We start from the raw sequence: 103,048 nt of genomic DNA, 5'->3' as shown, positions 1-103,048 counted from the left end.
GGGTTCTCAAAAATCCAAAGGCAAGTTAATGTCTTGTCTGCCCTGCATATCTGTCAAATTGGTGGGAGGAAACATTAGGAGATAATAGTTGTAGCTCATGGTTGAACTGGTTTTTTTTTTAATTTTATTTTTTTATTTAGTTTGTCAATCATGTACTAGATCAAGGGTCTCCAACCTTGGCAACTTTAAGCCTGGAGGACTTCAACTCCCAGAATGCCCCAGCCAGCTTTGCTGGCTGGGGCTTTCTGGGAGTTGAAGTCTGCCAGGCTTAAAGTTGCCAAGGTTGGAGACCACTGTATTAGATAACAGGTATAAATATAAACATGGACATGAACAAGGAATGAATAAAAACACATGGGGACAGTAGGACAGGGATGGCAGGCACGCTAGTGTGCTTATGCACGCCCACTTTACGGACCTCTTAGGAATGAGGAGAGGTCCACGGTAGACAGTTTTAAGGTTGAAGCTCTGGGGGTTAGAGGATGTAACTGTGGGATCCTTGATGCTCTCTAAACTGGTTGTTTTCTTGAAGATGTTTCATTACCCAACTAGGTAACGTCATCAGGGCTGGAGAGGAAGCCAGCAATGTTGTCCGGTTACTTAATCTCTCTAGTTTAGAAATCCAGCCTTTCACAAAATAATCTGAGAATGCTTGGCATAAAAACTGGGTTTGTGACGTAATAAATATGTCAGAAGGGATTGTAACCATCCTTACACTTACCAAGGAATACTGTGTGCTACAAGTATATGAGTTAGGCTAGGAATAGAATACTTCTTCCCCATTTTTGAAAAAAAAAAAGCATCTGATTGATCAAAGCCATAATGGGAGATCAGGAAAGAAGTTCTCAATTCAGCTTCGAGCTGAAGCAGCTTCTTGGATGAGAAGCGAAAACAAAGAAAGTCCAGTTGCCTTTTGAAAAAGCACATTTGGAACAGTCATGACCTGGATGACTGAGAATCTCCATAGACACTTGTCCTTGATTCAACAACCAACATTGAAGTAATATATGGTGTCCTCAGCTATTTGAGCAGGCCACGAACAGGGAACCCTCTGCTCAATGAAATGTCTAGGCAATGATCAGATACTGTTTTTGGTAGATCTGTTCTTATTTCGATTCCATCCTACATTATAGCTTCCATTTTTTTGAGATGTTCTTTCCCATATACATTTGTAAAAAGCATTATGGCTCATTGCTTTTCTGATGTTTGTGGGATTTCATGGTTTGTTTTTGAAGATTTAGTGGTAGTCATAGCTGGATAAACTAATAAGACCAATTAATGATTCTGAAAAGTGGGTAAGTTTTCTAGGTCATTAGTTTTGCTTTGTATTGGATCCCTATTTTATCTATCACTATGGAATTAATGATAAAAATGGGTCATGGCAGCCTGCAGTAATAAGCATAAGCAATGAAATAAGCATAGAGTATATTCATGCATTTCAGGCAGAAAACAAAATACTCATTTGAGTGATATTTGATGAGTATTAAAATTAGATTTGGAATGAACAGAATATATTTTGGAAACAGATTCCCTGTAGTTAGTCTTATCTTATTATAATGGGCAAATATTACAGACCAACTAATTCCCCGAGCTAATAAAATGAGCTTTCAAACATCAGGATTAAAGGAGGTATGTTTACAGCAATACTAGGATGTCGTTGCGTATCAGTCTTGAGCCAACAATATACTGTATTCCTTCAATTAAAAAACAAGTACTGTAATTGCTTTTTCATCTTTGCTTGAAAATCTAACACGGTTACAGAAATATTTATCATAGTTCTGAGATATCAGCATCAGGAAAGCTTTATAATCATTAAATCATTAAATAATGATCATTAAATCATTATAATTTAAGACGTTTTACAAAGAGCAATAGCAAATAAATACAATAAATAGCAAAAAATAGCAAAAACATATATTAATTTATTGTAACTGTTTAATACCTTTCATTTTTCAGTTGTTTGCATGACCTTTTTAAATCAAAGGATAAAAAAGCTGAAATTCGCAAATGTATGAAAGTATTGTTAAATCCAAGAAGAAATAGAATTACATTATAAAGCTCATTAAAATAAAATAAGGACTCCTGATCCAGTGCAAAAACTTAAGCCTTTAGGAATCAACCATGTTGCCAGTACTTTAGAGGAAATGAGAATGTAAACACAGCTTATGTCTTTTCCAATGTCTGAATAAAAAGGTCTTATTATAGTAGATATTTAGTTAGCTACATGGAAATAAAAGATACGAGGTTCTTACTTCTAATCATATCTTTAGTTATGATCTAAAGAAACTACAAGTATTTGATCTCACTTTTTCTTTTAAAGAAACTCATTCCAATTGAGATGTATAATTCAATAATTTCAGAAGTATTATACAATCAAAAGTAAAGTTTGATTCTCTTTTCACTGTTTCTAAAACTGGTCCATTTTTGTAATTCAGTAATTAGTCAAGCTTGACCTCAGTGTTTGCACAGATTAGGATATCAACAAGTTTTATTGGGAGGAAATGGTCTTTTTCTCTCTTGGTATTCTTCCCATGATATAGAATTCTGGATTGGGATGCAGATCTATGAAGTGAGCTAAGCGATTTGACATGGCAAAAAAGGCTGAAATGGAGCTTATGTCCCAGGCATCTTCTCGGTCAAATCCGTGTGCCTCTAGCTTCTGAAAGTGCTCTTCCGTTATGTTATCTGCTCTGCAGATAGCAAGGGCAAAGTCAAGCATGGCCATTTCCCGGTCACTTAGATCAGCCAGTTTCCAATTCACAGCCACCTAAACAAAAACAAAGCCACAAGAAATTACAAACTTCCATTTGGGTTCATTTAGGGTTAAATGTGAGATCACAGCTCAGATCAGCCTGTGTCAAAGAAATCAGTATCTTCAGAACAAGGTTTGAGGAATATTTATGAATGCGAACTATAACACAATGCAGGATATTCATAAAAATGTAACCAGATGAAAGGTATTAAACTATGTTTAATGATGTACCTGTCTGATATTCTGTTCAAAAATTATTTTTTATCTTTTTCTAAAAAATAAATTTATTTATTTATTTATTTATTAATCACATTTATATACCGCCCTATCTCTCGAAGGACTCAGGGCGGTTCACAGGCAAATAAAAAACATATAAATACAGATTAAAATAACAATTAAAAAACTTATTCTACAAGGCCGAATTATTAAAAACAATATAAATAATAAAACCCATTTAAAACCAATAAATTTAAAATCTAATCCAGTCCTGCGCAGATGAATAAGTGTGTTTTAAGCTCGCGACGGAAGGTTCGGAGGTCCGGAAGTTGACGAAGTCCTGGGGGTAGTTCGTTCCAGAGGGTGGGAGCCCCCACAGAGAAGGTCCTTCCCCTGGGCGTCGCCAGACGACACTGCCTCGCTGACGGCACCCTGAGGAGTCCCTCTCTGTGAGAGCGCACGGGTCGGTGAGAGGTATTCGGTAGCAGTAGGCGATCCCGTAAATAACCCGGCCCTATGCCATGGAGCGCTTTAAAGGTGGTTACCAAGTAATACCAAAGTATTTTTTATTTTTGCACATATTTATTTCTTTTATTTAATCTATTTGTATGGCTGCCCATCTTAACAATTGACTTTGAGTGGCAAACAATATTATAGTTAAATTAAAAACCATTATAAAACATATGAGGGTATCCTGGCATGTGCATTTTTCACTCTTAAAAGAATGTAGTGTGACTTGTAGCATCTGCCAATATAATCTTTGATAATAACCAAGGCAGGTTGGAGGGCTGAGTAAGCTTCTGAAGTCTTTAGAAATGGATGAATTTACTTTACTTTCATTTTAACAGAATCTCATTTAGAACTAATCTGTAATTATTTTCTTTAAAAAATCTTTCAAGATTTTCTTTCAGTTGCAATTTATTACAAGACAGGTGCTACTTAAACTTCTTGCAACCATATTCCCCAAATAGAATTCAATGAAGAACAAAACTGTTAAGAATAACATAGTCATGACACACCCACTTTGGAAAACTGGCTTGTGAATTTAGAAGTTACTTTCACTCATTCCTTCCAGTTTTCCCAACTTTTCCCACAAAGATTCCAAGCTACTGCATGTACCGTATATACTCGAGTATAAGCCGAGTTTTTCAGCACATTTTTTGTGCTGAAAAACGTCCCCTCGGCTTATACTCGGGTCTATACGGCTTATACTCGAGTTTTTTTTTTTTTAAGCCCCTCGGCTTATACTCGAGTATATACGGCTTATACTCGAGTTTTTTTTTTTTCTTTTTTTCACATTTTACCGGACTGAAGCCCTGCCGGTGCAGTGAGAGGGCGGGGCGGGGGAGCCGCCAGCCTTCTCAGCTGAGGGAGGAGGTTTCAACCGGTAGGTGCCTCATTTCCCACCCTCGGCTTATACTCGAGTCCCCAGTTTACCCCAGTTTTTAGGGTAAAATTGGGGACCTCGGCTTATACTCGGATCGGCTTATATTCGAGTATATACGGTATTTGATCATGCTTATGTACTATTTAAAGCAGAACAGAAAGGAAAATAAACTTGGGTCTGACCTGATCTGCCAAAGTTGGTTTCTTGGAGTAGATGCGATGTAAGGCACTATGTGCAATTACACAGTAGGGACACTTGTTGACAATACTGGTAGCCACAATAATGAGTTCTTTGTCAGCCTTGCTTAGGTTTCCTATGGGAGAAAGATGAATCTTATTTCTATAGCTGCTTCAGGACTTATTCCCCAAAGTAAGTATTACGACTCTAAATTAATAGGAATTATCCTGCACTTGCTTTACTGCTTTATCTTGACAATTTCAATTCATGCTTGATGTGATACCATGTCACTGCAGGCAAGCAACTTCAAATAGAAGTTAAACTGTTATCTTCTGCTAAGAAGGCCCTCGCAAATAGCCCCTGAAATGGGACTAATGGCTTTTTATTATTCAGCTTGGAAAAATAATACTATTCAAATATAAACTGAATCCTAACAGCTACTACACACCCATAAAAATCTTGTAGCACAGTCCATAATCTGCACAACTAATGCAAACAAGAAATAATTGTGGATCTCAAATACTCAGGACTAAAATGACAATTTCTCCAATGTACCAACAACTGAATCGCTACTGCAGTAATCTGCACGAATATATTCACATTTTAAGGACTAGCTTTTAAAATAAATACAGGTAGTCCTCGACTTACAATAGTTCATTTAGTGACCGTTCAAAGTTACGACGACACTGAATAAAGTGACTTATGACCATTTTTCAGTTACAACCTTTGCAGCATCCCCATGCTCACATGATCAAAATTCAGATGCTTGGCAACTGGTTCACACTTACGACCATTGCTGTGTCCCAGGATCATGTGATCACCTTTTGCGACCTTTTGTCAAGCAAAATCAATGGGGAAGCAGTGATTTACTTAAGAACTGTAGCAAGAAAGGTCATAAAATGGGGCAAAGCTCACTTAACAGATGTCTCATTTAACAACAGAAATTTTGGGCTCATTTTGCAGACATAAGTTGAGGACTACCTGCAAACCATTCTTTGCTGTATATTGTAAAATTCTATGAAACCTTTTATTTTCATTGAAGGCTCATCATCATCATCAATCTTGTTTCAAGAATTACTGGAAAACCATATTTGATATAACAATGGCCCATAGTAATTTTCTGATTGCAAATTAGGGATTCTTCAGGGATATGAGAGCTAATGGATATTATTGTAATTAGCTGGTTCCTGTTCTATAGTCAAAGAAAACTTGAGCCAATTCTTAAATTCTTGGACCTATATTGGAATACTAAATGTCACTAAGTGACTTAAGAGATTCTTTCAGGAAAAAGTTTCCATCAGGAAGTGGAGGCTGGGTATTCTTACCTGTCTCTTTGTTCATGATGGCATTGTAATAGGCAAAGAATGCCCTAAATTCTGCTGGCCGATGAGCCATAACCTTAAACACGTTGGGCAAAAACCCAGTCTGAGGATTAAGAAAAAAAATAGTTAGACATCTTTAATGTAAGAGGCTATCCAACATCTGTATTATTTCAATTCACAGATACTGTAGTTACAAGGCAGAATTAGTTTGGATCATGTACAGATAGCCCTCAACTTATGACAGCTGGGACCAGAATTTCTGTTGCTAAGCAATATGGCTGTTAAATGAATTGTGACTTATTTTACAACTTTTGCCATTATTAAGCAAATCATTGTTGTTGTTACGTGAATCACATGGTCATTAAACAAATAAAGCTCCCCCCACTGATTTTGTATGTCGGAAGCTGGTTGGGAAGGTTGCAAACAGCAATCGCACAACCCTGTATTGCTGCAACCGACATAAGTACATGGCTGTTGCCTAGTACCAGAATTTTGATCATGGGACTGAAGGGAGGCTGCAGCTGTATAAGCATTAGGACAGGTCATAACTAATTTCTTTCAGTGCCAGTGAAATTTTGAATGGTTGCTAAATGAATAGTTTATTCAAGGACTACCTGTAGTTGAGAATGATGTTAATGGAGAATAATAACTCAATGGAAAAACATATCTTCTCCTAGAAGGAAATCTCTAGTTTTTAAGTCTTGTCCTTTCCAATTGAAAGGTTGCTAGCAGGCAAGAATCTAGAGCACCACATTAACCACACTTAGCTACGTGGAGTAATAAAATTATCTGCTATCACATTTTTTAAAAAAGTCTATCAAATATTATTTCTTCCAAACAATAGCCCTGTTATCCAATGTGGCTCAAGAAGGTGCTCAGTCATCTGGGTGGCTTTTGTAGTTCTAGAAAGTGAAAAGAAAAGGAGATATACAGTTCTTGAAGAAGAGTGATCGATGGCTTTGCAGGCACACACATTATCATCCAAGTGTCCAATCCAAGATACATCATTTAATTCATTAATGCTTAAAGTACCAAATTCAGACAATGTTTAATCAGAATTTTTATATTTTCATGCCCTGCTAAAAAACATCCTTCACTTCAGATGCCTCTTTCACTGATATAATGGACAAAAACAGCTATCAGAAGGTATCAGAGCCAAAAAGGGAAAAAATGTTAAGATAGGAAGTATAGTCCCACAATAAGGAAACTAGCATTGGCAGGATTGTTCCAGTAAGATATTTTTACCTTTACTTCCATTTCCTCCATGAGCTCCACTATATCATATGGCAAATCCGTCTTCTTGGGTATTGGATAGCGTCCAATCTCCTTAGTAGTATTTTCTCCTTCTGTACTCTTTGGACGATTCAGTGCTACACTTTGGGATCTTCCCCATAAGTTTCCTGATACGCTGAGAGGAAGAAACTAAAATACAGAACAAAAGATAATATTTCATTAACGTGGGATATTAAATGATTATTTGTACCTTTGATTGTCTAAAACAGCTACAGTCCTTAAGAGTTTCAGTATCACTGCTGGTACAAGATCTAAATAGGCATTTCAAGCTAGTGCAGTGAGATTGCTACATTCCCCCACCTACCATTTTGAAGAGATAAACCCGAGTTTACTGTCAAATATAATTATAGCTTTTTAAATACATACTGTACACAATAGGGTACAGTATAATATTGAAAAATCTATACAGTAGCTAAAGATATTGACTCATAAAGATATTGACTCATAGAAGTCCTTGTGTAAATCTGTGTTCAGATCACTACTTTAGATTCAAACCTTATATTCAGCTATTTGGGGCTCAACCCTCACTAGCTTTTCATGAAATTTTCATAATGAGTGAATGTCTGATATTGTTAGCATAGATCCACTTTTGAGATAATCTTCTTACCTTCTGCTATAATAGTTCAGGCTTAGATTCTCTTATGTGTAGAACACACTATTTTATCTCTTTATTAAATTTATATGTCACCCATCTTACTGTTGCAGCAACTCTGGTTAGGAGTATGTGAGGAGAAAGCAAGCAGAATGGCTATGAAACAGAAAAATGGTCAAATATCTCCCAGTTTTGAAACTCTTAAAAAATAGAGGTGAAGGAACTGTTGAACTCTGATTTTTTTTACAGAGAAGTTGAAATTCTGAATGGAGATGTTTTTTTTTTGACATAAAGGCCAGATGAAATGAGAAAGCAGTGATATTGTGAGATTCATGATGTCGCTTTCTCACAAGGAATTCTCAAGGGATTATCACTTTCTCACAAGGGATTCATAATGCCTTCTAAAGTTGTGCAAAAACAACAGTTTATACCAGGGGTCTCCATCCTTGGTCCCTTTAAGACTTGTGGACTTCAACTCCCAGAGTCCCTCAGCCAGCAAAGCTGGCTGAGGAACTCTGGGAGTTGAAGTCCATAAGTCTTAAAGGGACCAAGGTTGGAGACCCCTGGTTTATACCATTTCACTGATGGTTGGGATGGTGCTATGAAGACACTAAATAAATGGGGAAATATCTCACTTTGGATAGTGAAATGGCTCTCTCTCTCTCTCTCTGTGTGTAGGGAGAAAGGGAGTGGGTGGGAGGGATGAAAGGAGAGCTAGGGAAGCAGCTATATCCAATGAGCTGCTGCATCTCTTCTTTTCCTCATCAGCATTTCTGTCAGAGATCAGTTGATTCTCTCTGCTTTGGTGAACTAATGGCCTCCTCCATACTCAGAAAATGTTTCACTTTGTGAAGGACACGAGGTGGTGGTGGTGGTGGTGGGGGAGCTATTGGGAAAGGATTCCAATAAACGAGATTGTGCTTTTCTCCGAACAGGAGAGAGAACCCTGCAACAGGCCATTACACAATAAATAAAGAATTCCAGAGTTCATTTGAATTAATCACTGGGCACCCAATTGCAGAAGATCTGTTAGCTGCAAATTTCCCTTTCGCCTCCTCACCCTTAACGTACTGCACTAACGGTATAAATATAAAAGAGCCGAACCCCATCATCTCCCACGGCTCCCCCTGGCCGAAAGCGCTCCCTGTTGAATTAGGTCCAACATGCGCCGCTCCAGGATATCCTCCACAGCCCGTTTCTAGGCGAGAATAGAGTGGAAATGTTAAGAAAAGGGGGAAAGGGTGGGGGGCGCGGCTGGTGGAGCGCTACTGACCGAAACGGAGCCGCCACCGCGGCGGCGGAGCTGGAGGAAGCCGGAGAGGAGAAAACGCTTGATCATGATACCCTTGCGGAAAACAGGACCGAGCGATCCGAAACGGCAGCCTTCGGTGGGTCTTGGGAGGCGAAAGGAAGCACGCATGCCCGGCACAGTTTCCCCAAGCCCGCCTCCTTTATGATATCATTGCGAGCACGCCTCTCGAAAGCCGAGCTGTCCTTTATAATGTATTTAATGTAACAGCCCAAGCTGTTGAGGGCTCCTTTCTCTTAAGCGTGGCGTGGGGGGAAAAATGAGATCGGAGTCGGTGGGAGGTAGTGAAGACGGAGAAGTAGGAAAAGTTGCCACCGAGAAACCGTACGAGGCAGGCGGGGATGGAGAAGAGGAGGAGGAATTAAGTGCCAGATGAAAAGAGGCAACACAAGGGAGATTTGGAGGTGGGAGAGGAGGTGGTCCGAGGCTGCCTTCATTGGGTCGCTATAAAAAGCGAATAAGCCTGCCTGGAAAATCACTGCTACCGTTTTTTAAGATTAGGGGGTTACCCTGACTCCTATTATGTACGCGTTTCGGAAACCATGTGGTTCTCACTTGGTATATTTTCTGTAAAGAGCGCTCCTGGTGTTTCTGTAATGCTGTTCGGGGCTTCTTGGGGTCTACTGTAATGGGTTGCTTGAAAAAGGTAAATAAAAAGTGAACTGAAAGGTGCTTTTTCAAAGAGCAACTGGACTTTTGTTTTTTTCCTTGAGGAAGAGGTTTCGCTTCTCATTCAAGGAGCTTCAGTTCTGAATTCAGTCAGAACTGAAGAAGCTCCTTGGATGAGAAGCGAAATTTTCCTCAAAAAATAAAAGTCCAGTTGCCTTTTGAAAAAAGCGCCTTTGAGAGAAACCATAATCTGGATCAGGGGTCTCCAACCTTGGCAACTTTAAGACTTGTGGACTTCAGCTCCCAGAATTCCTCAGCCAGCAAAGCTCAGCAAAGCTGGCCTGAGGAATTCTGGGAGTTGAAGTCCACAAGTCTTAAAGTTGCCAAGGTTGGAGACCCCTGATCTGGATGACTGTAATCTTCATAGACATAAAGAATGAGTTGTTGGAATAACCATGTAAGGACAGTATGTCCTCACTATTGGCATCCTTCAGTCTCAAAAGACTATGGTATCGTGCTCTGGAAACAGCATCTAGTGTGGCTAAAAAGGCCAGTTCGAGAGTGGCAATCCCTTCCACACTGAGGGCAGATACATTCTGTCCCCTGCCCAGATCCCAGATTTCGCTGGTTCCGGGACTGCCTCTTTGCCTCAACCTGCTGAACAAGTGTCTCTTCGAATTGGAGAAGGACATGCTGCGTCTTTAGCCTCTAGGCTGAACGATCGGAGGTCAAGGTTTCCAGTTCTTAATGTCCATTCCCAGGGCCTCACTAAGCACACTATTTTATTTAGTATTCATTGTTTTATTTTACTTTAAATTTACCAAGGTATGGAGATGGAATGTGACTAAAGAACTATGAAATAAGGAGAGCAGTGGAAGAGTTGATTAATTTCACATTGCATTTGAATATTAGCTATATAGAAGCCACAATTAAGATAACTTTTTAATGTCATTTTTTTACTGTGGGCACACTGGCCCGCGTTAAAAATGAAATTCTGTTGCCTGCTCTCAAGAGAAAGTGTATATCTACCCAAACACATACATAACACATACACACACATATTATTAATCACTGTCCATTTTGATTATTTAATCACTGTCCATTTTTCATTATCCATGAATCTGTTAAATTGCTTCACTAGTTTTAACCAAAAGGATTTCTCATCTACTCAGGAACTCAAGAGTACAAGATTTATGAACAAATTCAACATTATAGTTTCCCTGGTTTTAACTTGAGATCTCCCATAGTTTTCCTTGCTTGCTTGCTACATAATAAGCAACACAATAATTCCAACTAGCTCACCTATCTGGTAACTAAACATTCAAACAAGTTAAAATTAAGGTTGTGTGAGTGTATATAATGAGTTATCAAACTTCATCCAAGTTTCTACTTAAATCGGTTTTTTGGACTCATCCTATTTGGCACTGGGCTTAAATTATACAGAGTTTAAGTTCCAGACTTTTTTCTCCTACTTATCCAACTTAAGAGGCTTTGGCTGGTTTCTTGATCTCCTTTGGTGTTGCTTAAAAATACATTTATATAGTGGTTTTCTGCTGAAGCCTTGAAACTGTTGGTTTCTGCATGTGTATATGAAGAGGAAAGAGGTTTAAATTTATTTGACTAGAAATAAAATGCTTTTCTGTCCCCAGACATGAAGATGTTCATGAATTTCATTCAACATACATGAGGTGAGAATTTTTTCTTTCATTAATAAAAAGATAAGCAGTTACTGTTCCCACTTCCTTGCAGATTTTAAGAGGAGTCAATCTAAACAAGGAGAGAAGCAAACTGAAATTAAGGAGAAACTTCCTAACAGTGAGGACAATTAACCTGTAGAACAGCTTTCCTTCAGTCATGGTGGGTGCTTCATCACTGGAGGTTTTTAAGAAGAGATTGGACAGTCATTTGTCTGAAATGGTATCGAATCTCCTGCTTGAGCAGGGGGCTGAACTAGAAGACCTCCAGGTACCCTTCCAGCATGATTCTGATTCTGATGTAGTGGTTAAGATGCCAGGCTAGAAACCAGGAGGCAGTGAATTCTAGTCCCATCTTATACATGAAAACCGGCTTTGGCCCAGTTACCCTCTCTCAACACTTCCCAGGATGTTCATATATAGTTCAAAAGTGCTGAACAGACTATGGGTTATTTCAGTTAAGTTTTTTTAGTGAATTTACTAGAGATAAAATTATTCAGGAAGCTTGCAAACTGAAGGAAAAAGTGAGGAGGAGACAAAATTTGGTGTTATTGAAACAGATAAACTAATTTACAGAAAACGATTACATTTAAGGCTTTTTCAGAAGGATGGAAAAGATTTAATAGAAGTGAAGGTTTTTATTTAAACGTATAATATTGCAACCAAATGGAAGAGAAATAATTTATATTATTCAGGATAGGAATACAAGCAAACTTGAAAAAGGCTCCCTCTGGTGCAAACTCAAGGAACAAACTTGGAGATTTGGCCACGCTGGAAATGACGATCACAAATGAAAGAAGATTGTTTATAAAAAAGGTTATTGATAAATACTTTTTAGAATGAATAAGTAAAAGATCTAGAAGAGTATTAAAATATGTTTGTATTAGGATTAAGTTATATGTACATGAGATATATGAGATAATAAGTAATTCTTTAGAAGGAGGGAAGTTAACATGGAAAACAAATTAGGATAGAATTTATTAGCATTTATTTATTAATTCATTGTGTGAAGAACAATGGGTTAGAGGAATATAATTAAAAAGAAAAAATCTAAGAAAAATCTAGAAATTAAAGATTCATAAGCCAACTATTAAAAACAGTTCCCCAAAGGTGTATAAACACTCATAAAATAAATACTTAAACAAAATTTCAATACCACTTCTAAATTGAAAGCAAAAATAAGATTTTGTACTTTATTAGAAAATAAATTTTAAAAAGATAAGTGATTTATGAAATCAATATATTTATGTTCAAACAATTACTTACAATACCAATAATAGCACTTAGTATTCAAGATTTTTGAAGAACTATATAGATAGCCCTTGATTTACAACCACAATCGAATCTGAAAATTCCATTGGTAAGCAAGGCTGTTGTTAAGTGGTTCATGCCTCATTTTATGACCTTTTTGCCACGGTTAAGTGAATCATGTAGTTGTGAAGCAAATTTGGCTTCCCCCTTTGTCAGAAGCTCCCTAGGAAGGTTGCAAAACAAACCAGGATGTTGCAACCATTGTAAATATGTGCTGGTTGCTAAGCACCTGAAGCATGATCACATGAATGTGGAGATTCTGCAATGGTCCTAAGTGTGAGAACTAGTCAATTTTTTCAGTATCATTGTAACTTTGAACGGCCATTAAACAAATGGTTGTAAGTTGATGCATATATGTTTGAGAGTGGAGGTTCGTTCTCCGAGCTTGTGGGTTGGTTCTGAATGTTTCCTTAGCAGGCTAGGTAACATCTTCAGCAGAATGTAGGGGTTGTCGATGTCAATGTTCTTCTGCTTATAAGGGTTTTGTGTAGTCAGTAGGTCTTGTGATAGTGGGGGGGGGGGTTATGTCAGGTAAGTGTCATCCTATACTCGAACTACAGATATTTGCCACTATCCCAACCTCAGAGATTGTTAAGAGTTATATATTGGAGTTAACCAGTGTTATCAACACAGATATTCAATACACAGGTTCATCATTTACAGAAACAGAATAGCAGACTTCAACATTTTGAAAATGGGAAATCTCCTGGCTTAAATGTTTTATCAAGGATTACCATAATTCAAATATATTTTAATTACAGATGTTTTATGCATATGTAATTTATAACATCGAGGGAAGAATATTCCTGATTCATGTCAAAAATCTAAAATTACACATTTTAAAGCCAGGAAAAATTGCTTAGTACGTTTTTGTACTTCATTATTAAAGTCAAAATTATTGACTAATCATCTCAAATCTGTTATAGATAGAATTATGTATTCTGATCAGTGTAATTATAGAGCAGCAGTTAAGATGATGTTACTAACCCAACCTGCAATCTGAACTCCCCAAAAAATCAACATTTTTGATTAAAATAGAAAAGCTCAGAGATGCAACAGGATTAAGTTAGGTTTCAATATTATTATAAATAAGGTAAAAATAAAACCAGCCCCATTTTTTAGAATTAGATTCTCTAAAGTGAGAAAATATTTAAGTATATGAAAGTAAGCATGACGGGCTACATCAACCAAATAGTACAGAACTTTGATAGTACAGTATAGCATGTGATAGAAAGTGCTGCAGTCCATTAGCCAGACTTATCCATAGCACTGAGGAGCAAATATTCTTGTAAATACCAGCAAACTTTATTTGGAAGATTGGACCTTGTCTTTTTCTCTATCCATGTTATAATATTCTGGGTTGGGACGCATATCTGTGAAGAGAGCTATGCGATTTGCCATGGCAAAAAATGCTGAAATGGAGCCTATGTCCCAGGCATCTTCTCGGTCAAATCCATGTGCCTCCAGCTTTTGAAAGTGCTCTTCCGTTATGTTATCTGCTCTGCAGACAGCAAGGGCAAACTCAAGCATGGCTACTTCTCGATCACTTAGATCAGCCAGTTTCCAATTCACAGCCACCTATACAAAAGCAAAATACAAACTTTGGGGCGTAATGTTTTTGGTTTTGTTTTCTTCAGTAATCTTTCCATCTTTCTTTTAAGCTGCTATCTTTTAAAATTACAGAACATCTGAATTTAGAGCAAGCTTCTTTTTGTATAACTTGTTTCTTCTGCTTTTTTTTTGAACTTATTGTATATAAATACAAGAAATCCACCCACACCTTAGTCACATCCTGGCTAGATTTCTGCAATGAGATCTATATTGAGGCTGCTCTTGAAGTCCATTTGAAACCTGTAAAAGGTCCAGACCAGGGGTGAAATCCAGCAGGTTCTGACAGGTTCTGGAGAACTGATAGCAGAAATTTTGAGCAGTTCAGAGAACCAGTAGCGGAAATTTTGAGTAGTTCAGAGAACCTGGCCCCAGAGTGGGGTGGAAATGGAGACTTTGCAGTATCCTTCCCCTGCCATGCCCACCAAGCCACACCATGCCCACCAAGCCACGCCCACCCAACCGGTAATAAAAAAAAATTGGATTTCACCACTGGTCCAGACTGCAGCAAGTGGGTAATATTGGGCATAATTCTACACTCATGTAGCATCATAATTTCACAAGCTGTACTGGCTTCCAATAGGCTTCTGGATGCAATTCAAGTTATTGCCTATGAAGCCCTACATCAGAGGTCTCCAGCTTTGGCAACTTTAAGATTCGTGGACTTGAAGACAAGTTGACTGAGGAATTCTGGAAGTTGAAGTCCACGAATCTGAAAGTTGCCAAGGTTGGAGACCCTGCTCTATATGACACAAGGCTGGATTATTAGCAGGACTGCATGATTATTTCTGCCTGTCCTACTAGATTACACAGGGTAAGCATGCTACAGTCTTGTTTCTGGGGCTCTGTGGGAACTGGAAGAAGTTATCTTCTCTGCTGCTCTATCTACCTAGAACAATGAAGATGTGGCTCTTCTCCTGGGCACTGAGCTTTCATGTTGACTTTCACTTTCCTGCTAGGAGAGTGAATGTTTGTTATGCCCATCTCAGTTATGTGCATCTATATGACTATGGTTCGTTAGCTTGGTTTTATTCATTTTTGGTGCTCTGTTTTTTATTGATGTACACTTCTAAGAGTCATGCATTATGAGTTGGGCAGGTAATACATGCATACATACTGAAACTGTTTGCTGCCCAGAGTCTTTATGGATTTGGACAGCCTACAAGCAAAGGAAGAAAGCAAGCAAACTTCTTTTATTCATTTTTTCTAATTTTACAGATCTTTTCATACAACTAGATGATAATAAGGGAAAAGAAAATGCTTGCAAGAGACAAACAAGACAGATATGAGGACTGACCTGATCTGCTAAAGTTGGTTTCTTGGAGTACTTCCGATGTGAGGCACTATGTACAGTTACACAGTAGGGAGTACGGTTTACAATACTCACAACCACAGCAATGAGCTCTTTGTCAGCCATACTTAGCTTTCCTGGAGAGGAAGAGAGTTGTGAAAGGTGAGTAGTCTCAGGGCAGATTCACCAAAGCACAAGTTGGTGTTGTGTATGAATGTTGCCCTCCCCTAATACCATATAGTTATACAAGATCAGCTTTTTAAAAATGTTAATGTTTTATTATGCCAGTAGGAGCAAACATAAGGTATTTTTTAATAATTATATATACTACTATGTGCCATCTTCTGGGATATATTCTTTTAATGCTGAAAGAAGCCTCACTTGCCACAAAGTGTACTGTACAAATGCACATTACAGAGTCAAAGCCACAACAGGATTCACTCATTTCCCAGAAATCATAAGTCAATGTGGACAGTCATTATCAACAGACATCTTAAGTAAAGTATAATCAAGCAAGAATAGAACTGCATTCTCTGCATTAGGCAAATGACCAAATCTTAAACAAAAGCAGTCATTATTGGGTTTGTTTTTAAAGAGGAAGAAGGCAACAATAGTTATGAATAGGTTGGGCACTTATCTGACATTCTATAACCAAAATGAAATCAGAAACCAACAAATTGGTGGTGCTAAAAGACAGAACAATGCCATACATCTGAATAGCATTCTAGACCTGTTCTGATGCCCCAAAATCCAATCATATTACTAATTATTGTTGACCACTTAGTACCCTATTCCATACATAATGGAAATTAAATTATGATAGCTTTTATGGTGAAAAGTGCCATACTCTAGTGATATGTATTGGGAATTTTAATTAAATCTCCTCTGAACTTCACAATAGTCTCAAAGAGGCCATCAGCAGACTTACTAGTTTCTAGCATTCACATAAAGAACATGGGAAACTGCATTCAGTAGTTCAGAACTAACTCCCTATTGTTTATGAAGTATCCTAGGACAAGGGTCTCCAATCTTGGTCCCTTTAAGACTTGTGGACTTCAACTCCCAGAATCCCTCAGCCAGCAAAGAGTTGAAGTCCACAAGTCTTAAAGGGACCAAGGTTGGAGACCCCTGTCCTAGGAAACTACCGTATATACTCGAATATAAGCCGATCCGAGTATAAGCCGAGGTCCCCAATTTTACCCCAAAAACTGGGGTAAACTGGGGACTCGAGTATGCGAGGGAATGAGGCACGCTGGGGAAACCCTCCCTCCCTCAGCTGAGAAGGCTGGCGGCTCCCCGCCCGCCCTCTCACTGCACCGCAGGGCTTCCCAGCCGTCCGGTAAAATGTGAAAAAGAAAAGAAAAACTCGAGTATAAGCCGTATATACTCGAGTATAAGCCGAGGGCTTAAAAAAAAAAACTCGAGTATAAGCCGTATAGACCCGAGTATAAGCCGAGGGGACGTTTTTCAGCACAAAAAACGTGCTGAAAAACTCGGCTTATACTCGAGTATATACGGTAATTGCTTTTGTATTAGAGCCCTACTGCATCACCTTAAGATTATTTTAAAGCTTTCTGATATCATAGTACTTTAATAATCTATGTTGGTTCAAACCTTCTTTAGTTCAATGGTTCTTAAATTACACCTCTATTCTTAGGAATACATCTGGAATGCAATCTAGTGCAATTGGTTTAGAAAAAAATCTTCAAAGCTTCCATGTTTGACTGCTACTCATACCTGTTTTCTTGTGCATGACGACATCGTGATAGGCGAAGAATACCCTAAATTCTTCTGGTCGATTAGCCATCACTTTAAACACATTGGGCAAAAACCCATTCTGAGAATCAAGGAGGGGGGAAATAGTCAGACACCTTAAAATCACATTCAAGACTATTCAGGGAAAAATATTCAGGAGTCCAGAATTATTCTCCCCATTTGGTATTAAGACATTCTAGTGGGACTAGTATTTCTTGAACCATAATGTTCTCAGATTTGTTGTTGGTTTCTCTGTTAGCGCTCCTCTAAAATACAGCAGGGTGAGTTTTCATTTTAAGACAGTTACCTCCCAAGCCATTGAAGGAAAATGGCCAACAACTTAGCTGGTGCTAAAAACATTCCCTCCTAATTGTTCTTGATTCTCAATTTGCACACACAATGACTGAGGAAAAGGTCCAAGAGAGAGAAATCAGATGTGGATCCTGCATTCGAGTAGACACTAAATAACTGAATGGAATTCTTGGGTCCTGAGAATATTTGCAAAATCTCTGAAACAATGTGCTGAGGTTCAAATATGAGGATACTACTGCGTGATCTCAATTCTCTCTTTGTGAGGCAGCCTAGCAAAAGAAGGACTTTACAACTGAGGCTTTTTAAGCAGAAAAAACCCAAATTCTAAGTGGAAGGATATAAAGACAGATAAATGCCAGCTAAATAATATTGGGCTATGTCAGCTAAATAATATTGGGCTATGTGGACAAATAAGCTATCTGTTTTAAGGCAGTTTTTAATAAATGCTAGCAAATATTGCTTCAAAACAGTAAGCCTGAAAAATGAAGCTCAACAGGTGCTTTTTTGGGGAGTTTTCTGTTACCAGATGTTGAGATTTATAGAGGGTTTCTGAAGATATAGGACTGATGTGCTTCTTCTGGCTTGATGGCATGATGGAGCTACACTATTAGTCTGAATAGCAAATAAATAGCACCTGATCAAGCCTTCATTGTCATTTTTCTTTTCTACTATGTTATGAAAGGTACCAGCTAACTTGGAAGAGCAGAAAAGGGCTAAACGAAAGTTTTCTCTTTCTGATCCTGTTTCTCATCTAATCACAGCCCGATTATTGCACCTATTTAAACCCCAGTATGTAACTTATCTGAATAAGAAACATATATTGAGGAATTCTGGGAGTTGAAGTCCACAAGTCTTAAAGTTGCCAAGGTCTCCACCCTGTATTAGATAGCATATCAAATTATCCTTAATCATCATTAGGTTCACATGTAAAGTTAGAAACCAGCTGTCCAACAAAGCAACTCCTAACGTCTCTTTAATCTGATAATGCTCAAACTCTAATCAATTGTATAGGAACAGCATTATGTTGAAGGTTGATAGATACAAGCTTCTATGAACTGATTTTTTCCAACTGATTTCTTTTACCGTCACTTCTGCTTCTTCCAGGTGTTCTATTATATCGTGTGGTAGGTCTTTCTTATTGGGCATTGGATACCGCTCAGTTGGCTTGGTGTTGTCTCCTTTTGTGTGGTATGCATGATTCAAGGCTACATTTTGGTTTTTCCCCCAAAATCTCTCAGGCATGGTTCGAGGCAGAAGCTATAATACAGAAATATATAATATAGTATTTCATTTAATAAAGTACATATGGCATATAGTTCATCAGTGCTCCCCAAATTTAGTGAAATTAGAACTGCATTATTTATTGCCTGAAACTCTTTAATAGGCCTGTATAATTAGCACTGCTGCAGGAAATGTTTATAGCTATCCACATTACCTTGTTCAATGGGATGAATTCTCACCAATAACATATTTGCTTGAAGAATTGGGGGAAATAAGTTATAGAACATTTGCTAACTTTGAATCACTTATAAAAGAGGCAGAAAGCAGACTCAACTCACCCCCACCTGTCAGTAAAGTCTTTTTTTCAGAATTTCATTCTCATAGACTTTACATAGGTTTTACTGTCTATTGTGGAATGTTATCTAGACAGACATGTTATCTACTCTTTTACTATCTATTGTGCAATGTTATCTATCAGGACTTAAGAGAGTCAAGAGTTTGTTGGATTTAAAGTGATTTATTATAATTACTTTCAAGTACTTTGGAGCGAAGCAAAGATGAATGAATGCAACTGCAGTTACTCCCCACTTAATGACCATTCTAAGTTGCAGCAGTGCTAAACAAATGGTAGTTATGATTGATCGTTGACGTTACCACCGTTGCAGTCCTCCTGTGGTCATATCATCAAATTTGGGCACTTGGCAGACCAGCCATTTTTAAATTATTTACTGCTTTTAAAATAGTGACACCTGACCCTCCCCCCAAAGATAAAAAAAATACACAGGCAAAGAAAAAATAAAAAGTTCTTTTTTTAAACAGTGAAAAAAATATCTCAGGAAAAAAAATTAGCAGAAGGTAGGATCTGGTAGTGAGTTATTGCATAAGAGCTATACCTGCTTTTTGGCAATGAAGCTGATATTTGTGATATTAGGCTAACAAACATTGAAGATTCCTTTTAGGTCAAATGGAAAAGAGAAATGGTAGACTATGGATCAGAATGAAAGCTGCAGTGAACATAATACAGGCACACACAAAAATTAGTGACCAAATCGTTCCTGTTAAAAGGTTAAATAGGTGGAGTCTCAGTTATGCAAACTCTCTTAACTAAAATTGTCCCTGTAGCCTTCCCCATTCCTCACCCTCCTAATATAACGTAAAGTACCAACCCTCAGATTATATGGATACACTCTGATCATAGCCCTGAATCTGCAAACAGGTATATTCAAAAGGGATCACTGCATTTAAGTGGTGCAATTTTGCAGTGTTAAATTGCATACTTTATTGAATTGTATATTTAAATTCACACAAAAAACTATATTTAATTTTTTTTGAGTTTTGGCCTCAATGAGTTTTCACATATATATTTTTATCAGTGTGCAGGCTCTTTTAGTTATCTGCTTTGGCAATTTTAATAACCTCCCTGGAGACCTTTACTCAAATTCAACTTTTCCAAAGAAAATACGTTATAAGGGAAAATGTTAGCCAGAGTCACACCTACAGTACTTGCAATATGGAGTCACCTCTTGCAACATTCAGTTTCCCAATAAAGAGTTCACGCAGCTGCAATAATTGCTAGGTACAATCTGTTTCTTAACACAATTATGTTCTGAATTTTGCCGCAAGTTATTCTGAATGGCCTTTCTTCATGAAGACATCACCTGGGGCAATTCTAGACCTCTTTCTCAAGCTGAAGCCAACAGGGAAAAACCCCTGCTGCCCACCCCTACAGCCACATTGCCCCCCATCTCTGAAAGTCTGGCGTGGCCTGTGGGCCTTAACTCAATATTAAAAGAGAGTGATGTCTACCTGTGGCCATTTTAAATTCTCAGCCAAAAGCATCCAGCCCAAGAAAGAACTATGGTAATCTCCCCAGCTCCCATTTGTTTACCATTCCCATCCAAGACTCCTTTTCTGAATCACAGTTGGATAATTCTCCAACTCAAAATAGGTTTTCTCCCAAGCACAATTTTGTACCCTCTGCCCTTTACAGTGGGCACAAGTGGTGGGTTTCAAAAATGTTTACTAGCGGTTCTGTGGGCGTGGCTTGGTACGCATGGCAGGGGAAGGATACTGTAAAATCTCCACACGCTCCAGGGGAAGGATACTGTAAAATCTCCATTCTCACCCCACTTCAGGGGAAGGTTACTGCAAAATCCCCATTTCCTCCTGATCAGCTGGGGCTCGGGAGGCAGATAATAGATGTGGGCAGGGCCAGACAGAATTTTTACTACGGGTTCTCTAAATTACTCAAAATTTCTGCTACCGGTTCTCCAGAACTGGTCAGAACCTGCTGAAACCCACCTTTGCCTTTACAGCATATTTGTACCCTTTAATACTGGGTTTCTCAACCTCAGCTACTTTAAGATGTGTGGATTCCAACTCCCAGAATTCCTGGGAGTTGGAGTCCACACATCTTAAAAGTGAACAAGGTTGAGAAACCCTGCCTTGGAAAAAGAATCCAAGTTGCAAAAGAAATGTTTTCTTCTGCCTCGGAAGATTTTCCCCAAAGATTGCACCGCGTATCTGGAAGGAAGTTTGGGAAGGGAATATAAGAACTGGAACAAACGGGATATGTGGGGGGAAATTCTCGCTCGACAAGCTAACTGGAGACGATCAAGTCCTGCAGAAGTGGCTAAATGGAGGGTAACACTCACCGAAACAGATGCTCGAGGCCAGAGCTGCAAGAGGCTGCTGAGAAGCGACTTCATTATGGTGTTTCCCAAAGAAAGAGCAACAACAGAAGTTTGGGGCTTTCAGACTTCTACTTTAGTCTCGGATCGGAAGAAACCACGCCTACCAATCCGCCCCCTCTTCTAACCTTGGGGGGAGGGGGGAATCACCAGGAGCAAATAAATTGCACCACAAAGGGGGAAGTTGCAGGTTTGTAACCAATGGCAGGAAAAGACCAGAGGGAGAGTTATGCAACTGATAGAAATCGGAGCAAGTCACTCACTTTTCCAGTTTCGCTGAATAGAATAGAATAGAAATAGAATAGAATAGAATAGAATAGAATAGAATTTTTTTATTGGCCAAATATAATTGGACACACAAGGAATTTGTCTTGGTACATATGTTTTCATTGTACGTAAAAGAAAAGATACCTTCATCAAGAATCATAAGGTACAACACTTAAAACAAGCAATCAGGAAACAATATCAATATAAATCGTAAGGATACAAACAACAAAGTTTCAGTCATACAGTCATAAGTGAGAGGAGATGGGTGATGCGAATGATGAGGAGATTAATAGTAATGCAGATTTAGTAAATAGTTTGATAATGGGATTGTTCTCTTGTAAGTGATAGTAGGGTTTCAGAAAGCCGCTTTCAGATCAATAGCCACGCTGCTGTTTTCCCATGTTTTCCTCTAGAACGCATTTTAAGTTATTTTCCAAAATCGTTTTAGGTGAGTTTCTAGGTGTGTGCACCTGTGTATTTTTTTTTCTTTCCAAGAGAATATCCATTAAAGAAAAAAAATATAGATTTATTATGGTGCGTCATGTGTTTTGATAGATAGTGGGAGTTTTAGGTGGTTTATGTGAGGTAAAGACAGAGACAACGTGGGGAGTTACAAATGGAAAAGGTAACGGCACCATCTAGTTCTGTAGGGAAGCACAAAATCTCTGGAAAGAGTCCGGCTATCCTAATCTATGGTTTACCATGCAGGTGGCTGCTTGTCAGATTTGGCTTCAATATGTTTTCTTAGACAAGGGACGAGGTGGCTCAGTGGCTAAGATGCTGAGCTTGTCGATTGAAAGATCGGCAGTTCAGCGGTTCAAATCCCTAGTGCCCCATAATGGGTGAGCTCCCCTTACTTGTCGCAGCTTCTGCCAACCTAGCAGTTCGCAAGCAAGTAAAAACAAGTGGAAAAAGCCTTTGGTGGGAAGGTAACAGCGGTCCCGTGCGTTTAGTCATGCCGGCCACATGACCATCTCTGGCTTCTTCGGCTTTGAAACGGAGATGAGCACCGCCCCCTAGAGTCGGGAACGACTTTACATATGTGGGAGGGGGAACATTTACCTTTTTGCCTTCTTAAGAGGAGACCTAAGCTTAAAGTTCACGGAGTTATGTGCACTCAGAATGTGTGGTTAATACAGTTCTGCTCTTCCCTTTGTAGGATATAGGTATTTAACATAAGCCTGGTTGATGCACACATGAAATGGCAATCAAATCACCGACAGACCGTCTGATTTCTAATTGCCAAGCGACTCATAATTAAAAAAATAAGATAATAAGAAATCAAGACTGGCCCAAAAAACAATAAACTTGAGATCAGGCTTCAGAATTGAAGAAAGTATGTTTGCTTTCCACGAAGAAATCTAACTCAGGATGACATTTCAGAACGGATGGCCAGCGAATCAAATTTAAACTCCACCCCCGTCGTCTCCAAATCAAAGCAACGCACGTTCCCATCCGCCCAATCCTGAATCAGACAATCCTGTCCCGTCGCTCATTGTGAAAACTACAATTCCCAGAATGCAGCTGGTTCCCGGTAGAGGGAAAGTCTCATTGGATGATGCCTTATGGATAGACAGATGAAGGAAATAGGCTTAGCGTGGAGTTAATTTTTCGTTGTGAATCAAAAGTGTCCGGAAGAATAAAAGAAAGGCTGGTTGAGAAATTGCTATGAACGGGAAGTGAGTAACAGACGTTTGGTCTGAAATTCATGATTCTTAAACTACTTAAGGGTTTTGACTGTTGCGTATTTTTTTTTGTCACAACATTATATATAAGCACATACAATGAAAGGAAACAATAGGACAGGAACGGTAGGCACTTTTGTGCACTTATGCACGCCCCATATAGTCCTCTTAGGAATGGGGTGAGGTCAATGGTAGACAGTTTTTGGTTAAAGCTTTTGGGAGTTTGAGTTTGAGTTCCTAAAAGTTATCTGTAAAGCACATTTTGTTTTATCTTTTTTTCTGGACTATACACTGATTGTATTTGTGCAATGTTACTTAAGAAGTTGTAAGTAGAATAGATGCCTTTATATGACCTTATATGACAGGAGGAATTGCAGGCTTCTGAAATTCTTACACAAGGAGGCTCCTTTCACTATCTGGAATTGGCAATGCATAATTCTTCCCTTTCCGTGCTATTAATCAGCACCCGTTAAAACTGGTTTACACCTTTTTCCATTTTCTGAATAAAGGATGAATACACAGTGAGTTATGCGCTTGTTTCAATGCTAGGCTACTATAACATGCTTACTTAGGGCTCTTTTGAAAAGTAGTACAGAATAAAACTATCCTGTTTTACTGGTAGGATGAGAGCAGTGTCAGTTCTGCCAATTAAATTCTCTGGTCCAGCATTTAACGTCATTTTTTTCTTATGCTTTCACAGCAGTTTGGACAAAAAACAACAACGATGACTAATCCTGAGAAGAGAGTAGAGAAAAATATTTGTGGAGATCATTGTGATCAACAGCAAAACTATGGAGATGGACATGGGGAAGATCTCTGGGATGCATTTGAGCTTCTGGAAATTGATGGGAATGATGAAAGATCCAATGAACAGGTTACAGGAAATGAGAACTGGTGTTCGGTATGTAAAGTGGCTTTCAGCCATTCATGTCAAAAGCAAATTAGGCCAATTTTAATTTGTTTCATGTTGTGAATCTCAGTGGTTCACAGGGATCATATTTTACATTGAAGAAGGGCCTGAAAGTCTTGTAACAATGACTTTGTTTAAAGGCATACCTATAGATATGTAAAGTAGGTACTTACACATTGTGACCTTTTTTCCTTCCCAGTTTGTAGGCAGCAACAAAGGTTTTGTTTACTTCCCTTTTCCTTTAACTTACATATTTTGAAATAGCTCATTATTGTTCTTTAGCTAAAAGATATCAATATGAAGAAAATGGGAAATTACCATAATACATTACCATTTCATACAAAACACATTCAAACAAGAATCAAAACAGATTTGCTGTAAAATGTCTGGGCCAGTGGAATTTTTTTTAAACTGGTGCCAAAAAGTTGTCATGTTGACATCAGTTTTGTACCAGTGGCCTAAAGATCTTTTAATAATAATAATAATAACTGGGGAACCACTTGAACACCATCAGCATTGACTATATCACCGTAGGTCAATTGCAAAAGGCAGTTTTATTTGGAACAGTTTACATCCTGCGATGATATCTTTAAGACTCTCAGGCAAAGAACACTCCAAAGATGGATAAAAAAAAATCTAGTCTAAACATCTGGCTGACTGTGTGAGCATCATCATCATAATAAGCAGGTCCTTGGCAAGAACTAAATTGATGGATAAAAATGCCAAATCCAATCTAAATATCTGGCTGACTATCAAGCCAACCATATTATTAAAAATGTTGCTACAAAAATACTTCTATAGAAGATATTTCCTGGATTTCCACAAAGCTCTTTTATGTGTTTAGAAAGGCAAGCAGTGTGCCAAAATGCCATTTACACATAACATCTGCTATTGACTGAAAGCACTAAGCAAATAATACTGTATTTGCATCATTTTTAGAGGCAGAAGAAATAACTCATAACTATTCTGCCACTTTTTAGTGGTTATCTGGGAAAAATACAGCACACGGTTATGTTTTCCTTTCTATTTGTGTAAAATAGCTACAATTTGTAATACTTTCTGTGTGTGAGAGGTAGAAAAAGAAAGGATAAATAGCTACTGTGTACACTTGTATTAGATGAACATATGCAAGATTTAGGAAGTTTAAGCAATGGAACATATTCACATACATCCAAACGTGTATGTACCCCTAATTTTGATAAGATAAAATCTTTGCAAATGGCTTCTTTTCTTCCCTCATACGTGTCTGTTTATTTTTCTTTATATTAAGAGGAATGTTCTAAGGAAACAACGGCACTGGGAGAAGATTGTTTCTGCAAAGAAGGATAAAAGAAAATGTGAAAGAGAACGACGTAAAGCGAAGCACGCTGAGCAAAAAGGTACAAGAGACACAGTATAATTTCTGTCTCTGTCTTCGATGGAAAATAATTTGCTTTCTGTACTTGGAAGCTTCAAGGAACTTTACTTAGGCTTTCTGTGAGATCCATAATGGTGGTCGGGTTTTCTGAAAGAGGTTTCCCTACTATAGCTAGTATTTTATATTGTTCACATGGAAGGAAGTATAGGGCAGGCTGGGCAACATTTTTTTTGAGAGAGAGATTTTGCTTTATAGGCACTTTCAAAGAAGTTATTGCTACCCTGCAAAATCATGGCTTATGCCTCACCTGTATGCTTAACGTCGTTCAGTAGTCAGCCACTGGATGATTGTTTTTTTCTTCTCTTTTCTCTATTTCAGGCACTGCTCCTCAACTTAGTAAGCGAGATCTAAAAGCCATTGCAAAAGATCGTCTTCTAGAGGCCAAGGCAACAGGTCCTCGGCTGTGTATTGATATGAGCTTGACCGGTCACATGACTAAGAAGGTAGCTTTATATTATTTGCTCTTTTTAAAAAACGTGGAATTTGATTTTCAGGACTGGTGAGTGTGCCTCTGCTCTTGAGTACTTATTTTGCAATACTTTGAAAAAGAGGTTGCATTCTGTAGTATTATTTGCTATATTGACTGAAGAATTGTACTCCATAAAAATTAGAAATTTGGACGTGACCATTTGATTTTTCCTCATGAAAACAATAGAAAGCTTCCTGCACATTTAAGTCTGGATTGGAATGTAAGTTGTTAGTTCTATAAGTTAGTTCTGAAAGTGCAGGAAACATCACCTCTGCAGCATCCATGGGGAAAGGAAAAGGTTGGATGAAGGAGTCATATTCTGTGAGAGATTTTATACCTTGCTTGTAGTTATATGACTAAGTCCTCTTGAACTGAAGAAACATTGGGATTGGCAGGATTTTAAGCATATTTTCTAAGATTTACCTCTTGAATTAGTTATACTGGAAGTGGAATGGAGAGGGCTTTAGGGCCACTGAAAGGCAATAGATGGAAGGAGTGCTTTTTATTAGTATTAGCATCCTTCAGTCTCAAAAGACTATGGTGTCATGCTCTGGAAACAGCATCTAGTGTGGCTAAAAAGGCCAGTTCAAGAGTGGCAATCCTTTCCGCAGATACATTATGTCCCCTGCCCAGATTTCGCTGGTTCCGGGACTGCCTCTTTGCCTCAGCCTGCCGAACAAATGTTTCTTTGAATTGGAGAAGGCCATGCTGCGTCTTTATTAAATTTGATGACCATGTTGCAAGATCAAAATGTGTATTACAATCACATATGGCAGAGCATGTGATCCAGTGTTTTGAGATGCTCATAAGCAGGGTTGTTTTTTTTTGTTTGTTTTTTGTTCCTTTGAGTTTGTTTTGACTCCTGGTGACTGCCTTGACAAATGTCTGCAGTTTTCTTGGCAAGGTATCAGAAATGCTTTGTCCTTGCCTGCTTCTTAGAGCTGAGAGAAAGTAACTGGCCCAAGATCACACACCTCGTTTTGTGCCCAAGGTGGGGCTAGAACTTACAGTCTCCTGGTTTGTTGCTTGGCACCTTAAACAGTACACCAAATTGGCTCTCTAAACAGCTATTGCTCAGGAGGAAGTTTAGAGCAGTTACATCAGCCTGAAATAAAACTGCAGTTCTTGGATTCATATGCTTCGTGGTGACCCTCCGTAGCTCTTGTTTGCCCTCAAGTTATTAAATACGTTAATATAAATTGGTGTGTGGAAACTTAACAATTAAAGATGTAAAAGAGATGAGCTACATTTCCAAATTCTCATATAGAATTTGATACTTTATGGAGAACTCACAGAGTTCTTGGCAGAGAATTACTGTACCTTATTAGAAAGAAGTGTGTAATTTTGCTGTTAAATAATGAGTTCCAGACATACGTTCCCAATATGAACATCTAGACCAAAAAAAAACCCCAAACCCACTGAGGCGTTTCCTTCTTCTTCAAAGGAAATAAGTCGGCTTGCTGCACAGATTAGGCGGCTTTATGGGTCTAACAAGAAAGCTCAGAAGCCCTTTTGGCTCCATCTCACAGGAATTGTGAAAAACAGTCCTATTTATGAGGCATGCTTGAGAATGAATGATGGATTTGCCAATTATCTGGTAAGTATATCTCCCGTCTTTCCCTCTGCATTAGCTTTCTCCAAGTGATGACACTGAAGGAAAATAGTTCTTCCTCAAGTTGTTCTTATCAATAGAAGGCAAAAGGCATAGAATTGGTAGCTTTGCTTTCCTTTCCCATAATATTCTCTGTATAGTTAACTTGGTACCTTCCAGAGTTTATTTTATTTTATTTTATTTATTTTATTTTATTTGATTTTTATACCGCCCTTCTCCCGAAGGACTCAGGGCGGTGTACAGGCAAGATAAAACCAGCAATACAAATATACAAGTTAAAATATCATTTAAAAAACTTATTTAAAATTAGCCTGAAATTAAATTACCATAAACTAAAAACCCCGTTTAAAAATTAATAAAATTTCCCATTAAAAATCCAATTTAGGCCAGCCCCGCGCGAATAAAGAGATGTGTCTTTAGTTCGCGACGGAATGTCCGAAGGTCAGGTATTTGACGTAGACCTGGGGGAAGCTCGTTCCAGAGTGTGGGAGCCCCCACAGAGAAGGCCCTTCCCCTGGGGGCCGCCAGCCGACATTGTTTGGCGGACGGCACCCTGAGAAGTCCCTCTCTATGGGAGCGTACGGGTCGGTGGGAGGCATGTGGTAACAGCAGGCGGTCCCGTAAGTACCCAGGTCCTAAGCCATGGAGCGCTTTAAAGGTCGTAACCAACACCTTAAAGTGCACTCGGAAGGCCACAGGCAGCCAGTGCAGTCTGCGCAGGAGCGGTGTTACATGGGAGCTACGAGTAGCTCCCTCTATCACCCGCGCAGCTGCATTCTGGACTAACTGGAGCCTCCGAGTGCACTTCAAGAGCCCCATGTAGAGAGCATTACAGTAATCCAAGCGAGAGGTAGCAGGCGCATGAGTGACTGTGCATAAGGCATCTCGATCAAGGAAGGCGCAACTGCGAACCAGGCGAACCTGGTGGAAGGCCCTCCTGAGCCGGCCGTCAGATGATCTTCAAACGACAGCCGATCATCCAGGAGGACACCTAAGTTGCGCACCCTATCCTTTGGGGCCAATAATTCGCCTCCAACAGCCAGCTGCGGCTGCAGCTGACTGAATCGGGATGCCGGCATCCACAGCCACTCCGTCTTGGAGGGATTAAGCTTGGGCCTGTTTCTCCCCATCCAGGCCCGTACGGCTTCCAAACACCGGGACAGCACTTCAACAACTTCATTGGGGTGGCCCGGGGTGGAAAAGTACAGCTGGGTATCATCAGCGTACTGCTGGTATCTCACCCCGAAACCACTGATGATCTCACCCAGCGGCTTCATGTAGATGTTGAACAGCAGGGGCGAGAGAATCGACCCCTGAGGGACCCCACAAGTGAGGCCCCTCGCGGTCGACCTCTGCCCCCCTGTCAACACCGTCTGCGACCGGTCGGAGAGATAGGAGGAGAACCACCGATATACGGTGCCTCCCACTCCCAATCCCCCCAACCGGTGCAGCAGGATACCATGGTCGATGGTATCGAACGCCGCTGAGAGGTCTAATAGGACCAGGGCAGAGGAATAACCCCTGTCCCTAGCCCTCCAGAGATCATCTACCAATGCGACCAAAGCTGTCTCCGTGCTGTATCCGGGTCGGAAGCCGGACTGGAACGGGTCTAGATAGACGTCTTCATCCAGGTATTGGGGTAGCTGTCGCGCCACGGCACTCTCTACAACCTTCGCAACAAAGCGAAGGTTGGAGACTGGACGATAATTACCTAAAATAGCTGGGTCCTATTTGCCGTCCCAACATGATTAGGCACAGAATAGTTGCTTTTAAGAAGTCCTGTAGTTTAATATCTTCAATAGTGTTGTGAAATACTATTAGGTTTAAATTGGGCTAAAATGCTGTTTTGATTCAAAATGTGTTTTTCAGTAGAATAGTAATGGATAGTCAGAGTGGCATGTTTTTCCAAAATTGCACTCTCATTCCTGCACAAGTGGCCTCTCTAAAAGGATTTTTTAAAATCCCATTTATGTATGTTGCATTCTTTTTCAGATGGATGTTACTGCAGAAAGTTATCTTGACCTATTTCCTTTGGACATGATTGTATATCTCACACCAGATTCCGATAATGGTATATTGCAGCTTTGGGGTTGTTTAAAATGTGGTGTTCTTATTTTAAAACGAGTAATAATTGGATTTGGGGTTTCTTAATGTATGTTTCAAATCAACTTAAACTTGTTTCCACTTATTTTACATCTTCCGCACGAACTGTCAGCTAATGCCATATATTCTAGCATCCAGTTGGGACAAGTAGCCTTATATGCCAAACTAAGCAACAGTTATACTTGTGAACGCAGTAAGAATAGCAGTAAGTAGGGTAACTATAGTTCAGCCCATCTGAATCCAGGCTTGTGCTTGCTGATGCACTTCCTCTTTCTCTAAATACTGTGGCTAGGAACCGAAAATGAATCTGTCTTGATTGGTGGGGTGAGGATTCGGAATTAAAGGTTTTTGCAGCACTGCTGAAATAATGCAACACTGGACTCTTACTAAGACTTAAAAATTAACATTAGATAACATAAAAGGAACTGTAAAATAAGATAAAAAGTACTATAAAATGAATTTTAAGTAAAATCTAAATCTAATTATTCAGTCCATACAGTAAATGAACCATTTAGTTATAAATTATATTTTAAAATCTAATAATCTAAATTGTTACTAAGTTGAAATTCATTTATACATTTCCAAAGATCAATGGAGCCAGTATGATCATATTGCTCATATAGATCAGAAGTCAGCTGTTTGTACAGCTTCTGTGTAAAACTTTGTTTACAGTAAGGCTATCATTATCTAATAGAAGGGAAATAATATAAGATTCTTCAGACTGATCTCGGGCATTTAACAATAAAGGAAAATGGAATCTTCTTGTTAACGTGAATGCATGGATGGATTTATTGCCTGCAAGGGCAAGTCTGATTAACTATAGGAACTTTTATTACCTCTCCCATATAAAAATGCTAAAGGCCAACTATTGACCTGGCTCTGAAGAAAAGCCCTTGTTGAAATGGGGAAGATGGTGAGTCAGCATAATTAGCTGACATCCATCTACGGTGGTTAAACTGTAATGGGATCAATTTGAATGAGGCCTCTCTCATTCTAGTATTCACTGTGTAAGAGCCTTCGTTTGATAACTCCCAGCCACCATAAATTTGAGGAAATTCGGAAATTGAGAAATGTTCTAAAAATCACTAGAATCCAAAACAACTGGAATTTATTGGCTAAAAGTAATAGGATCAACAAAGCTATTTCCTCATCTGGCCACTTTTAGCCTTAGAATTGCATTGAATGCAAAGTTTAGAGCTTGAAGCATAGACTTAGTTTGTACTATTTCTTCAAAAATCAGCCTATACCGGTAATTTGGATAAGAATGGAATGGAGATCTATAAGCAACTGAGCCAAGCATTGGTCAGTGAATAGTTCTAGAGCTGTAAAATGAGTTTTCTTCTGTGAAAAAATAAATAAATAGAAGAGTTGAAGAATCTTTGTGAGGCTAGAAGAATACAGATTTAATACCTGTATCCCATGATCCTGAGTCTTGAAGGACTACACCTGGATATTTAAAACTCCTCACTTGCTACTGTCTGTTACCCAGTGAAACTTCCTAAATGATTTAGGAAAGATCATTTTAGATAGTTTTTGACTTAAAAGCATAAGCCAAACTTTTGCAAAAGCAAAAGTCATGATGGTCATTAAATGAACACGGTGATGGTTAAGAGAACCCAATATACCCAGTAGGCATTTTTGCTGGAAATGGGAAGTGAACACTAGTTTCCAGCAAAAAAAATTGCAAAAATTGCAATATTGCACGATTGTGATCATGTGACCATGGGACACTGCAAACGTTGCCAGTTGCCAAGTGCCCAAAATTTGATCATGTGATTGTGGAGGGTAGGAGGCTGTCAAAACCAGGTTGTAAGTAACTCAAGGTCCATTGTAATTTCTAACAGTCACTAAACAACTGGTTTTAAGTAGAGAGCTTGCTTGTACTTTAGTCTTCTGGAAATATATCCCAAGGTGATTTTTCTTGCCGTAATGCACAAAAATATTAAGTAAGCATCTGAGGCCATTTGAAACTCTTGAAAGGATCATCTCCATTAAAAAAGAGTGGGGAATTCATGTCTTTTACTCTAGACCAGAGGTCGCCAACCTTTTGGACCTCAGGGACCACAAAATTCATAATTTTAAATCCCATGGACCACTAATATGAATTTTTAAAAAAAGCTAAATAGTATTTAGTACAGTATTAAAAAATGCAAATAATTTTTCTGTGGACCACCAAAATTTTCTCGTGGACCACCAGTGGTCTGGAGACCACTGGTTGGTAACTGCTCTAGAGGGCTGAAAGTTAGAATCTGAAAATTTCTTTGTCTATGAATTCATGAATATATTGAACAAGGAGGGAGCTAAGTTTATAGACCTTGTGAGTAACACCAAGTTCCTAATTCTAGAATATTTATGAAACTCTTTGATTAGGAAGAATAACTGAATCTAAAATACCAAGCCTTTCCTATTGTGGAAATCTAAAAATTGAATTAAATGTTGATATAAAATCACTAAGCAGAAGCTGCAGACCTTCTACTACGGAAGGGCCATAATAGCTCAGGCTGTTAGAAGCCTGTTATTAGAACACAGCAGCCTGCAATTACTGCAGGTTCAAGCCCGGCCCAAGGTTGACTCAGCCTTCCATCCTTTATAAGGTAGGTAAAATGAGGACCCAGATTGTTGGGGGGGCAATAAGTTGACTTTGTAAAAATATACAAATAGAATGAGACTATTGCCTTATACACTGTAAGCCGCCCTGAGTCTTCGGAGAAGGGCGGGATATAAATGTAAATAAAATAAAATAAATAAAACAAACAAATAAATAAATAAATAAATAAATACTGCAAGGGTTCCCCAATCCTTGCGCAACGGCCCACTACCTGAAACTGGGTGGCGGCAAGCACGTGCGCGCAAAGCTCCACTCGTACGGGACCCTTGCCTTCACAAGCAGAATGCTCTTGAGCAAAGGGTGCTTGTGTTCACATGCAAAGCTCTACTCATGTGAGAGGAGAGGGCTTGCGCGCAAAGCTCCATTCACGCGAATGGAGCTTCGCATGCGGGCAGTTTCTGTTCATACGAGTGGAGCTTTGCATGTGAGCACAAGCACCCTCCGTTCACGCCTTAAGCTCCATTGCTTGAGTGGAGGGTATGCACGCCCACCTTCCCACCAATGGAGCTGTGCATGCCTGCATACACTTGCCACTCACGTGCCTCCCCCTGCCAGGCCAGGCAGCCAAAGTGGAAAAGTTGGGAACTGCTTTTATAGTGTATTTTTAAAAAAGATCATAAAATAATATGGACTACCATGGAATATATAGTAACCTTTAGAGCAAAAATAGAGCTAATCACTACCAATAATTAGAAGGGTATATCTCAAAATAGAAAAAAATCTATAATATTAAGCAGATGGTAGTTTAGTTTGATGCCCTTTAAGCCAGAAATACTCTTACTGGAGATATGAGAAAATGATAGTGTAAATGGTATCTATAAATAACATTGTTCCCTTCATTTCCAGTACTCAAGTACCAGCACTTAATGTTTTATTTAGCCAAAATAACATCACCAGCTAAACACAAGCTTGCTGAGAGCACCAGCAAGCTTTGGAAAACAGTAAAGTTTGCAGACAGATAAAACATAATTAAGAATAATTTTTTAATGAGGAAGGAAAATTCTTCAAAAGAGTCCAGTGAGTAAGCTCATTGGAGCTGGGAAGGAGGGGAAAAAAAACCCTTCACAAAGCAGGCAAGGAGAAATTAGCGTCAGATAGAAACCATAATTATTACACTTCTTCTGTATTATATATTGTGTAGATTTTGTTAGGCAGAATTTTAAAAAAATTGAATGAGCACACCCAGACATTTTGTTTTGAACCAAGGCAGTGACTAACACTTTTGGCAGCACTTCTATTTCAGTCTTTCTGATTTTAGTCCTTTTTTAAAGACCGCTACACAATTTGGAGAATTAAGGTAGAATAAGTAGAATAACATATTGTTCGATGATCCTGTTTTCACTGCATGCTTAACTGGCCCAGGGAGAGAGTTAACGTAGCAACACAGAGAAGAATCAATTACCCTGCCCCTCTCCCCTAGAGTTAAATTTGCCTCAGAACAGACCCAACTAATTCCACCAAGTCAGCTGTATTATAGGACATCCCATTTTGACCAGTATTGAGTTTCAAATCCTGGCGCTACTGGTTCGCTATCCACCCTTGATTTTGACCCATTTTGTGTAAGTATTCAAGGAAAAGAGAAATTGAGATAAAGAGTGGTTAGAAGCCTCTCCATTACAAAATTCCCTACTAAATTTAGCGTACAGTATAGAACATTTGGCTCATCTGGGCTACATTGAGTGAAGAGGAATTGTCCTGGGACACATATAAAATATATACAATATAGCTAATGTACAGTATATAAATCCCATAATAATATTAAAAGGTTATAAACTTGGGGGGCTGAATGATCAGCTATCCAAAGCTGCTTGGGCTGCTGGTTGGACATGCCTACTCTAGAACAAAGCTCCCACATTCTGATTGGATGAAAAAGGAAATGGAAAAAGGGTTAGTAGTGTCGTGGAACCTTGTAGGAATAGTAATAGGGCTTCTATAGGAGATGACCAGGCTGAGCCTGAGGGAGGGGTCAAACGCATCATTAGTCAGGAGTCCCTTCACAGCCACAAGACATTTTAGGCCAGTCCACCTTGGATTCCTTTCTATTTTTAATTCCTAGTTTCCTTTGACCGTTGGTAGTTCAGATTCTTGTAGAGAACTTGAGCTTACAATAAATCTTTATACACACTAGGGGCAGGGAGATAGCTATTCTGAGGCAGATTCCCAGACAGGTACGTGAAAAAAGAAAGAAATATTATTTTTTGTCAAGCAAATTGTACCAGAAGGGAGTGGGCTTCAGATGGCTGATGCCAGAGGGATTGATGATTTTCCGGGAGGGCATTACGAAAAAAATCAGTACAATTGCGGAGGCTACGGCCTATGTGGAGGAACACAAAGCCCTCCTGGAATCAGATGACCCAGGAATTGAAGAAGGGGAGGTTATAGATCATGGGGCTGAGCGGCTGCCGCTGTTATGCCCTGGAGTTGGGTCAGGCTGAACCCAGAGTTCTGAGATCCAAAACTAGGAAGTGATAAAGATATTTGGGATTGTGTTGGTTTTCCTTATTCTCTTTTGTACGATATTCTGTTTATTCTTGACCCTTCTTTATTACGTATTTAAAATTTGTAAACTTAGCTACTTCGTGTCACCTGCTTGCCATATGGCTGTTGTATGTGTTAAAAAATTTGAGTAAAATTCTTATTTTAGATAAGAAAAATGAAAATTTACCATACCTGATATGTATTTGTATAAACCTTTTTTTGACTAATAAAACTTTTTGAATAAAAATAAATCTTTATACACACTTGAACTGCCTGGATCTCCCAAAGTCTCTGGTGCTTGACAGATGCAATATATGGCATTTCTTGGAGAAAGTGGGCAGAGATTCTAAATTCCCCAAATTGTGATATATATTTTTGAGCTAGTTAGTAGGACTGTGTGCTGCCAAAGCCACCAGTGACAGAACAGTTAGTATCTAATTGAGTTAAACATGTTATGAGAAGAGATTAATGAAGTTTTTACCCAAACTCTCAACATGCATTTTTTTTAAAAAAAATCAATCTATTGTTCTACACTTCTTGGCATATGATTAAGTAGTTAAAAACATAAACAAAACTTGAAACACATCACACCCAGGTAGCAAACATAGTCCCTGCAATAATCCCCTAAAATTAGGTTCACCTAGCTTCTTGGCCCAGTGTCCCAGAAGAAAGCTAAGCTTTCACTGGCCATTGGGATTCAGGCCGCCTGAATTTTGGGATACGGAGGGGTAAATTGTTCCATAGGCAGATGCAGCAACAGAAGTTAAGTCTCCTAGATACCAATAAATGTTATTGTTTAAATTGCATGAATTCAAAACATGCCTACCGGTCAGATCTCATGGAATTGGTAGAAATAAGTAAAGATAGGCAGTCCTGCAAGTAGTCCAGTCTTGTACTATAAAGGTCTTGTAGGTGACCACAGCACCTTGAACTGCATCCAGAAACATACCGAGACCAATGCAACTCCAAGTAGTGGTGTTAAATGAGCCTACCAAAGAGATGATGTTACGTGAGTTTAGTGCACCTACCTGCATTCTGAACCAGCTGCAATTTTTAAATGACTTTCAAAAGTAGCTCCATGTAGAGGGACAGGGTATGTTTTGAATGCTCCCCATTCATAATAATAGTGTTATACCTTTACTGCCAGTTTTGATGTTCTCTGTATTTCTTTGCCTTTATTACTGGCTCTTGCTAGAGGTGTTCTGGATAGGCAAAACATAACAAGATTATGAAGAACGTACTGAGGATGATACAATGCAGTCTGTCTGTATTACTAGATGTTTATTTGTGTTCTTCTCATTTTAGTTCTCGAGGAAGTTGATCCACAAAAAGTACATATTTTGGGAGGGCTGGTGGATGAAAGCATTCAAAAAGTAAGTATATTGAACATATTATATTCTTACAGAAATAGCTGGGTAGTATTTTAGTGGTGAACTGCAGGAACTTATCTCTTCATAAATATAATTTTCCGGTGAGCGATTAGCTAACATAATTAAAATAGAGCTTCTGGACTTGGAGGATAGGCATCATGAGCTTTTTAAAGAATCTAATAGCCAGATGTAATTCTTTTTAAAAAAAGCTGCCATAAAGAATCATTTCCTCCCTTCCTCCTTTTAGTATATATAATTTGTTTTTGTAGAAACTGACTTTCCAAATTGCCCAAGAAAGACATCTGCCGACAGCACGATTGCCTATTCAAGAGTACATGGTAAAAAACACCAATGCAAAAAATTACCACTCGACCACCTTAGCAATCAACCAAGGTAAGTAATGCACACGCCCGTTGATAGAATTCACTGCCATCTATTTGCTGGCATAGTATTACCACCAGCTTTCCTATACAATTTATAGCTGGAATTATCATAGCTGTTGCAAATTAACTCCCGATAACTTGCATGGATGGTATTGGTCCATTTTTTTTTTTTTAAATTACCTCTTTCTGACAATGGTTGCACAGTTGATTTGTGCACACTGGTGTTTTGGACTCAGTTGTCTACAGAATTGATCTTCACTTTTGATCTTCACTTTTGTTTATTGTACTTTTTAGGGCACAAAATGTCATATCAAAGATGAACTGTTCAAGAAATTGCTGCTCCTTAGGTAGACGTAGTCCTAACGTAGGGGAGCTGTCCTATGAGATATGGGCAAATAGGCACTAAACAATAGAGGTCTACCTTGAGCAAAGTAGGAAAGCCTTGAATGTAAGGAGTCATGCTGTATTAAAGATCACAAATCTTGCATACTCCTTATTAACATGTTTAAATTATTGTTAGAAAATAAGAGTCTAAAAATACAGAGGATGGGCATTGTTTTATAGAAGCTCTGTTATGCCATGATTGGATTTGATGCTCCTTGTAATTTTCATGACATTTTTGGTAACTATCCAATGCATTTCTTTTAGTGTTCGATGCCTTATCAACTTTCTGTGATACAAAGAGTTGGGAAGAAGCACTTAAAGCTGCAGTTTCTCCTGGAAAGGGATACATCTTCAAAGACACACAATGACAAAAGGGTTCAAAGACACACAATGACAAATATGAGAAAACAAGATTTGGTCTGTCTTTGGTAACCTACAACAGTCTCCTTTACCCAATTGCATTCCAGATATTTTGGATTACAACGATTAAAATTTCCAGTTGTAAATTATGGGAGATTGACTCCAGCATTACTATATATAGACATGTGGGGAGAGTAAATGATTACTTAATTGATCTTCATTTCTGCTTACTATACTTCTTGGGGAAAAGATTGGGTCTTTCACTGCTTATTCTTGGTAAATCTATTAGAAGGATTAAAGTATTGTTTGTTTTACGTTACAATTACTGCAGTTATTACTGGGGATTTTTGCTGAAAACAATGAGTCGTTCATAATGAAATGAATCGGTAGCTTTTCTTGCACCCATAGGCAAAGGAGCTGAGGTTATGTCAATTTAATTTTTTTTAACATAAATGCTTTATTGCTCTAATTTCAGATTAAATCTCCTTGCCACCATTATTTACCCTTCCAAGCATAGCGGAGTCGACTAATTATGTTATTAGGAGTGTTCTAAAATTCAGGATATTTGATATTATCAAATGCTCTGCAGTGCTAGCCTGCATAGGCACTCAGAAGCAAGGCCACTATGGTAGAGCTTACTTCCTGCTAATTAACTAGGTCTTTATTAATTAGGTATAATAAAGAGATGCATCACTTCCATTTTTGGTAAGTACAAAAATTCAGCAATTGGGTGAAAATACTGTTCAAAAGTTGTCTTCTATTATAAAGGGGAGCATCCCTTTAAAATAGAAAGTAAAAGCAACTGGGTGAAGAAAAACTGCTACCACCTATAATGGGCTGTGAAAACAATCCTGGGGAAACAGGAGGCAGGACCATTATGTAAGCATCAGCTCTTCTTCCTGTTTCCCAAGGTTATTCTCACAGCCCATTATACCACTGCGCTGCCTGTGATGCTTCACTGCCTGTGACCCTTGGCGTGTCAGACAGTTTGGGTTGAAAGAGTCAGTGGCCTAAAATTGCCAAGTGAACCTCCATGGCTTAGGTAAACAAGAATCAGGGTCTATTTTGTCCAGCATCTTATCAGTTACACATCACTGGATCTTTTTTTTTAAATGTATCTTTGAAACATACTCCAGGTGCATTTATTTAAAACACAAAAAGAAGAGTCCCACACAAAAGACAGATACCTATGGTACGGTTTTTTTAACCTTGATCAACATTTCCACAACTTGGCACATGCTAACATTGTAAGATAATATGTTCAGCAGATCTGTCCAGTTTGACCTACAGCATTCTCTTCGAGCTATTCTTAAGTAGTATTTATCCACAGCAGTTAATATTGAAAAGACCTTCAGAAAAGATAAATCTCGTGTCTTCTTCACTTAAGGGGAAAGGGATGGGAGAGTAAAGTTGGATGTGAATTAGCATACTGTCTATGACTTTTATGAGAAATGACTTATTCCCTTGACTTCATTCAAGCTTCGAGTATTAATATCCATTGACAAATGAAACCAAACAATTGCCTCAGTTTTCCTTCAAGCCATTCTTTTACACATCCCCTGCTTTTATTAGAATCTCCCAGGGTTACATTTATGAGGCCAACTCAGAGGGTCACAAAAATATGCAAGTTTTCAAAATAGCTAATTCTCTTTATAATGAATTTAACAATAGTTGTACTGTTAGTGCAATGAAAGGAGAAGCAGGAAAAGACAGCTTAGCAAATCCATCTCATGTGCAGGATGAAGCTTTGAACTGCTGTATAAGGCAGAAAAGGGAAGCAGTGAGGGCCGTATATTGACACACACATAGTTTTAAGTTTAGGCTGGAGTAATCCTTCTCATGAGTTTGCCTACATGCCTCCAAAAACTGTTGATAGCTACATAAAACATCCCTCAGGTTGGTTTTAAGGTCTATGTGCCCACTACTGCAATAGCCACAGTCTGTGAACTGTAGGCATACTTCCGTCAACTGGAGAAGGTTTTGGAAGGTCTTTTGAACTATGATTGGTGTCTCAGGAGAAGGCCCTTGTGCTTTGATAATCATCTGGCAATTATCTAAAAATCTCTGTGATTCCACATACAAGGCATTCTCGTTTTCTGAAAAAAGGGCAGCGCATTGGTCCTCTGGATGTTTTCTTCGGTTTCCTGAAGACCGCCGTAAAATTTCCTTCAGCTCTACTACATCCCCTAACAAATGGCAGAAGTCAAATGGTGAGACAGACCATTTTTCTTTCATATAGCTCAGTTCTTTGATAGGCAATTCTGGGATGTAACTGTAATTTTGAGAATCTCTGGGGCCCCTATTCACATAAGTATGTTCTTGGCGGTGCCTGGCGGGATTAAAATCTGAAGGCAGTGGGTTTCTTGTTGAAGGTGGAGTTGTTAAGGGTCCTTCAGAAATGCTACTTGCGAAGGGTTTGATGCTATCTAATTCCGCTTCGTTTTCTACCCCATGGAAACAGCTTGCATAAGACAACTGGCAGCTGCACCTCTCCAGTTTATGTCTGGGTGTAAATGTTTCCTCAGAATTCACTAAACCTGGTAGACCCGTGTCACTGAATGCCACTGCACCTCCAGTTGCATTGTCAGAAGATAGAAAGGATAGCTCTGAAGTACAGTTTTTCTCACTGGGTCTGGCAGCCTTCGGCAAAATGTCAAATGAAGGGTAACTCTGTCCAGCTGAATTATCACTTTTGCTCTGTTCTATGTTCTCCTCTGAGGAAGTCGTTCGTGAATGGGATCTCTTATTTTTATAATCTGTAATGAGAGCATTTCCTGTGAGGTTTTTCCCCTCTGTTTTAAAGTCACCAGCAATGTCTGTAGATTGGCACAGATTCTGAGACATACTCATGGCTGATAAGTGGGCTGGGACTTGATTTATGACACCATCTTTTAAAGATAAATTATTAACGCCCAGGCCATTTTGGCTAGTAATTCCTTGGCACTTATTATCTGCATGTTGACAGATTTTTGAATTTTCTGCTGCTGAACTGAAATTTGGCCAGCAAATTTGGCCTGATGTATTACTGCAGTTGAAAAATAGTTCAGTTACATTTGAAATCCCCAGATGTTTTTCATCTCCCGATTTCTGCGTAGCACCCTTATTTGACAATTGGCTGATACCTTCTTCAAGCTTTAAGTCTCCAAGGGCCTGGCTGGATTCATACAAGATGGAGTCACTTTTGACTCTCTTGCAGGGATCTAACACAACCTGTTCCTGTTTCTCAGCTTTCTCTGCAGGGAGAGAATCCAGGTCCAAGACTGGGGTAAAAGACAAAGGTTTGTCTTGGATGCTGTTCTGAAACCCTGAAGGTTTGGTGGTAGTGTGTATTATTTCCTCAATCAATACATAACTGATTCCTGTTGGAGGCGTAGCTTTGATTGTACTCGTTTTTTTGTCAAGTGCTTGCTTTATGGAACCCTTTGCTTTTACTTCACAATGTCCCTGAACCAGTCTAGCTATTTCTGTAAGCTTTTCCGTTTTTTCTTCACAAGTGGGATCAAGACCTTCCGGGTGAAAATTAATTTCTGATGTACTTAAATGTGGACTCTGATGGGGGGGCATATAAAAAGAGTTTAAAGAGCAATCATTTGAGTCTGAGCTTCCTTTACTTGCCTGCACAGAGGCCAGGCTCAAGACTGAATTGGGTACTGATGAATTCTGCCCCATTTCTGTTGAGTCAGATGAAGAGGTTGAATTTTGGACCACCTGGGATTTCTGTGTGGCTTGAAGAAGATTGGGAATTTGCTTGGGTTCTTTCAATAAAGTGTCACCTGCGGGGTTTGAAGCTCCTGAAATGATAGCATTTCTACTGCAACAAACATTGGTTTCCAGGGCATGTGGTGAAGCTTCGGGGAAACTAACTTGGGAAGTATAATTTGTCTCAAGGAAGGACCTTCTTTTCCTCAAATTATTGGCACACGTTGGGTCTTTTTCTGGCCTGGATTTCACCCTTCTGCTTTGCCTTGACAGGATGTTTTCATCCAAACTGCCACAAGATGGTAACTCTGAGGAACGATGTAGGGGTAGAATTTCAGAACCTAAAAAATAAAGAAGAGGCCATCAATATGGAAAATTACTTTTCTGTCCTATTTCAAAAGTCGTTTGTGAAAAGATTTATGTTGCTGATGATACGTGTGAGCTGTCTAAAGATGCATTCAATTCCTTTCTTTCTACAAGCTAATAAACTATGGAAATGTTAGGCATTATCTAATGTCCTGCCTCCCTCAATCTGTCACTGAAAAGTAGTTATTGTAACCAGCTCAAAAGCGTCACCACTGCAAACAGAGTTGAAGACCTACTTACCCATCATACTCTTCCATCCACTTTTGTAATCTTTTTATAGCACAAAGGGATGAAAAGTTGAGAGAGACTAGAGAAATCCTGTTTCCACAGGGTAGTAGGTAGTAGTAGTACATTTCTCGTTTTTTTTTACTACATTAAAACATTCTCACACAATCATTCCACCACCTATAGTTACATGAACACAAATAAATTTATTTCCCTATATTGATTCTTTTAGCAACTAAAAGAAAAAAACATCAGAGGAAATGTAATAATATGAAACCCTGAACTGGAATTTTCTTTGCAATAGGTCTTGTGGAATAGCCATTAACTCTCAGCCTTAGGCACCCATGCCTAAATGGAAACAAAATACTGGGCAGATATGAGGAGTAATATTTTGAATATGAAAGGAAAAGCTAATAACAGCTAGATTTCAATAAGCGACTCAATCAGCTTTAATTATTTTAAGGGCCTCATATTGCTACTATAGCCATCACTCCTCCTTCCTCTTACCAGGTGTGAGAATGTGAGACCCCATGAGTAATGGTGTGAAATATGGAAGAGACCAACAAGGATTGCCAAGGTAGCAGTCAAAATAACACTCCTATTTAAAAGACCTTGGAAGGTTCATACCACAATGGAGATATTCCAGGGATTATCTTTTAACTCACCTGCTTGTGGCTCTGTTGGGGCCATCCTTTTGTTTCCATCACAGATGTTATCATCTGAATTAATCTTTTCAAAGCCAGGGGGAGATCTCAAGACAAAGACAGGAGCCCGGCCCTCGCTGATTTTCTCATGGTCTTCAGGCTCCTGCAAAGAGCAGCTTTCAGGACTGTCACTCTGGGTATTCTTCCCTCCACTGCTGGCTGGAGAGAGGTTGGCACAGAGGCTGTAGTAGTCCATGACGTTGCTTTGGGCCAACTTGGACTCTAGAATGCTCACACCGTTTTCTTTTCTGGATTCCTCTTCTGGCTGTGGAAGACCCGGACTGGATACCAGAGGCGGCAGGAGGAAAGAAAAAAAAATTTCTTGTGATGTTCCGCTTTCCTCATCTCCATCCGCACCGAAAAGCATCTTGTCATTATTGGCCAATTTCTGAAGAGCAGAGTTAGAAAACTGAAAAATATCCAGCCTGCTTGCTGAGCACGCTTCTAAATCATCTTCTTCCAAGGCATCCAGAGAGTCACTTGAGCCACTGGACTTCGGCCCCCTGCTTTCTGTGTTGGCTGAATCAGAGGCTTCTGAAAGGCTGTCGCTGATGCTGTACCCATTGCAAAAACTCATTTCTTTGGCCTCCAAGGCCTTCCTTTCTTGCTCCAGCTCTTGCTGCTCTCCTTCCTCCTCAATTGGGGGACTAGTACTGCTGTACTTAGGTGAATGTGTGTCTGAGAAACGGTCCAAGGAGGAATCTGGCTCAGAAGATTCTTCAGAGTCACTGCAGGTTCTAGATTCGTATCCTGCAAAACACATACAGACAATTTCCTTGGAGTTGCACCTTCCTTCCAAGCAAACTTAGAACACAGTTGAAATAAAACCTCCCTGAAAAGATCCTTAAGATGACTGTACAGCTAAGTATGAAAAAGGATTCCTCTGTACATATCTGGAATACTGATCTCAGCAGCACCCAAAGGATAACAGCAACTGTCTTAAGTGATGTTTTTGAACGTCCGTCTCGGTATGTGGAGACTATGGGGATCTAGATGGGGAAAAGTAGGCTCAGGTTTAACTATAGGAAGCCTGGTAATTTTGATTGCATGTGGAATTATGAGAACTGTGCCTTGAATATTAACTCTGGTGTTGGTTCGTGCACCTGAAATTAGATGAGTTCACATTCAAATGCGACAGAAACATCTCCCACATCCTTTCGGTCTCTCTCAATGACCGTCTCAAATGGTGCTTCTAAGAACCCTTTTGCTTTTTTGCCCCCACATAAATAAAGTGGGCAATAAAGCTGTATAGAGAAGAATACATAACACGCTGAGACATTAGTGTGCTAAATATATGCACGTATTTCTAGCAACAGGTGTACTACTGAGCTTGGAACATTCCTCTCGCTCCTTTACTTATTTATGAAAAACTTGCTTTTTACCTTCCTCAGCAGAAATCCGGTGCATTTGAGGTTTTCTCTCCTTCCAGATGAATATGGAGCTGCTTGAATCTACAAACATTCTATAGTAACCATTGATGAGACAAGCCAGATCTTTGGCACTGTTGGATTCCAGCAGCACAGTGAGCACCTTGTATAGAAGATGGGAAACATGATGAGCTGAAATGTTCCTGACAGAGTAATGCATCGAAATTGATATGAAATATATTTACCTTTATATCTTGGAGGTAGATCTTCACCATGCTTACTTTGTCAGATTCTTTAGTGAGCTCCAGTCTGCTTATGTTAGCAAATTCCGCCAGCAAGGTTACGATGTTGAGTTTGCTATTAACCACTTGACTGATTCCATATTTGGCTCCCACCAGCAAGGCAATGCATGTCTCTCTGTCCTGTAGCTTCATGGGGGGAAAGCAGCTTATGACCAAACTTAGAAAGGAACAAACTCATGCCCATGTATTCAGTGGCTACAATATCTATACCAGTGGTGAAATTCAATTTTTTTACTCCCTGGTTCTGTGGGTGTGGCTTGATGGACGTGGTGTGGCTTGGTGGGGGTGGCAGGGAAAGGATACTGCAAAATCCCCATTCCCTCCCCATTCCAGAGGAAGGATACTGCAAAATCTCCATTCCCTCCCAACTCCAGGGGAAGGATATTGCAAAATCTCAATTCCCACCCCACTCTGGGGCCAGCCAGAGGTGGCATTAGCTGGTTCTCTGAACTACTCAAAATTTCCGCTACCGATTCTTCGAACTACTCAAAATTTCCGCTACTGGTTCTCCAGAACCAGTCAGAACCTGCTAGATTTCACCCCGATCTATACAGTATAATTTGGACATGTAAAGAAACCCACAAAAATGAAGTAACACAATTTGAACTTTCATATCATTATGTTTAAATATGCTCTAGTCTCAAGTAGACATTTCTGGTCTTTTTCAGAAATTGTTTTAATAGTATTCTTTATTAGCTAACAGTTAACCTTTTCTCATATTCTTGCTTCTGCTGAGAAGAAATGATAGATACCCAGCAAAGAATTGGATCCTAAAGAGAAATCTCCCTTCGTCCCTCTCTCTCAAATAGTGACTTACATTTGTGCTGACTAAACAACGGTTTAGAAATGTTTAGGATGTGTGAAATTGTCATTAATTCAGAAATATGAAGTTAAACAAATAATAGTTTATGTTTTATGAATGCAACCAAAAGTTTACAAATGCATTACAAAAACCTAAATGGGAATTGAGCTCACTTTAAAATAATTCAATATTTTATGAAACTTACTAGCCATCATTTATGCTATTCTGTAGAGAGGAAAGCAGGAAATTACTCAGTTATTTCATTTATTAACTCCAGCACTGGATGATGGAAGGAGGTCTGTTTTTCTATATTATGGATCAATTCAGGAAATTACTATTTCTACATAATTGCTTCTGACTGAACATTTTTGGATGATCATAGTTCATTTAACAGACGTGATCAAGCTGTGGTCCCTCACAATTTATGCCTCTGAGAAATGCTCACAGCATTTAAGGTGAGTGGCCAACCAGTTAATTGGCAGGAGAGGGTCAAGGCTGGTCCTGGGAACAAATGGGTGGAAGAGAACAGTGGCTTCATCTCAAGGTCTCTGATGGTAGGCCTTTCTGGATTGATCTTATGTGTTATCTATACACAGACACACTAATTGGATAAACAGTTGAATTCAGAGACTCAAAATATAGGCACTCAACCTTTTACCATCAAACATCCAGCAGCCTATTTATATGTAGCATCAGGCCCCTTTCTGAATGGTGATGAAGAAATGATTATGATGTAAAGATGTAGGCGGGGTGGGCTGCTGGGGGTTCGCAGGGGTTTGGGAGAGCCTCTAGCTAAAATACTGTGCAGTTTGGAGAACCCCCAAATCCCACTCCTGACTGGCCCCACCTATCTCATCCCGCCTCTCCCAGGAGTCCCCACGTGGCCCATTCCAGCTTCCAGAGGACTCCGGAGCCTGGGGAGACCGTTTTCACCTTCCTGGAGGCTCAAAGAAAGGCTCCAGAGCCCAGGGAGAGCAAAAACACCCCGCTCACCATGGTGCAGGAGGCTGACTAGGCCACGCCCACCATGGCCACGCCCACCCAGCAACTGGGTAGAGAACCTCTTGCTAAAATTTTTAAAGCCCACCCCTGGATGTAGGGTCTATTTATTTCCTTGTCAAGCAAAACAGAAATAGTGTCATGCATGGATTTCAGGAAAAACAGGTTACTGGTTATTTCAAGGTCAGAATCAGAAAAGACTTGGCTTGACATTTCTAATGCTGATATTAAATTTCAGAACTCTTAAAATAACTGGGCCTTGTGTACCACAAAGGGCATCTTCTCCCATGCATTGTTTATTGCTACACATTAAACATTAACAGCAAAAAGTGTTTCTGAAACGTGCTACAGCCATGGACAATCGTTTTACCTTGGGCCACATTCTCGCAAGGCTAAGCAAAGTCTGCTCTGTCACCACCTCTCTAGTTGCCAGCACAATTCGAGGTGCTAACAGTTTAAAACCCTTCTTGGTCTACAAGCTTTACATCTACAGGACCACTTCATCCCGTTACTAATGACTATCCAATAAGATAGAACTAGCAACATTTATTTTTTATCGATGTAAAATTTGAGACATCTACACCAGCACTATTTTATTTTCATCTTGCCTTCCCTCCATGAATTCAAGATGGCCCTCCCCCTCCTATTGTAAACTCACCAGATCTCTGTCAGGAAAGTAAGAGAGATACCTCAAGTAATAGCTGAACAATAGCATTACTAAGAGTGACAGCTCCCCGCTCTTGCTTCAATTTATTAATTACTATGCCATCCTTTGTTTCAGAAAAGGGCCACTCCTTTCTTTCTTTCATGGTATCTGTACATCACATTGGAAGCAGGGAACTTCTTCTGATGTGAGCAGTGATAGATGACTTAACACTGCCACACCCTAGGTTGTGTCGTTGCATCATTATTGCAACCTGTGATGTCTGCATTTGATCACTGAATTTTGTTTCGGCTCATATGGCAAGCAGTTCAATTCTAATCAATAAACATCAAGTAACTGCCTTGTTTAATCTATAAGAGGTGCAAATGATGACAAGGGGTCTTAAAAGTCATTTTAAGACACATCTAGCTAATTCATATAAAGGATTCAAACTGTTTCCTTGCATCATGACATTCCCAATGACCTTGAGAAATACCCCTAAATCACAGGGATGATCTAGCTTTCATCCTGTAACATGAAGAGTTGAATGCAATGGTGGAAAGGCTGAGACATTCAGTAAAAAAAAAAAATACTATTTTGCTGTATAAAAAATAAATCTCAACTGTTGGGTCCTTGATATTTTTTGAGCTTAGATGTTTTCTTGAAGACATTTCATTATCAGGCTGGATAACACCATCAGTGGAAAGGAGAGTGGGGTTCGCTGCTGTTTATATATGTATATTAAGCACCTTGCCTTGCCAATCTTTGTGTGGGTGTGGCTTCCTTTTTGATGGTTCCTTAATTAAGGTGTTATTTCTTCCCTGAATGTTTATCTGGTTCTGTTTTTTTGCTTATCTGGGTGTTGGCTGTTGGGAACCGGATGTGTTCTAGACTGCTTGTTTCCTTTCTAGGCTTTTGATTGTGTCTTTTGAATAGTATGTAAATAGAATGTGTGTGTCTATTGATGACTGATATGTGTGAATCCCACATTCCAGGAATTCCCTAACATTCTAAAATGTTAATAGTGTATCAGTATAAGCTATGGTCAAGTCTGTCTATGTTGTGGTCCACCAGTGGCCTGCGGAGCTGGCAGCAGAGTCGGACAGTGAGGAGGTTGGGGAGAAATATGGGCTAGTCCTGGACTCTGGGGAAGGCTCGGATGAGTCAGATGCAGAGAGGGGGACAGGGCCATCTGGGAGTTATGTCCTGCCTCCAGAGTCGGACATCAGTGAGGCAGAGGAACAGGGGGAGCCTGTTCCCAGTGCACACATGCGCAGAGCTGCCAGAAGGCAAGAACAGTTCAAACAAAAGGGATGACTTGAGAGTAGGGCTTGGAGATGATTGGCCCCTCCCGTAAGACATAAAGGAGGAGCAAAGGCACATGAACCTTTGCAGGAAGCAACTTATGACTGTATGACTATAACTTGTTGCTGGCAATCCTTATGATTGATATTGATTGATATTGATATATTGACCATCAATTGTGTTGTAAATGTTGTACCTTGATGAACGTATCTTTTCTTTTATGTACACTGAGAGCATATGCACCAAGACAAATTCCTTGTGTGTCCAATCACACTTGGCCAATAAAATTCTATTCTATTCTATTCTATTCTTTGTTAGTTCTGGTCGGTTTAAATTCTGAAGCTCTGTTTTGACTCTGTTCTCCGTGTGGCCTTGCAAAGCTAATTGCCAGTTAGGTCTTTGGCAGCATGTCAAGGGAGATAAAGGTGGGTGCTTATTAGCCTTATCCTGAAGGACTGTGGCAGACCTCTGTCGGACTCTTTACAAACTATTTGTGACTCATTATGGGCTGGGGATAAACATAATTCACAGCCGTTGAAATAAAAAGAGGGTTTTAGGGACTAATCGTGTGCTTTTTAGTGTATCAGGAAGCCTAGGTCAGAATAGTCTATGTGTTACAAGATTAAGGCACTGTTCATGTTTTCTTTCTGCCATTTGATGTTTGTGGTGCAGTCTGCCATCTATTTGGCCGACATAGTAGCTGTAATAATCCTTATATTGAATGGTGTACATGACTCCTATTTTTTCTTCTTTGATTAATTATGTTAGGGTGTAGATATAAACAATAAGCAGATTGTGCTGGCAGCAGGAAAGTATGAGGTAAAGAAGAGATTGCCTACAGAAATTGTTTTTTTCCTCAACACCCCTGCTGCATTGCAGAATGAAGAAATTGAAAAGGAAGAAATTTCAAGACAGTACTGTAAGTTGTTTGAATAGCATGCCTGTGGCTTCCAGGCCCAGACTTCCAGTGTGATTACATTGCTTTCAATATGTAGAAGATCAAACAGTTTATTCTCTTGTGATCCCTTCCTCTCCAATATCTCTCCTTATGGGAAAAGCAGGAAGGATCAGGCAAACGAGATTGCCAATGAAAATCACTTGCTTTTTTCCCCTTCCATCTGCTCCCCCTGCAGAGGAAGAAGATTGGAGAGGAACGGATTTCAAGAGAGTAAGTTGCTGATGTAGTGTGCCCATGGCACTCACATTGCTTTTGATGTGTACAAGACATTAGCAGGTACTCCAGCAATACAAAGGGTGGGGAATAGTTGGAAGGCAAACAAAAGCCAAAAGTGTGAAATTGATTAATCTTGTCAGTTTTGAGCTGGAAAACATAGTTGCAGTCATGTGATTTCCCAGTTAGCAACTGCTTTGCTTAGCAGCAAAGCTGCTGGTCTCAGGTAGGACTACTGAAAGCAACCAATATCAGAGAGCACCAAGAACCCAACAGTTCAGCTCTGAACTACATATTTTATTTTCTATTAGACATCATAAATTTACCATGAGCGTGACATTAAAGACTTTCCCTCCATAGAGTTTCAGGTCTCCAAGAATCTGCAGGTAACACAACCGCACTTGGGCTGCTGAAAGGAGGTGCTGTAATTGTTGAAAAGCAAAGTTAACACAATCAGATCTTCATAATTCAGCGGTTCTCAATCTGTGGGTCGCGACCCCATTGGGGGTCGAATTATAATTTGCCAGGGGTCGCCTAAGACCATCGGAAATATGGGAAGTATACTTGTGAGTCGAAGAATCGCGTTCCAATGGTTGACTCCACAAGCCAGCTGCAGGCTCTTCAAATCGCTAGCCGAATTCGGCTTCAGGCGCGATGAATTAAAAAAGAGAGAAATCTTTGCTCTGATGTCTCCCTCTCAAGCCAGCTGCAATCACTCCCAATCGCTAGCCTAATCTGGCTTCAGGCGTGATAAACTTAATAGGGGAGGAGTCTCCGCTTTAATGGCTCCATCCTCAAGGCAATCGCAAGCAGTTCAGATCGCTAGCCAATATGGCTTCAGGCATGATAAATTCAAAACGAAAATAATTTTACGGTTGGGGTCGCCACCTCATGGGGAATTGTATTAAAGGGGTCGCCACATCGTGGGGAATTGTATTAAAGGGGTTGCAGCACTATGAAGGTTGAGAACCACTGTCATAATTGGTAGGTCCACAGCCTCTTATACAGTATTACTCTCATACGATAAAATTTAGGGTAAATAATGATATGGCACGCTACTACTATGACCTTCTTGGGACAATAGTGGGGCAAATGTTTCAATTGTCCACCAATATTATAGGGCATCTCTGAATCAGAAATATAGGCTGTTCTTGTTTACCGACTGCCTCGTTTAGCAACCATTCACAGTTACAACAGTGATGAAAAAGTAACTTTATGACTTATGTGAAGACATTTATGATCTTCACAGGTCATAAAGAAAATGAAAGCTGAAGTAAGATCATAAGCCGAAGTTTCACCTAGGGATTGCTTCATTTAGTGACCAAATTGCTGGTTCCAATTGGGTTCACTGAGGACTATGTGTTGTCTTGGGAATAGTCAGTATTTCTGAAGGAATCACAGAGTAATATTTAGCACAGAAATATTGTGTTTCCTTTTAACTAATAATGTTATCCCAAGCATTGAGCAATACGGTAAAATATGAGATTAGTTGAGTCCCAATAAATACAAAACCATATTCAAATCACAAATATAGGCAATTATTAACCAGCTTTATCGGTAGTTGTCCTACTTTTTTACCGACAGCATATGCACATCCTAAAATTCCCCACTGATCCATCATTGTGTTCTTGCAACGTAAGTGTTATCATCTCATTATTTTTTCTAATCAAGATCACAGAGAGGTCAAATCACCATTTTTAGTCAATGACCAGATCATTTGTATTTATACACACAGCCACACAGCTCCTCATTTTATACTCTACTGACCACTAATATTTTCTAATCCCTCCCAGTGCCAACATCTGAAGCATCTTCTAGCCCTTCATCTTGGTCCCACTAATAAAAAAACTGATTTTATTATTATAGAAATACATTCCCTATTCTTCCTTATTCTTTCCAACAGTAAAGGTTTCCCCAGTTGTGTCCAACTCTAGGGGGTGGTGTTCATCTCTATTTCTTAGCCGAGGGAACCAGTGTTGCCTGAAGACACTTCCGTGGTCAGGTGGCTAGCATGACTATTTGCTCAGGCACATGGAATGCTGTTACCTTCCCACCAAAGTGGTACCTATTTATGTATTCACATTTGCATACTTTCGAACTGCTAGATGGGCAGGAGCTAGGGCAAAGATAGGTGCTCACCCCGTCATGTGTCACTCGGGTCTCAAACCTGGGCTGTCAGCTTTCCAGCTAACAAGCTTAATGTTTTTAATCACTAAGCCACTGCGCCCCCTTGCTTTCCAACAGTAAGTATTGGTATTTGGGAAAGGAAAAATTAGGTTCTATAAGAGTAAATGCAGGAATAAAAAGGATCTAACAAGGAATGGCAGAGTGGCAGGTCCATTAGAAGGTTACCCAAAGGTGCTTTTCAAGAGGCACCTCAACCTTCAAGAGGTTTTCTTTGAAGATGTTTCGCTTCTCATCCAAAAATCATGGATGAGAAGTGAAACATCTTCAAAGAAAAACCAGAAAGCCCAGTTGCCTCTTGAAAAAGCACCTTTGGGACAATCATGACCTGGATGACTGAGAATCTTCACAGACAATTAGAAGGTGACCTTCCCAGGTATCTTAAAGCCACTTTACCTTTTGCCTTGGGTCCAGCAAAAGATGATTCCTCTTCATATGGAAACTAATAGCTTTTTTGATGTCTTTGCCTCTCATGTTTCGGAGTAGAGTTGGAGAAATAAAATTTTCTATTCCCCAATCCTTCCTGCAGCATAAGGAAAAAAAGAGAGGAAAAAAAAACTATCCTGAAATGAACATCTGACAGAACTTGCAGTCACCACCCTAGAATTGTTACAGAAGGATTTAACGTTCACAACTGCAATGTATTGTAGGTTTTTGCAATTGCTAGCCTTCAAAACCAAAAGTGGCATTGAGGTGGGCAGCCAAGGAGAGCAAATGATGCAAACGACTCAGGTAAAAGACCAACCTATCTAACAGATCACCTTTGAACTCCTTGGCTCAAGAGCCGCAGTGGTGCAATGGTCAGAATGCAGTACTGCAGACTATTTCTGACTGCTGGCTGCCTGCAATTTGGCAGTTTGAATCTCACCAGACTCAAGGTTGACTCAGCCTTCCATCCTTCCAAGGTGGGTATTGAGGACCCAGATTGTTGGGGGCAATATGCTGACTCTGTAAATCGCTTAGAAAGGGCTGTAAAGCACTATGAAGCGGTATATAAGTCTAAGTGCTATTGCTTTAATGTCTTAATGTTTTTTTAAAAAAATCTCCTGTATTTTCCTTAAGAAGTTTCAAGTAGACTTTACAAACTGAACACTTTTTCACTTACTCAATATACTTTAGTGAGACTTTCTGTGGCTGAGCACAGGTGATTATCCGTTCTTGGATGTGCAAGGCCGCCAGCCGTAACGCGACACTGCATTTCATCTCAACAGCAAACCTTTCTTGAAGGACGTCACTACAGCTCTGAAATGGACAGGTCAGGTTAACAAGGGGAGAGAAGAGACATACACTTGCACCAGGCTACATTAAACAGGATTTAATCTAATCCTGTTATTGTAAGAAGTGGTTTCTACTGTTAGACCATTTGGAAATTATGTTGGTTGCAAAGCCCAATGTTTAATTAATTTCTTTGGGTCATGTACAATTTGAGACTGGTTCACACATGCACACATTAGCGGGATAGAGAATTTGTAACTTCTGTATCTGGAAACCCACATTCAGTTTTTAAGAAGAGATTGGAGAGCCATTTGTCTGGAAAGTTAGATGATCTCCTGCTTGAGCAGGAGGTAGGACTGGGAGATCTCCAAGGTCCCTTCTAACTCTGTTATTCTGTCTTCCATCACCTATGTTGATATGAGAAATCAAGTGGGATGTGACATGCACATGTCAACCCAATCCAGATTTTTCAGTCCACTTTTTCTCTATGTAATTAGGACAGAAAGAGCATGATCAAACTATTCATATGGTATATTTATAGCTGAGCTTTTAACATTTCACATTATAGAATATGTAGGTGTGTGTTTTAGAGACAGGTTTATATTTGTTTTCAAACATAATATTCACCCATGGTTTATTTTAACCATAGTTTGTTTAACAAAACAAAGGAAATTTGGCAGATTATCAAAATAATATTCTTATTATTTTGCCAGTTGTTGATATGCTTTCTTTCCAATTTAGCTGCTTTTGACTTAGAACATTGTGAGTTAGATAGCTAAGCAAAGCAGGAGGAATTCTGGCAACCATAAACTACCCATTATATTCCTACTGGGACATTATGTTAGGCAATCAACACACGAACAAGTACCTACTGTAGGCTGTAAAACTGTGATTTTATTTCATACAGTAAGACAATATAAGCACATTACATAAACTTTAGTGTAACATGATTGCAGCCTATGTGTATATATGAGTAGGTGTAATATCTGGACATTTCTGTGTAAGGCTCCATTTAAGGAACATGTTAGAACATTATCTTTTTTGACAGTAGAGTAAAGAGCAGTCACTGCTGAAGAATTTCTTGGACTTTTCAGTTTGCTGTTTAAATACTTTTTTTCATTTATTCAGTTAAAAGCAAAGGATGATACTGAAAATATAGGGTGGAAACGGAATCCAAGGATAATGGAACATTGAAGTGGAAAGCATTTAACAAGATTCACAGTATAGATCCGTGATGGAGAACCTATGGCACGCGTGCACAGATGGCACGCAGAGCCCTCTCTGTGGGCATGCCAGCTGTCACCCCAGCTCCACTGTGCATGCATACGCGCCTCCCACTGGCCAGCTGGTCTTTGGGTCTCTGCCACGCATATGTGGGGCGCATGTGGGGGATACGTGCATGCATTCGCAGGGGGCGGGCTGCATACGCGGGGGTAGCATGCACACGCCCCCCCCATGCCCCATTTCAAGCCTGGAAGGTCTACTGCACCGACCTGGAAGCCAAAACGGGATGCGGGGGAGCCGTGCAAAGCCCCTCCCCTGTGCCCCATTTTGGGCCTGGAAAGCCTCCTGAACCAACATTATTATGGATGAATAAACTTGTGTGATACTTGGATTTATGCTATTTATTGATGAAACCTAACCAAGTCAGAAAAGCTCATAGTGTATTCCCATATCACCTGCAAATAGAGATATTCAAAAGCCACTGGATCTTCCTGCAAGAGATGCAATGGATCTCTGGGGATAAAGCAAACTCTGAAGAGGCATCGATAATCATGAGACTCTTTTCTCTGAACCACCTGAAACAAAGAAGAGATGATAGATAGATAGATAGATAGATAGATAGATAGATAGATAGATAGATGGATGGATGGATGGATGGATGGATGGATGGATGGATGGATGGATGGATGGATGGATGATACCAGTATATAGACAGTCTATAGCAGACTACCACTATAACAAAAGTCCTTAGAATTGGAAACCAGCGTCTAGTGATTATCTGCTAAGATATTTTGATAAACAAGGTATTAAGTACTTTATAGCTGCTCGGACAAATTTGGATAATTTCTAGCAAAATTCCAGAAGGCAAAGGAATTTTATTATAAAAAGTTTTGAGTTATAAAGTTTTGAGTGATCAGCAGAATGCTACTGCCAACATTCCTCTTTCTGATAACAAAATTACCCAGCAAGCATCACTATTTTGATTTTCATTTTGGCTGTGTACACAATTTTGGAAAGCAGTTACATAAAATGAGCATCTGTGATCAGATGGTAAAATGATAGATGGCTGCTCAGAACAAGTCACCTTCAAAATTCAGATAGAGTTGTCAAGGATGGAGGGGGATTTTTGATCACCCAAATCTTTGGGGAAATCTAATCTATCTAGATCTTATCAAAGAAACCAAAAGGATGGAAATTCCTGTCTAAAAATCTTAAAACACTCAATCATTCAGTATCTACTATTATAACAAGGTGAGTGCTTGCCATTCTGGAAGAAAGAATTGAAGAAATAGATTTTGTATGACAATCAGTGTATTATTTTCATTTCAAGATGATTCATTAGGGAAGCAATTTATATTAAATCCACTTCAGCATGACTTCAGTACAATTCAATGGTACTTTAAAGAAAACAAAGTGGTATTAAGTAAACATTTATGGTCCACCATTAGTAATAAGATTATACAAATTCTAAGAGGGTGTTTAAAATTTTACTTTGAATAACGAATTGATAGTTGTTAACACTGTATTGAAAAGAGTTAATGAAAGTGGATACCAGGAAAACTGATATTCATATCAAATCAAATCCTTATTACGGTTATAGACCAATAAATGAAAACTGGGATTATTTCAATAAGGCTGCTGCTACATAAACAGGTTTACAAGTGTGCAATGTTCTGAATCAATAGCCCTAATTTTCCATCAGCCATATATTTTAAAGGGATACATATTTCTGTTTTGGAAGGTGTGAGACTTGTGGTTCTATTAATGAAACTGTTCTATAAATCCCATTTCTGTGATCACTAGCCATGCTGGCCAAGCTGACAGGAGTTGATAATTGGAGTTCGTACTCTCCCAATCTATGCATTATAAAGCACAGAAGACAAAATGCCAAAGTGAGCCCCCTGCACTGGTTAGTATCCCCAGGCAAAAGTTCATTAATTTGTCCACCACCAACAGAAAGGTCCTAGAGTGAAACTCACCCGTCCAATGAGCTCATCGTCATGCAGAAGATACATCTTCAACACATTATACTGTTCTTCGAGAACCAAGGCAAAATGTTCAATGCTTTGAATGGATAGCTTTTCTTTCAAAGTGAGAACAATATCCTACCAATTATGGGTGTAAAAAAAAATCACAATTTCAACAACATGCAGAGATTATCTAGGTCCACACAATGATGTCCTTGGAGAGCTTAATTGTTCACAAAGATAATTGTACACACGTCAGAAGGTACAGCAGATCTGACCCATGATGGAGAAGCCATTCAAATATGTAAGAATTCTTTGGCACACAATCTTGTAAGTGTAGCTTACTGACAAAGAGCCCCCATTATTGACTGCAATGTAATCTGACAACAATTTGAAAAAAGAAATACCTATATGGATTAGCATCAAAACAGAATACAATCCAGCATACAGATATGGAGGATTACAATTTGTACTACTGATTTCTCTGACAGTTAAGTAAGGATTACCATACATTAGAACCATGATGGCGAACCTATGGTACGCGTGCCACAGGTGACATATGGAGCTATATCTGTGGGCACGCAAGCATTGCCTTAGCTCAGCTCCAGTGTGCATCAGCCAGCTGATTTTCGGGCCTTCTGGGTTGACCGGAAATCAGGAAACCGGCCTTTTTCTGGCCTCTGGAGGGCCTCTGGGGAAGTGGGGAAGGCCGTTTTCACCCTCCCCAGGCTCCAAGAAAGCCTCTGGAGCCTGGGGAGGGTGAAAAACAGGCCCACCGGGGCCACCATGCCATCAAGTGCCAAAATCGGGGGGAGTGCAGGGGGGTTCGCATGCGCATGCACGGGGACAGGGCGCATTGACTTATGGGTGGGGGCATACACACATGTGACCCCCCTGCACTCCCCCTGCTTTTGGCACACAATGGCCCAGTGGGCCCGGTTAGCCATCACTGCATTAGAATATAATCATAAAATTTGCAATGAAGGGCGTTAACCATAGGCTATAATAAAATATGCTACTTGGCTAAATGTGGCTCATATTCATGTCCCAACCAACTTTTTGAGCGCTAAAAAATACAGGCAGCATTATGGATGAGGTAAGTTGGCCATTTGATTGCTTTATTATTCTATTTTTAAGACGCAAACAAAAATACTGCTATATGTTGTTTGGTTCATGAGGGTCCAAGAATTTCTATCATATACCAGATTTGTTACTTTACCTGCTCACAATATGTTTTTCATTATTGTAGTAGATGCTGCAGCCTTGTTTCATCTTCTGGCTTTCATCATTGAGTTTAAAGGGCATTACATGTCTCTTTTCATTTTAATCAATTTCTCTCAACAAAACATCTTGCAATATAGAGGAGAGTTTGAGAAATATTCACAAGCCCAACTCCTCAATGGCCACCATTGCTAAGTGAGAGTTCCTAATCCAACATTTAATCATGATATTATACTTAAACATACCTTGACTGTTGTGTTTGCTTCAAACTTGAATGCTTTAGTCTGCCCATTTTCTAAATAGACTTTAAGAACATTGGGCATACACAGAAGAGAACTTCCCTAGACAAACACACAAAAAACAGCATCCAATGAATAAGTTTGACTCTCAAATTCTGTCTGACCTATGGAGCAATTTACTGAGGAACAAAAGGAGTTCTTAGCAGAAAGTAAAGTTTGCTTAATTCTGGGGATTTCCTCTGGAGTCCCTTACTGGCTTTCAAGGCTTAATAGGTTTGGGAACATTTACATTTCAAAGAACATTTTGTCGTGTTGAAGTGCTGTTGTATATTTAGTTTTCAGCATTTATTTTACTGTCTATAGAGCAAGCCTGCCAGCTAGAAGTTACAGAGCAGGAAATAAATGCTGTTAAGTAAAGAATTAGGTAGCCTTCCTGTTGCTTGCCTTCTATTGTCTCTTGGGTGCAAGTGAGAGAAATCAAAAGATTAAATTTAATTCTAGTGCTATAAAGTAGACTCCTTGTGGGAAAGTTAAAGCATTACCACATGCTTTGGAGATAGTAAAAAGGATAATTCTTTGTGATTTCCAGATTCCAGCCATCCTCCCAATACTTTGGTTTATTATCTTATCCAGAATAGAGTTTATTATACTTATTATTGAATAAAAGCATTATTTTTTATTATTGTTTTATATTGGCAGGATTCAATTAATTCAGCCAGTTCTCAAGTTAGCAGTCATGGTCTGTTTTGCTTGCCAGTGGGACCAGAGCCCTGAGAAACCTCATCTGCACAAGTTCCATTGGTTTAAAGATTTTGAAGAAGGGATATGCCTTAATGAAATATGAGTAGTTGGTAATTTTGCAATTCCAAAGGATTTTTTTTTAGCTCAACATTTTACATTGTTTTAAGATCCCCAAAGAGGTTCTTTTTCAAAATTCCTTCACAAAGAATAATGAACTTCTCCAGGAGAAAGGATTGACCTTCTAAATGGTAGGGTCATAATTTAGGAATGTCTTCCTAGCACATGAATGGCTCAAACAACACTTTAAAAAAATGTCACAGAATCTTAACACACTATAACCTTATCCTTTAATTTTGCACAGCTCTAACAAAAAACAAGGAATTATTTTCAAGAGTCTTCTCCAACAGCAACTTTCAAAAAAAGTCATAACTCTTTTTATCCTTTTTCTTCAAAGTCCAACTTTCACTTCTGTAGAGTGTCACTAGAAAAACCATGTCCTGTATGATTCTAATTGTTAAGGGTATAGATGTATCATAGCATCTGAATGCCTTTTACCAAAACCTTCGCTGCTATCCTACCACATGTTGGTCTGTGTCATATTTCTGGACTGTTGGTTCCTTTACCGTTGATAGTTGATCTTAAAAGGCAGAAACTATTCACTGCTTTAATATCTTCTGACTGAAATTCTAGTCCATTTCAATTTGCTGATACCTAAGATGTCAATGTGTTAATTAATTTATTTTTCACTGCATTGAGTTTGTTTCATGTTCCCACTGTAATTTTATCTTTGTAATTTTAGATTTTCTTTTTCTGCATGGCAACTCCCAAAGGGCTCTACTCTAGCCATTTGACAAACATAATCAGCTCTTCAGTAACATATTGGGTGCCCTTTGACCCAAGAGGCCCATCATTCACTACAGGTACTCCTCGACTTAGAACAGTTTGCTTAGTGATCATTGAAAGATACAATGGCACCGGAAGTGTTTTTCACACTTATTACTGTTTTTCATACTTTTTTTTTCACACTTACTACTGTTGCAACATCCCCATGGTCATGTGATCAAAATTTGAATGCTTGGCAACTGACTCATACTTATGACATTGCAGTGTCCCAGGTCACACAATCACCTTTTGTGACCTTCTGATGAGCAAAATCAACGGGGAAGCCTGATTCACTTAACAACCATGTCACTAAGTTAACAACTGCAGTGATTCACTTAACAACCATGTCACTAAGTTAACAACTGCAGTGATTCACTTAACAACTGTGGCAAGAAAGGTCGTAAAATGGGACAAAATTCGCTTAACAAATGTCTCACTTAGCAACAGAAATTTTGGGTTCAATCGTGGTCGTAAGTCAAGGACTACCTGTACTATATATTTATTTTATTTATTTATTTTGTCGAGTTCATATTAGGTAATATATATAAGTATAAACATGAATTGAATACATAAAGTGAATACAATTAAAGGGAACATTAGGACAGGAATGGTAGGCATGCTGGTGCTCTTATGCACGCCCTTCACAGACCTCTTAGGAATGGGGTGAGATCAACAGTAGACAGTCTTAGGTTAAAGTTTTTGGGGTTTTAGGATGAGACCATAGAGTCTGGTATCATGTCTCAATCCTTGGTTTTTTGGGGACAAAATATGGAAGTGATTCATCGTTGTCTTTTCTCACACACTATGAATTAATGCTGACATCAACTTTCAATATCTTTCTATGTGCTGCTAGCCAATATAGGTGCCTGCTTGCTCTAGCTGGGCAGCTGGGATGACCTTCAAGCCTTGGTGAGCCCGCTGGGGTTATATATACTTGTGGTATATTCTCCCATTATTCTTTGCTCATTCCTCCCAGGATCACCTCCTCCCTCCCACCCATGATGAGGCAGCATAGCAGACTGAAGGGAGATTATCATTTACATAGCCAGATTCCTCAGATGACCCATGCAGAGGATTGCCACAGGGTGATATACAAACCTTACCTTGGAAAAGTAAGGTTTAAAAGCATTTCATCTCATCAACAATTTATGCCTTCAGGCCAACACTGTGAAAGCACTTCTGGGATTTTTCCAAAAAAAAAATCTGACTTCAGCTGTAATATTCCATACTGTGATGGGCCCTCCTGCGAAGGTTGCTGTGTCGTTTGGAAAAGTACTATAAAGTATCTGGGAAGGTTATCTTCCTGCGTGGATAGAGTGGATGGACTTAGAGAGATCCCTCTATGTAAAACAATCCCTCCTGTTGTATATCCATGAGCTCATAATCCTTGGCTGAGCCGAAGAAAAAAGGCTAGACGGCGAGCAATGTGATTAGAAATGGGAGAACAATCGGTCTGGTTTACATCGTAATGCAAAACTACTGATTTCACATTTTCCCGGAAACACGTGACTGGAACGGCAGCGATATTTATGCAATATTGGAATTGGAATTTTTTCCACCCAGCTTTCAAATTTAAAATACGCATATTAAATATTTTGAAGAAAAGTGCATTATCTCAGTGGACATGATATATGAAAATGGACTGCATTAAAGAAAACGGCAGATAAAAAATGTGTGCTAGAAATGTGTCCATGCATATTACCAGAAGATGCATGCAAAAATGGATAAGACTATTTGTGAAAACTTCAAACTGAGGTCAACTTAACTGAAAAAGGGGAAACTAAGCGAAAGCAAAATGGAAGGTTTTATTCATCTCTGCCAGGTATAACCTGTAGTAAACTGTTCACAAGCTTGTAAACAGAAAAGGAATGGAGGAAAACACATAGGGTTCTATTAATACCCTATGCAGAAATGGGAGGCTCTCAATTATTTCTGAAATCCCAGCAACAGCAGTCAACTTAGCCAATAATGAGAGGTTCTGGAAACTATAGTTTAACAAAACTTGGAAAAATGCAGGTGATCCTTACTTTTTAGATTAACAATTTTGCAATTACATTGTTTGTCAGCAGGAGAAACAGTGTACATAAAAATATGTCCACACACAGAAAAAAATCAGGAATGTTTGCAAAGGCGGTTACAAAAATTTAAGTCGGCTTCTATGATTGCGCAATTGAATTGTGCATGTAAAAAAAAACCCCTGGAGCTTCAATTCATGATCATGGCTACCATTTTGACTTTTTTTTTTGACTCTCCCGTCCCCCTGTTAACATTGTCATTCCATTCCCTTTTCTTTTTCCAAGAATACTAAGGACAATTTGATTTCAACATGCTTACAGTTTCAGGTTGAAACATACACTTTTAACAAGCTTTTTCCTTCTAACAAGGAAAGAATGATTTTTGTTTATTTTTCATTGGCATCCTACTGGGTTCAAATTACCTCGAAGCCATGGATCTATCTGACAAAGTCCAAATATATTTAAGTTGGAGGGGACAACAGTTGTGAAAAGGCCAAGTTGTCTTCATTTCATGCTCATCTCAGCCAGTGCAGTTAGCTTAATATGTAATTTGGTCTACCTGTCAAATTTTAAAGCCAACTATTCCATATGGCTTGGCAATAATAGCATTCACACAAACCTGATTATGTCCATTCACAACAACCTCTTCCGCAAAACGGACTTTAACAGGATTTGTTTTTAGCCTGGCTCTTTTTTCTGCTGTAAGAAAGGATGATTTAGGGCCACCCTGAAAAACAAAAGCACTGGATTGGCAAACTATTGTACAACATGGTAACAAATTCTGAGAGCGCTTAATGCCTTCTCGCAACAGAAATTGACACAGAATCACAAGAAGAGTAAGGCCAGAAGCTTGCTGGATTCAGAGCAAGGGACCATCAGGTACAAAAGGTGGGTAATTTGGAAACTTCCCACCATTTCCTCTTTTTTTTGAAACCCCTGGAATATTTTTTTTTCTTTTGACAACCCCGTAATCCCTTGCTTCAGGGTGGGGTCAGGGTGACTGAATGGAGCTGAGCGTTTACCGGCCAGATGCTCTTCCTGACACCTATGCAAATTCGCAGCAAATATTTTCTCTTTGTGCCCTGATAGAGAAACATCTGCCACTGCCAACAATTGGCCTCTCAACCTTCCAAGTGGGAGATGAGAGTGTTTACAGATCACCATGCTATTCCAGCTCCTAGAATATTTTATTTCATTTTAGTATTTTTTATTTTATTTTTTTATTTTATATCTATCATCTATCTATCTATCACATTTCTGAACCACCCATCTTCTTCAACAGACAATAACCACCAGGAACTAACAGCATGGTTTAATGGTCTTTTCTTGGGGTAAACATGTGAAAACTAGAGCATAAGCCCTAAAATAGGCAGCATAGTTAAGAAAAGTGGATTTCAAGTCCTCAAAAAATGTTAATGGCGGCTTCTACCCAGCAACACTGGCCCAATCTCCTGCATTTTTAAAGAGCAGTCAGCCTTTTTCTTCTGAAGTTCCCAAATGCAGCATGAAAAAGAGGGACATGGTTTCTATTTCTTCACAACCATCTTCCTTAATTTGTTGCCTTCCAAGTTACAATTCCTGTTAGCCCAATCAACATGAATTGCAAAGCTAAGAGTACAACCTAAATTCTTAGAGCAGTCTTTCTTAAAGACGATTTTTAGATGCCTAGGATCACAACTCCTAGAACCTTATCCTCAGGACTGATGAGTTTCATTATAACAACAGTCGAACAAAACACAGCTCATATTTAGCCTTTGCAGCAAGTCTTCTCAATGTGGAGCACCTCTTGTAATTCTCAACAATCCCAACTTGAAATGAATGAATGGGATGGGTTAGGGCAGGGGTGTCAAACTGGCGGCCCATGGGCCGGATGCGTCACGCGCAGACCACGCCCACCCCAGCTCGGCGAAGGGAAAAATGTTGTGAAAAGTCACATGATGGCAACGTGACGCCACGAGTTTGGCCCCCCCTGGGTTAGGGTGACATAAAACCTCTGGAAGGTAGTAGGAGTTGGAAGGCCTGTTTATAACAAGTGGTATGTTTCTAAAGGTGGAATTTCTTAATTGTCATGACTAATTGCTATCACAGTGACAGTTATTTAGTGGCCATCAACACTGCCTTGTGGTAGACAAAGTTTTACTGTATGTTAAGTGAAGACAAGCCAGCGTAATCTGTTTTTTGTAACTGTGTGCTGAGTGAAGATGTATATCATCTTCCACCATTCAACTCATCACCAGACCCTGAATTCCTGCATTGTCTTAGTTAGGGGGGAAGACACTCTGATTACTGTCAACACTGTGCATTTATCGGTTTCTTTCATGTCTCTTCATTGAAGTGGTTTTCAGCACCCTTAAACTAAACAAACCTGCTTTGATAGGATTCTCCGGAAACAAATTGAACTTTTGCTGCATCCCACCACAAATATTGATGAACATATTGTGATGCCAATTCTCAATGTCTTCTCAATTTCTATCATCCTTTAATGCATGTATTTCCTGAGTTAGGGCTGGTAGTAAATTTTTAATTGCAATTAAATATATTAAAACATCAGGAGAGAAAGGAAACATCCCGGAATCATTCAATCGCTGAATTAACAGGTCTAAGAAATAAATGCAAAAATGGTTCAAGTGTACAGAGAAGGAGATCTAGTTCCAAGCAGTTGGGTTTCACACATGCCCCAAACAGCTCAGAACTCCTGTCAACCCCATACAACCCATCGGAGTAAACAGAAAACAGGTTTTATTTTACCACCATTAGTTTACCAACAAGTTCAGAATAGGTTTGCATTTTATTACCCATAGATACATTGACCAACCAGTTCTTCTCTTTCCACCAACCAAGTAAGTTTCAGCTTATGAACTTTACTTTTTAATACCACCATCCAAGATTCTCTAACTTTCAAACAACCTTTCATCCTTTCTTCCTTCTTCACCCTTACTTGAAACAGCCTCCCAGAATATTTACTAGATATCCCTACATGTGCTACAAATGTCTTCTCAAAATGCATGTTTTCAGTGAAGAGTTTGCCACTAATGTCCTTCCCAATTTATTATAACTGAGCCTGTGACTAAGTCTTGATTCCCCTGCAACCTCGCCAATTTGATTGGTGCTTCCTAATTTTCACCATTTTGATTTCTCTCTTGTCACCTGGGCCAACGTTGAGACTGCAAACTGCCTCAAGGCAGAATTATTCTCCGTGAAGTGCTATCCACCCTGACGATGTTAGTTTACCAATAATTTCAGGATAGGTTTGTATTTTATTACCCGCAGATACATCTGCATGCAAAGGCAAGATTGAGTGCAGTGCTTCATGGCGTGCTGTCAAGTTCTATCTGTAACATCTTCAGCTCCAAAGAATCTAGAGTGGCAGGTTAGAAGCCCTGGAGATTTGTGACTGTTGGGATGGATCAGGGCCAAGCAAGCCTTCTGCAGCCAGGACAACGCTTCTTTTCCTTATCAAGGACCACAAGGGCAGGGTGATGATGTGATGGCCCTACCGAAAAAGGCAGCAGTACAATTCCCTGCCTCTCCCTCCCATATTAGGATGTTTGGATTATTTTTTTTAAAAAACCCTCAAAAAAGTGCATTCTTAGTGTACTTATTTTGCTTCTTAATTTTCAATTCTTTGCTGACCCAACACACAGAAGTTTTTGGTGATGGGATCTCATCATGAACTGATGGCAGTAAAGTTGCCTATCCTTGGGGAACAATCCTGAGCAAGATGGATTGTTTAACTGTCTATAAGAGAGCGACTTTGTATGTCTGTATGATGGCACTCAAGTCATTGATTGTTTGAACGGGGACTCCAGCATTATACAGGAGCCCTCAAATTATAGAATACCAATGCCTATAAATGTTAGTTTAAAAGCATGTTCATATAAAGGAAAGTTGCTTCTGGAAGAAGGTGTTGGGATGGACTGCAGTTGGCCTTTCCAATTATATTTACCTACTACAAATTCATATTTTTCTTCCCATCATTCATGTTTCCTGGATGGCTTTAAATGCAGGCATAAATACATACTGTATATTTGGACTTGTAAGAGGCAATATCTAGCCAGTCTTGTTTGGGCTAGAAAGCTAAGCAGGGTCAATTTCAAAGATAGACCACTGTGGGGAAAAAAAGAAAAGTTCTATTGTGGCAGCAAAAATGATATTTTCAGAATTTGCAGATGTAGTGTGATTACAGTACAGTGTAAGTATGTTCTTTTGTAAGCCATTGAGATCAATGGAGCCAATAGCTATGCATAGGGCAGTAGCATTGAAGAATAGCTGGAAGGAATAAAAATTCATTGGATGTATACAAAGCAATTGATTGCAATGTAATAGAATAGAATAGAATAGAATAGAATAGAATAGAATAGAATAGAATAGAATAGAATAGAATAGAATAGAATTTTATTGGCCAAGTGTGATTGGACACACAAGGAATTTGTCTTGGTGCATCAAATATATACTACCAACATTTCATTGTTACAAGAATCTGAACTGGATTCAGCTAAAATTTTTAATACAGTAGCTTTTACCCAGATGGGTAAGATTACCTAACTGATCTTGGGTGATCTCAAAAACGTAAGCAGAATCTGAGCTGATTAGCATTTATATTGGGGGCTGCAATGAAATCCAAAAGCTATAGGTTAAACCAGTGGTAGTCAACCTGGTCCCTACTGCCCACTATTGGGCGTTCCAGTTTTCATGGTGGACGGTAGGGGTTTTGTCCGATATTGAAGCATTTTCCTTTTTTTTTTAATTTAATTGACTTTAAAAAAAATTTCATAGCATTATTTAAAAACATTTTCATTTTTTTTGTACGGAAATGAAAAAAAAGTGAACTTGTGATGATTACATGGGATAGATTATAGAAAGAAGAGTATTATGATGTAATTTTAGAAAGAGAGAGATATTAAAATATAATTCTCCTTATATCTGCTATGAAGAATATCAGAAGTCACTTTTCTTTTTTCTTTCTTTTATATATTTTTTAGCTTAATTTTTTTTCCTTTCTTACACTTTTTGCTTTCTAATCAACAACTAATCAACAACTGGCAGATGACCTGAATGAGTTTTACTGCAGGTTTGAAAGGAAACTACAGCCACCTATCTCCACAACCCCCATCTCAGACACAGCAACAACAGCCAAGCCTCCTACAACTGACCCCATTTCATTGGGTTCACAACCCCTAGTGATCACAGAAAAGGAAGTGCAGGACCTATTTCACAGACAAAAGCCAGGAAAAGCGCCAGGCCCAGACAAGATAACTCCTTCTTGCTTAAAAGTCTGTGCTGACCAATTGGCCCCCATCTTCACCCATATTTTCAATAAATCACTAGAGATGTGCTATGTTCCTTCTTGCTTCAAACGCTCTACCATCATCCCAGTGCCGAAGAAGCCCACCATCAAGGAACTGAATGACTACAGACCAGTTGCTCTAACATCTGTAGTCATGAAAACCTTTGAAAGGCTAGTGCTTTCCTACCTGAAAACCATCACGAATCCGCTTTTAGACCCTTGCAATTTGCATACCGAGCAAATAGATCAACAGATGATGCTGTTAATATGGCTCTGCACTACATCCTACAACATCTTGAGTCTCCAAAGACCTATGCAAGGGTCCTTTTGTAGACTTTAGTTCAGCATTCAATACCATCATTCCAGACATTCTTCTAACTAAGCTAAACCAGCTACAGGTACCGGAACAGACTTGTAAGTGGATCACAAGCTTCCTAACAAACAGGAAGCAGCAGGTGAAGCTAAGCAAGATCACATCAAATACCTGTACAATTAGCACAGGGCCCCCAAGGCTGTGTGCTCTCCCACTTCTCTTCTCTCTGTATACCAATGACTGCATCTCCAATGATCCATTTGTTAAGCTACTGAAGTTCGCAGATGACACAACAGTGATTGGTCTCATTCGAGACAATGACGAATCCGCATATAGACGAGAGGTCGAACGACTAGCCTTGTGGTGCAACCAAAACAATCTGGAACTGAACACACTCAAAACCGTAGAAATGGTGGTAGATTTTAGGAAAAGCCCTTCCATACTTCCACCTCTCACAATACTTGACAACACAGTATCAACAGTAGAAACCTTCAAATTTCTGGGTTCTATCATATCGCAAGATCTCAAATGGACAGCTAACATCAAAACATCATTAAAAAAGGACAACAAAGAATGTTCTTTCTGCGCCAACTCAGTAAGCTCAAACTGCCCAAGGAGCTGCTGATCCAGTTCTACAGAGGAATTATTGAGTCTGTCATTTGCACCTCTATAACTGTCTGGTTCGGTTCTGCAACCCAACAAGAAAAACACAGACTTCAGAGGATAATTAGAACTGCAGAAAAAATAATTGCTACCAACTTGCCTTCCATTGAGGACCTGTATACTGCACGAATCAAGAAGAGAGCCGTGAAAATATTTGCAGATCCCTCGCATCCTGGACATAAACTGTTTCAACTCCTACCCTCAAAACGACGCTATAGAGCACTGCACACCAGAACAACTAGACACAAGAACAGTTTTTTCCCGAAGGCCATCACTCTGCTAAACAAATAATTCCCTCAACACTGTCAGACTATTTACTGAATCTGCACTACTATTAATCGTTTCATAGTTCCCATCACCAATCTCTTTCCACTTATGACTGTATGACTATAACTTGTTGCTGGCAATCCTTATGATTTATATTGATATATTGATCATCAATTGTGTTGTAAATGTTGTACCTTGATGAACGTATCTTTTCTTTTATGTACACTGAGAGCATATGCACCAAGACAAATTCCTTGTGTGTCCAATCACACTTGGCCAATAAATTCTATTCTATTTCTCTTTGCTTTCTTTTTCTTACTTTATATCTATTTGTATTTGCTTCTATCTATCTATCTATCTATCTATCTATCTATCTATCTATCTATCTATCTATCTATCTATCTATCTATCATCTATCTATCTATCTATCTATCTATCTATCTATCTATCTATCTATCTATCTATCATCTATCTATCCACCCACCCACCCATCATCTATGTAAACAACCATAGACATGAAGTCATTGGGAATTGACCTTAAATTTGTCATTTTGAAGCTTTATTTTACTCCAAACATATTTTGAGAGTGATTTGAGTGGGTCTATAATGCATCGAAAGCTCATGGATATGTATACCCTATGCCAGGTACTATTTTTTTTTTTACTTTTTAAATTTCTGTCTACTCTCCAAAAATCAATTTTCCTCCATCTAAACAATTTGACAACATCCTGCTCTGCACATTTGCATGTAATATATAGCTCGAACCCAAATCCAACACTCTGTTTGCTGTTGTAGACTAGATGACAAAGGTCCAGTGATGTCAACATGGCCATCCTTTAAACCTTTACCTCACTTTTATTGGCAAGAATCTCACTATCTTTGCCCAAGGATCCTCTAATACAGAGCTGTCAAACTCCTGGCCTCTGGGCCGGTTGCATCACGTGCTGGCCACGCCCGCACCTGCAAAGGGGGAAAAGTCCCGATACGTCTTGTGACGCTGCCATGACGACGTGAGTTTGACATCCCTGCCCTAATACATCAATTCCCTTATCTGGGCATATTTCCCACCCTTTGTATCTCTAAGATTACCTCCTGGAACTTCGTATTTGTGATTCTCATTTGCATACCCATCAGGAGGCCAAACCTTACCCTCCAAGGAGTAACTCAAACACCAGTGGTACATGAGGGCAATTTACCGAGGTGCATCGCAGAACTGTAAACTGGAGAGTGCCTTGCGATTCCCTGTTAAGACAATATAATAAAATAAAACAACACAAGTGTGAATACACAGGATGGGGAACAAGGAGAATACCCCACCCTTTTCCTGCTAAACGGCTTTATTTGAAGATACCACTATGAATCCCCAAAAAACTGCATTATTTTCTACAAAGGTAGTCCTCGACTTACAGCCGTTCATTTAGTGACCGTTCAAAGTTACAACGGCACTTAAAAAAGAGACTTGTGACCGTTTTCCACATTTATGACCGTTGCATCTCCATGATCACATGATCAAAATTCAGACGCTTGGCAACTGGTTCATATTTATGACGGTTGCAGTGTCCTGGGGTCATGTGATCACCTTTTGTAAACTTCTGACAAGAAAAGTCAATGGGCAAGCCAGATTCACTTAAAAACTGTGTTATTAACTAAATAACTGCCATGATTCACTTAACAACGGTGGCAAGAAAGGTTCTAAAATGGGGCAAAATTTACTTAACAATGGTCTCGCTCAGCAACAGAAATGTTGGGCTCAATTGTGTCGTATGTCGAGGACTACCTGTACCTTTAAAGACAGATAATTTCCAACTCTGTCCTTTTTTCCCAATTTCCTTCAGTTCCATCTATACAGGTAGTCCTCGACTTACAGCAGCTCATTTAGTGACCGTTCGAAGTTACAACAGAATTGAAAAAAGTGATTTATGACCATTTTTCACACTTATGACTATTGTAGCATCCCCATGGACATTCAGATGCTTGACAACTGACTCACAGGTAGGACGGTTGCAGTGTCCTGGGGTCGTGTAATCCCCTTTTGCAACCTTCTGACAACCAAAGTTAATGGGGAAACCAGATTCATTGAACAACCATTTTACTGATTCAACAACTGCAGTGATTCACTTAACAAATGTGGCAAGAAAAGTTGTAAAACGGGGCAAAACTCACTTAACAAATTTCTCACTTAGCAATGTAACTTTTAGGCTCAATTATGGTTGTAAATTGAGGACTACCTGTATTTAGCCTAGAAGTAGCTACCAATCTCATACATAATATGTATTAGAGATAACATCTTGCCATCTCCTCTTTACTCTTTGTATTCAACGGCAATATGTTGTACATATTGGTACTTTTGCATTAATCATTTGATGCCTCCATATTACATTATATAATCAAATTATACCACTTTCCTTTTAATAATACTTTAAAAGTTCTTCCAGAAATACTTCAGCCCAATACCTTCATAATCACCTCTTGCCTAAACTAAATTTGCCTAAATTATTTTTTTCCTCTCTGATCTCACATTGCTCTAGTCACATGCCCAAACCATGTTCGATTCTCATTGCTCTGGTCCAGGGATGAAATGCTTTAAAGTCTGTTACCGCTTCGCGCGCATACACACCGCAGGCGCTAAGAAGCCTTTTCTGAGTCTGCAAAGGTAAGTAGAACAGCGGGGAGGGGACGACAGCTGTGCCGTGTGATTTAGATTTGCTAGAAAGTAGGATTTACTGCTTTCTAGCGAACATAAATCTCACCTAATTGTCACACAGCTGATTGTCGCACAGCTGATCGCTGGAACTTTTGTTTTACTTTTTTAAGCATTTTTTTACTACTGATTCTGGCGAACTAGTAGCATTTTTTACTACCTGTTCGGGGGAACCGACCCAAACCGGTAGCATTTCACCCCTGCTCTGGTCCTATGATACTCCTTAAATTGCTATAATGTCTTTCTGTTCATTCCATAATTTAGTACAGGTTGTTTGCTCTGACTTCACAATGAACCAGTTCTTCTCTTTCCACCAACCAAATAAGCTCCACTTTAGTTTTTTAATACCACCATCCAAGGTTCTTCTACTTTCAAACAGCTTCATCCTTTCTTCCTTCCTCTCCCTTACTTAAAACAGCTTCCTAGAATACTTGCAGAATACCTCTACATGTGCTACAAATCGTTTCTTAAAATGTACCTTTTCAGTGAAGAATTCCTAATTTATTACAACTTAAACGCTAACTAATTCCCATTCACCATCACCAACTTTGTTAGTGCTTCCTAATTTTCACCATTTCGATTTCTGTTATGTCACCTGGGTCAAAGCTGAGACTGCAAACAGTCTCAAGGCAGTGTGGGCAGAGGTGGGTTTCAGCAGGTTCTGACCAGTTCTGGAGAACCGCTAACAGAAATTTTGAGTAGTTCGGAGAACCGGTCACAAAAATTCTGACTGGCCCTGCCCCATCTATTCTCTGCCTCCCAAGTCCCAGCTGATCGGGAGGAAATGGGGATTTTGCAGTAACCTTCCCTTGCCACACCGACCAAGCCACCCCCACCAAGCCATGCCACCCCCACCAAGCCACACCCACAGAACCAGTAGTAGAAATTTTTGAAATCCACCCGAGTATGGGAAACGAGTGCTACGCACCCCAATGACATGCTACATAAATAAATACACATATAACTGCAAAACACCACAAAGAAAAATGAATGTTCCTGTTTTCATACTATAATTCTGTGTATTCAAAGATCTGTCAAATTATTTTGGTTAGGTTAGGATGCTTTAAACTACTTTCTCTTGAATAGCATTACTTCTTGTGAAACTGTTAGCCCTGCAAGGTAGTTCAGAAAGTAGAAGAAGCGCAAGCAGGAATACTAGCTGTATCTTTGTTGTAAGATTATATTAACGTATTTTTGCAAGACTAAAAAGTATTTCTCCTCTCCTTTCCTTTTACTCTCCAGAAAACCAGGGAGGGTCCCTTCTGAAACATTTCCCATGCCCTCCCTCCTTCGGAGGGCTGAAATACCTTCAGCAGGCTGTTCGCAGCTCTCCGTCCTATCTCCCAATGTTATTGCCATGTGGGATTCAACATTTTTTGCTACCGGTTCTTTGGGCGTGGCTTTGTGGGCATAGCAGGGGAAGGACACTGTAAAATCTCTATTCCTACCCCATTCCAGGGGAAGGTTACTGCAAAATCTCCATTTCGTTCCCATTCAGCTGGGACTCAGGAGGCAGAGAATATACAGGGGCGGGGCCAGTCAGAGGTGGTATTTACCAGTTCTCAAAATTTCCGCTGCCAGTTCTCCAGAACTGGTCAGAACCTGCTGAATACCACCCTCTGCATACCTTTTCCCTCGACTCACAACAGTTCATTTAGTGACCGTTCAAAGTTACAGCAGCACTGTAAGTTTTTCACAGTTACGACCTTTGAAGCATCCCCATGATCACGGGATCAAACTTCAGATACTTGGCAACTGGTTTATACTTATGACGGTCGCTGTGTCCCACGGTCATTTGATCGCCTTTTGTGAACTTCTGATGAGCAAAGTCAATGGGGAAGCCAGATTCACTTAACAATTGGGATACTAGCTTATCAACTGCAGTGATTCACTTAACTGTGGCAAGAAAGGTCGTAAACTCATTTAACAAACACTTCACTTAACAACAGAAATTTTGGGCTCAATTATGGTCCTAAGTCGAGGACTACCTGTACCAAACTACCCAAAATGCCTTTGAGTATAGCGTAACAGCTTCAAAGTAGGGGATGGTTTTCTGGAGTGCTCAGCTGAAGAGAGGAGAGAAAGAGAAGCTCTCACAAGCTGACATGGCATGAAAGTCTGCCACTGGAGTGAAGTTTAGCCATTCCCCTTTGCCCTGAGGCAGCAGACTCCCATACTGCACCTTAAAAGAGCAGCTGCTTGTTCACCAGTAAGGTCTTCCGTTGCGTCGCTGTTTATTGCGAGGATGCGATCCCCTGGCAGAAGCTTCCCATCAGCAGTGCTGCCTGCAAAACATCAACCTTGTCAGCGGGATATTTGGTATTTCTTGTTTACAGCATCACCCCAAAACAAACAAACAAATGTGCGCTGGTATGCGTGTGCGTATGTAAAGAAACCGAAGCCATGTAAGATGACCTGGCATTGCTTGCCTACAACTTGGAAATTTGAATCCAAATTATTGAAAGGCACCATTCAACAAGCCCACACTGCCCTTTCTAGCAGAAGAATGGCAGGAAGGACAGTCCCCTTCTCAATACAGTCTTCCACCACATTCTGTTGTTCCACATGCTATTTTGCTGTCCATTCCTGACTGACGTGAGGCATTTGAGGGCTGGCAACACTGGCATCTGCTTAGATCAGCGGTCAGTAACCTGTGGCTCCGGAGCCGCATGCGGCTCTTTGGGCCCTCTGCTGTGGCTCCCTGTCAGGTGATCCCACCACTGGCTGGCCCTACCCCTCGCCCTCCCCTCCCAGCCACTCCTCGCCTGGCTTAAAAAGGTAAGGGCGATGGAGGGGGATGGAGAAGCGGCCAGGGCAGAGACAGAGAGATAGAGAGGGGGAGAGAAAGAGACATACAGAAATACAGAGAGATGGAGACGGGGGGGGGGGGAGAGGGAGGGAGGGAGGGTGAGAGAGAGATATGTCAAAAGGATTTTGTGGCTCCTGGTGTTTTTTAACAACTGGTTCTCTGCCCTAATGACCAGCTGGGTGGGCGTGGCTGGGTGGGGGTCATGTGACTAGTGGAAGTGAGTGACATTGAGTTGGCTATGCCCACCCAAGTTTTGTGGCTCCCAGTGTTTTCTTTTCTGTGGGAAACGGGTCCAAATGGCTCTTTGAGTATTTAAGGTTGCAGACCCCTGGCTTAGATTGACATCCCAGCAAGATCTGACTACCAGCTTCCTTCTGGCAAGCTGAAAGAAACAGGTGAGACAGTATTGTGCCCAGCTCCCTGTTCTTTCAAAAAATTCCAGAGCCTGGATTCAGCCAGTTTTCACTATCTGACTATGTATATTAGCTTGGGATCAAGACAATGTCAGAGATCAGCATGTTTTTAAGACATCTTTCTTTTTAATACCACAGCTTTGTATTTCTCCAGACAATTTTCAACATGAGGAAAATGTGAGAAGGGAAAACTGTTTTCTACCTGCAGCAACTGATGTGATCAAAAGGGGGAAATTATGAGAAACTTCAATGCCATAATGTCCACGTAGCACATCTTTTTGAACATCCATTGTGAGTTTGACACGACTTGCAGGTTGCCTACTGCCATTGGATGGTCTATCACTCACTGATGCTCTCCCTCTGCAAATTTAGGGTGGAAAAAAAGCCAGTTAAAAAAAAAAAGATATCCAGTGCTTCCCAATTCCTAAAATCTCAGCATTTGCTTTTGAGATGTTCTTTACAACAGTGCATACCTACTGAGGAAAATAAACATAAGCCAGTAAACAAGAAAGATGCTCTGATGTATATTGTGGCTGCAGTGTTTATCGTCAAATGTATGAAGTGGAAAGTAACAATCTGATAAATATTTTAAATAGTACTGGGCAGATCCAGAAAAGATACCCATAAAGCTGAAAAGTAATACTGATGCTCAATCTTTGTTCCATAATACATATACAGAGAGAGATCTTGACTAAAATATGCGTGGGTTGGCCTCAGTTAATCCTTTTCTTATTGTCATTTCTGTTTCTCCATTACGCTATTGTTATTCTATTTTCTTTTTCTCTGTTCCAAATGTTTGTTATATTATATATTACAGCATCCCATTTCTATTTCATTGTTTTCATGTTTCTGTAAATTGTAAGGCAGCAAGAATGGCTAGGTGAATTGAGCAGCTCTATGGATCTAATGAATAAATAAATGTTAGCATGCACATTTAAATGTGAAGGCCAGTTTAGCCGGATAGTCATATATTCAGCAAAGAGGCTGCGCATGGACAGCTCTTTCTGCGTAAGGTCACTTGATGTGAGTAGAATAGTTACACAATGGAGTTCCTAACCAAGTGGAAAATCCATGTGGACATGAACTGAACATGAATAGTCTTGATGTTATGTTCCAGGGCTGAAATGTTGACTTGCTTTGAAGATAACAATTCCACAGTTTGGAACAACTCTATTAAAAATTTGATCTATCTCAGTCAAAAAGGAATTACAGTAAATACTATACAGAAATAAACCAAGTTTAAGATAGCATTTACAGTAAAAGATAGTGTCCAAATTAGTGGGCTTCCATCCCCTAGCCCAGGATGGAAGCATTGTTGCCTTTGTGATATTTATCACAGAAAAGCTACAAAATTTCCAAAGTCACACAAAGGATTCATATTGGCCATCAGAAAATTGATAACATTTATATTAAGGCAAAATTAAGGTATTTTTTTTTCACAGATTTGTTCTGCAGTGCAACAAACAGGGAAATATTTATTTATTTATTTATTTTATTTATTTATTTGATTTTTATACCGCCCTTCTCCCGAAGGACTCAGGGCGGTGTACAGGCAAGATAAAACCAGCAATACAATATACAGGTTAAAATACAATTTAAAAACTTATTTAAATTAGCCTGAGGATTAAAATTTACCATACACTAAAAACCCCGTTTAAAAATTAATAAATTTAAAATCATTTGTCAATGATTTTCAATGATACATTCAATGGTACTTTCTGAGCGCCATGATGTTCAAAGTTTGGAATGACTTTTGAGGATTTTGTGTTTCAGCAAGCATGGTGAAGTGGTCTCTCTAATCCTGAAAAAGTTGGTTACGGGTTCCTTGGAAATTACTGAGGATTTTTCATAAAAAAAGATAGATAACGCTGCATCAGTTTCCCTCTAGCACAGCTTGCCTACTGATTACAGCAACCTAAAGTCATTCCCTGCAATGCGCATCTGGCAAAAAAAAAAAATCATTACAAGAGGTTCATTCCAGATCACAGGATGATAATTCGTTCTCACAGGTAGCCAGGGGTGGTAAACCTAAATCCAAGCGATTTTTTTCTATGCTATTTTCTCCTATCCACAATAAATAGACTCACAAAAATTGGTGAGAAATGAGAAAGTGTTCTAACCTATTTTGTGCTACAGGAGTGCCCAAAGTTGAGATGGAGGTCACAACCATGCAACAAAGCCCTGTTCCTTTTAATCTGTGTTGTGATGCATGAGTAAGTTGTGAAATGTGTGATGTATGATATATGTCTGAGTTTTTCTGAAGAGAGAATATCATCCTACTACCTGACTTTCCCATACTTGCTGAACAGTCTGACCCTGAGACCACTTTCAAGTCATGGTGGAGAGCTGGTAGATATTAACAAAAGCCACCAGAGTTGCAATGGGATTGTTTTGTTTTTCCAAAACCCAAATTTGCAACCCTTCAATATCTGGAGAAGCTAACAAAGAAAAGAAGGATACCCAAAGACTCATGACTGGGTTCTGAATACACATTTGGTCTGAGAAGCAAATCTTGATGGGAGAATCTGGCAATTTTCACACTACCCTCAAATGGACCTTTGTAAAAAACAACAACAACAACAAAAAACCCAACAGCAAGAATAGGGCCGGTTTAGCTCACGCTGGTAAAGCCTGTTATTAAGAACACAGTAGCCTGCAATTACTGCAGGTTCGAGCCCGGCCCAAGGTTGACTCAGCCTTCCATCCTTTATAAGGTAGGTAAAATGAGGGCCCAGATTGTTGGGGGGGCAATAAGTTGACTTTGTAAAAATATACAAATAGAATGAGACTATTGCCTTATACACTGTAAGCCGCCCTGAGTCTTCGGAGAAGGGCGGGGTATAAATGTAAACAAAAAAAAAGCTACCAGTGGCCTGCAAGCTTTTTTTTTTTGCAGCTCCTTGCCTTCTCTCCTCTCAAGATTGCCCTCTCACTTGTTTGATAAGGGCAGAGTTTCCCACCAACGTTCAGTGGGAAATCAAATCAAAGAGGTATGTTAAGTCTCCACCAGTTCTGGACAGGCTTAGCTAAAAAAAAAAAAAGTGGGAAATGCAGTTCAATTTCCATCTTGTCCCCTCTGGTGATGCAATTACTTCATTGCCCTGCTCTTTTTGGTTCTTGGTGCCAGAAAATATTTTTTAAAAAAAAAAATAACAAGGTAGCTGCAAAATGGGGGTCAGGAACTCTCGTTCCCTGATGTTGGCTCAAGCGTTGCCTAATAAATCTACCATAATAGTTGGTTAGCAAGGATGCCAATCATCCTAACTCTAAATTTCCTCCTCCCCTCCAGGTTAAATTTGTATATGGTTTTTCTTTTGCAGACTGCTGTGAAACAATGCTTTCATTTCTGCTTTATTTTCCTCTTTTGGTTTTAATTATTTCAATACTGGCATCCCACCCTACATTCGTAGCTAAGGCCAAGACTTTGACCTGGTACTAAAAACTAATGCCAACATTGATATGTTTTCTCTGCACTTGGGGTGGCATTAAGACAGGGGTGAAATTCAAAATTTTTCCCTACTGGTTCTGTGGGCGTGGCTTAGTGGGCATGGCAGGGGAAGGATACTGCAAAATCCCCATTCCCTTCCTACTCCTGGGGAAGGATATTGCAAAATCTCCATTCCCATCCCACTCTGAGGCTAGCCAGAGGTGGTATTTGCCAGTTCTCTGAACTACTCAAAATTTCCGCTACCGGTTCTCCAGAACCTGTTAGAACCTGCTGGATTTAACCCCTGCACTGAGAGCATATTGATATGCTACAACAGTTGCAGTCTTGGACTTTTGTAGTCTTTGGACCTTCAGGAGTAATCATGGTCAGAGTACATAGTATAGTCCAAAAGTTTGCTATGGTATTTTACTTGACTTAGGAGAGAGGAGAAGGATCAGCCTAAGCCACATAAGCCTTCCTCACTGCAAACAGCTGAGCTTTGGTGGCAAGATCAGATCTCAACAAAACTACGAAGCTACCGAACAACATCTCATACACAATGAAAACACTCTACTGGTCCATCTAATAATATTACATTAAAATACATACCTGGCTGAATTATCTCGTGATCGACGCAGCCATTTTGCTACCATCTGCTCTATCCTGCGTGCTTTGTGTGTTTCTAGATCTTCCATTTACCTATGGCAGAGGGGAAAAAAACATTTTATGTATTTATTAACTACATTTATTGAGTTATTCAGCCAACTCCCAGCATCTCCTCCTTCTCCTCCTTCCTAGGAGTCCTCCAATTTATATGGCTGGATTAGAGTCTCTTCAAATACTCATGTTTAAATTACTTAGACAAGCACATCCAAAATGCTATTAAGGAACATACAGTAATTTATTAGACATAACAGTGTAATAACAAAGTCATATAGTAAAAAGTCCTCCTGAATTAATATTCTCAGATAACTTTGCAGCCTAAATATGTATGCTTTTCTTAGTTCTGAAAGCCAAACAGTAGATTAAATTTCTATTAATTTATTAAAAATATTTGTATTAATTTCATCAATGTGTCTTTTCATCAACACGATTCAGATCTCTTACATTGTATGCATCTTTGTAATTAGTTTAAATAATGCAGATAAAAAGCTTCAAAATATGTTTAAATTAGTCTTTAAAATATGGGCATAAGCGAAGAACTGGGGAAGAGGAAGGGGAACAAATCTTTCTCTAAGAAATATCTCAGCTTAAAGAACCATTATATCAACAAAATATGGGAACTGAAGTGCAGTCTTCACATCAACCTCCCCATATCTGGTACCATCCAGATGTGTTGAACTTCAACTTTCATAAATTTTTAGCCAGCATGACATCTGCACAAAAACAATTGAAAAGTCACCATCACACAAGGAAGACCCTTCACTGGAGAAAATCCATGGATTTACGAAGAACATGGAAGCCACCTGAAATTGGGTCTGGCTATACTGTTTATTAATTCAATATTACTGATTCAGACTAGCAAAACCTCTTCAGAGTATCAGGCAGAAAATGTGGTTTTCAGCCCAACTTCTAATTTGGTCAGGGGACTGAAAACACACATAGTGTGTGCTTTGCTATTGATTGGTGTTCCATAATTCCCTCGGCAGGAGCAATGCTTCTGAAAAAAGTTTCCGGGATTATTATACAGTCTTTCTCTCAAGCACACTACTTGCATATTAATATTTATCAGCCAAATTTCTTTTGGTTCGGATCTCACTTCAGTGTGATTCCATTGCCTGATCTTAAGGACTAGACAGATGGCATTCACTTGTAGTTTTGTTAAACCCCTGTACAAATAGGCAGGAACATCCTGGAGTCAACTACTTCCTATTACTCAGAGATTCCTTTTAATACAAAACTAATTAATATGAAGTGCGTTGGATTGCACAATCTTCCTTCTGTTTGTCCCTTCCTTACAGAAATCTTTAAAAGTCAGATAATGCATTTACAGAGAGCCTGTTTAGCTTAGCGGTTGAGGTGCCGGATTAGCAATGGGGATACCTATGTTTTCGTTCTTCTCTTAGCCTGTAGTATGACTTTGGATAAATTATTTTCTTTCAGCCATATGAAGAAGGCAGTTGTAAACCACTTCCAAAAATACAGCATTCCCCAAGAAAATAGTGGGGAATTTTCTATTAGTCACTGGGAGTTGAGATTTATTCCCTCATCTCCAATATGTATCACTATATAATAGGTGCATAAGTACAGAGATTAGTGATGAGATAGATGGGAATATTGATTGCTTAATTGAGAATTTCAGGTTAAAGACAGTACAGCTCTTTTTAACTCATTATCGTTTCTATGCCATTTTCAAATTCATTTGTTTAAGGCTGTTTATTATTACTTACTACTTAGCGCCAACTCAGAAAGCTCAAACTGCCCAAGGAGCTGTGATACAGTTCTACAGAGGAATTACTGGGTCTGTCATTTGCACCTCTATAACTGTCTGATTTGGTTCTGCAACCCAACAAGACAGACACAGACAGATAATTAGAACTGCAGAAAAAACAATTACTACCAACCTGCTTTCTATTGAGGACTTGTATACTGCACGAGTCAAAAAGAGGGCTGTGGGAATATTTACAGACCCTTCGTATCCTGGACATAAACTGTTTCAACTCCTACCCTCAAAATGATGCTATAGAGCACTGCACACCAGAACAAGTAGACACAAGAACAGTTTTTTCCCAAATGCCATCACTCTGCTAAACAAATAATTCCCTCAACACTGTCAAACTATTTACTAAATCTGCACTACTATTAACCTTCTCATCGTTCCTATCACCCATCTCCTCCCATTTATGACTGTATGACTGTATGACTGTAATCTTGTTACTGGTAACTTTAAGATTTATATTGACTGTTTCTGTACGACTATCATTAAGTGTTGTACCTTATGATTCTTGATGAATGTATCTTTTATTTTATGCACTCCGAGAGCGTATGCACCAAGACAAATTCCTTGTGTGTCCAATCACACTTGACCAATAAAGAATTCTATTCTATTCTATTCTATTCTATTCTATTCTATTCTATTCTGTTCTGTTCTGTTCTGTTCTGTTCTGTTCTGTTCTGTTCTGTTCTGTTCTATTCTTAACACATCAACAGAAAGCCAATTTGGTGTTGTGGGTAAAGAATCAGGATAGAAACCCAGGAGACTATAAGTTCTAGTACTGCCATGGTCACAAAGCCAGCCAGGTGACCTTGGGTTAGTCATTTTCTCTCAGCCATAGGAAGCAGACAATGGCAAGACACTTTGGAAAAAGTATTATTATTATATTACTGGGGGAAATGGTCACTACGTCCCATAATGCAATCCTTAGTAATAAAGTGTAGTACCTTGCAACCATGCAATCAGTCAGAGAACATCAATAATGTCAGGCAATAACAAAGAAACACACACACACACACACATCTTTAAAGAGCCATTTTGGTATAGAGGTTAAGGCACCAGGATAAAAACTAGGAGACAATGACTTCTATTCTTGCCTTAAGCGCAAAACAGCTAGGTAACCTTATATATATATATAGAAATGCAGCTATTTAATATTAAATTTCTGTCTTGTGGGTTGAGGATAAATTTGTACCTAATCAATAATTTCTATATTATATATATCGAAAATGCAAAAACCACAACTCTTCTACCCATTTCAGTTCACATTTTATGGAGGAAGGTAGCCTTCTAAGCACTTTGAAATTCCATCAGTCCCCCAAATTGTAATGAATGCACTAAAAAGAATACCAATTTACCATCTTCAATAGAGATTAGGCATTTTATGGAGCCAGCCTATGTATTCCATTGAAATAATAAAAAGCACAACTGTTGTAAATCAGTGTTGCATCAGACTGCTAAAAGCTGCTGTCTCGCATCCTTTGACAATAACTCTTTTAAGAATAGTTTGATTCTGTCTAGGAGTCTCAACCCTTGAATTTTAGGCTTCAAACCTCAGATTGGTCATGGCATCACATCTGAAATCAAACCAGTCATAGCTGTTCCTTCTCCATCTAGAAGAAGGTAGCCTTCTGAGTTTGACATATATGCTACAACCCAGCCCTTTTAAGTTCCCATCAAGTTCATTTGTAGCTCTAAGCAAAGAGTTTTAAAAGTACTAATCGGATATTTGTACAGAAGTTTCATGAAAGTTTTGCAAAGAACAGGAACATAGTGGCAAATGATTGTGGGACAAAATGTTCTCTTTCTCCATAAATATTATATACACTAAATCTTTTTTCAGGAAGAGGCGAATGCACTCTTTCTAGGGTACTTTGCGAAAGAGAACAAATGCAGGGTAAATGCAGATCTCTCTCTGTTTCTGTCTCCATCTCTCCCTCTCCCCTCCCCCAATCCAGGACATAATGGAACGGAATGGAAACAACCCAATTGTTGCTTTGGAAACTCTAATTAGAAAAGTTGGCAGAATGGAGGATAGTTTAAAAATGCCAGTCATGACTTTGCCAAAAAAACAGCTGTCATTAAGCAAGTAGAAAAGACAACAATCAAGTCTGATTCACAGAGCTAAGTTCATCAAGATATTATTTTCTAAAATCCCCTTGAAATAAATGGGTGTTTACCCATATTTTCATTCAACAAGTCATCAGGAACCAAGGCGGATGTCTGACCCAGATTGACTCCGCTGACGGAATAGTGGCAATGCCTCTAAGACAATCTCTATTCACTAGGTGTTCTAAGACATGTGAAACTACAGCTCCCGTAATCCTCCTGCCAGTGCTCTCTGCTTTAGATCATATTTCTAATAACTGATATTATTTAATAGAAAACCTGGTCTTGGTCCTATCACCATTTGGAACAAGAATAGTAAATGTGATGGACAGGGTCTTTCAATGAAATAGATTAGTATCCACGGAGGTTCTTTTTGAAGCATGCCATTTCAATGGAATCATTGAAAAAATACCAGTCCAAACAAGATTACTGAGATGAATTAAATTTTACAATAGAGATTATGTATTTTATGGAACAGATTAGCTTCTATGCATTATTGTACAGTCAAATGAAGTATACATCGTTTGTAAGGTGTTTTTTTTTTAAATGACAATTCAGTTATGCATTGCCACTCTGGTGTAAGACTCTGAGCTGATTTTAGTAATTAACTCCAACTCCCTGTTAGAATATTGCTTTAGTTCAGCAGTGAAATGTATTTGTTTACAATGACAGTTCATCACACCAATAAGGGCCCATTTAGAAGGGAGGGAGAAACACGATGAAGATATAAATCATATGAACATAACCATTAGTATGACTATAATTACTGAAACCAAGGATACTGTTGCTGAGCACAGGACACTTATGAGATATCCCCAAGGCATTTTATACTGAATGGAAATTCAAGGCATGGAGCGACCATATCAACGTTCTTATTTCTAAGTTTCTCAGTGACTGCAAAAAATCAGACCACGAGGAAATGGAAGAACTGTACAAATTAAAGTCGAAAAATCCAGCAGGCATAATTGATTTAGGGGACTGTACTAACCCTTTCTGGTCATTCCTATCCTAATGTAATCCTAACAGATGGGAAAGAAAACCAGATTGAATTTGTCATTTATGACAATGAAATCAGACTGCCTATTTGGTGCAGCCAACACACTGCATCTAATCCAGTCATATGGAAATCACTCAATATTAGTGGTTAGGGAGAGGACACCTCAGGTGAACCAGAGGTGAAATGCTCCCGGTTCGGACTGGATCAGCCGATCTGGTAGTGATGGCAGCGGATGGTTCGGAGAACCAGTAGCAAAAATCCATCCCCCCCCCATGCCCACCCAATGCCCGGTTGCCCGCTTGCCGTTTCTTTTTAAAAATGCTTTTAAAAGATAAAAAAGAGGCTCTGATGATCACACTGAGCCGTGCGATTGTCAGAGCCTTTTTTTTTTACTTTTAAAAGCATTTTTTTACAACCTATTCGGTCGAATAGGTTATAAAAAATGCTTTTAAAAGTAAAAAAAAAGATTGTGCACAACAGCTGATCACCTCCCTCCCTGCATGCTGTTCTACTTACCCCATGCCTCTTTTTGGCATGCACTGCCCGTGCGCACAACTTGCATTTGGTGCATGGTGCGCAGCCAGCAAACTGGTAGTAAACCGGTTCAGATTTCACCACTGGTTATAACCAATATATTTCTTTGATTTATGGTTTCATGAGGCATTGAACCCATTGTGTTCTAACTGGAGTTTTATTTTGTGATAAATTAACTCACTCTGCCTTTCAACCAAAGCAAGTGCTCAAGGCTACTTCTAATCATAACATTATTTTTTCCTATACATACACAAAAACGTTGAAACCTACTGCATTTAATAGCTGAGCTAGATTATCTATCAGTGAGAAACAGCAACAGTGAAGGCAGCCTTTGAGTAAGTTAGAGATCAATAATGCACAACATAAAACTTACCCAAGGCTTGGAAAGAATATGTTCAAGAATATTTGGTAGTCTAACAGGCAAAACTTTCAAAACAAAGGCTCAAGCTAAAGAACATTCAACAGAGGCTTAATCCAACTAGAGCTTTCTCCCACAGGGCGATTAGATTATCATCTGTGTTTTGCCTCTAATTCTATTTCTGACACTCTCCCATATGCTCTGTCCAAACATTACACATTACAAACATTACACAGGTTACCCATGAGATATTTGTCTTCAGAACCATGGAGAAGTTGCTCTTTCATGCACAGATTTATATCTGCCTTTAGGCTTAATGACATCCTCTTAGGATGGCAGAAAGGTAAAAGAGACGCTTGGGAGTTGAGCATCCTGTCCACGCAATTTTTTCTTGGCAATGGTAAGCATAATTTATCCTTGCCTTCTTCTGGATTGTTTTTCAACTTCTGCATCTTAATTGGACCGTTTTTGATGGAATTCTCAAAGGAAGGAATTTAGAGCTGGTCTCAGAGAGATATGAGTGAGTCGTTAAAGAGAGATTTGGAAAAGAGATTTTTCCAGTCCTGAGACAGAGGGAAGTATGAGAAGGAGATTCAAAACAAACCCGCCTTGATTTTTTTCACTATAAGATGGGCAAGAGAAAAACAGGATTCAAGATTTTGAGACTCTACCTGACTACAACAGCATTCTTGAAATCTCTGCTGTGCCCATCACTTGACATGGAAGGACCAAACCAGAGCTAATCCTGCTAGGTTCCAAACACTGTCAAAGACAGCTGGATGCTGATAGGCTGGGTATAATCCCAAAGAAGGAACCAGAGCCGAAGTAGGACCCATTAAATGCATGCTCGGAGTGAAATAATAGTGAATGTCCTTTCCACACTTCTCTAGTGTTGCTGAACAATTCTATTTTGGCTAGAGATTAAGAGGCTACTTATCAACTGTTTTCAAGGAGCCTATAACACCACTCTTTCCAGACTGGTTGCCTTAAAACTCTGATAAGGAGGCCACACTTCTATTAATGGAATATGTGAAGCCACCAGCTTTTTCCTGGGAGGAGTCCCAGGAAAGGTTGGCACCAGTGGCACCTTTCAAATCTAGAGCAAGGCACGAGAATTCAGTCACTGCAGCGTCTATAACATGCAAAAAGCACATAATGCGGTCGAATAAGCAAGTACAGGATGTTGAGCTCTTGGGAGTATTTATACCAAGCCTGTCAGTCACAGAAGCTGATCTGTACACTCCTATTTCCCTCTGCGTCTGTAGAAAGTGATGAGTGGCAACAGGCAGAGAAATTATCCTGTACTTTATTCTAGTGCTTATTTCAGTTTGATTAACGACAATCTGTGGCAGAATTTTGAGGACACAATTGGAGCAAAATCCTCATTGCTGGAGTGTAATATTCTTACACTTATTTAATTGTAAAGTGGTCCAATATTGTGTATTTCCTATCCAGGAGTGGGCTGCTACGGGTTCGCCTGGGTTCATAAGAACCCATAGCTAACGTTATGGCTGGTTCGGGGAACCTCCAAGTCTGGCTGGCCCTGCCCACCCTGGCCTGCCCACCCCTCCCCTCCTAGGAATTTCTATGCGGCTAGTTTTGGATGTGAGCTAAGTGCAGGGTCCACATGAAGGCTCCAAAAGGGGGGAAAATGGGCCTCCCAGAAGCTCCAGAGCCCCGGGGAGGCTGGGGAAAGCAAAAATGCCACCACCACCCCGCCGTAGTGCAGGAGGCTGACTAGGCCACGCCCACCATGGCCACACCCACCCAGCAACCGGGCAGAGAACCTGTTGATGAAATTTTTGAAGCCCACCCCTGCTCCCATCATTCATCTTACTATTATCTCTCCTGGAGTCTGCAACCCTCCAGGCTTTCCATACTCAGTTAAATCCCAATGGAAGGCAAGGTGAGATAACTTTTACTGTTGTATTATCATTGAGGAACCCTTAATAAATATGTCCAATACTGTTTTGTTCTTCAGGAGAAATGGAGGAAAGGATCCACCCAATTTCTCTTCCTGAAAATCGGGGGTGGGGGGAGGAGTTTGAATAAGCAATTTGAGCAGCGACAGGACTCAATAAAAAAACCACTGGAGGAAAATGATGAGGTTCTATCTTAGTTCCAGATTTCAGTGTTTTCAAATCAACTTCGAAAAGCCTCGGGAGTTTCAGACTTGGCTGAAGTTTTCATTTCGATGTTTATATTGCAGAGCCAACTGCATAATACCTAGATGGGGTGGAGGGGGGAGATGAGGATGAGGAGGCAGAATAGCAAGCTAGGAAGGGTTGCTGCCTATATCTTGAAATCAAAGTCCTTCTAGCTGGATATTTATTAGGTAGTCAGTCTTTCCATGGAATCTGTTTGAACTTTAGGGTGGCATGGAAAACAGAACTCAAGTACATGACAAACACTTTTTATGTGCTCTTTTTTCACCTTCTCTTTGAAAATGCATGAATCTCCATCCCTATTATCTTTGTGCTTTGCTCCTTTTTTCTCTTTTTCGTTATTAATTAAAAAGCAACAAAAAGCAAAAAACCACATACACTCACCGTATGAATGCAAACAACTTCCTTCAAAAAAAAGTAGCTGCAGAATGTTTTGGAAAGAAGCAAGAGAGAAGGGGGCGCGCGCGTGAATGACTCCGTAGCAACTTCTCTCTTAGAGGAGAAGATAATACTTGTATAACCTTATCGCCATTAAGTATGACCGCTGACAGTTTTCTAGGCCTTCTTCAGGCTGTTGGATCAAACATTTTACATCTCGAAACAGCAGGCTTGACTAGCCAGTGTTATGATAGGGAATTCCTGGATGCACAGGGCAAGGGGGTTGGATTAGGTGATTTTCAAGATCCCTTTCCAGCCCATACCCAATGTTTGATGATATCTTATAGAACAGGGGTCTCCAACCTTGGCAACTTTAAGCCTGGAGGATTTCAACTCCCAGAATGCCCCAGCCAGCTTTCTGGGAGTTGAATTCCGCCAGGCTTAAAGTTGCCAAGGTTGGAGACCCCTGTTATAGAATACAAGGAGACATTTCTCACATTATAACCTTTCTAACTGTCCAGAAGGCTTTCTGTTCGTCTGGCTTCCCTTTGTTATTTTGGGAGTCTGGTTGGTACATTTCTAAACAAACAAACAAAAAAAGTGTGGAGTATTTGTATGTCTTCCACTTTTGTTATATTTCTGTGGAATTCCTGAATATCTGATATTTATTTGTGTATTTATTTATATTGATTTATATGGTCACCCATTAATGCAGCTCTGGTCTGCTAGCAAAGATTTTAAAAACACAATATAAATATATTAATATATATAAAAATACAAGCCCAGCTAAAATACAAAGTGGCTGCAGAAGATACTCTACGGTAGTAAACAATATGGGTTTAGTCTCCTGATTGAATCTAAATTTCTGAACTGAATTGGGTTGTCAATTTCAGGTCAAATTGATCGCCTCTGAATTATGGTATTTTGCCTATGCACTGAAAAGCTTTTTTCCCCCTCCCCCCTGCCAATCTACTTTGCAAAAGCATCAACAAAGTTGGCCATGGTGTCGTGTCCCCCTCCCCCTCCGACGACCGGGTCTAGGAAGTCCGTATCAAGCGGGGCAACGAAGCCTCTGCAGCTTTGCCAAATTCTTTCCAGGTTTCTCAAGGCAGGCAGGAGTTCAAGTTGTGACTTCAGCAAACTAGATGAGACTTTGCTTGACTCAAGGTTGGAATGCCACAAGCAGATCCTTTATATAGGCTGTGGGGTGTGGCTCCATGTCTCAGCATTTATCCAGGCCTGCCCCTCCCTTCCTTCTGCTGGTGTCGCCTCTCAGATCTCCGGAAGCGAGGATCCTCCCACTGTGAATTCTCTTCAGCTGAATCTGCTGTCGGTAATTCCAGCACGTGGCTGGCTCCCTGCTCACACGCTGTAGGAGTGAGGTTTGTTTGTTCATTCCTGACATCCTGTCCGGGCATGGGGCCAGGGCTGGGGGCTGGAGGCATGACAGGCCATTCATCTTCATTATCAGACTCCGAGTCTGATAACAGGCCAGGGTGTAGACGGGAGGGGCCCGGCTGAGGAGAGGAGGGAGGACGAGGCACAACACATGGGCTGAGTTTTGCAACAGACTCATGGAAATAAATGTACGATTACATTGAATGAATCTGGGAGCAAGTTGCTGTTGCATAATTCCTCATTGTCTCTCAGGTGCCCTTTCGCTCCTGTTTAACTGGGAGGTCTAAAAACAAGCATCTATTACAAAAAGATTATAAGGCTGTTACGTGCTTCCCCCGCTATGATTCTTTAACTAGTTAGCTATTAATTTCTCACACTGAACTACCAGCAAATTGCACAGACAATCAAAGAATTCCACTAAGTGATGGATGGGAATGTTATGATTTCTTCCAGCACAATGTGTAAGGTTCTTAATGTGCAAGGACGGGGAAAAAAACCCAAGGTTTTTGATTTGGGGATTTTTTTTTAAAGCAAAGAGAAAAAAACAAAAGTGATAGTGATATTGAGCTGGACAGAAGGGCTTGGTGAGTTCAAAAATCTGCATCTGAATTTTGGCATTTTCAATCACACTGGTGGAGCCAAATGGCCATTACCCTTCCTATTCTTCCTCCTTCCCTTTTCCCCCCTTTATTATTTTTTAAATAAATAACTCAAGGCAGAAAACCTACATAACACTCCTTCCGGCTCCTATTTTCCCTACAACAACCAAGGCAGAGTTGAACCCAGTGGTGGGATTCAGCCAGTTCGCACCACTTCGGGAGAACTGGTTGTTAACTTTCTGAGCAGTTTGGTGAGCTGGTTGTTGAAAGAAATCATTAGGACAGAGAACCGGTTGTTAAATTATTTGAATCCCACCACTGGTTGAGCCCAATGTTTCACAACATTGGGCTTGTTGTGTCTTGCCCGCTCTCACCGCAGCTGGGGTCTGCTTATCTGCTCCCGAACACGGAGGAATGTATGCCTCCCGGCCCCAGTCCTGGCTCCATGCCCAGACAAGCTGAAGAGGAGGGGGCACCTCCCGGTCCCAGCCCTTGCTCCATGCCCAAGCAGGCTGCAGAGGAGGGAGCACCCCCCGGCCCCAGCCCTGGCTCCATGCCCAGGCAAACGGAGCAGCTAGACCCCTCCCCCTCCTCCACAGCATGTGTGCCTGAGGAGGGTTTATTCCAACAGCTGATTGGAGTGACCTCGCATCAGAAGATTGGATAGGCGGAGGCAACAGAGGAAGGAGGGCAGGCCTTAATGAGTGCTGAGTCATGGAGCCACACCCCATGGCCTATATAAAGGATCTGCTTTCTGGCAGTCTCTGAGTCAGGCAAAGTCGAACTTATCTTGCTGAAGTCACTTTCTGGTCTCCTGCCTGCTCTGAGGACTTTGCTAGGACTTTGGGCAGAGCTGCAGAGGCAAGCCTGATTCGGATTTCCCTGACCCGGCCATCAGCGGAGGAGTGGGACACGACAGGGCTGAAACAGAATGACTGGCCCAAGATCACCCAGCTGGATTTCATATCTAGTCTCGGCTTTTAGACCAGGGGTGGGTTCTACTTACCTTTACTACCTGTTCGCAATGGGATCTCTTCTGCGCATGCGCAGATCATCTATGACGACATCCGGGTGGGTGGGTGGAGCTTCCCCCTGGTTTTACTACCGGTTTGCAGGAAACCGGACCGGACCGGAGGCAACCCACCACTATTTTAGACCTACAACCATTTCATCAAACTGGCCCCTTCCTTTCCCCTCTTTTTGATTGTAAAGACCCATCTTAACAGATACATGACAGGCAAGAATAGCACAATTTTTCTTCCTATTGCTCACAGTCATGTCATCCGAATGTGGGACAAAATTAGCCAATAGAATGATCAAAATAAATTCATCTTTGCCTAAACTCATCAATCAACCCTATTTGGGAGAAATGAGGTAAGAGATAATATTCCAATGTAGAAAGCACATTCATATTCTGATAAAAAGAGAAAATGTCTTCACTCCTTTGAAATGCTTCTGAAGCCAAAGTTAAATTACACCACCCAATCCTAGCAAATTGCTGAATCAAATGCATTCTCCTGCAGTGAGAGCTCAGCATTTCAGAGAATATTGATCATTCTATCATCATCTTTCCAAAGCTCTTGTGGTTAAAAGATAGGATAGCTTATGCTTGTTTGTTTTATTCCCTCAGGATGAAGCTACTTAAAATCAGAGAAGCACAATGTTGCTTCAAGTATACCGTATATACTCGAATATAAGCCGATCCGAGTATAAGCCGAGGTCCCCAATTTTACCCCAAAAACTGGGGTAAACTGGGGACTCGAGTATAAGCCGAGGGTGGGAAATGAGGCACCTACCAGTTGGGGAAACCCTCCTCCTCAGCTGAGAAGGCTGGCGGCCCCCGCCCGCCCTCTCACTGCACCGCAGGGCTTCCCACACCGTCCGTAAAATGTGAAAAAGAAAAAAAAAAAACTCGAGTATAAGCCGTATATACTCGAGTATAAGCCGAGGGGCTTAAAAAAAAAAAAACTCGAGTATAAGCCGTATAGACCCGAGTATAAGCCGAGGGGACGTTTTTCAGCACAAAAAACGTGCTGAAAAACTCGGCTTATACTCGAGTATATACGGTAGCTGTTTGTAAACTTTTTCCTCGAACAGGAAGTTTGAATGTCCCAAGTCAACTAGCACAATAAGGTCCAGACTCCTTGACAGGATATAAATCTCTGTACACCTGGAGGAGGCAGGTATAAAAAGAAAGGGAGAAGGACAACAGCCAAACATTGATCTTCCCAAGAAGAGTTATACAAAAATAAATGCAGGGCAGTAATGAAAGAAGAGTTACTTGATCTGGATCTTGACTGTTACAAGGTACAAGTACTACATTACAGCATTATATGCCATTTTGCTGCTTTTTGGCAGTTGTCCAGAATTTTGCAGCCCAGTCTGGCACCCCCTCATCAGATTTAGGTGGTGGAGGAGAGGAAGAGAACAGGATATTCTTTGCCATCCTGAAAGATAGTTTCCTAGACTTTGTGAACAGAAGCAAGTAAACAATGCTGCTCAAATTATATGCTTAATCATATAGGCTGCTCCCAGATTGCCTACCTAATTGCTTTTTAGTGGGTCTGAAACCTGTGTAAATAAGTACATCCAATAAACCTTAGTCATCTCCAAAAACATGGAGCTGTGGAAAAGTCTGCAATTAAAAGGGGGGGGGGAGAAAAGAGAAGGAAACAAATATATTGATTCCAACAATTTGCCAAAACTTACGTGTTTGTTCTTAATGCCAGCTTTAATCCAGCCAAACCCTTTTATATGTTTTGCATTTTAGGAACTCCCAGTTCAGTTTATAGCTCTGGGCATCACCTGTTGCTGAACAGAGGAGACATCAGCCCATTTGCCTTTCAACCTGTGGTGAAAGATAAGCACAAAGTGAGGATTCAGGCAGGATTTTCCAGTAGTGCATAGTCTGAAGATGATTCCTTCCTTTCATGCTTTATGATTTGGTAAGGCAGGACAAGAACAGCTATGACAAATACCTTGCCATGTAAGCTTCCTGTTTCTAAGTGGCTATTAGCACCTCTAGAAGCACCTCTGGAAGTTCATAAGCAGGACATGAGATAGAGCTTTCCTTCTCTAGAATTCGATATCTGGAAGTCTATCCACTCTGGACCTCAAGACTCCATGTAGCAATGATGGCGGCCAGTAGTCAGGTGCAAACAACCAGATTCACATGTGCAGAGTTCAAGCGAACTACTTCATTTTATCCTCCCCGTTATACAGGAATCCTCTAGACTGCTTGCCTTCTTTTGGGAACAGATATGGTGCATGGGGGAGGGTGAGGGGGTGTCAGTCCTGAATCTCTTGCAGTTGCACAATTCAAGGTTAATCCCTTGCTTGAATCTTTTATTTTATTTTATTTATTTTATTTTGTCACAACAATATATGTAGGTATCATACAAAAGATTATATAGTATATAAACACATATATGAGTAAATATAAGGAGGTATAAGCATATATATAGGAAGAAGAAAGAAAAAACTCGAGTATAAGCCGATATACTCGAGTATGCCGAGGGCCTAAAAAAAAAAAAAACTCGAGTATAAGCCGTATAGACCCGAGTATAAGCCGAGGGGACGTTTTTCAGCACAAAAAACGTGCTGAAAAACTCGGCTTATACTCGAGTATATACGGTAGCTGTTTGTAAACTTTTTCCTCGAACAGGAAGTTTGAATGTCCCAAGTCAACTAGCACAATAAGGTCCAGACTCCTTGACAGGATATAAATCTCTGTACACCTGGAGGAGGCAGGTATAAAAAGAAAGGGAGAAGGACAACAGCCAAACATTGATCTTCCCAAGAAGAGTTATACAAAAATAAATGCAGGGCAGTAATGAAAGAAGAGTTACTTGATCTGGATCTTGACTGTTACAAGGTACAAGTACTACATTACAGCATTATATGCCATTTTGCTGCTTTTTGGCAGTTGTCCAGAATTTTGCAGCCCAGTCTGGCACCCCCTCATCAGATTTAGGTGGTGGAGGAGAGGAAGAGAACAGGATATTCTTTGCCATCCTGAAAGATAGTTTCCTAGACTTTGTGAACAGAAGCAAGTAAACAATGCTGCTCAAATTATATGCTTAATCATATAGGCTGCTCCCAGATTGCCTACCTAATTGCTTTTTAGTGGGTCTGAAACCTGTAAATAAGTACATCCAATAAACCTTAGTCATCTCCAAAAACATGGAGCTGTGGAAAAGTCTGCAATTAAAAGGGGGGGGGGAGAAAAGAGAAGGAAACAAATATATTGATTCCAACAATTTGCCAAAACTTACGTGTTTGTTCTTAATGCCAGCTTTAATCCAGCCAAACCCTTTTATATGTTTTGCATTTTAGGAACTCCCAGTTCAGTTTATAGCTCTGGGCATCACCTGTTGCTGAACAGAGGAGACATCAGCCCATTTGCCTTTCAACCTGTGGTGAAAGATAAGCACAAAGTGAGGATTCAGGCAGGATTTTCCAGTAGTGCATAGTCTGAAGATGATTCCTTCCTTTCATGCTTTATGATTTGGTAAGGCAGGACAAGAACAGCTATGACAAATACCTTGCCATGTAAGCTTCCTGTTTCTAAGTGGCTATTAGCACCTCTAGAAGCACCTCTGGAAGTTCATAAGCAGGACATGAGATAGAGCTTTCCTTCTCTAGAATTCGATATCTGGAAGTCTATCCACTCTGGACCTCAAGACTCCATGTAGCAATGATGGCGGCCAGTAGTCAGGTGCAAGCAACCAGATTCACATGTGCAGAGTTCAAGCTAACTACTTCATTATATTCTGCCCGTTATACAGGAATCCTCTAGACTGCTTGCCTTCTTTTGGGAACAGATATGGTGCATGGGGGTGGGTGAGGGGGTGTCAGTCCTGAATCTCTTGCAGTTGCACAATTCAAGGTTAATCCCTTGCTTGAATCTTTTATTTTATTTTATTTATTTTATTTTGTCACAACAATATATGTAGGTATCATACAAAAGATTATATAGTATATAAACACATATATGAGTAAATATAAGGAGGTATAAGCATATATATAGGAAGAAGAAAAGAAAAAAAAAACAATAGGACAGGAACGGTAGGCACGTTTGTGCGCTTATGCTCATCTTTCTCCCTGCCTGGTGGGCGTTTTCTTCCTCCCTGGTGGGCGCTCATCTTCCTCCCTGCCTGGTGGGCGTTTACCAACAGTAGCCAATAAATGTCTCTGATAAATTCTTCAAAGCCAGTTTTAATGATCATCACTCTTGAGGCAGAAAGCAAATTCCTTTAGCAAAGAATGGTGTCCTGCTGATAAGATTCTTCTACTTGGTACTACTACAAGCATAAATGACGAATCCCTAAAACCCTTAATTTTATTCTACTTATTCTCACAATTGCTCTCCCGTTCCTGTGTTTTTTATTCTTCTTGTTGTATGGAAATTTTTATATCTTTCAATCAGAAGTTATAATGCAGTAGGAGAATCAGATATAGAGGGCTTATTGGAGAACTTTATAACCAGCTATGATCCAAAACTCAGAGAGAGAAGAACTTAATGGGTTATTAGAAGGTCTAATCAGTCATTGCTTAATGACAGGCCTAATGTTTAAATCCATAAAGTTCTGGCTGAAAACCATAGTCTCCCTTCCTCATTCACAGTTTAAGAAAAATATGGATAACGACAGTAGTTTTTTGCACGGAAGGCTACATTTCAACTCCAAATAAATGGTGGTTGTTTTAACAGGCAGAAGGCTACAACATTTGTTTTCTACAGCTGAGTCTCAATAGCACTGGAACCACATTTCATGATCTTGGCTCTTTCACGAACTGGAAGACCTTTGATGATTTCAACCTCTACTATAATTCAAGGCCACCAATAGCTCTGAAGTCCAAAACAAACACCAAGATATTCCAATCACTACCCTTGTCAAAAAACGAATCCAGGAAACTTTCCCTTGTCTGCACTAACAGAACGTAAATTTTGGTGTGGTGCACATCAGTTACCTACCAAAGCTTCCAATTCTCACTGGAAAGATTACATTTAACTGCTTCAAAATACTCCCAGGGAATAGATTTATGGATATCACAGATTTTACCCCAGATATCCTAGGTTGTAGACAGAGAAGTGATGCATTTATTTATCTGCAAAGGTTTATATAGCACTCAGTCCACAAGACTATGGATGGTTCACAATGCAAACTATGCAATTCAATACCAGCAGAATAAACAGACAGCAGCCACAAATCAATCATCAATCAGACAACTAAAAATCAATATCCAAATATTCAGAGAAATAAGATTGTTTAACAACTCCAAGGAAAGCCAGTAAGAAGACTATCTGATGCACCTCTGTAGATAAATTGTTTCACAACATCTTGCCTTTAGATCCATGCCTCTTTGAACTCTTGTGATGGCAATCCTATGCAACCTCTTTTCTTCTGTTGCCCTGCGACCAAGATATATAGAGATTTGTAGGTAATAATCAGCACTAGGCCTGGAAACTCACTAATGGCCAACAAATTAACCAGATAATAGGTGTTACATAACAATGGCAACTTTCATCTCCAAATATCTTGGTTGCCTCACATTGCACCAGCTGAATTTTACAGGTTGTCTTCAAAGGCAGAGCATAAATAATGATCACAATGGCTTCATGGTCCAGGTAGGGCTTCAACTACTGCCAGACAAATATGTGTAAAGTTCTCTTTGGCCCTGGCTTCCATCTATTGCTCCACCTAGAGCTGTGAGCCCAGAAAAAACCTTAGGCTATGGACAAGGTGAGAACAATCATCAATGGAGCATGAGGAATCACTGATGTTTCTGAACAAATAATAATCCTGTCTTTCTGGGATTCACCCCATGGTTTTATTTTGGCCCATCCCAATCCACAACGTCTTCTCTCAGAGTGAGAATTCCCAATTTTTAATGCACTGCCTAGAGAAGAGGTCCTCAAATGTGGCAGCTTTAAGATTTGTGGATAGCATAGCATAGCATTCTCCAGTCAGAGAATTCTGAGAGTTGAAGTCCACCAGTCTTAAAGCTACCAAGTTTGGGGACCCCTGGCTGCCAAGTGTGGAGACTCCTGGCCTAGAGTCTCATTTGATGAAATTGGATGGCTACACAAATTTAATTAATAAATAAACACTTCTGATTTGGCCAAGGATAGCAGTGTGCAACTGAGTGTCATCCATATACTGATATCTCATCCCTAACGTCTAGATGTTTTCACATACATGTTAAATAGAAATGAAGTGAGAATTGAGCTCTGAGGGAGTCCATGTTAGACTAATTGTGGGCTTGACTTCTTCCCTTAATGACTGAAAACTGCACAGCAACAAGAACAGTACCATAATAAAATGGTGTCCCCATTTCCCAACCCTATTGGTCAGCGACCCCCACCCAACCTTTTGGGCACCAGGAACCGGTTCCATGGAGAGAAGTTTTTCCATGAACCTCATGTGCTGTCTCCATCCCACAGATGGGGCTTTGCTTGTTTGCAAGACCAAGTTTCTGGCATGCCATGGACCAGTGTCAGTCCACTGACTGTGGGTTGAGGATCCCTGCTATAGGCAGTTCAATAAGATACCATGGGCCATAGTATTGAGATAGTAAGCAGTCCAATAAGACAAAGAGGAGCACACTCTCATCCACCAAGTCAACCAATACTGTTTTTGTCTCATGCCTGAGTCTGAGTCCAGATTGGAAGGGATCTAGATAATTAGCTTCAAGTTTTGAGCTCATTCACCATTACTTTCTCCAGCACCTTCCTCAAAAAGGGAAGGTTAAATACCTGGCAAAAGTTAGTCTGATCAAGAAAAGGTTTCTTCAAGAAATAGTATATCATCATTTCTTCCAAGGCTGAAGTACTATGTCTCCTCTCAAAGCATTCACCAGCTCCTGACTCTAGCTACTCATACTCAGCCAAAGAAGCCATGAAGCGCATGGATGTAGCTACATATGGTGCAAATCTTATTACAGAAGATTCTATGCTGTTACTCGGTCTCCACAAGGTTGAATGACCATGTCACAAGATGTAATCCCAGATCACATTAGACTCCATTTAAAAGATGTCTGAGGGATATGAGTCATTTTAGTTGCAAAGAATCTAGCAAACATGTCACAGAGACCAGCAGAAACATTGTCCTTGACCATTCCTTTCCTGAAATGAACAAGTCATCCTGACCACTGAGCATAATTATCCTTTTAACTTTCCTGTAGGGTGCATAGTCACTATCTTTGCAAAACCACAACTTTCCCCTTCTCAAACATTCTTGCTGGATCTTATTTTTGCAAACAAAATTGAGGTAACTGTCAGATGAACTGTACTTGTATTTTTAATACAAGATAACCTTTCCCCCTCCCATGATCAAATAATGTTACGACTGGGGTCTTCTAATTGGTCAAATTCTTAATATATCCCACTTGTTTCTACGGATGATAAATTTCTGTTTCAAGGTCAAACGCCAGTAAACAAAGCAAAAATAAACAGCCTAGATTTGCTGATTGACCTGAATATCAATCAATCCAAAACTGATCTACTGCTAATTAACTTGGATCAATTTCCTTCCTGTTCTATTTATGTGGACTACTCTTATCAGAGGGAAGAATTGCAAGGAAAGCACTACTCTACAGGGGAATGATCTAGAAAACACAATTGTTTAGATCAATGTTAGGCGTACCCCATAGCAGAATCAGGATTGTGATATACTAGCATTGGTCTCAAAGAAAGCAAAATCCAATCAAACCAGGGGTGAAATCCCACCGGTTCAGGTGTACTGCTAGGGATTATGGGCATCAGTTCGCTGAACCAGTAGTAATTACCCCACCTTGTCCGCACCCACGCCCAGCCGCTGGATATTCCACAGAATTCAATGTTAAATGCAGCAGAGAGAATGCTAACTTTTCTCCCTCCATTCACAATGGAGCTGCTGCTGCCTGTCCCTTTTAAGGTAATCCCCAGGAGGGGGTGGGGAGAGCAGCTGGAATGGAGCCGTTTTTTGTGAAAGGCAGGAAAATGGGGAAGGGGATTTTCCTGCCTGTCATCCATTCCTAAATCTCAGCACAGACTGAGGGAAGGATGGTAGGCAGAAATATTCCCCTCCCCATTTTCCTGCCATTCACAACAAGGAGTGGCTGGGAGGGGAGGGGCCAGTGAGGAGACCCTCGATGTGAATGATGTCGAGTTGGCCACGCCCACCCAGGCATATTTTGGGAGATCTAAACAAGGCAAACTTAAGGAAAGAACTACCAAAATACTTTCAGCATGTCAATTGTCCCACCAGAGGCAAGAATACTCTAGACCACTGCTACACAACACTAAAAGATGCCTATCGGTCTTTACCACGTGCAGCTGTAGGACACTCTGATCATTGCATGATTCACCTTGTACCTGCTTACAGGCAAAGACTTAAAGCCATAAAACCAATAATTAAATCAGTGAAAACCTGGACGGAGGAATCAGAATTAAAGCTACAGGCATGTTTTGACTGCACTGATTGGAATATTTTTAAAGATACCTCTGCAGACCTGGATGAACTCACAGATACTGTAACATCATATGTCAGCTTCTGTGAAGACCTATGTGTACCTACAAGGAACTTGCGAATACACAGTAATAACAAACCTTGGTTTACACCTAAACTTAAGCAGCTACGACATTCCAAAGAGGAAGCCTACAGAAAAGGTGATAAAATGCTGTACAATCAGGCCAGAAATGCACTAACAAGGGAGATAAGAGCAGCAAAAGAAGCTACTCTGAAAAGCTAAAGAATCAATTTTCAGCAAATGAACCAGCAAACATGTGGAAAACTCTTAAAATATCACCGCTATGGCAAACCTCCTTCCCAGGCTGAAGGTAATCAACAACTGGCAGATGACCTGAATGAGTTTTACTGCAGGTTTGAAAGGTAACTACAGCCACCTATCTCCACCACCCCCATCTCAGACACACCAACAACAGCCAACGCTCCTACAACTGACCCCATTTCATTGGGTTCACAACCCTAGTGATCACAGAAAAGGAAGTGCAGGACCTATTTCACAGACAAAAGCCAGGAAAAGCTCCAGGCCCAGACAAGATAACTCCTTCTTGCTTAAAAGTCTGTGCTGACCAATTGGCCCCCATCTTCACCCATATTTTCAATAAATCACTAGAGATGTGCTATGTTCCTTCTTGCTTCAAACGCTCTACCATCATCCCAGTGCCAAGAAGCCCACCATCAAGGAACTGAATGACTACAGACCAGTTGCTCTAACATCTGTAGTCATGAAAACCTTTGAAAGGCTAGTGCTTTCCTACCTGAAAACCATCACGAATCCGCTCTTAGACCCCTTGCAATTTGCATACCGAGCAAATAGATCAACAGATGATGCTGTTAATATGGCTCTGCACTACATCCTACAACATCTTGAGTCTCCAAAGACCTATGCAAGGGTCCTTTTTGTAGACTTTAGTTCAGCATTCAATACCATCATTCCAGACATTCTTCTAACTAAGCTAAACCAGCTACAGGTACCGGAACAGACTTGTAAGTGGATCACAAGCTTCCTAACAAACAGGAAGCAGCAGGTGAAGCTAAGCAAGATCACATCAAATACCTGTACAATTAGCACAGGGCCCCCCCAAGGCTGTGTGCTCTCCCCACTTCTCTTCTCTCTGTATACCAATGACTGCATCTCCAATGATCCATTTGTTAAGCTACTGAAGTTCGCAGATGACACAACAGTGATTGGTCTCATTCGAGACAATGACGAATCCGATATAGACGAGAGGTCGAACGACTAGCCTTGTGGTGCAACCAAAACAATCTGGAACTGAACACACTCAAAACCGTAGAAATGGTGGTAGACTTTAGGAAAACCCTTCCATACTTCCACCTCTCACAATACTTGACAACACAGTATCAACAGTAGAAACCTTCAAATTTCTGGGTTCTATCATATCGCAAGATCTCAAATGGACAGCTAACATCAAAACATCATTAAAAAAGGACAACAAAGAATGTTCTTTCTGCGCCAACTCAGTAAGCTCAAACTGCCCAAGGAGCTGCTGATCCAATTCTACAGAGGAATTATTGAGTCTGTCATTTGCACCTCTATAACTGTCTGGTTCGGTTCTGCAACCCAACAAGAAAAACACAGACTTCAGAGGATAATTAGAACTGCAGAAAAATAATTGCTACCAACTTGCCTTCCATTGAGGACCTATATACTGCATGAATCAAGAAGAGGGCCGTGAAAATATTTGCAGATCCCTCGCATCCTGGACATAAACTGTTTCAACTCCTACCCTCAAAACGACGCTATAGAGCACTGCACACCAGGACAACTAGACACAAGAACAGTTTTTTCCCGAAGGCCATCACTCTGCTAAACAAATAATTCCCTCAACACTGTCAGACTATTTACTGAATCTGCACTACTATTAATCGTTTCATAGTTCCCATCACCAATCTCTTTCTACTTATAACTGTATGACTATAACTTGTTGCTGGCAATCCTTATGATTTATATTGATATATTGATCATCAATTGTGTTGTAAATGTTGTACCTTGATGAACGTATCTTTTCTTTTATGTACACTGAGAGCATATGCACCAAGACAAATTCCTTGTGTGTCCAATCACACTTGGCCAATAAAATTCTATTCTATTCTATTCTATTCTATATGACCTCCCCCAACAAGCCACGCCCACAGAACCAGTAGGGGAATTTTTTTTAATTTCACCCCAATCAAACATCAATTCTATGATATTGAGTTCCTCAGGTGTATGCTTTCATGAGAAACAGTTGGGTTTTCTCTCAAAGAATTGAAAAGCCTTTTTCCTGCTGTATCAGGCTCTTGATCTCTCTTCAGAAACAAATAACCCTTAAAAGCCAGAGCTTGCAAAACAGTTCTAAATGAACAAAAATTCTAAAAGTGCAGCTGGTGAGCTTAAAAGCTTTTGTTCAAGTGATGCACTGCCTGCAATAATTACCATCCAGAGGCACATGGTGCTCTTCCATCAACTCTAGGACATGAGCTACAAGAGAAAATCCTATTTGAGCTGATCCCTTGCATTAGCCACACCAGTTGTTAGAAATTCATCATGTATCATTTGGAAAGCAACCTGAGGCAACCCAGCTGCAACCAGTAGCTTCCTTGGCTTCCAAAGTCATGTTTCCATTAAAATGTAAAAAGGGGGCAAGAAATCACAAAACATCAAAGAGTTTGTGGCTTTTATAAATCACACACAATTCTCCTGAAGTGGCTTTTTATTTTCTGAAAACATTTTCCATGTACATAAAGTGAAATTTCTCTCAGAATATAAATTAATCTAGGAATAATATTCATTTTGAGAGTATTCACCTATCCCCAAAGAGGGAGGTTTAATGACTCCCATTTATGAATATCTGAAGAAATCTCTATCTTTTATTTATATTACACGTTGCTAACTGAGTTGTATTTTTGGTACACAAATACCTAAATATTTAATGAATTCCGTAATACAGAATTGGTATTCCTTAAATGGGTAAGACAATTTTCACCTATCGGCATCAATTTCAATTTGGATCGGCTAATAGAATAGATACCAAAGGAACCTATCTTTTGCATTAACATTGGAATAATAGTATGAAGTTTAGAAATAAACAAAACAAGATTGGCGGAAAATAAAACCAGCTGTGTTCAACAGAGTTTATATACTACTCTGTAGAACTCTCTGTGTCAGTAGTCTAGTAGCACAAGCCAAGAGTTCCATGCAGATATTAAAGAGTAAGGGTAGAAGTGGGAAAATAAGAGAAAATAAGGGTAAATAAGAAGAAACATGCCTTTAGATGCAGGCAATTTGCATAATATCTTAATTCATATTCAGATATTAATGTTTTCGGAAAATAATTTTTTCTTTAGAAAATTTCTATGGGGTTCTCCAATTCCCAGAATATCTTTATAGAAAATGCAATTATCAGTTAATGAGGGAGGCTTTGGTTTTCTGCATCTGTTTTATCATCATCCTTCCAACTGTCAGCAGAGCAGATTTGAATGTAATCTGTAATGATTAGAACAAGGGTGCTTTGCACAGTAACTAATATATAAAGTTTGGGATGAAGCAACCGTGTTTCTCCCCCCCCCCGCATTGTTTCCTCTCCTTCTATAAATATCTGATAAACATGTTTTCTTCCAGAACATTATAAAACACCACAGATTTCATTGCAGGCAGGGGGGCTATATCCTGACCATCGATTTAAAAATCACAATACTTTCATGGTAATAGCAATAGCACTTAGACTTACCATGTTTCCCCGAAAATAAGACACTGTCTTATATTTTTTTGAACCCCGAAATAAGCGCTTGGCCTTATTTTCGGGGAGGTATTATTATTTTGAGGCACGTGGAGCAAGATGGGGCTTCTCTTGCCATCTTATCTGATTTCCAGCTCTGCGTTTAAATATTTTTGGGGAGGGCTTAAGCCGATTGGGGTTATTATCAGGGGATGTCTTATTTTCGGGGAAACAGGGTATACAGTGCTTCATAGTGCTTTACAACCCTCTCTAAGCGGTTTACGGCATCAGCCTATTGCCCCCAACAATCTGGGTCCTCATATTACTGTCCACTGAAGGATGGAATGCTGAGTCAGCCTTGAGCTGATGAGAATCGAACTGCTGGCAATCGGCAGAATTATCCTGCAATACTTCATTCTAACCACTGCCCCACCATGGCTCTTTCTCTTAATTTATACTTTTTCACATTAATGGTAGTTCTGTAGACAAGATGCTTAATCTAGAGTCTTTTATTTAAAGATTGCATGCATATATTATTTGCTTGCAGGGAAAAATGGTATACCAACTAATTTTTAAAAGATCCCAGGTTTTGAAGGGACTCATGGTAGAAAGGCTGAAAAGATTAACTGCCCATTTTGGCTTACACTGAGAGGCTGCAAGAGCAAACAGAAATGTCACCTTCTTTTCTCTAACTGAAATGGAGGCTCTGGACACAATCCTTCTTAATTCTGCGTAATTCAATCTCATCAAAGGCAAATGGCTCTAATTTTCAAATTCTCCCCTTCTAAATCCTTAACATATTAGTGATAAGCCTATAAGAGGTGGGCTTCAAAGAAGTATCTCTTCTCAACTGAAGACAGAAGAGTGCCTTCGAAAAACTTTCCCCCTGTATCCTGACTTATTCATGCTAACAATAAGACGGATGCCCTTGTCCTGCCCAAGAGCCGCACATCAAATTCCTGGCATCTACAGATTTTATACAACTTTCTCCTACTATGTGCATCTTCCAAGTAATACTTAATAAATCCAACATGTAAATCATGAACCATCTAGACTAATAATTTTCATAGGCTGTGAGGCTGCTTTATTCAGAGATATCATCTGTGGCTAATGCTAGGCACATTTGATTGTCCAGTATGAATCCCAATATATTTAAATCAACTCCAGCCTGAAGACAATCATAGTACCAAAAGGGTTCGTTGATTGTTCTGCACAACAAATCTCTGCTAGTACAAAACTAGTTCTGTCCAGCAGGTTTGAGAAAACTGACCTGAGCTTCCAACTACTGAAGAAAACACTCGACTGATGGCACTCAGTACCAGGGGTGAAATCTAGCAGATTCTGACAGGTTCCGGAGAACCGGTAGTGGAAATTTTGAGTAGTTCGGAGAACTGGCAAATGCCACCTCTGGCTGGCCCCCGAGTTGGGTGGGAATGGAGATTTTGCAATATCCTTCCCTTGGAGTGGGGTGGGAATGGACATTTTGCAGTATCCTTCCCCTGCCACGCCCACCAAGTCACACCACACCCACTAAGCCTGCCCACAGAACCGGTAGTAATAAAATTTGAATTTCACCACTGCTCAGTACCTCATAAAAATGGTCAGGGACGAGATTTACAAAAGTTTGATCAGAACTTGCTTCTCTTACCAGGGACAAGACCAGCAAAGTACCAGGCTGCCTGGCGGGCTTGCTTCTTTCTTTCCTTTCCTCCCTCCCTCCCTTCTAGATCCAGATGGAACAGTGATTTTTTCCCCCCCATAGTACTCTGCACTATTTTGGACTTGAAGGGGAAAAAGTGCTTTGGGTTACCCGGGGGCAGGTGTAGCATTGGTCAGCAACTCTTACAACTGCATGCATCTTTTTCTGGCCTTGTGTGGTAGCTAACCAAACTATCTTGGAGCAAGACTCTGGCCCTCAAATTATAAATGTTTTCTGAATCAACCCAGGTCGTGATCTTTCCCATGTACTATAGGTAAGTACTTGTTGCAAAAATGTTTTAGCAGAACATCAAAGTAAGCTGCACCTGTGCAGAAGTGAAACTAAGAACAAAACCAGGCCAACCTTTGAAGAGCCGGAGAGGTGATGATTTGTTAATACTGGCAAGGGGCCTCTTT

The 103,048-nt window shown here is 39.9% G+C and overlaps 4 protein-coding genes across 4 annotated transcripts; 1 reads left to right on the top strand and 3 right to left on the bottom strand.

The window, feature by feature from the left end:
- Positions 1-1,902: 1,902 nt before the first annotated feature.
- Positions 1,903-9,162, bottom strand: LOC131193277 (uncharacterized). Its single transcript, XM_058173290.1, has 5 exons — positions 9,013-9,162; positions 7,100-7,276; positions 5,858-5,957; positions 4,538-4,668; positions 1,903-2,767 (listed from the first exon to the last, which is right to left on the bottom strand). Exons 1-5 carry the CDS (start codon positions 9,157-9,159, stop codon positions 2,489-2,491), a joined length of 834 nt encoding a protein of 277 aa, XP_058029273.1. The 5' UTR covers positions 9,160-9,162; the 3' UTR covers positions 1,903-2,488.
- A 2,766-nt stretch (positions 9,163-11,928) lies between these two features.
- On the bottom strand, positions 11,929-21,656 carry LOC131192960 (uncharacterized). The gene is made up of 5 exons (XM_058172605.1): positions 21,504-21,656; positions 18,712-18,885; positions 17,299-17,398; positions 15,568-15,698; positions 11,929-14,240 (listed from the first exon to the last, which is right to left on the bottom strand). The coding sequence occupies exons 1-5, from the start codon at positions 21,555-21,557 to the stop codon at positions 13,968-13,970; spliced, it is 732 nt and encodes a 243-aa protein (XP_058028588.1). The 5' UTR covers positions 21,558-21,656; the 3' UTR covers positions 11,929-13,967.
- Positions 21,657-23,327: 1,671 nt separating this feature from the next.
- Positions 23,328-37,734, top strand: TRMT10B (tRNA methyltransferase 10B). Its single transcript, XM_058169995.1, has 9 exons — positions 23,328-23,485; positions 24,192-24,392; positions 25,672-25,780; positions 26,137-26,261; positions 27,732-27,884; positions 29,892-29,970; positions 36,394-36,461; positions 36,728-36,851; positions 37,490-37,734. The coding sequence occupies exons 2-9, from the start codon at positions 24,216-24,218 to the stop codon at positions 37,591-37,593; spliced, it is 939 nt and encodes a 312-aa protein (XP_058025978.1). The 5' UTR covers positions 23,328-23,485; positions 24,192-24,215; the 3' UTR covers positions 37,594-37,734.
- Positions 37,735-38,378: 644 nt separating this feature from the next.
- Positions 38,379-90,547, bottom strand: FRMPD1 (FERM and PDZ domain containing 1). The gene is made up of 16 exons (XM_058169994.1): positions 90,418-90,547; positions 77,346-77,435; positions 73,512-73,669; positions 72,270-72,372; positions 68,583-68,628; positions 61,476-61,583; positions 57,225-57,320; positions 55,771-55,896; positions 54,247-54,366; positions 52,458-52,594; positions 51,749-51,875; positions 49,495-49,590; positions 44,192-44,374; positions 43,962-44,109; positions 42,541-43,329; positions 38,379-41,625 (listed from the first exon to the last, which is right to left on the bottom strand). Exons 2-16 carry the CDS (start codon positions 77,429-77,431, stop codon positions 39,314-39,316), a joined length of 4,635 nt encoding a protein of 1,544 aa, XP_058025977.1. The 5' UTR covers positions 77,432-77,435; positions 90,418-90,547; the 3' UTR covers positions 38,379-39,313.
- Positions 90,548-103,048: the final 12,501 nt, after the last annotated feature.

This window comes from Ahaetulla prasina, chromosome 2 (assembly GCF_028640845.1).
Source record: "Ahaetulla prasina isolate Xishuangbanna chromosome 2, ASM2864084v1, whole genome shotgun sequence".
Lineage (NCBI taxonomy): Eukaryota > Metazoa > Chordata > Lepidosauria > Squamata > Colubridae > Ahaetulla > Ahaetulla prasina.
Note: the sequence above shows the minus strand (reverse complement) of the source record. Positions and strands in the feature narration are given on the sequence as shown.

Excerpts from the sequence above, each read along its gene's own strand:
- LOC131192960 (XM_058172605.1), bottom strand. The coding sequence starts at position 21,557 with ATGAAGTCGCTTCTCAGCAGCCTCTTGCAGCTCTGGCCTCGAGCATCT. Across the intron at positions 18,886-21,503 it reads GGCCTCGAGCATCTGTTTCG|CTTCTGCCTCGAACCATGCC; the intron begins GTGAGTGTTACC and ends TCTGTATTATAG. Across the intron at positions 14,241-15,567 it reads AACCAACTTTAGCAGATCAG|GTGGCTGTGAATTGGAAACT; the intron begins GTCAGTCCTCAT and ends GCTTTTGTATAG.
- LOC131193277 (XM_058173290.1), bottom strand. The coding sequence starts at position 9,159 with ATGCGTGCTTCCTTTCGCCTCCCAAGACCCACCGAAGGCTGCCGTTTC. Across the intron at positions 5,958-7,099 it reads TGGAGGAAATGGAAGTAAAG|ACTGGGTTTTTGCCCAACGT; the intron begins GTAAAAATATCT and ends CTTAATCCTCAG. Across the intron at positions 2,768-4,537 it reads AACCAACTTTGGCAGATCAG|GTGGCTGTGAATTGGAAACT; the intron begins GTCAGACCCAAG and ends GTTTTTGTTTAG.
- FRMPD1 (XM_058169994.1), bottom strand. The coding sequence starts at position 77,431 with ATGGAAGATCTAGAAACACACAAAGCACGCAGGATAGAGCAGATGGTA. Across the intron at positions 61,584-68,582 it reads CAGTTCTGCGATGCACCTCG|GGTGGCCCTAAATCATCCTT; the intron begins GTAAATTGCCCT and ends TTTGTTTTTCAG. Across the intron at positions 49,591-51,748 it reads TGCTGGACCCAAGGCAAAAG|CACCTCCTTTCAGCAGCCCA; the intron begins GTAAAGTGGCTT and ends CAACAATTACAG.
- TRMT10B (XM_058169995.1), top strand. The coding sequence starts at position 24,216 with ATGACTAATCCTGAGAAGAGAGTAGAGAAAAATATTTGTGGAGATCAT. Across the intron at positions 24,393-25,671 it reads GAAATGAGAACTGGTGTTCG|AGGAATGTTCTAAGGAAACA; the intron begins GTATGTAAAGTG and ends CTTTATATTAAG. Across the intron at positions 26,262-27,731 it reads CCGGTCACATGACTAAGAAG|GAAATAAGTCGGCTTGCTGC; the intron begins GTAGCTTTATAT and ends TCTTCTTCAAAG.